Source organism: Anopheles coustani, chromosome 3 (assembly GCF_943734705.1).
Source record: "Anopheles coustani chromosome 3, idAnoCousDA_361_x.2, whole genome shotgun sequence".
Taxonomy (NCBI): Eukaryota; Metazoa; Arthropoda; class Insecta; order Diptera; family Culicidae; genus Anopheles; species Anopheles coustani.
Genome location: NC_071288.1, coordinates 7,280,936 through 7,407,814, shown reverse-complemented (window position 1 = coordinate 7,407,814; position 126,879 = coordinate 7,280,936). Strand labels below are relative to the sequence as shown.

At 46.2% G+C, this 126,879-nt stretch overlaps 19 protein-coding genes across 21 annotated transcripts; 10 read left to right on the top strand and 9 right to left on the bottom strand.

The window, feature by feature from the left end:
- Positions 1-8,537: 8,537 nt before the first annotated feature.
- LOC131260508 (uncharacterized) lies at positions 8,538-54,645 on the top strand. Its single transcript, XM_058262250.1, has 6 exons — positions 8,538-8,691; positions 15,005-15,219; positions 15,293-15,840; positions 15,919-16,051; positions 20,921-21,059; positions 54,581-54,645. The coding sequence occupies exons 1-6, from the start codon at positions 8,634-8,636 to the stop codon at positions 54,643-54,645; spliced, it is 1,158 nt and encodes a 385-aa protein (XP_058118233.1). The 5' UTR covers positions 8,538-8,633.
- Positions 54,646-54,921: 276 nt separating this feature from the next.
- On the top strand, positions 54,922-59,232 carry LOC131260507 (nose resistant to fluoxetine protein 6-like). The gene is made up of 5 exons (XM_058262249.1): positions 54,922-55,171; positions 56,955-58,143; positions 58,226-58,351; positions 58,411-58,759; positions 58,849-59,232. Exons 1-5 carry the CDS (start codon positions 54,922-54,924, stop codon positions 59,038-59,040), a joined length of 2,106 nt encoding a protein of 701 aa, XP_058118232.1. The 3' UTR covers positions 59,041-59,232.
- A 244-nt stretch (positions 59,233-59,476) lies between these two features.
- On the top strand, positions 59,477-60,796 carry LOC131271359 (putative GPI-anchor transamidase). Its single transcript, XM_058272762.1, has 4 exons — positions 59,477-59,581; positions 59,644-60,363; positions 60,429-60,598; positions 60,678-60,796. Exons 1-4 carry the CDS (start codon positions 59,516-59,518, stop codon positions 60,757-60,759), a joined length of 1,038 nt encoding a protein of 345 aa, XP_058128745.1. The 5' UTR covers positions 59,477-59,515; the 3' UTR covers positions 60,760-60,796.
- LOC131271358 (ataxin-10) lies at positions 60,528-62,529 on the bottom strand. Its single transcript, XM_058272761.1, has 4 exons — positions 62,290-62,529; positions 61,387-62,222; positions 61,049-61,315; positions 60,528-60,974 (listed from the first exon to the last, which is right to left on the bottom strand). Exons 1-4 carry the CDS (start codon positions 62,364-62,366, stop codon positions 60,799-60,801), a joined length of 1,356 nt encoding a protein of 451 aa, XP_058128744.1. The 5' UTR covers positions 62,367-62,529; the 3' UTR covers positions 60,528-60,798.
- An 840-nt stretch (positions 62,530-63,369) lies between these two features.
- On the top strand, positions 63,370-64,662 carry LOC131260502 (uncharacterized). Its single transcript, XM_058262244.1, has 2 exons — positions 63,370-63,661; positions 63,743-64,662. The coding sequence occupies exons 1-2, from the start codon at positions 63,370-63,372 to the stop codon at positions 64,660-64,662; spliced, it is 1,212 nt and encodes a 403-aa protein (XP_058118227.1).
- Positions 64,663-68,078: 3,416 nt separating this feature from the next.
- Positions 68,079-71,144, top strand: LOC131261129 (calcineurin subunit B type 2). Its single transcript, XM_058263049.1, has 5 exons — positions 68,079-68,139; positions 68,212-68,351; positions 68,747-68,786; positions 69,896-70,194; positions 70,501-71,144. The coding sequence occupies exons 2-5, from the start codon at positions 68,349-68,351 to the stop codon at positions 70,669-70,671; spliced, it is 513 nt and encodes a 170-aa protein (XP_058119032.1). The 5' UTR covers positions 68,079-68,139; positions 68,212-68,348; the 3' UTR covers positions 70,672-71,144.
- Positions 71,145-72,840: 1,696 nt separating this feature from the next.
- On the bottom strand, positions 72,841-75,299 carry LOC131261128 (uncharacterized). Its single transcript, XM_058263048.1, has 3 exons — positions 75,027-75,299; positions 74,178-74,723; positions 72,841-74,098 (listed from the first exon to the last, which is right to left on the bottom strand). The coding sequence occupies exons 1-3, from the start codon at positions 75,055-75,057 to the stop codon at positions 73,560-73,562; spliced, it is 1,116 nt and encodes a 371-aa protein (XP_058119031.1). The 5' UTR covers positions 75,058-75,299; the 3' UTR covers positions 72,841-73,559.
- Positions 75,300-75,648: 349 nt separating this feature from the next.
- LOC131272208 (signal peptidase complex subunit 1) lies at positions 75,649-76,204 on the top strand. The gene is made up of 3 exons (XM_058273868.1): positions 75,649-75,744; positions 75,805-75,951; positions 76,015-76,204. Exons 1-3 carry the CDS (start codon positions 75,721-75,723, stop codon positions 76,135-76,137), a joined length of 294 nt encoding a protein of 97 aa, XP_058129851.1. The 5' UTR covers positions 75,649-75,720; the 3' UTR covers positions 76,138-76,204.
- Positions 76,145-77,312, bottom strand: LOC131272207 (tRNA-uridine aminocarboxypropyltransferase 1). Its single transcript, XM_058273867.1, has one exon. The coding sequence runs from the start codon at positions 77,225-77,227 to the stop codon at positions 76,238-76,240; it is 990 nt and encodes a 329-aa protein (XP_058129850.1). The 5' UTR covers positions 77,228-77,312; the 3' UTR covers positions 76,145-76,237.
- Positions 77,313-78,110: 798 nt separating this feature from the next.
- On the top strand, positions 78,111-83,499 carry LOC131259305 (F-box/LRR-repeat protein 7). 2 transcript variants are annotated; one of them, XM_058260762.1, is made up of 4 exons: positions 78,111-78,212; positions 81,746-82,070; positions 82,135-83,125; positions 83,204-83,499. In XM_058260762.1, the coding sequence occupies exons 1-4, from the start codon at positions 78,111-78,113 to the stop codon at positions 83,337-83,339; spliced, it is 1,554 nt and encodes a 517-aa protein (XP_058116745.1). In that variant the 3' UTR covers positions 83,340-83,499. The 2 variants fall into 2 exon arrangements, with proteins under 2 accessions (XP_058116745.1, XP_058116746.1); XM_058260763.1 differs by lacking the exon at positions 78,111-78,212 and adding an exon at positions 81,530-81,622.
- On the bottom strand, positions 83,454-84,724 carry LOC131259307 (prenylated Rab acceptor protein 1). Its single transcript, XM_058260765.1, has 3 exons — positions 84,467-84,724; positions 84,181-84,390; positions 83,454-84,110 (listed from the first exon to the last, which is right to left on the bottom strand). The coding sequence occupies exons 1-3, from the start codon at positions 84,550-84,552 to the stop codon at positions 83,819-83,821; spliced, it is 588 nt and encodes a 195-aa protein (XP_058116748.1). The 5' UTR covers positions 84,553-84,724; the 3' UTR covers positions 83,454-83,818.
- Positions 84,725-85,908: 1,184 nt separating this feature from the next.
- On the top strand, positions 85,909-96,037 carry LOC131259304 (uncharacterized). Its single transcript, XM_058260761.1, has 4 exons — positions 85,909-86,153; positions 88,889-89,983; positions 90,064-90,299; positions 93,745-96,037. Exons 1-4 carry the CDS (start codon positions 85,909-85,911, stop codon positions 94,269-94,271), a joined length of 2,103 nt encoding a protein of 700 aa, XP_058116744.1. The 3' UTR covers positions 94,272-96,037.
- LOC131259306 (serine/threonine-protein kinase Doa-like) lies at positions 86,016-88,861 on the top strand. Its single transcript, XM_058260764.1, has 2 exons — positions 86,016-86,153; positions 86,998-88,861. The coding sequence occupies exon 2, from the start codon at positions 87,022-87,024 to the stop codon at positions 88,513-88,515; it is 1,494 nt and encodes a 497-aa protein (XP_058116747.1). The 5' UTR covers positions 86,016-86,153; positions 86,998-87,021; the 3' UTR covers positions 88,516-88,861.
- Positions 96,038-96,373: 336 nt separating the features above from the next.
- On the bottom strand, positions 96,374-97,507 carry LOC131271497 (hatching enzyme 1.2). Its single transcript, XM_058272943.1, has 2 exons — positions 96,734-97,507; positions 96,374-96,658 (listed from the first exon to the last, which is right to left on the bottom strand). The coding sequence occupies exons 1-2, from the start codon at positions 97,377-97,379 to the stop codon at positions 96,387-96,389; spliced, it is 918 nt and encodes a 305-aa protein (XP_058128926.1). The 5' UTR covers positions 97,380-97,507; the 3' UTR covers positions 96,374-96,386.
- Positions 97,508-98,198: 691 nt separating this feature from the next.
- On the bottom strand, positions 98,199-99,981 carry LOC131271494 (golgin subfamily A member 6-like protein 4). Its single transcript, XM_058272941.1, has 4 exons — positions 99,635-99,981; positions 99,406-99,575; positions 98,638-99,332; positions 98,199-98,559 (listed from the first exon to the last, which is right to left on the bottom strand). The coding sequence occupies exons 1-4, from the start codon at positions 99,931-99,933 to the stop codon at positions 98,479-98,481; spliced, it is 1,245 nt and encodes a 414-aa protein (XP_058128924.1). The 5' UTR covers positions 99,934-99,981; the 3' UTR covers positions 98,199-98,478.
- A 333-nt stretch (positions 99,982-100,314) lies between these two features.
- LOC131271495 (uncharacterized) lies at positions 100,315-101,735 on the bottom strand. The gene is made up of 4 exons (XM_058272942.1): positions 101,671-101,735; positions 101,408-101,577; positions 100,625-101,337; positions 100,315-100,534 (listed from the first exon to the last, which is right to left on the bottom strand). Exons 1-4 carry the CDS (start codon positions 101,730-101,732, stop codon positions 100,448-100,450), a joined length of 1,032 nt encoding a protein of 343 aa, XP_058128925.1. The 5' UTR covers positions 101,733-101,735; the 3' UTR covers positions 100,315-100,447.
- Positions 101,736-102,204: 469 nt separating this feature from the next.
- LOC131259284 (chromosome partition protein Smc-like) lies at positions 102,205-103,031 on the top strand. The gene is made up of 2 exons (XM_058260737.1): positions 102,205-102,317; positions 102,386-103,031. The coding sequence occupies exons 1-2, from the start codon at positions 102,304-102,306 to the stop codon at positions 103,029-103,031; spliced, it is 660 nt and encodes a 219-aa protein (XP_058116720.1). The 5' UTR covers positions 102,205-102,303.
- Positions 103,032-103,111: 80 nt separating this feature from the next.
- Positions 103,112-105,144, bottom strand: LOC131259394 (uncharacterized). The gene is made up of 3 exons (XM_058260874.1): positions 105,084-105,144; positions 104,289-104,395; positions 103,112-104,218 (listed from the first exon to the last, which is right to left on the bottom strand). Exons 1-3 carry the CDS (start codon positions 105,142-105,144, stop codon positions 103,112-103,114), a joined length of 1,275 nt encoding a protein of 424 aa, XP_058116857.1.
- A 5,869-nt stretch (positions 105,145-111,013) lies between these two features.
- On the bottom strand, positions 111,014-117,469 carry LOC131261141 (protein TRC8 homolog). 2 transcript variants are annotated; one of them, XM_058263070.1, is made up of 8 exons: positions 117,079-117,469; positions 115,210-115,486; positions 114,453-115,142; positions 114,175-114,316; positions 113,899-114,073; positions 113,145-113,341; positions 112,906-113,076; positions 111,014-112,793 (listed from the first exon to the last, which is right to left on the bottom strand). In XM_058263070.1, the coding sequence occupies exons 1-8, from the start codon at positions 117,341-117,343 to the stop codon at positions 112,257-112,259; spliced, it is 2,454 nt and encodes an 817-aa protein (XP_058119053.1). In that variant the 5' UTR covers positions 117,344-117,469; the 3' UTR covers positions 111,014-112,256. The 2 variants fall into 2 exon arrangements, with proteins under 2 accessions (XP_058119053.1, XP_058119054.1); XM_058263071.1 differs by having other exon boundaries at positions 113,145-113,326.
- Positions 117,470-126,879: the final 9,410 nt, after the last annotated feature.

Sequence of the window (126,879 nt, the reverse complement as noted above, 5' to 3'; positions counted from 1 at the left end):
CCGAGCCCCAAATGTGGCCAAAACAGATATGCTCACCCCTTGGGTGATTGATTTCGTACACACAGTTACACGCAACGGTGGTGGTGACAACGGCTAATCGGGCGACCCGACTCCCGGCATCATCTCTTCATCATCATGTGGCCAGTTGTTTAACGCGAAATTGGCATTAAGATCGGCTCGGCGCGCTGCAACCACCTCGCACCAATTACCGCACTTGACAAGGGCACACCGCAGATGCCGCCGTGTCGCATACCAATCTCTACATTCATTCATTCGACACTGCACGAGGGAACGAGGGGCGAGACGACGGGCGTGCGGTCACAACGCGGTGTTTCATTTGGGGCACAACAAATAAAATGGCAATTTCAATTACTACTCGATCGGCAACCACTCTCTGTGTTCGGCGAGTACATAAGGAACCAAAAGGAAGCCGTATTTACAAAGGCACGAACACAAAAAACCTCACTAACAATCTCGGCATAGAACCGTTAGGCAACCGTATTCGTAGAACATTAGCATGCGACGGTGAAGAATTAACAATTTAAATATTGTTTTAGGCAATTTCACGCTGAATTTGCTTGTCGCGGGCACACTTTAGCAACTAGCAGTACAAAACACACGTTACTATTGCTCGTTCCTTGGCAATCACTCGCAGCACTAACCTAATGAAATTATCATAAAATTTTCACTAGACGCACAGGTATCACCCCTTGCCCTTTTGGGAGTTAATTACAGCTGTTGCAAATCTGCGTGCTCTACGCCCCACCCGAACCACCAATGCTGAAGCAGGGTCGTCCGTAACACAACATACGGAATCTGTCGACAACCGGCTCAGTCGACGTACAAAACAACACTGCTTGCCGGACGAGAGACGGAATTGCCTGTCATTCGGAGGAGGAGGAGTGAAGGAGAGAATGCATCATCTGTGCGAGTGAGAGAGAACACGGTAGAGAATTCGCCCTTTAGGGGCGAAATCGAGATAGTTCGCCAGCGGCGAGTTGAGGCGAAAATCATACACTTTTTGAATGCAAGTCCGTTGTGTTGCATGCAATCAGTTGTTTTGCAAACTGCAAGCAAACGTTGCGATTCGAACGAAAATTGTTTTCGAACTTCAGTAAAGAAAAGCAGTTCAGTGTTTTCAACATGAGCTTTTTATGATTCAAATTTATACATTACATCGACTGACAAGTTTTAAAAAACAAGGATGCTGGAATAGAGAAAGTTTATCTAAATTGAGCCCTGGTCGATTTCTTATCCCCTTTTCAGGCCAAATTGCTGGAACAATGGAAACATTGCTTCTACGAACTACAAAGTTATTTTAATGCTTACAATTTATGTTAAATTAATCTTGCTTCATATTTTCATGATCAAGAAATGTAGAAAAGCAAGATGCAACAAATACAGAAATGAACCAGAGTGTCGCTGGCTGACACTTCGGGAGAAACGTTCCGGTCGCCGTTCGGAAGTCAAGTTCAAGCCGGCGCATGCGAACCTTGCCGCATTGCCTAATTCCGGCCGATGCACGGTACAGCGCTTCCAAACAGCATCAGTTGACTCCAGAGACTCGACCGATGCGGTCGACTTCCGGGTGCGTACGCCCATCCGACCAACGACGTTCCGACGAAGTCGTGTTTTGTCTCCGCTTTCGCCTGCTGACGGCACAGGTGCGCGCTTACATCTCCGAGAGTGCATGACAATCAGAGGACTCGTTCGGCGGATTGACGGATTATCCGGGAGGAGAAATGTGAGTGCATGTGGGTGGCTGTGTGTGTGTGTGGGTGTGTGATCGTACGTGTGGCCGTGAGGAGCAAGCCTAATGCACACGATGCACAAACGACCTGGTAGTGCCAAGTTTCATTTAGCCGATTGCTGGTGATGACTACCGAAGATAGATGGGCGAAGAAGGATATCCAGTGCCGGTGGCTCATACTTTCGTGCAGAGTGGGTGATTCGTTTTATTTTTTTATGTTGCGAACAACGTGTTGTTTGGGGCTAGAGAGGGTTGGGGGAGCCATTCGGTTAGCAACACGGTCGCAAACCCTACGACAAGTTTGAAGCGGCGAGCGGCAGAGAGATTGGCGCCGGGTGATTAGTGTGTATGGAAATTTTATCTTGTACGTGTGTTGCGTTTTTGCGTCCGCTTGTTGATTATGGATCTGGGAACGTCACCGGTGCGACTGATTCCATGAATAAATATTAGAGATGTATCGCTTTATCGGCCCCAGGCAGCGCTCGTTCGCTTGTCAAACATTTTTGCAAGAATTTTAATCTGTGCTAGTGTAATTAATGAATACATTTAATAGCTCCGCACGACACCAAGGATCGTTACTAAAGTGCGTAAAGGATAGTGTTTGGAAAATCATGTAATTTAATTTATTCCTACCATGCCCCGTAACGGCAGTGTGTTTCGTAATATTTTATGCAAACCCAGTTCAACGTCTTTACACAGTTTGTGGCAAACTCCACAGTGAACCTTAAAGTAAGCGTTTCCTTTGACGTAGACCGGTGTGTATTTGTGCCTTTTTGCCGTAATGAAGTGAAGAAACCGAAGGTCGAAATATTTTCCCCCAGCATTTTCCGGCACGGAGCAATGTTCCGCCCGCACATTCTTGGGTCGAATTCCATAGCAAAAGATTCAGGTTTTACCGAACATTATTTGTATGTTTCTTTAACGTTATTTTTCTCCTGCACGACTGACATAACAACATTTTACACTGTTTTTCTTCTTTCTCAGCAACAGATCGCTTCCCTGCAGCGCGGAGGTGGATCAAATGAACCAGCCGGTTCTGGAAATTATCATTGTCTATAACTTTCCCGTCGCCTAACACGTGCCGGATGTTTTGGGCGCTTAGGTTTTTCCTAGCATCCGTAGAATGTGGGGGACCTTTCGCGTATCAACCCGAGGCATACTTCGACGGTTCATTTCACAAATTTGTAGAAATACCGTTCAACATGCCTAAGTTGTCCATTGTCTCCGAAGTCTAAATGGTCTAATTGGTGAGCGAGTGAAGTCATCGTGAAAGCAAGGGATGCGTTGCTTCCCAATATAAAATGTTCAACAATAATACGTTACCAACACTTGATGAGAGAACACCGCAATTGACCGATGGCAAGTAAACGAAAGCGTTGGCAAGGAGCCCTTCAAGTGCGAAAGGGGAGTGTTGGTGATGGAGCAAAAACAAGAAATTTCTCACGAAATCCTACCTAAAACAGTCATCCATCTTCCATTTTGCTGCCTCACAGAGCGCTCGCAAAGATTTATTCAAATGGAAACCAATCATCATCAACGGTCGGTTTTACGACGCACAATATTGCGATGCCCAACGGCCCATTTCGGCCACCCGCGCACCCTCCCCTCGGGCACCGCGCAACTCCTGGCGGGGAGCAAGGGTGGTAGTGCGAATGTTTCACGCCAGGCTGAACATTCCAAATCCGATGGTTGATGCGGGGCGGAGCATCGAAGGCATGGGCCGAAGGCTTGAAGCCAACCACAAGTCCATTGCAGACTTTCTTCGTGTCTTGCGCTCGGTTCCGTGTAGGGCGCCTTGGAATTCCAGCCCTGATGGTGGAGACGCCTGGTGGTTGGAAGGCGCGGCACGCTAAGCACAAGGAATTTGTTCTTCTTTCCTTCCTCTTTGTCTCGGCCCCGCTTCAACACGGCATCAAGCAACCTCCATCAATCCATCTCGTAAACAACGAGCACTGGCAGCGTTGATAATGATTCATCCACCGAAACAGGGCAGGATTTATAATTCCAACATAACCAGATTTCGGGGCTGATTGGCTTGCCGTAAAACGGGGGGGGGGGGGGGGGGGATTCTCGTTTCGTTTCGTTTTGCCACTCGCAGGTTTTCCACCGGTATTTTCGCCGCATCGTGGTGCGAGTTTTAAAACCAATTCGCATCAAACTGCAATCCGAGCGGGGTTGGAATCGAAATAAAACCAAAGAAACGCCGCCCAATCAATATCGGGTAGGCGTTTTCGGACGTGATCGAGCACGTGTTCCTTCCCGGACGCGGTGCAACCCGGGGAGAAATACACAAAAAATGAAAAAAAAAGCAGCTGGTAACGTGAAGCGATAATCGGTGCGGAATCGAACTAATCTAATCCCGGGTTTAGGGTGCGGTCTACAGGTGAACACGGTCGAGTGGTTATTGTCCAGCCCCGAAACCAAACACCTGAGCACATCAATTTCCTCCACCCTCCAAGAGATGCCCCCCACACGCGGCCCAAACCCTTTGGAGGTGCGGTGCCGTGCAGTTTATGGAGCTGACCCACATCCGGCGGTCGGGCGGCGGTAATCGTGGCCGTCCCAAGACTTTTGCAACGATGGCAGGACCTCAAACTGTGGTCGGCAAACAAAAAAATACGGGACCTTTCTCCTGGGATGGCCTGCGTGTGTGTGTGTGTGAGTACCCTTTTTATTGCTGACACAGAAAGTCGGATCGATTTATCGATTACACATAGTCATAAAACCGACGACCACTAGCTAAACTAAAACAACACAACCCAACCGAAGAAAAACAAAAAAGCGAGGGAGAGAGAGAAAAGAAAACTTCCTCCCTCGGGGGCAAGAAACAAACGGCTGGCCAGCGTCACCGGGGCCCGAAAAATCCAAAGCGCAGGCCATAAAACACCCATGATCCTCGCCAGACTATCATTCCCTCGTTTCCCACCCCTTGGTCCAGTGCTTCAGTTTCTGGCACAAAACCCATTTGGCCGCCCTTGGGTTTGGTAAAAGTTAAGGTGAACCAGCCGTAACCGCACGTGTGCTAAATCGTCCGATGATTTCAGTTTTACGGTCGCCTGTTCCCTGCGACTCCCCCCCCCCCCTCCCCACCCTTCCTTCGAGCCTGTAGGAGAAACCCGGAACAGCGGAGGAAAGCCATTTGACCGGGGCGCACAGGTCAGCTACGTGTGGGGCATACGGCAGCGTGGCACATATTTGTCAAATCAACCGAAAGACGTCCATCTTACGTCTGATAGGTGGGGGTGAGGTGGGGACTGGAGCAACAAAACGATACGCTATCGACGCTGTCCATCACCTGTCCAGGGAGAGCGATACACTTCAAACGGTCTGGGCGATGGGAAAGCGGTGGGCTCAGGTAAAGGGAGGACAGGAAGTGGCTAAGCCGGTGCCCTTTTGCACCGGATGCACGATCGGGCCGGATCCGGATTGTGTGCAAAACTAATTCAATAACCGTCAAGCGAGTGCATTTGATGGATGATTGGGTTCGGGATTGGCGTGAGGTTACGGACATGTTACGGTCTGTCATAAATTAGACGAATGGGCGCAATTGGAAAATCATGTTCTTGTAGCCACCCACACCCACCACCACCTGCCGCTACTCCACCAGGGGGACCACTCGTGGGCTCCAAGAAGCAGGACTCTTGGCATTTCTATTTCTGCAACAATAAAAGATACGGATGGTTTTTTGCGGTGCTCCTTTTTCCTGTTTTCCCAGACGGAGGATGGTGGTTTGATGGCAACGATGCTGACCTTCAGCACCGAAGCAGCCGGTTTGTGGCTGGCAGCTTTACAAGATACCGAAATTTCCCCGCTCGGCCCTGACCCGTCTCCCTCTTGGCCGTGCGCTATTTGTTGTTTGTAAACATTCTTCCATTTTAATGGCCTTTCTTTGGGAAAGAGTGTTGAGGGGGAAGGGGGGAAAGGGGGCTGTGGGTCAACATGGCGATATCCCTCCCTATTCTCTACGACGCTCCGGCTATCTACGATGAGTTGTTTATTTCACTCTGGAGAAATTGTGCTCTAAAGTGTTTTGGGTTGCATCAGGTTCAGGTTGTTCTATTCCAAGGGCAATTTCTTCCACCGTTCACAACCGATCCCGTCCCGCTATCTTTCGTCGGTTAAGCGCGTTAGCGAGTAATGAACGAGAATGAGGCGGGCGGTTTATTTTGGCCTTTTTTGCACTTCCATTTTCACCAACCTTACCCCAGTGTGTCTCCGGTTCACTTTTCCTTCTCCCGTCCGGGGTAGATAATTTTTTCGCTCACTCCTGATCCTGGCCGTTCCCTGAGGCTCCTCGGATGTCGGTTGTCCGCTCCGTGCCGTACCAATTATTCGACGTCCATTAGCGCGAATCAAACGACCCCGGGAGCCCCGATTAAGACGTCAAAGAGCATTAGTCATGAGTGTCCACCCCGGCTCTCCGATTCGCCCGCTCATGCGGGAACACATTTACGTGCACTTTTCAGCCATCCGGAGCGCGTCCCAAACCCCTCCTCCCTTTTCATGTCCCTTGGGGGGATCGTGAGTTCATCAGTTAACCTGTTTAAACAAGCGTATAAACTGCTGAAATTGTTAAATTAGCCCTAATGGAAAGCTTCGCCGGGCGGGATGGCCTAATTGGATCTCGTTCTCCCGTCGCCCGGGCTGCTATCGCCGATCTTGAGGTTGCGCCGTTGCGAGAAGGAAATGGCGACGAGAAGAGTCGCAAAGCCAGAGCGCGCCATTCTGGGAATAATTGTTGACGCTGGGCCTGGCCGCCGGTCCTCCCGGGCCGGGCGAGAGGAGCGAGGATAATTCTCCGTGCGAGTGAGAGGCCTCATGTGTAGGTTTTCTTTTTCGCTTTAGACAGAAAATCTCCATCAATTATTTGTCTACGTCAGTCTACCGGCACACACAACCTCCGAAAGTTAAGGATATGATTTATTCGCAAGCGCACAAGCGTTCACTGCAAAATTATCGTGAAACCTCGTTCCGGAGGTCCATTCAATTTCTTTCGGCTGAATATTAGAACGAAATAAAAAAACCGGTTCACACACAACGGGCGCACACAACGACGTGTTCCGTCGTTTGATGCGCGCCATATTTAATTAATCAAATTTTTGCAACCCCACACCTTCGGCCACATTCGCCACGCAACCCCCGGTCCGGTCGGCCATTGTGCAACCAATTTTGCCGTCATCAAAGCGAACTAGCTCTGGTCGGGACGGGGGCCTAAATTGATGGGCACGGGCAAAAAATGACCCTGCCCTGACACACAGCCCAATTAAGAAGAAATTAATCAGCTCGAGTTTAGCTCTTATTTTATTTCACCGCTTTTTTCCCCATCGCTTCCCCCCCCCCCCCCCCACCACACTCGATGCCACTTTCGCCCCATTCATGCTGGGAAGCATAACCCGCTGGCCGTAGTCACGAATGACATTGACCCGTCGGCAGTAGTAGTGGCAGTGACTTGCTTATAATGTCTGAAATGTGAGCCCCCGTCATCGGTACAAAAGGGATTATTTGTGTGTGTGTGTGTGTGCCGGTCGGAAAAATAAATCACCTGGTGGCAAATGGTTATGTTCCCATCGGCGTTCGGTGGAAGCACTGCTTTTTTTTTGGTGGAGCTCGTCGTGGAGATCGAAGAAGCAACCAGTCCCATCCCACAGAATGGTTAAACAACATCACGGCAGCATCCCCAGCGACTCGGATACTAAATGGAATCTAATAATTCTTCTTCTGCACGAAGACCCGCCGTCGTTGCCTTTGACACTTTTTTGATGTTTTGGAACAGAAATGAAACATTTTGTGTGTGTGTGTGTTTGTGTTAGGGAGGAACTTAATTGTGATTTTGTGTGTTTTTTGTTTTTCTCGGTTCCTTCGGTTATCTCAGTCAAACTCCACTCAACTGTTTGCATTTAAATGGAGCCATTTAGTCAGAAGGTACGCTCTTGTCTTAACCGAGAGATATCGTTGTGTTTTTCATGCCGCAATCTTCCAGCAGATAGCATAGACGCTCTGATCTGATCGTCCTAGCGGGCGATCCAAGTTGGCGTTCATTTGATCAACTTTTCCATTTCCCGCAATCGCAGCTATAATCGAAAGGTAAAAAAAGGGACAGAACAAATTACACCGTGTGGACGTGGAGAAAAACACCGCTATTTTCCGGAAGCAGTGCAGTGGTAAATGATTTGCCAGCCACACATCCGTCGGCCAGCGGTCCAGGAAAGGTTCGCAGCTGCCCGTGTGTGGCTTGCTTTTTGCTGGTAGCCATCCTCCCCCCTGGATGCAGATGGAGAGTTTCAGCCGCTTCTAGTGCTTTTCGTTCGGAGGAGGAAATAAAACGAGCAAGTGAACGAAAGTGTTTCGTGCCGAGCACAAAACCGAACGAGTTGCTGCTGGTGTAACTGATAGCGAAAAGCGAAAAGATTTCACCCGTTTTCCGGTCTCTGTGTGCGTGTGTGTGTGTGTGTGTCGGAGTGAAAAATTGTTCCGTGGTGACCTTGCGGTTCGTGGGCCAAAACTGAGGCACACCGGTAAAGTAATAGCGTTCAGCAGTTGGAAAAAGGCTTAACCAAAGCGTTCCCGTGTGAGTGGCGGTGGGGGAAAACTATTTCCGAACCGTTCGTGCAATTAGTGAACTCACGTGGAATCGAGCTAACGGGAAAGTGCCGACGTTTTCGCTTGCCCTCGTCTCCGTGTCTGTGTGCTGTAAATGAGCAACAATTGTGAACGGCCCCGTCGCTCGTGACCTACCCGGCGACCCCGATGAGGGAAATCCTACCCCCCGAGGGGCGATGAACATAGGGCGGCACGGATGGAAATCGACGATCGGCACTAGCCGGCGCCGGAAAAGCGTTTGAGCGTTTTGCGATCGCCGCGGCCGAAGGCGGAAGCAGTGAAAATGTTCTCCACCCGAGCGAAGGTCGTCCTCTACCTCTTGCAGCTGCTCGCATTGAAAGGTAAGGGGGTAACTGGGGAGTTGGGAAATGAGTACCGAAGGCCCTTCCATTTTCCCTGCTGGGAGTTGTGGTTCCCGCCCACCCGTGCGGGCAAAAAGGAAGTGAGTGGAACATTGTTTCCGGGACCGAGACCGAAAGCCAAGGATCAAAGCATCGGGTGGGTTCGGTGGAGCATATTGAGTTTGAGTTTTCTGGTTAATTGAAAAGCTGAACAGAAATGTGTTAGACCGGGAGGGGTTGGGTCGACGGACGGATGGTGCGGGGGGGGGGGGGGGGGGGGGGGGGAAGCCTTTTGCGGATGTTTTATTTGGAACCGGCACTCGGCGCACTCGGCTTAAAGCACGTGTCCGATCGTAATCGGTACGGTCGGTCGAACTTTGAAATAGTTGAAATTTAGATTTAATCTGATAACGACCGGCGTGCGATTCCGCTCATTTCCGGTCGTACGCAAAACGTCAACCAGCGTTTCGGGAAATGTCGCACAAACAATTGAACTTCCGAGCCGGGCGCTGTCGCGTCTAATGGCGTCGACGCTCATAAATGATACACGGAACGTTGCGGGTTCTCTTTCCTCCCGAACTTTGCACTAACGCTGGCCATATTGGACACAAATAAGCTTAGGGCTTAGAGCGTTAGCCAGGGGTTGACCATCCCGAACAAATACGTTCCCGTGTTCCCGCTAATCCCGTCTAGTGGCCGAGCGATTGGAAATGCATTCCATGATTGGAAGCTGGATTTTCAGTCATCCCACGCCCTCGGGACGAAAAAGCGTCCACTCGGAACGTGCTGACGATCGGGGTTTTTCCCATTTGTGCGGACCGTGCATCGATGAATAATTGAGCCTCGAGTGGAGTGTTTAACAATTTTCCCTGGTGGCCCGAATGGTAGGGCTATGTTTCAGCGATCCGATTTCGATTAAATTGTCGCGGAGGCAAAAAACAGAAGCGAAATGGAATTTTAGCAACCGAATGGTCAGGCCATTGAAAATGGACTCGTGAAATGCAAATCTGTAACTGAAGATACATAGTTTATAATGGATGGGTTTCCTTTTTTTTTCCTGCCGACTACCAGTAGCTTTTGAGATTCATCACGAAATTGGCCGTGATAATCTTATCCGGACGAGGTACGACGCAGGAAAAAAGGATGGAGAACCAGAATCCACTTGCAGCTATCATGACGGCCATCTTTTTTTTTGCCCCGGCTTGACGCGCTCTTCTCCGAATTGCATCTCCCGGGACATGTCATCCAGCGGTATACATTCCATCCTTCGCCACACTTTCTAAAAACTCCTCGATGCATGAAACATGAGGCTGCAGAGAATCATGAATTCTGTGCACTCATGTGCCACGTTCAATCCCATTGCCCCCACACCCGCTCTGGACCGGTGCCCAGATCCCCCTCGTTTCCCTGGCAAAGGGTTTGAGGGGACCGTTCAAAGTTAGACACCATCACCACCGAAGCAAACGATAGTCACACCCCCAGAAAAGGGACGAAAAAATCAATTATTCACACGTTCTTCAACGTATCTCCTTTCCATTCTCCACCCTCCATTAACCCCATGCGACATGCCAGGGGGAGGGCACAATTCCTTGCTCAAGGGTTGGCGTCCCTTCTCTTTTTTTTTGTCCTCAAATCTCTCCTCCGTCAGTTCCTGCACTTGAGCCAGCTCGAGGGCACTTTAGCGTTGCAGGCACGTTTGCATGGTTCTCCAATTTGCAGCCAGTTGTTTCGGTAAAAACCTATTAGTGAGCGAATGCGGAAGGGTTTTTCCTGTGTGCTATGTAGGAAAAATGTGGGGTTTGTGTGCGAGCGTGTGTGTGTTGGTGTGTTCTGGCAAGAGGTACCCAACCGCCGTTGCCTAGTTCTCCATGGGAACACGACATTCCCATCCGGACTTGAGTGTACCTCGTCCCGAACAAGGCATCGCATTTCGGAGCAAATTGCAATCTCCAAGCTTTTATCGCTAGTTAATTTTGGGTGATAATTTGTTTGGAAGACCCCCCTGGGGATCAGTCCGGCAGGTTCTATTTCTAAACCCGAACCCAATGATCGACGTATGGAAGCTTGGGACATTCTTGTAACTCGTGCTCCACTTCGTGGCAGTATTTGCATGTGCATGCATGGACATAAATCTTACACAAGCTCTTCCTCTGCCCAAAATATCCAGCCACTCTGAACCGGTCCTACGGGTTCCGGGCACCCTTCGCAAAAGCCCAACCCAACCCGCTGCAACTCCCGGGTATCGCTTTAATGCTCGTATTTTATTGCCCGGCACAAGCAAGCATCTGCTCCACCAGTATCAGCATCGGTAACTGATTTAAACTGGAACCGATCTTCGTACGGAGACGTGGGCACGTGTCGAACCAAGACCGAAGGATGCGCACCTGTTACCCGAACTTCCTGGACTGCATCCCAACGGTACGGATTTATCCGCTGCCTTTCGTTTCGTTCACCAGTTTCCGTTAGATCATTATCGGACGGCACAAAACGGTGTCCGAAGAAGACGCGGGGTTCCTCGAGGAGCAAGCAACACGCTCGGCCAAGTAACTCACAGTGGAAGAAGGCGTGCCGTTGCACTTGGTCCTGACCGAAGCTTTGGTGCAGCAGTGAGCATTTCCAATCAGCTCCATCCGTCCGTCCGTCCGTTCGCAAGGACTTGTTTACTCCAAGCGCACCACCGAAGCGTACGAGCGAGGGTTGTAAACATGCTACGAAATGTACGGTGTAGTCGTCCGGGCAGATTATGGTCAGTACGGTGCACACTTGCACATGACTGGCACGCCACATACCCGGGGTGTGTGTTTGCTTGTTGCGAGCTTATTTCTTCGGCCAGCAACTCAAGGCAGGGCGCTCCTATTCTTTGATAAGATGTTGCCCGAACCATCTCAGCAACGATGCAGGTTTTGCAATCTAAGGATGTTTGCTAATTCCCAGTAAATTTATGTATCTCCGAACAAAACGAAAGGTCTTCGAGGATGGTGGGACGGTTGATAAACGTAGACCATCTTATCGTAGCTTCCATCTGTAGTCCTTTCCCAGTTCGGACAGTTTGCTAGCAAATGTAATTTATACCTTCAGCCATCCAGATGACAACACACTTTGTGTTCCGATTCGGAATGCTGTCGGCTTTTGGGGGGCGTTTTATATTTTTCTCCTTTTATTTCCTCCCATTTCACAACGATTTGTCGGCGTATGATAAATTGCGTACATGAGAAGAACCATTTTCTTCCTCTGTTAACTTCACGAATCCCAGCAGTGATGGTATCCATTTCATTAGCTATCGCTTCGAGATGGCTTGGGGGGTTCTGGGCGGGGGAAAAGGCCAGCGGCGACCGGAACATATTGTAATAACACACCCAAAATAACATGCTGCTCCCGCTCATTTATCATCCCGGGCATGCGATCGAGTTTCCTTGCGCTATATTGTTGGGAACCCGCTTCCGTTTACTCAGGTATAAGCACAACAAGCAGTCGGAGCGCAAACAGCGAGCAATTAGCGGGCCTTGTTTGATGAAACTTTTCCCATCTCCACCCTCCTCCCTCCCACCGTCTCGTCGTTATCCGTGCGCGTGCGAAAATGCTGTCATCGGCGGACAGCATTATTTTGCCACCGATCCTTCTTTCAAGCGGCGTGAATGATTTTCGCTAAGCCCGGTTTGTTAAATATGCACGTCGTGAAAAATACTCACCCCGAAGCTTAAGGCCTCATGGAGGTCGGAACGCTGGGAGGGATTTGCAGTGGAGGTACTTCAACGGACCGGTGATGTGTGTGCCGAAACTGAGCCGTACGTGGGTTGACAGTTTGCGGTTCACCCGAAAAGCGCTCGGATGGGATTGGAAGATTGGATGAGAGATGCCGGGTGAGTTGCCGAAAATCCCGTGCGGTTGGCAATGAATATATCCATTCGGTGGGTAATTCAAGGTAACTGGCTGGCTTATGTATATTTTTGTAAAACAAGATCGGTGCCTTTTGTCGGACTGTGCCGTGCAGCATTGGGAAATCATTATCGTAAACTTCTACTGCTGTCGGCTGCCCTCCCCGCCGCCATAACGGTGGAGATCTTCGCAAATTGCTAATGGAATCTACCCTCGCGCAGGATATGGAGCTACGGCACCGACACCACGTACGGCGTTCGGTGGAGGAAAAACCCCACCGACCTGCGGAACGCCATCATTACAGGACTTTCCCTGGGTACGGGCACACGGGGTGGGCTTGGAAATGTGATGTGCTTGGCGAAAATACCGTACCGTGTGCGAGTCGACATCATTAAAGACCCATTACCTGCGGCATTTTTCCCTTTTTGATGTTGTCGTATGTGATTTTGGCTTTGCATGAAAAGAAAGATCGTTAGACGGTGCCCGTCGGTGCGATAGTATCCCGCACCTTATCCTCCCCCTCCCCCCCTCTTCCCCACCTTCCTGTGAGTAAAAAGGGAAAAATTCACGCAGACCAAGTTAGCCCCGACAGATAATTTGACAAGGGAACGCCCGGAAGGATCCAAGTTCCGGTTAACTTCGCAAAAGAAAGGTCGGCGATAAGAAGTGTACGCCACGGGAACAATGGAGCGCAGTCCAATTTCAGCGAGAGAGAGGGGGGGAAAGGAGTAGGACCCACCGTGCAGTAGGGGGTGCGGGGGTGTTTAAAAGTTTTTCAGCAAACAGCCCCCTTTCAAAGTCATTTGCTTTCGCTTCGGCGCTTTGATAGCGTCGGGGAAAATTAGGCCCACGCAAGGGCTGGCTGGTTGGCTGGGTTTGTTTCTGGGCCTGGGTAAAAAGGGACGAGAACAAACAGGCAACCCCGTACGATCCCGATCCCACCCCCCAGACATCCGGAAGCTTTGCCGCACCATATTCACTCACCTCGTTTTTATTTCGCTTTTAATGAAATTATCCGTTCCATGTGACAGGGGCCTGGTCTCCGCCTGGTCGGGCGAGCGGGAAAGGGCGAGGATTTTTGGTGGGAAAGAAGTGAAAAACATGATCAATAACACTTCCCTCTGCATGGGGCCGCCTTCCACTGCCCGCCGGTGTCAACGAGCGAACGGGAGCGACAAAATATGGTTATATTTATTTTACGATTATTGCCTCAATCCGGATGCTTTCCTCGGTTGTGTCGCTTCTCATTTTGACACGATTTTTGGCATGCCGAGTCGGCACAAAAAAAAATCAACGGAGCAAATTTATGTCTCGGTGGGGGAGGAGGGAAGGATACTTCTCGGCGTTACCGGAAGGGAAATCGGGTTTCGTTGCAACGTGGATGAATATGCAGCAGTCGGCGGGCTGGTTTCGTCGGGCCCGGTCGGTTTATTGGCATAATTTATTTATTTTTACTTTCCCCCCCTATCCCAAGCGCCACGACAAGAGGCACTCACTTGCCTTTTGCTCTCGAGCTTCACCCAGCCGCACGCCCACACGCACATTAAAACGTCGAGCTTGAGAGCAAAAATGGGAATTTAAATTGAAATGTATCCATGCGTGAACAAATATGCAAACACGAGTTAAATGAGCAGCAAAGCAAACATCCAAACAAAGGAAAGCCCCCCCCAACCGACTCCTTGCTGCCAGGCACAATAGGCGAGGAGTGTCTTAAATACGGCGAATCAGACTGCTGGTGTGTGGAGGATGTGTATCCTCGGCGGAGTTTCCCTCGCCATCGGGGGGAAGAAAAGGAAACAACGCTGCGGAGGGAGGCACGGGAAACGTGCGAATGCCACAAAAGGGCCGGCGACACTCACAAACATAAACACGAACGCTCCGGCCTCCGTGATGGGGCCGGATCGAAATGGAACAACTTGGTTATTTCATTATTGAATAAGCGCCCGTGCCAGTGTGAAAGTGTTGGTGCTGGACCATCCCGGGTGGATTAGATTATTCCAAATGATTGCCGAGAGTTAAGAAATTTGTCTGCGTTTCGTGTAGCGAGCCTCATCTCGAGGGGGGGCCCTCGGGGTTGGGTAGGAAATTGGCGGCCAAGAATCTCTTCTCACCCGGGGCTTTGAAGGCTTTGCGCCTTCTCCTCCTGCTCGCCCGGACCCGACAACGAGGCGAGGTCGCATGTATTATTCCGCATCTCTGCCACCGGTGGGCACGATTGTTTATGTTAATCAAATAAGGTCCACTCCTAAGCCGGACGCCTTAGTTTTAGCCCCTAATCGGGATTTGCTCACTCACTCAGACGTTAATCGAGGCCCCTCGTGGCTGGACCCTTTTTCGCAAGGCAATTTCTTCTCGGGGAAACTTTTACCCAACACTCGCATGCTTTCTTCTAAGAGTGGCCTTTCTCGTTTCTCTTCTTTTTCTTCCGGGCCAACAGTGTCCTACAGTGTCCTGGGACTGGAGAGCGTGCACGTGAAGGTACCGATTGCGGTCCTGGTCGGCTCGAGCGTTACGCTCATCTGCGAGTGCGACCTGCCGGACGAGGATCTCTACTCGGTCAAGTGGTACAAGGGCAAGCACGAGTTCTTCCGCTACACCTCCAAGGAGATTCCTTCGATCAAGATCTTCCCGAAGGCGGGCATCAACGTGGGCGTAAGTAAACTAGAATATCACAAACATGGCGAGAATGATGTGTTCGAGCAACTTCGTTTCTTTCTTATCACAGGTGAACCTCTCAAATGCCAGCCACCTGGTGCTGGCCGGTGTCGAGCCGCAGAGTACCGGCAAGTATAGCTGCGAGGTCACCGAAGCGGCTCCATCATTCCACACAAAGATTGCGACACGCACAATGAACGTCGTCGATCCGCCGGCGACCGATCCGAAGATCGTCGACATGAAACCGTACTACGGCGCGGACGAGTTCCTGGAGGTGACGTGCACGATCGCTCCGTCGCTGCCGGCGGCCAAACTCGAGTGGCTCATCAACGACCAGCCGCTTCCCCAGCCGCTCGCCGTCCCTTCCCGGCTGGAGTTCCAAACACTTCCAGCCTCCATCGACGGGGCGTCGGGCAGGGGTAAACCTAGCAGTAAGAAAACACAATTAGATAAGTCTTCCCAGCACCAGGAGCAACAACAGCGGCCACCGGGGGAACAGTCGGCGGAGCCCGTCTCGTCCGAACCGAGTACGAATCGGTCGGATGAGCTTATGACCTTCAGCCAGAGTACTAGCAGCAGCAGTAGTAGTAGTAGTAGTAGCGTCGGTAGCTCCACCCGGTCCGGTTCGAACATCGCCACCGTTCCGCACCGACTGGCGGCAACCGGCAACATCACCACCATCACCACCACCACCAGCAGGCCCACGGGCAGCACATCCGGACCGGGAAGTGAGCACCGGAAGCCCGGCGGCAACAATCGGTACGAGGCATCCGTGTCCCGCCTGAAGCTGTTGCTCGAGCACAGCCACTTTCCCAACGGGAAGCTGAAGGTAAGTCGACCAATTTGCTCTCTTCAGGTTCTTTCAGTTAGTTTCTTTCGCAACATGTAGGTGTAATTGTTGTTTGCTTCTCCGTCAGATGTAAATAATTCAATATTTGTTGCTTGTACAAATACAACTCTTTTCTGCTAAATGGAAACATACACTAGTCGATTCCAAACAGGCTCCGTTGTTCATGTGGCAAAGCCATGACCCTCTTGGTATATTTCATCATTAAATATAACTCTTTCAATACATTCAACCTTTAATTTAAACCCTGAGTGAAAATTAAAAGTAGAATATAAAATCCATCCCGTGCCCGATTTTAATAATAAACACAACCAGACAAGGCCAATCGTGATCGATTTTTATTACTGAAATCGATGCCCGCTTTTCCTAGGAAAACTCCGGCTGTTTATCACCGAGCCCAACGGGGATGGATGCCTGTGGTAGTAAGGTGGCGCTTCAGGACAGTGTGCAACTGAAAATTGGGCAATTTGCTTGTAAATAACTGGCCCGGTCGAGGACCAATTCATCAATACGGCTACAGCCACGCTGGATAATGTCGAGCCTCAGTCCAGCGTCCGGTTTTGGGGGCGGTGTGAGGGAAATATGATAATGATTCGCATATTTCCCTCAATCGGGCAATGGGATCGGTCGGGGAAGCGATCCTCCGTTACCGAAATTTGAAAGCTTCACAACTACCAGCCAGAATCCGGTGCGCCATCCATGTGGGGAGGGAGGGGCTGGTTGGGATTGTTATTTATCTTCCCTCACTAATTGGATGCTTCCCATTCACTAATTGGATATTTTTCATCGGAAGTAAACATTCAAAAGCTCCGCCATGGGTGCTTGCTTTTCGGTGCTTTGATTAAAGGGAATTAATTATTTGCCAAACACCGGAAGTTGCCCGCCCGCTCGCCGCGCGACGGACCTACAGCTCACCCGGTCGGGTGCGTGCGCGTTATTCGTTTTGCTGTAGGCTTACCATGCCCCCCTTCCCCAACCCCCAGGGGAGGCTAGTTCTGGGGGTTCGCTTTATGGACAGGACTTGGTTTGGTTGAGTGAATTACAGCTGATTGATGGCTAGTTGTATGAAATAATTGAATTAATGTGCCGCATGTCTTACCTCGGTTAGCTCATTTTCCTCCGCCGGACGGGAGTTTGGAGAGAGTGCTTAGCTTCTGTGGGTGATGTGCCTCGTGGCTAGATCAAGGGGATGGCCTAGAGTAACTTAACCTAACTGTTGATTTCCCTGCAACGGTTCGCTTCGGTTCGTTTCGGCGGCGTAACTTTGGCGTGAAGGGAAATTATCATGTAGCGCACGTCCGTGATTTCGCATTGCCATTCCGAAAATGACACTGCTTCCGCCTTTCCCCCACCCCTCTCCACGGCACATTGGGCCACACTTCCGGGCGGCACCAGGCGTGCAGAACGTCCCAAGGAAGTGTGTTTTCTTGACTGTGCTTCCTGGAAATGGGAGGCAAAAAAAACACGTGGGTTTAAAATAAATTAAATCGCTAGAACACCGCTCCACCGTTCGGCGGAGGTGCGGAAAATTTCGCCCAACAATAAGCATTACCTCATCCGGAGGGTGGCGGGGCAGCATCCACTGGGACGCATGAATGATTTATGAGCCCGACCGGAGCTTCCGGGCCAAACCCGGAGAAAACAGTAAGCGAACAAAGTTGAACTCGCGCGCGCCCGAACCTGTTGTACTGTTTGCGTAGCATTTCGTATTTTCTTTCACTTTTCCGAAATGGGGCCGACGCCAGGGAGCACGGAGCGGGGCGGGGGCGCCCGAAAGGACCCGAACTTCGCCAGGTGGCCCGGGCGAGAAATGAGTTATCGGAAATGTATTTGAAATTTGGAAAATCATCCACCAAAATGCGTTCGGGCTCTCTGCTGCCGGTTTTCTTGTTTTTTTCCTTGTCGCTGCAAAGCCGTTCCATTTTTCTCAAGTTTTCCCCATTTGGACTTCGGGGCCGCGGTACGGTAGAAGGATCACGAATGGAGGTGAGCGCGCTAGTATGGGGCACGATATGAAATACTACGGAATAAAAGTTGTTTATTGCTTTGCCTGCTAAAAGGACCAACAAAAAAAAACGCAAGGTAGTGACTAGAGGTGGTGAAGCTAGGAGGGGGTCTGCGGTGAAAATAAAAGTTCAATGAGTTTTGTTCGCTGCGGGGAGCTGTTTCCAATCGCGTTTCGCTGTAGCGAGTGTGGCGAGGCCTAGGAAAATTGAGCAGAGCAAAAAGGAAATGAAAAAAAAACAACAACAAACAAAATCGGTTGAAAAACTGGGGACTCAAGTTCCGGTGATTTATGGCCAGATGTAGGTTTTTCACATTGCGAGGGAAATCATATCATTTGCAAAAATTGGAAAAACTCTGAAAAAATAGAACGGCACGGACTGTTTTGAACCGAGACGAACAAGTTTTGAAACAACAACCTCATTCGGATTCACAGTTTTGCTAACAAGTTCGTCCATTACCAGACCTAGTGTGCGCTGAGAGACGTATGGCTTCGCGTGTGTACACACGGGTGCTACCCACATCCAGCCTGTAGCTAAAAATTGGGATGCACTGTTGGTAACATATTCGCGAATCGATTCGTCATCATACGCCATCTGAATTTATCAACACGATTATTAAACGTTCTAAGGCAAAGAATGAACTGCATTGTGGATGAAACACGGAAAAGCTTTTTGGTACTTACTAGTCCCTAAGTAGTTAAACGATCTAAAACGGTAAAAAGCCTTAAATTTTCCCTCCTTCTTTTTAGTCTACCTTATCGACTGAACGGCACTGTTCAATCAGTTAATATTACAAGTGAATAAATAGTCAAATAATCTAAAACGTATTGAAAAGTGCAGACAAAACAAATAGAAAGTTGAAATCGCATACATTTATTAAGCAATTATTACAATAATTGCGTAATTCCCGCTTTTTGACTACTGGATTTCAGAAACGAAAAAAGAAAAAATGAATTCTTTTATGTTTTTTGAGTCTATCATGCCATCAATCAATTTTATGTTCACCTTCTTATTCTCAATTCGCATATTGGATGTAGGTGATACAATAGAACGGGGTTTTTACCGAGCTAAAATCTTTTTGCCAAAAATGTAGATACATGGAATTAACATTCTCAGCCACTTTCCACAACTGGGCCTTTGAACCTAAAATAGCCTGAAGTAATGAATTTGAAATAGATGTTCAGATTTTACTAGACAACACTCGTGCTCCGAGGTAAAATTGTATTCTTTGGGCACTTGCCGTTGTTGATGGCACACGGACTGTAGAAGCTGGAGCACGTACCACTTTCCACATTCAGTGAAGTCACGTTGCCTGAACTATTGTATTGTATGCTTTTTAACATTCTTTATGAAGATTTACACTTTGTATCATATTACTGTAAAATTGAAATATAGTTATTAATACGCTAGTTCTAGCTCAGTTCAGGGGAGTACTAGCCTGTTATTTTCTGTCCAATAGAAGATATCTTCGGTAATGGCAAATGTTCGAGTGTTAGTAAGGTTGCTGACGATCGTGCGATTTTTTTTTGGTTTGGCTATCGATACTCTCTTTCTTGAATATTTCTTCATCGATATAGCAGAGTTCTCCAGTAGCAAAATAAGCCTTCATATCGCTGATCTTTATGATATCCGCTTTGTGATCGGTTTCAGAATTATCTTCGGTGTTCTTCTTTGCCTCATGTTCGCATGATTTTAGACAATAAATTGGCATGCTTTACCAGTTTAGAATTCTCTGGTCTCTGGTCAACCTTCTCAATCGTTGGTAGCAATAAAATCAGACTGGGAAACCGGTTACAGAATTTAGAGAAATATTTAGGCGTGAACATTTGAATACTTGGTTGTTTGTGCGGTTTTGGCTCAGCTAGCGAACCGTCTAGAAGGGAGTTATGTTGAGATCGATGGCCTGCTTCGCATTCCTGCTGCCCATAAAGTGATGTGAAAAATAAAACGGAAACCGAACCAAGCCGGCCACGCCAATGGGCCAAAAAAGATTGACAACAGCAAGCGAAGTTTTTGGGAATAATGCCGTCCGAATGCTACGAACGTTTCGTTTTTCGTAACGCACCGATATGGTTCTGTGCAAAAAATTTGTCATCGGCTTCGCTGAAGTGCAACCGGGCCTCAGCCGATGCGTTGATTTCACTGTACCGATGGTTCACAGAACGCGCTCGAAACATTCGGAACGACGATGACGATGCACCAAAAAATGGCTGTCAATTGAAGCAACGATGACAAGCACGCGAATCGAAAGTATGCGAATGGCAGCCTGGGCCCGGCAGGTTTCATAATTTTCCGTAGCTTCGTTGCCCCGTTTTTACTTCCGTTCCTTTTCCACCATTTTTTTTTTCCTGAAAGGTTGTGGTCGGTTCGAGGGAAATACGGTGCGGACGCCACCATTCACGACGTCAGTTACCGCTAGTGACGTTGGCGTGCAATCATGGCCGTTCTTAAGTAGGACGGAGCACGGGGGAAAAAAACGAACCCCTGATTTCAATTTTAGGATAAAACTGTTTACCAAACTGTCTCTCACTGTCACCGCGTTTTAGCAAAAGTAACAACCATTAGGACCTCCGTTCGAGCGCAGTTCTCGAGTGAGTGACAGTTTTGCGTTAACTTTGACTCACGGTTCACCTCAGGTGCGCGAAAAAGATCCGCTTTTGCAGTTCATCGTTCAGTTTTCAACGTGCAGTGGCCATTTTTATTCCCCCGATCTGAATGTTGAAGTAGTTCTGCAGCCTGAACAAGAATGTTCCTCCCCAACAATTGTACAAATGAACATTGTTTTAACTCTCGGCGTTTGTTTTATCAACTTTCATTTCATGGCCACATTCCGTTCGCAATGCAGGTGGAATGCATCGCGCATATCTTCGACCTGTACAGCCGGTCGGTGGTGGCATTCGCGGACGAAAACTACCCCCAGGTGCGGGTGCTCTCGAACAGCGACAATGGCGTACACTTTTCCTTCATGAGCGACAAAGACGATGGTGAGTAAATGATGTTCCGCACTGCATAAACCCGTACCTAGTGGAAGCTCATGGGATTCAAATGTTGCTCGAAAAGTTACATTATCCATGTTTCATGTTTTTAACATTTTGTTTAAAAATTTAAAGTAATCCGAAACGATAGATTCCTGCCTCAAGTAATAAATGGAAGAAGTAAATTCCTCGATCAGACGTTACCGATCCTAGATTAATTTTGTCCATAATATTAGCTACAGGAACGATGTTCTTTACAATTTTAATCCATTTACTTTCGTTTCTGCTTTTCTTCCCCCAGCGCCATCCTCGGCATCCGGTCGCCTTGCCCCAACGACCCGAGCAGATTTCCTTGGCAAGACGTCTTATTTCATTAGCCTAATTGGGACGTGGCTGTCGAGGTTGTTCCACAGTTGGTCCACGCCCAACAGTTTAGCACTGATAGCGGATACCGGGCAACCGGGCCACAAACTTCCCGAGCCTTCGCACGGCAGCGATCGTGACCCCGACACCGCGTTTGGTTGCATCCTTCTAGACACCTTCCTGACAGGACTCGGCTGCTTCGCCACACACTGGATCGCGCGCACGCTGGCGGGCGGATCGTAAGGGGGCCGGCGTGCCGGAAACGCTACACAAATGCCAAACGCTGCTGGTAATGGGCACGGGTCACGAGTTCCGTCTGTGCTTGACTTTTTCTATGAAAAAGAGGTCCAGCGCTGAAAAGTCGCCGCAGGTGGCCGGACCCGTCGGAATGTCCGCAAGCGAGCCAGAAGCAGGCTCTGATGACTACCCCACCCGCGTGACGGCTCCATGACAGACAAGTGGACAGATGAGTGAGACATATTAAAGGCAATCAGAGTCAAAAGGTAAACCGGAGAAGCTGTGGTGTGCGAAGAATGAGCTTTAATTAAAAGAAAAAGCTTCCAACCCTATCGTTTGTTACCTCAACGTTATCAATACTCTCTGTTAAGGTGTAGGATGAATTCGTTATTTGAGCCAATCCGTTATGTTATGTTTTGAAGAGTGAATGCTCCACCCAACCACCAAGCCGGATAAAATGATAAACATGTGGTAAACGGAAATTATTCAAAACATCACGAGTACAATATTTTGTAAGATGCTTCAAATTTGCCAAGTACAGAGGATGGAACACTGGGCGTATAGACTTTCACCTCTCTAAACTTAACGGTTGGTTGTAAAGCGGACGCGAGAAGAACGTGGTCGAATGTGAACGGGAAGTGTTTGTAAAGTATTACGCTAGAATTTAACCTAGGTCAATGGAGTACAAGTGACGGTGGATCCGTGTCAGCAAACGTGTAAAAGTGTGCTAACGCGACAGTTTTAAGTTTAAATCATATAAGAAGATGAATAAGGTAAAATATAAGAAACATAACGTGAAAATACATAAAACAGAAAGAAAAGAACACAGACAAAAAATGCGTTCCCGAGGGACAAAGTCAGACAAAGTGGGAGTGAGAAAGTGTAAAACATTCCAATAGATCTACCTATACACGTGTAAATTCGTATGGTAAAGGACACATACATACACCCACACACACACCCAAAAGATACCTGCGATCTTACACGAAGCGAACAACGACAAATAAAAGACATGAACCAACAACCAAGAATGACATTGGATATTTTTATAAGAATTGAATATTTTTGAAAGAACTAAAAGCGTGGTAAAAGTATACTGTTCAGGGTTTCGTTAACAAAACAACATATGAAACGAAAGAACGAGAGTTAAAAAAAACATCTTCTACGTACATCTCTGGTCCGTCCTATGGCTGGGACGTCGTAGCCAGCGTAGAATGTAACATACACCAGAAACCAATCCGAGTGGTCTTTAGTGGCTAATCTTCGCCGGCCGGTTGGAATACGTTCCCTTTTTCAACACCACAGCGTGGGACATTCGCTTTCGGGAGCATTTGAGAAAGTCGTACGCTTCGCAAAAAGCCAGCAAACCATACATACGTTACTAGAAAAGAACAAAACGCTGGCGCAGAAAAAAGGAACAACGGAAACGATTCCGATGACAGCAAATGGACATCCGGCAATATCGAAATCAATGAAATTCCTACCCATTCTCCGGAACCGTGACACCGGAATCCCACCGATTTCTGCCCGGGCGTACCGTTGTATGTGTCATCCCGGTGCCGGTGCCAGTCATCACCGTCGCTGTCGTAAGGATTGAGTGTGTTCTTGGCCCTTTGGGGGAGGCGAGCAACTCCTTGCGCTTCGATTGCGTTCCATGCGTCGATTGCTGCCGAGACAAACGTGGGCGATATCGTGTGTGTATGTGTCGCTATCGTCCATAGCCGGAGGCATTTCGGGGGAAAACCGAATGAAATCATCCATCCCGTATCGAGAGGGAAGAAGTTAAACAAGAAATAAATTTCACGGAGCAGCAACCATACGAGAGGGGGTTTGCTTCGCAATGCTCTCCAAATAGTAGATACATAGGCATCGATTTGGCGCAAAATTTATGTGGCCTCTAGGCGCTGTTTCTTTTCCCTCTTTTTATGGTGGTTACTTTTGGCAGCGAGATTGGTTTCGCTGGAAGGGGTTGATGTACATTTTTTTTCTCTGGCTTTTCCTTTCTTCCCTCGCATTTTTGTGATCGTAAAGTTGTTTTTTCTTCTCTACTCCGATTTGTGGTTCGCGGGTTGGAAGCCGCCAAAATCCGACCGGCTTATCCGATAAGTCCTTTGTCTTCACATTTGCTGGGATCAAAGTAGACAGACTGTCAAAGGGGTTTTTTTTTATTCGACACGTCGCTTATCGTCGCGTTATTTTGCTACGTCAAACATGACGTGCATGAACGCCTTCCGGTGTTTGTTTACTCTTGTTCAGTTTTTAATTAACGTTTTTTTGTCGTTCTAATTGTGTCCCATCGGAAATTTATTCTATTAGCGAATGCAAATGTGTCCGCGTGCAATCGCTTGACGCACTTGTCCGTGTGATGTATGCGATTGGTTATTTAAAAAAAACATGCTGCAAAAAGTAGTAAAATAGACAAACACGGTTGCACAATGGCGAACACAAGTAATCGGTTTTTGTCGCCACGGAAAGGAGTGGTTCCATTAAAAGCTCCATTTCGTTAATGCGTCCTCCAACGGTTGATCCGAGTGGCATAAGCTCTGCTGTAACACGTAAAGGACTTCCCGGCCCGGCGAGCCCCTGCCGTGCCCCAGCACGACCAACGCGCCTCGGGGATCATGTTTAATTCAGCTCATTGTTTCCCTCCGTTACTGTCTTTTAAACTGTCCTCCGCTGTCGGCGTCCTGATGTGGACGTGTGAAAACATTTCAACCAATCGTGTCGCCCAGCGGGGTCGCCTGTCCGCCAAAAACTCGGACCGGGACACTCACCATGACTTTTAACTTTCGTGGAAAGTCTTTCCCTCGGTCGGCACCCCTCCCCTTTCCATCGCATCCGGCGAAAAAGTATCATCCAACTCCGGGACGGCAACTTTCTAAATCAAATTTACGGGTGACACTTTCTGAAAGAAACCCAACGCCTCTTGCCCGGGTTCTTGGTTTCCGTCGTGCCGAGCCCCGATGATGACCCTCGTCGAGTTGGATGTATGTGTGTGTGTGTGTGTGGTTGTGGCATTTCGGCAGCTCAAACCGGTGGCCGATTTTGCCGACTTTCCCCGGGCTGCTGAACACTCATCCGGGACAATGTTCGGCGAACTGGCGAGCTAGAAAGGATGGAATAGTAAGTAGTTCGGAAGTTCGGAATGTATGCAAAGCTCAGTCGGGTGTAACGGGTGCGGGTGGTCCGGCCTCCCCTCCCATCGGTCCCTTCCGCCGTCGCCCGATCGTTGTGCCCGAGCGAGAGATAAATTTCCAATTCAGAGCAGGTTGATACTAATCCTCACAATTGGTTTCCATTCGAAACGCTCCCGCTTCCACGACGACGACGGCCTGTGACTCAGGGGTTAGCTTTCTGTCTTTTTTTCTTTCCTGCCGATCGTTCTTAGGGGGTTTTCCTGGGCGTTCGCAAGATGCCACCGTGGAAGGTGCTCCCGGGGCGGGACCAACCACGCACCGAAATTCCAATATCGCCGCTCGCATTGAAAGACAAAAAGAAAGTCACCTCACTCCCGGTGTCGGTTTTCGGCCGACGCTGGGATTGATCGAGGTTCTCGGAAAAGCCTAGTGAAGCGTGTGGTATGCCTCCGCCGGCGGGCTCCGGTTTCGGGCGTAAGCTGATGAACGACTTGCCGATGACCCCACTCGAGTATCCGGTCGGGTCCTTTTTTCCCCCGATTCAAACCTTCTTCCGCCGTCTTCGCGCGCCCAAGGGTTGCCAGCTGAACCTGTTGGTCGGGCGAACATATTGAGCGTGCGAAGGCAACTTACCGCCGGGGGGTTTCCTTTTGCTTTTCGGCTCGCTTGGTGGCGACTGGTTGCCAGCGATAAGGGGCCGAACCACGCCCGTGAGTAGTTCATTTCCGTGCGCGTGTAATCAAACGCCGTCCCTTCGCCGACGGGCGGGGGACATTATTCAAACGCTGCTCGAGGGTCGTGTACCCATAAGCCAGCATCGTCGCAGCGCCTCGTGGTGAGTGGAAGAATGCACTCGAAGGAGCCGCTGGGTTGCAACTGCAACATGTACACACGTACGACGACGACGACGACGACGAGGACGACGACAAGGACGATGATGATGACGATGTTTTCAGCACTATCGGCATGCCAGGCTTGCGGTCGAGGCGCATCTGGAGCTGCTCATCGGTCTGACATAAACACCTTGTGCTCGTGATTAATTGTGGTCTAGTCGGTCACACACACACACACTTCGAGCGTACGTTGTGCTGCGTACTTCCTGCCTTCAGCTGCTGGCTCTGACACTGTGGCTTCGCATTTTCATCACCTTCCAGCTCGCTTCCCAACCCATCCCGGGGGAGGTCGTTTGTTGCAGTATCTGCAAAAACAAAAAATAGATTTACTTTTATGCTGAAGCTCATTTGTGCTGTAGGAAGCCTGAGCGGGTGCCGGGGTGTAAAAACCTACAGGAGGAAAAACCCGTACACTCCCTCTCGCTCAACAGTTTTCCAATCAACCCCATCGCAGGGACCGAGAGAAAAGAGACTTCCGGAGGGGGAAGGGGCCCAAAGGTAGGTGAGGAAACCATTTACCAGTAAATGGTCTTTCTTTGGAGGGGTTTCTGCCTCCCCCACCCCGGGAAGCCCCCCTGCACTCGACGACTGCGAGCTCAGTTGCGGAGCCAAACGAACGACAACGGCCAAACAGACGTGAAAAAAACCCCAGCTGGCCTAGCTTTTCCTAGGCTTCATTCGGCAGCTCGCTCCCAAAAAAGCCATGGCATGCTACTCCCATTAGGAGTAGATTGCAAAAATCGATCCTGCGGGTGCCTGCCAGCCTCGACGAACAACTCGTCGTCCAGGATTGATAGCCTTTTTTTGCGCCACACAAAAGACACACCGCACCGCTCGCTCGGAACGAGGAGGAGGATGGAGGATGTATCGAAGGATGGTCCATTTCCGGCGCGCGCGCGCGCCCCCGCCAAACTTCGCCCCCCTCCCTTGCGCTCACAAATGATCCAAAATTGTGCGTATTATCGTGCTCGATTAGTGTGCTTCTCGGCAGCAAACCCTGCTGCGGGAAGCCCATTATCAAGCGGTTACATCACCGACCGCTCTAGCTTTTCGGGTGAAAGGCGAAGCCAAGATTAATTCGCTCATGGTGCAGGATGTGTTTTGTGTCGGCCGCGGCTGGGGCGGCGGTGGCGCCCGAAAGGGGGACTCTTTGTCTTTTCTACCAAGTTGCCTCGTCGGGGTTGGGCCGCGTGGGTTCTTTCACACTCAATTCCTCCACTTCCGACGCGTGTGGGGCGGGGAAGGGGGAAAGTCCCGGGAAATCCCGATCCCATCTTCTGGAGCCCTGGATTAGTCTGATTGGAAATTAATCAGAACGTACTGGACCATTAATTCTGGCGCCCCTCGAGCCGGCTTGTTAGCGTTGCCCTCGGCCATCCATCATTGGCGTGCGCTACCTGCGAAACGCCCTTCCCCACAAATGGAAAGTAATGTTCATTTATTAAGTAAGTTCTGCTTTATTGGCCCCCCTCCCCGTTGGCGCGTATTTTGTATTTCGCCATCTTGCTTCCTGTTTCACCTCGCACACTTTCTCCTATTTTCCAAACTGAAAGGTGAAGTTCATCACCGACACCCCACCGTTTCCGTTTTCGGAAGGTCTGGTGCGTCTTTGGCAGTTTTCCGCTCGGTTGCAAACACTGCTCTTGGCACTCGAAGTCGTCGTCATCGCCGTTAGGGGCACCTACAAACCCTTGCTGGCCCATAAATCCTAATGCTTAGGTGAGCAGTAATTTAATTTGGCTCGTTTTTTATTTCATCAACCACCGCGTGCTTTCCTCTCCGTTTTTCCTGTGCGGTGTATGTGTGTGTGTGAGCGAATGGAATAGGTACCTGGCCACATCGATGACATGGAAACATCCCCCCCAGGTATCCTTCCGTTGGTTGCGGTGCGGACAGCAGCAATTCCTCTGCGGTGCGTCACGAGACAAAGGTTCCCCATCAACGGACATCGGATGAACTGGTTAATTTCCACAACACTTTTTGCTCACAGTAATCGTTGCGTTTCGTTTCTTTGCTCCCTTTTTTTTTTTGTTATTTAATTTAACTCCGTCCTGCAAGCCCTTTTCGGGCAGGCTCAAGTGCCTAATATTAATTTAATGCTGCGCTGCGTTACGCTTCGCTTGGGTTTAATTCCGGAGAGGGCTACTCCATTTTCGACACCCACCCGGCATGTTGTTGATGGATGGGCTCGTGAGCATTTCGGAACCCGGGCGCCGTTTTTCTTTACCCTCCTGGTCAACGCTTCCAGAAGTCCATCCCATTTTACTCTGCAAACATGGGTTTCTTTGTTCCACGGGATTATCTCCACTTGGTTTAGAGTTGTGCTGCAGCAGCAGGAAAAAGCAAAACGACAAACGACAATGGGGAAAAAGTTTACGGTGCCCCGATAAAGTGAAACGTATGAAGCACACACTAATAAACAATTATTATCCAACACTTTACTGCCCCGCAGAGCCGCCATCTTGCTTGCGCCAGCGTTGCTTAAACTAAAGGACGTTACGGTAAGTGATTTCGTCTCCGGACCGACATCGGTCGACTGTTTTCTTTTTAGCTTTCTTTCCGGAACTTTTCCGATCGTTAAGCCGTTAAGGGACACAAAGGCCGGATTCAGTGTGTTTCTGTTCGTTTCGTCCGTACCAAACAAACACATAAGAAGCACAAATGGGGGAAAAAAAAAACACCCCAGCTTACCCTTGGTGCAAACATCCTCCGTCTCATCAGCCAGTGTGTGTGTGTGTGCGTTGGTGCAAATTTTCCGGACCATTCAATCGTATCTATCGTAAGAAAATAGAAGTCGCTTGGAACCAGTGGAACGGGAACGGGAAAAGAGAGTGTAAATCTTCGGAAAAAACGGTTTGGAAACATGGGTTTTAATCGCATTTGATCCCGTGTTACTAGCCCGTCCTCGTACCGAGGCGAAACGGCTGATGCAGTGTTTGTCGTAGCGAAGACATCCAAACTATGGACACCTTGGGCGCAAGAAGCAACAGCTCGTCGGGCGGCGCCTGCTGAGGCGTGCTAAAATATGTGTGCGATGGAAAACTATCCTACAAAACGTACCGTGGACGAGAAAGCTAGAGGGGAGGAAGAGAGGGACGTCATCGCACGCGGGGACATTATTTTCCGTCCGTAAGCAAGCAAAACACACGACATACGGCTCCAAGAAAACGCCCTCGGGCCACGGACGTCGGTGGGAAAATGATTCACCAGGTAAAAGTGGAACGAAAGCTCGCATATGGGAAAAAGTTTTCCTCCACCCAATCTTCCCGGTGAGCGGCTTGCGAAGAGGGGGAGGAGGATGTTTTTCCATTTTCCCATTCTAAAAGCAGCCTTTCCTCCTGTTCTCTACCTCCCTTTCCTCCTCCTCCGCCATTTGCTTATAGTCACAATTGTAAAAACAACACGCGGCAGGACGCGGCAAACTTCGTTAAGATTGGATAAAGAAGTGTTTTTGTGGCTCATTCCGAAAGTGGAGTCTTGGGAGTTGAACTTTAACTTCGCACTCCGCCCCCCCTTCCCCTCTCTCCATGGCCCCGTCGGCTCACCGTGTGCTGTCGCCGGTGGGGAAATAAAAATGTAATTCCCCGTAAAACTTTTCCCTCTGCAGGGAACCATCGCGCCATCGCGAGAGTACATTCCGTTTATCTGTAACATTATGGTAACGGGTTTTTCTTTATTTTTTTTTGTTTTATTCTAACGCGTGCCCGCGTCGAACAACTTTCGGGAAGTTATTTAGTCAGTGTACTTTAGTTGTTTTTTTTTTACATACGGCTTTTTTGGAGTTTTGCAGAAGAGTGCCAAAAGTACAGTTTATTAATAGCAGCTTGGGACAGTGGAATGACTGAACAAGGGATTTCACTTCCCGGCGCATTCGTTTTTCCGCCAGTGACTACGCTAAGAGTTATTGAGATGAGCTCTGCAACGAGCTTGCGGAATTATAATAACTATAATTGCGAGCTTAATATGAGAATATGTTTATTTATCGCAAGAGTGCAGTAGCTCGTAAAGGAACGTGGCGAACCATATTTATCCAGCCCGGCGATGGTTTGCGCTAAAGCATATCTGTTTCCTGGGAATTACTCATATCAAACGTGTCTTCTTTCTACAATCCTCATCAGGACCCAAGCAAGCTTTTCTTCACACATACCAGAGTTTCCCCAGGCCGGTTCATTCAAAGGGCGACCAGTTGCATCGCCGTTTCAGTTTGCCATCAAGATTATTATTTGCCTAGCACATAATAACCTCCAAGAGTGCAAACGGTGCCATGCCGTCCGTATCAATTCCACCGAGTGCCGGCCCCCATCTCGGTCGACGAAGCAACACCGTCGGGGTGTTTCAACCGGGAACGGTGCTTTAACCGGCGCGAGGAAAATCGTTTTATGTTTATGGCATCCCTAAACCCGTGCTGCTGCAGAGTTAAATCTGGCCAGCGGTTTCAGGGACCGTTCTGTGGTGTTGCATTTTATTCCGAGACATTAAACTCCGCAGCAGCAAAGTTATTTGATTTGGGCGATAGGGTTTGCGAGCGAGAAAGCCGCAGTCGGGGAATTATTTGAAAACAAGCTCACTAGAGATTGCTTGCAAGGGAAAAGTATGTTCAACTGTTAATCAATCGAATCGCAAGCTTCCCGTTCCGGCTTCCTTCCGAAGGGTTCCCCAAGGCGGGGAAAAGCAAAAAGGGAGAAAAGTATAAGTGTACACTGTCACAAGTTATCGAAGTTTTTCCTGCCCACTTTAGCCGGCGCATTCGGTTCGAGAAAAGGGACGGCCCTCCCCCCGGAAGGGCTTGGGAAAGTTTTTCGAATTATCGGCAATTATCACTCAATTTGTGCTCGGTGTGCCGAAATTATGAAAACCCCAAAAAGTCTTTCGAAAATCCTCGCTCTTCTTTGGGGAGCGGTGTCGGCTGACCGAAGAGTGAAGGCGTGACTGAATGTTAGCGTTCCTAATTAAAAACTTTCCACTGCTGCCACCTACTTTAGGGACTCCTGCTGGCCGAGCGAGCGCGTTCGGGCTGTTCATTGTGTGCCGGTTGGAAATGGAGCCGTAATTGGGGTCTCTCAGTGGAGCAACTGGAGACTTCTTCTCCCGTTGGGGGACCGGCAGGGGAACGTTCATACGGAAAAGCTTTGTACGGAAAAGCCAGCACAGGGACCTGACGAAGCACTTTACCCATCGCTGCAAATGACTCGAGATTATCTGCCACTGTTTTGCGGTGGAATTGTTCTGCATGGCCGAGATAAAGTTTCCCCGTCGGCGGAAGTGATGCGATACATAATGATTCCTTGGAGAAACTTTCTTGCTAACGATTGGAATCTCGGTGCCGGAAGAAACAATCGATTTTCCCCATTATGAATGTTATGTTCCGCAGATATGTTAAACAATTGAATAGTTAGTATTTAGCTGATTAACACCTCCACCTCTTCGGCACTTTCAAGTTTCATTGAAATTATTTTGTGGTGGAAATGCCTTCGACTGTTTCGTGGAGTTAATCTTCGGCGAGGCACTTGGATAAGCGGATCACCAAACGAAAGATATTATCTTCATCCGCGCTTTTCTTCCAATCCAATCCATCTTCCCCTGTTGGGAGGGGCTAAGATTTGTTGAGGCCCAGGCCGAGATTTGTACCGGATTATGTTCACATCGAAATAGGAGCTCTCGGCTGCAAACTGGTTCTGAACATGGATGGATTGATTCAACGTTAAACCGTCTCCTCATCTTCGGGATCGTCAACTGGTTTTCCTGGTGAAAAGGATTCGAAAATTGCTACGTTGAATTATAAATCAAAGTATTACCTTACAAATGGTTAGACAAATCGACAGATAAAAATCAAGAGGCACGCCTATGAAAAGCGAACGAGCAGTGGTGCGCATTGGGGGAGGGAAATCTGAAGGCCTGAGGCCTCGTTGGGGCGCACAGGTTCCGGGAGAAGAAATAATCGAATTTCGGGAACACTCGGGGCGTCCACTTCAAGTGAATCATTCAATTTCCCGCCGGCCCTAGAGCGAAGAATGGGGTTTTAAGAAGTGCCAGTGGGAGACTACGTTCATTGATTTTCGCTCGCCGCACCGGGAAAACAAACCCCCGGGGGCCGGGAATCGGTGGGACAACTTTTCCGTCCCAACAGACAGGGTTGCTTGTTTTCACACACACCTAAAGAACGATCAAGCCATGGAAAACATGGAGAACCAAGCGCGAATGAGCCACTAGAGTCATCCTTCCTTCCCGGAAGCAAGTTTTCCCGCGCTCTACCCCCCTCAAAACCCACCCACACTTCAAAGTATCGGTTTCCCGCGGCGCCGGCCTACAAAGTGGTGCTGAGGCAGGGCGAAAACTTTCGCATTATCCAAAACCGGGGGCGAAGGGGAGTGGGGGGGGGGGGGAGGGCGAGGGTGTTTTATTTTGCCTTACTTTTCACTTTTTCTCCACGCAGCTGATCCAAACCATCAACAGGCGGAAGCTGCAACACTTTTCTTCATCAAAGTTTTTTTTGGGACGGAGGATGGGTTTGCCGAAAAGGGCAGGGGAAATGGATCGAAACGCGCGAGATAAGCAGGGAGGCTCTAAAGTTTCGCCCAGAAAAGGAAAATGGTAAGCGCACCCGCATTGTGGCGCCCATACATCCTCGTTTGTCTCTCGCTGCCTTTAAGACAATGCTTACACGGATTTGCAGGCGCAGGATGTAGAAGACGCGCACACAAACAAACGCAAGAAAGAACAGAAAAGAGCAAACCGAGGTGGAAAATCTGTTCCATGCAATCGCTTTCCCACGTTGCTTGTCACTCCTTTCTGCGCCCCATTTCCACCCAGTTAGGACGTTCGATGGAACGGCTCAAAGAAAGCCTTTTTCCGTCTTATGCCAATTGTGTGTGTGTGTGTGTGTGTGTGTGTGTGTGTTTTGTGTGTGTGAGTGTGGGTGTGTCTGTTTTTCCACATTCGCCCGGCATGCTCGATTCCAACGCCAACAACCGCTAAGCTCGATGAGGCCCGGCCGGAAAAACTAGCATATTTACTCTCTTCACGTGCCTACAATCACTTGTTGTTTCCGAAAAATCAAGAAATATAGCGCCCTCTGCCCTTGCCACCTGGCGGTCCCTAGCCCTCCCCATCCCCCACACTGAACTTGTTCACCTTGTTGGTTTGATTTTCTTCTTCTCCTCGCTTCCGTGGGAAAGCGGCGTTTTGTTTTGTGCCCCGTCACTAAGGCAAAGATTTGGCCGCGCACTGTGAGTGTTATGGTACACGTTTTTCCACGCTCCGTCATCACCCCACTCATTCGAGAGTGTGTTTCGGGAGGGGCTTTGGAGAGACGGAAAAGAAAAGCACCTTTATGCGCCCGTTCGGGTGGCTCGCATGTCCCCGCATCTGTATGCAGCCCACCCCTTTTGCACGGAAGCGGATCGGGAAGTGTGTTTTCATTTCTTCTGCATTAGCGAGCATATCTTTTTCTTCTAGCGAACTCGGGAGCCCTTGTTTTTCCTCGTTAGATTTTCTCCTACTCCTTTCGCAACTGCTTCATTTTTTTGCTTGCATGTTCTGTATGTAGGATCGATTGTTTTGATTTGTTTGAAATGTTACCGAACTGAAGCGCAAACAACTCGTCCCGGAGCTCGCACGCGTGTGTGTGTTTTTATCTCTTTATCCGTTCTTGCATCCTCTTTCAAATCCCTCGCCATGAATCGATAGTCTTCTCGTTCGAACCGGTTTTTGTCGTTCGAGCCGCACATTAAACTAGTGCTGTTTCAAAATGCTCCAAACGGGGGTATAAAAGCAACTTCTAAATTTATTCCGCAGAACGGCATGTTAACGACACGCGGCTGCGGAAAGAAAACTATCGTTGTAGGGTGTAGAATGACATGCCCAGCCGCGCCAAGTGCAGTTCGCGGGCCACACTCGAAGGGGGGGGGGGGAGCGAAGAGGGATCATGCATAATGGAGGCATGCCCGTGACTGTGACGCTCGTAAATTATGCTAATTCCCATCGGATCGCGAGCCCGCCGCTCTGGCCAAAAGTGACGTGCCCGTGTCACGTCGCGCCACGAAGCCGTTTGCTGCAGTCGTCGCGATAGGAAAATCGCGGTCCCATCAAATAAAGAGATAAGCTCGTTGTGTAAATGTAAACACATAATCATAAAGCCCCCCTAATGTGCCATCGTACGCCGGGCGTGGTTGGGGTTTTTTTGTTGTTTCCGAAGCCCTCCCGAACTTTTCGGTAGCATGCATAAAATCTTTCGCCCAAGATACATCGCGCAACGCGCAACGAGATGACGGGAGTTGTCAAGAAGAACCGCCGAGAACTGCAGCCCCGGCCGGATTGAGGTTTTCCCGCTGGCTCTCGCAGCAGTCGTGCGCGGGACTCGGGAAGTGAACCTGTCAAAACCATCAATGTTGAATGTTTAATTTACATTTCACCCAACGTCCCGTCGGGTGGGCAGCAACGAGGGGGTCAGGCAGTCGCAACCATTTCCCGTAGATGACGCAGATGATTTGCGAGCGAGCCATCGTCGCTCACCGCCGGCTCTTGTGGGGTTGTTTTCCCAAACACTCGACGACGCCTCGCCCGCGGTAGGCACTTTGGCGCGAGGGCGGTAAAATTTCCACTTCAAGCTGCGGTTTCCACCCGGGCCCCGTTTCCCCGTGGCACAAAGTGGAACGGGCGAGCGAGATGGTACCGGCACCGGGCCAAGCAGACACCAATTCCCACCGAAGCACGTTCCTGCGGAATACCGAAGGCAATAATTTGCCCATCTTTTGCCGCTCGCCGCGTGTCAAACATGCGCCATTTCAAGGGACGGGTCAAGATGGTTTGCCCATTTGAAGGTCTCGTTGGACTGGGTTGGGTCGGTGTTTCCTTTATTTCTCTTCTCCACCTCCACTCCCGACGACCCCCGGAGCATCGGTACACTTTCACTATCCATAAAACGCCCGACGCGTCGCTCGTAAAACTGCGACCCCATCCGGTTTTGCTTCGGATGGAGTGTTTGCGCACGGGGCAAGAAAAGAAAGATGCATTCTTTACCCGGACCATGATTTGTATGCCGGAATGGTAAATTTGGTCGCATATTGTAACCTCGATTGCGAGCGAATTACACTCGGTACGCTTCGCTTCCACCGGGCCACATATTGTCGATGACGATAAACCTATTACTTTTGGTGACGTCTGGTTTGCGCTCGTTTGCGGAATTTGCGTGCGTAACGCTTCATTGCGCTAACCAAAATAGCTTCAATGTTGGGTCAAATTTAACTTTCCGAGAAAATTTCAAACGAAACTAAATCGAAGCAAGAGTTACGAGAAAATTTTGGACCGAAAAAAGGGAGCCCATAGGCAAAAGCTTCAGCTCGACGGGTGCTTCTGTTTCATAATTAAATACATCTTCATCTTTGAGCCGCTGTCGGACGGCAATGGAAAGTGGTCTTTACACACTCCATAAATTCCATTACGAAAGACAATAAGACACCGAAAACCCCGGTCCGTGGCTCGCGGTTGGAACTGTTTTTCCAACCCGCACCCGACCCGACGCCGACGCAATGTTTGTGCAATGGCTTTTCGTGGAAAGTGGCTCGATCTTTTCGGGTCCTTCCGAAATCAACCGTCACAGTTCAGGTGTTTTGACTAGACCCCAGACCTCGCCGGCCGCCAGCTTTGCCCTTCCTTTGACCTCCGCGGGCAGTTTTCCGTCTTTCTGTGCGTTTGCTCTTATTTCGCTTAACAAATGGACGGTGAAAAGTGTAATCAAATTATTCCGACCTTCCAATGGGGCACCGTTTGTCAATGGCAAGCTTGTTGATGCGTTTGTCCTTTTTCGGTTTCAATTACCTTTGGCGCATCCGATGATGTACGGTGTAATCTTCGAGCTGCCCATTATCCTTCTGGCTCATTATTGTGCGCCAGCATAGACAATGGATAAGCTTACGCCGAGGCGTTGAAATATGCTCCCTTTATGCCCACATCGTCCCACCGCCCGGAAGGGCATGCTTCACCAAACGCTCGGTAAAAAGGAAAATGTCGCTGCCGTGTCGTGAAAATCCGTTCCATTGAAATGTAGTCCGAACCAGTTTCTGCGATCCTTTCGCAAGCCCCGGATTTTGCGTTCACCATTTTCTTCGGCGATGCACGGCCCCGGCAGCTTCCCACGGTTCCGCACCTCCCCCCCGGGTGGCCGCGGGGCTTCTGGTCATAATCATCTTCACAAACAATTCCCATTAAAACTCCTCGCGGAATAATCGACCCCGCAACGGGCGGGCTCGGTCCGCCCTGAACTAGTTACGGGCGGGTGAGAGAACGGGTGCCCGCCCGCGGGTGGGGGAAAAACCATGATCATTATCACCAGCTAACGTACCGCCATCTTGGCGGGTGGTTTTGCCCGTTTTCCTTTGCCCAGCGCGCGCGAGGAAAACACCGGCGGGCGTGTTCATTATGGTTTTGCGCTCGTTTATTCGGGCATCAGGCGAGTTTTCCCGATTTGAGGCGTTTTTATTAATACACTTCCACCGCGGCGCCCGGTGCGAGCAAACACACGCGGCGACGGGGCGCTTTTCCAGCTGAGCACTAGCAGGCGGGAGAAACCAGTGTTCTTTGAATAATTTATAATTACCCTCTCGAACAAAGCACCAAAAGAAAAACCTAACAACCACCGGTACATGCGGTTCGGGCGCGCGTCATTTCGTACCGCGATGCTATTGTGCGGAAAATTCAAACACCAGCACGTCGCCACAAGGCGCTGCGATTTTCCATCAGTTTTCACCGTCGGGTGAAAGTGCGAACGGAGGAGGGAGTTTATTTGGGGCGTTTGGAGCCATCCTCAACAAGTCGTTGAATCAGCAAGAACGGGCGAATGGTGCTGATTTCGACGACGTATTAATTGGAACTGGAAAGGATCAGTAAGGGACGGAGTGAAAGCGCGACCGAGAAATGTGTGTGTGTATGTGTGGCTTGATGGAGATTGGAAGTAGACGAGTTGATCAAACAAAAACAACCAAAAAGGCATCCGTGCATAAACGGAAACAAAACCAACTGGAAAAAAAAGGTAAAGAAAAACGATAGCAACTCACCCAATGAATGTTCCGGCTTGATTAGACTCCTGGGAAATATCCTAGTCGATCAAGCTCGGGGAAAAACGTTCACAAGCGCGAATGCACCAAGCAATCGGTTCGTAATGGGGAATGAGGTGGTGGTGGACTGAAGGCGGGCGAAAAGCGCAACCACACTCCCGAAGGGTCTTTTGATTTTAAAAACTTTCTTTCCCAACCCAAACACACACACACACACACACACATACACATTGAGCTGAGGCCCTTAACCGACGCCACTCGATGGAGTTCATGTTGCTTTCGGTTCGGGTTCGGAAACTCATCAGTGGAAAAGTTCGACCCGCGGTGCATCTGGGTTGCATCCACCGTTTTGCAGTTCACAAATTTCTTCCACCTCCTTTCTCCTCCTCCTCCTCCTCCTCCCCCGTGGCCGAACTTCCTCTGTTCATCGTCAATTTTGTTGCACCATCGATGCAGGAAAAGCGCCCGACTCCCGATGAACCCACGATCGATCAATCTTTCCGACAGCTATTTGACGGCTGATATTCGACAAACCCGATCCGTTTACCACCAAGGAACTCGACGGGTGTATTCGGGTGTGTGTGTGTGTATGTGTGTGGATGAGTTGAAAGCACAAAATGGGTTAAACTTAATACTTATATTCAAGGAAGGGGCAAGGAAAAGCAAAAAAAGAAAATACTTCGCGAAAGGATTTGCGGTAAGCAAAGGGTGAACGAGTTTTCCGGGATAATATTGTAGCCAGCAACGGTACGGTGGAAATTCTTTCCCCATTTGATTTTTTTTCCGTTTTTTTTTTGGTTTTATCTGCACCGGATAGAACAAGTTGTGCGGTGATGGAGCCAATTCAAACGCCGCCAGACATAAACCCCGTCCGGAATGTTGTCCGGGGTTGTCCCGTCCTGTTGCTCGGCCGACCGAAGGCCGTAATCCCCAAATCCAACGGAATGCGGAGGCAAGGAACGTACACAAATGAAACATAGTGCTCTCAGTACGGAGGACATAATTTGAATGCTATATGAAGGCGCCCGGAAGTACGTTAGAAAAAGGACAAATATTGCTCTTTTAAAAACGTACCGGCAGTCGGTTCTTCTACTTTCTTCTTAGCTCTGAACGAAAGCACAGGGCTCTTGAGATCACAAACACTCAGTGGAAGAAAGGAGGACAAGAGAGAAGTAGAGAGAGAAAGATGCTGATGAGTGTTGATTGTGTTTTGTCCGGATTGTTGTTTGTTCCGAGCGGTGTCTTACGGAATGTCCTTTTTTTGTTTGCCTCTGCCGTTTCGTTTCTTCAAATCTCAACTGCGGGAAGGCACTGGTTCAGCCGGTCGGATTCAGCCGGAAAACTCCGACTTTGGAGGGCATGGAAAGCGTTTCAAATTTAATGAAATATCACGACCTTCGCAAACCGTCCGTCGCCCACCGTGCCGCTGCTCCCACCATCCGTGAGAAGTCGTACGCCACGGGGAAACCGCACACGGACCTTCGTGGAAAGTGTTGCGCAAAGTTGGGGACCGGAAAATTGTCCACCAGTCCCCGACACCCGGGAAACTCGCCGGGTTGGTTTCGTGCGAAGTTGAAGTGCCGAGTAGTGGGTAAACGGAAAAGAAACGGGGAGGAAACTGAATGAAAAAAAGGGAAACTACTCAAAACCTGGCCGAAAACTGTCACACGGTAACGCGGGATGGTATTGAAACGTGTAGTCCCGCTTTCTCCCCTTCCTTCCCCAACACATACACACACACACACACACGGACACATAAAGTGTTGTGACACAAACCGTAAAAGCGGTCGGCGGTAAAACTAACCGAGCGGGACAGCACAAGTACAAGAAAAGTATCTAGTGCACACCGTTTTCACACGACTCGAGTTGCCGGAAGCAGCTCTGCGCCCTCGAGGGCATCCAGACAGGCGGGCAGAGTGGCCGGCGGAGTCGGTGGAGATGCGGGGAGACTGGCTCACTTTCGGAAGCTGCCGCTTTTGCCCCGCTCCGCGCCGTACGGAATGCCGACCGAGGATGTTGCTGCAGTTTTCGTCAACGCCGAAAAACTTCGTCCGCAGCGAAACGTCAACGTACACGACGGCGTTTTTGCTTTTGCGATGATGTCAGGCTTCAAACTCTTCTGGGAGCCGTTTCCGTCAAACCGCCGTCCCAGCCGACCCCGGCCGTGACTTGTGCGACTCTGTCGTTTAAGTTCCTAGCGAACGTTTCGCTTCCACCACCAAGAACGGATGTTTAAACTTGCGTGAATTAGAAAAACAAAATGCCCCCAAAAGCGATGGTTGTGGAGCCCGGTTTTGAAGATAACGCCCGAACTGAAAGATAGGAGCGAAAGCGTTAGTCAAAAATGGCTCACACTTAAACACTCCACCGGTCGACGATGGGCGATAACGATTACGGCTGAAGGGCTTTTCATCTTTTTCAGCTCATCCAACGCGTAATCCGGCGACACGCGTGGAGGCTTTATGGTGCAATGGGGGGAGAATGGCCAGCTTTTAAAGTGTGCTTTACATCATCATCACTTCCTGGGATGTGTATTCGGACATCACACGAAACGCCTGGCCTGCTGGAATACCAGGAATGATGAAAAGAGCCACACGCTTTGAAACCACTTACCCAAAAGCTGCTGCCTGGCCTATGGTGATCCTGTTTTTAATGATTTTTTGTGATTTTGTTTACCGACAGCGTTTCGTGTGATGTGGAAGCGAAACACGAATGGAAAAAACAGGCTCTTCCGGTCTCTTCGCGTCAGATTTTTTTTTATATTTTGTTCAGACCTTAAGGCTTTTATGCGCACCGAGTTTGAGCCTGCATTCAACGAGCTGGTTGTATTGTTTCTCGTCCCTTTGTGTCCGAGTGGAAACTGTATATATTTTCACCCGTGTATTTTTATACTGTTTCAAATTCGGTTCCACTCGCCTGGATCTAATTCGGCGCCCGGCCGGATGCGACGGATGGAACAAAACCCCCCCGGGGAAACAGGAAGCAACGGGGTGGTAGGTCCAGTACGGAGGTACCTTTGCCAACACATTGTGACGTCCAGCGCCGAAAAAACCCCCCGCACAACGCAATTGAATTGTATCGCTTCAATTTATTTTCCCGATAGCGAATGCAGGGGGGGGGGGGGCATGGCTCGGTGAGGCATCAATAAACTGCGGCCAATCCGCTCGGGTGCCAAATATTGACAAAGCAAACTATGCCACCGGCACACCGTGTTGTTCCAATTCCAATATCGGATCGAACTCGAAGGGCTCACGCTCCTTGCTTTCACGTTCCATTTTCCCATTTTCCCATCACCACCGAAAAGGGCCGTGATTCGTTCGTCCACCCTGTAATCCCTACCCTTGGCGCGCTGGCGGCCTCAAGCCGGGCGGAGTGTGGCTGGCAAAAATACTGGCCGCAAACGAGCGCAGCTGGTTTCCGGGTACGGATTTTCCCATTTTCCCCTGTGCCGGCGGCCTATCGGGGGGCTCACTTGTTGCAAAAAGGTCGACGACAATATGTTCCCTCCGAGGGAAAGAAAACATACATAAATACAAACAAACACACACACACACACACACGCGCACAACTACACTCAACCGCACATAAGGGCAGAAATCCGGCCAATAATCTTTACCACGCTGCTTCTGGTGCGACTTTCTCAACCTACACAACTAAACAGTGGCAAGTCCGAGCCACCGTGGATCCATTCGGATTACACTTCATTTCGCCTTAATTTCCCGGAATGCCCGGAATAATGAGCTGGCATATTGAAAAAGCACCAATCAATACCTCATCACTGACGCCCTGAGGCAGCGATCCGGACGAAAGCGTCACCGACGGAAAGCACTTGGCACGCCGGCGAACAGCTTCAGCACGTAAGTATATACAATTTATATTATTTCATTCTCGGCCTCAGTGAATCGTATTATGCTTAGCCTGCCTCCATCCCACGATCCACTCGACGGTTTTAAGCCGCTAGCGAAGCCTTCGGCACGTTGAAATTAATTATCCTCAACTTTATCAATTATCCAGCTTTTCGGTGGAGCCTTCGGTTCGAGCTGTTCGGACCTCGCCTGTACGGAGCACCAGACTAGATCTTGTGTTGTTCTTCGTTCGTTCGTTTATTTTGTTTTCCAAACGATGCTCATGCTATTTATTATTCTCTCTCTCCCTTTCTCTCTCGGTTTCGCACTTAGAATATCCGGTTGGAAGTTCTACTTCTTGCACAGGCTGCATTTACACTCCGAGCAACCGACTGTGCTTAACGTATCGATTGTTCTTGTTCATATTTTATTTGCATCCCTTGTATGCACCACCCCCACGATCGCTTCCCCCCCATTTGCAACGCTTTATTATTCGTCCTCATCTGCCATTGCTATCTGAACAGATATTTCTAGCTTCGTTCCACCGAGGTTCACTTTCCGTACGGTCTTCCCGCTTCCCCCTTTTAGCTCCCCCCTGCGGGTCGCTCGGTGAGGTTATGTTTAGCACCAACCGTCAACAGCCACGATTCGCTAGAATTGCAAAAAGCTCGCCAGAATCGTGTAGCAATAACACCAGCCACCAGGCGCCTCCATCGTGGCCGGCGTCGGTTTTCCACTGCCTCATGTACCTCATCAACTCGCGGGCACAACGATTTCCCAAGCCACCACCACCCGCAGGCCACCGCGACGACGACTGTCACTTGGTTCACAATCTTTCGCACATTTATCACTCAAACTTGTCATATCACGCAGCGCACGATCGGAACGTATTGTCATCAGGAGTACCCGCTTTGCGTTTGTGTGTGTACACTCTCCGTATTGGACGCACGGTGCATTGTGAGGATTGGGGGAGGTGGAGGGGGCAGGATTTCTGATTGCCGTTTTCGTCGTTGTTTTTGTGCTTCCCAAGCAGTTGGTGCGCGACAACTAAATCACACACTCTCTAGCGAAATTGTAGAACCGGAGCAAAAAGATCCAATCCGAGTGGGGGGGGTGGGGACAAAACATACACATCCTTCACTGCGTGGAACGTGACGCGAAAAGTGACTGCACTGAGACGAGCGTCAGTACGTGCGAGGTACTACTTGCGCTTTGGCATCCTTGGCGAGCGACCGTAAAAGTAACGTTCGTCTAGTTTTATGTTTATACTCCATCGTCCAGCTCGGCTGCGAGGGGATCTGGGTAGTGATTTTTGCCCTTTCCGAACGCACCCTTGTCGAACTGAAGCGCCGCCGATAAGAAGGGAAGGTGTACGACTACGGAGCGATAATGAACGGTGGCAGTTTAGAGTTGACGAGCTGAGTCGAACTGCATTTCACAACTGGTTCTAACTTTTAGCGCTTCGAGCGAGTTTTTCCTTCCAAATTGAACTCCTATTTCTCACGTTCGGTCGTTATATTTGTTTCATTCTCGTTCGTTCACCGAGTTATTTATGATTTAATTTAGTTTATTTATTTATTTATGCATTACGATGGAAGACAAGTGACGGTACATTTTTATGGGAATGTCGTTGGAGGTAAATGATGGTTTTATATGTTTTCCACCATATTTCTTTTTTTTTTCGTTCTTTAATTTCAACCTATCAAGTAAGCTTCCCCACGTTTGCCCCCTTGACTCCTCGGTGCCAATTCTCTTGCGGTATGTCCTGACGCTCGTATGCGTGTGTGTGTGTGTGTGTCTACAAGATCGGTGAAAAAGTGGCACAATTTATATTTCCTTTAAATTTAATTTCGCCATAAATTTCCACACCACCACCGTTTGCTTCGGCAGCGAAAGCGAAGGAACGCTACCCGGGGATCGCGCCCGGGTCTTATTTGTCTATCCTTCGTCCATGGGCGCACACCTTCACGGGTCGCCAGCCAGCAGCAAAGGCAAATGTCGGTGACATTTTAAAACCCCTACCAGGCGGCGAGCTCCCGTCCACGCGTATCGATTCCCTGCTGCGGAAAAGGATGAGGAAAAATCAAAAATCATTTACCATGTAAGCCACCGGCAGGGCGGCACATGGTATTACAGAAAAGGAAATGCATTAAAGCGAAACCCAGCAGCACCCGATCGGTCCGGTTCCTCTAGCCGCCACCCCGCCCGTTTCATCCTGTTGTCATGAATGATTGAGTAAGGAAACGAAGGCACCGGAAGCCGAGACAGCGGGAGGCTAATGGAAGAAACTGCCATAAATTACTTTAACATACTTTTCCACCTTTCTTGCCATTTCGCCTGCTCATTGATTCCTTTTGCCTCCATACGTCGTTCGTCGCCACACGTTTCCCCTTACGAGGTGGCTTACGAGGATCGAGGTCGAGACGGCGTCGTGCGTTGGGCGACTTCGTTTCTTTCGTTTCCTGCGTGGCGCATACTAATGCTGCACTGGCCAGCGATGCGAGACCGGCACGGTGGGAGAGGGCGGTGTGGGCGCCTACATGATTAAATGAAAAAGTGTATTGTGAAAACTTTCGAGCAACTTTTCCCGGAACGACGATGGAACGACGGAACGGCGGAGGCGTTGGCGTAACGCGTTGGGAAAGCCAAATAAATGCGCCATTTTTGGGCAATGTGTTAAAAGATGTGCGAACCAGGGAGGGTGTATCTCTGTGCACGCGTGTGTGTGTGTGTGGGTGTGGGTGTGACAAGGAATGTCCTCCGATGCCCGGAGCCACCCGCCAAGGTGTAGCAAGCGTAAGTATGCTGTGCCCGAGGGCAGGACACCCAAAACGGGGAGTTAATTTATGTAAGCCACGAGGCTGTGACTGGCGGTCACCATAATTCACTCTGTCGGCAGGCAAAGAAAACCGTCGAGAAAATGCATCATCAAACTGTTGCTGGCGAGCATTTCCAGCCAGCCAGCCAGCCAAATGGATCGGCAACGACCCAACGACAGACAGCATCCGGTCGCCGCTAATCCGGATTAGAACGAGGACGTGGGAAACGCGCAGGGCATCGCACCCACGGTTAGGAGTCATTTTGGAAGACATTGTTCCTTCTTTTTTTTGGCAACCCCTCACCACCCCTGGACTGGTCGTCCTTTGAAGCTCCCCGCTTCCGGAATCTGAGTAATGGCCTTGCGACGATTATCGCCACTGAGTGTGAATTACGGTTCTCGCCGATTGGCTTGTACAATTACCATCATTCGCGAGATGAAGGAGATTGTGTGGGGCGAAAACCAAAAAGAAAAAAAAAGAAGGCCATGAGAAGGGAAAACCGAGAAAAACGATGGGCCCGCGCTAATCCTTGAACCCCAGGATCGTGGCATGCTTTCGGTTGAGGGTAAAACATCAAAATAAAAAAAAAACAAACGAAAAATGGAAAACATCGTGAAATGGAAACTAAAGCAAAACATCCTACAACCAACGATCGCTTCAAAGTTCGCGCAATCAAGGAAGTTGGAGTAAATAAGCGTAACGAGAAGTAAATGTGGGAAAATGAAGGCTCTGGGGTGGCCGGGTAGCGGGGGTAGGGAGTGACGGGGACTGGGCCTGCTTGGGTTTGATGTTGATGAGGGTAAAAACAGTGGGTTCGAAAGTCGAATGTCGGACACGACGACCGGCACGGAGCGTCGAAGAGGCCGGCGAGCATTGAATTAAATTGCCGATAAAAGCAAACAAACACTTCTCCCGGGGAAACACGCGATCGGAGGGGGGGCATACCGGAGCCTGGAGCGCGATCAACGGAAGCATGAAATGGGCGCCGTGCGAGGTCGGTCGAAGGGACGAAAATGGAGCGAAGAAAATTACTACCTTCGGCCCGGCCACCGGATGGTCGAAAAGGCACCGAACTTGAGTGGGATTTGAAACAGCGAAGGCCAGCATCAAGTTCCCCAGCGCGCTGGTGCCGTTTTCCCGACGGGGCGAACGTCGGCCGCTGGTTATCGGAGGGCAGGGCAGGTCGTACGTTTTATCTTGCAAGTGAGCGAAAGTTTGGCACAAGACGAAAGTACAACGAACGGTGCGCTTTTGCGAGCAAAAGTAGCTTGGCGTCGAATGGCGTGATCGAATTTCTGCACCTAACGATCCTGCGACTTTTCAGCCGGTAATTCTATCCTAATGGGCTTGTGTTTTTTCTCTTCCTTCGACGGCATGCTTAGCGCACCGTTTCGGTAATAACTCAACGAGATGCTTGTTTCATCCGGATTGAGTCGAACGATGTACGTTGTTATGTAACTGTCAAAGTATCACAAGTTCAAACATAATAAGTGTAACGATGTTAAAAGGTTGGGCAGTGAGACCTTAATGGCATTAGGATCTTTTTATCCTTCAAAAATATTAGTGACAATATCAGTTTTCAGCACCTTTTGCTCTCTGCTTGGGTGCATCATTACTTGTTTTTGGTCATTTACTAAAAAACAACTTGCTGTGAGTCTTATCTCAAAACCTATCTTTCAAGATAGTAAATGGTTGATAGTAAATGGAAAACAACATCATGCACATGCAATCAGTTTTTATTCATTCAAACATTAGAAACATAGTGGGTCTGTAGTAATTCAAAATCAATACATTTGAATCGTGTTTAAAATTGTGTTTTTCTTTCATCTTCTAAACATGTGTTTATTAATTTAATTTAAACAGTTTGATTATCAGATACAGGCATCGGCATGAATAATTCTAGTTGTACTAATTGATGTATTGCAGAGGCTCAATTGATATTTTATAACTGCAGTAGTTGTCGGGTTAACATAAATACACAGTGCGTAATGAATAGATGAGCTGATTGTTCGGATCAAAACTAAAAGAAATATCAATTAACCTTGGGAGTTTGCTAGCGAAACGACTAGACACCGAAAGTTAATGAATAATTAAAACATCACACAGCTAGACAGCAATGCTATCGATTAAATAGATTAGAGCTTGACAATGTGGAAATGTAACAATACGGCCGAAAGTCCCGTTGGCAGCACGCCTTGTCCAAAATAAACCTCATTTGCCGCCCGTGGAAATAGAGGAAATAAAAATCTAATTGGTTTCACAAATTGCATAAACACCGTGGCGTACGAATGCGCCTGCAAAAGCTCAAAAGCACACATAAGCACACCACATCCTAACACACACACACATACACTTGAGGAAAAAAAAGTAATTGAAACCGGCTGTAGTTCCTCTTTTCGATCGTCGATTTGTCAGAGTGGTTCCTGGTTGTCCCGCACCCTTCCAGCCTCCGGTAAACCCAGTTGTTTACCCAATATAATCCCAACGGGCTCTCGGGCCACGTACGTCGATTGGTTTGACGATGGCGACCCGGGAAGCTGGCATACAAACACATACCCCCACACATACGCGATATGCCGTTCTCGGGGGCTTCATTTAACGCCCCGGGGCTGCACGGTGGCAGTGTATCACTCAATTCGGTCGCTACTGTGTCCTATCGATTGGGACTGCCGGTCGCAGTCACCCTGCCAGCGTAGGCCAGCGCCGGGAGTCGTGGCGCTTGTGCAGTCGTATCGCCTGTTTGCAGACATTCGTTTCGTTTACAAACCCTCCTCGAAAAGGTGTTTTGTGGCCGCACCGCGGCGCATCCTCAACTCCCAGGCCAGCCCGGATGCGGTCAGAAAGGCTGCTCGAGCCCCAAACGAGTCGGATGATGATGACGACGACGACGACGACGACGACGTGGACGAGAACGACGACAACGACGATATCCTGTTTAGTGATCCACTTGTTCGGTGACCACAAGTCTTCTACCTCCCGACCCCCCCACGAACCGGATCCCCAACGGTTTGCCACTGAAGTGAAACTAAAAGATACCCAATTTAAATTCAAGTCTCATAGGGCTAGAGCTTTTAAAATAGGGCAACACGCGCGGACCATGCGAAGGGGAAGGCGTTCTCGTATGAAATATGGCAGCAGGAGCCGCAACGCAGTGGGACAACAAAGTATCTGCGGCCGGCCACAAAACCCTCCCCCCGCTGCTTACCCTCCCATGCTCTGATCATCCCTTTTTCCTGCTTTATGGAATGGCTTTCCCCATGTTACGATCCACTATCGGCTTAGCATATTTTCACAATTTACCCTCTCGGTTCCTGTTGCTTTCTGCTGCCGTTGGGCAATTGAATTGTTTTGCACGCGTGTGGTTGGGGGGTGGGGGCCCGGGGTAACGGACCCATTTGGGGATGGGATGGCGTATGAATGTGGATAAAAATTGAAAAGAAAGCCAAACCTCTCCGGGACGCAAATCGAAACGAAGCCATACGGACATCGGTCGGATTGGATCCGTTTGGGCAAACGCGGGGGGGTTTTGTGTCCAAAATCATCAGCCGCCCGAAACGGGCGAAGTACTACTTTTGAGTAGTTGACAATCCTCACACCAGACGCCGACGACAGTTGAATGAAATCCTTTGTTCAAAACGAAAGTTTCTGGAACTGGAAAGTTTTGTGAAGGACAAGATTTGAATGACTTTAAATCAGTGAGGCAAGAGGGAGGCAAGCTGCCTTGGTGGAGAAAAATGCAATGGCATACTTTTAGCACAGTATTGTATTTATAAAACATATGACGTTAAGGATTATGTGAGTTGATGTGTTGCATGGTTCTTATGTGAATTGTACAATACTACAACACAATTTAACAAAGAGAATTAAATGAAACAAATGCTGTTACTATATGCAAGTAGGTTGAAGTCGGAGCCGTTGATGTTTCATTTAGTATTGGATACACATTTTGTTAAAAAAATTCTCAACTCTATTTAGGATTCATAAATCCCATAAGTTATCAAATCTCGAGCACTCCACTATAGGGATAATGATTAATGGTTTGTTGAAAATTAAAAAAAAAATGGCGTTATGCTATAAAATGCTGTACCATTTCTTGACTGTGCTGCCAAAAAATATGAAAATTAAATAAACTTTCAGAGTTGCATATTATTCCTTCCTTTCCCTACTAATTTTCCCCCTCTCGGGAATAGCATCTAATTGACGACATTGTACGAAACTAGACAAATTCGGGATGTCGATCGATGTTATCAAACTGCAGTAAACAGATTATCCTCACCATCCGCGGTTTGTTACGGACGTGACGAGTCTATTTAAAATCATAGTCTAAAAACGGTCTCTCCCCGCATCGCACCCAGCTGTCCCCCCTCCCAGGCAGACGCAGCAACACTCACGCAGCTAATGGGATCCGTAAAGTAAGTAATAAAAAGTAAGCTCCGCAAAGGCCGGGGAGGGTGATACCGGGTGGTGAGATAAGCGAAAATCAACGAGCCAGATAAGCACGGGAAAAGCCAGCGGGCGAGCGGTGGGCTGACGGTGCACTAAAATGTGTTTCCCACTGGCCTACGCTGGCCTTCGAGGGGCAGCAGAAATCGGGGGGCGAAAAATCGTAGCTCGAAGCATAAAGCTGGCATGGGATCGATGATGCAAACAACTTTGAAGCCAGTGTAAAAGTACACCGGATGGGTCACACACACACACACTCACATATTTCTTTGCGGCTGGAAAAGATATTATTGTAAGGTGTGCGCCGCAGACCATTGTCGGCGGTGCCGTTTATCGCCCATTTTACGATGTGCTGAAGGTTATTGGAGGCCTACCTCGTTGGTGCTTAAAACGAAATAAAAATATACCGAAAAAAAAAACACCACCAAGGGAACGGGAAGAGGATCAGCTCAACCGGCGACAGCGCGTCTCATCCGTCGTATGCGACTCGTTACGGCGCATCAAGGATGTGCCCGAATCACCGTCCCAAACTTCTCCATTCCGGTGTTAATGCTTTTCTCTTTAACAAATTCGCACGAAGTTGAAAACAAGAAAGAAAAAAGTCACGAGATTCACGAGAACCCGCCTTGTTTTTCAGAGCGTATTTTCCTCCCGGCTGACATTTGGCCTCGAAACCATCAACATGTTTCTAAAGTTATCCAATAGAAGCGCAAAGGAATGTGTCCTTAATGTAGCGAGCGGAGAAAATACCCTCCGTCCCGTCTTCCGGGCTCGAAACCGGAAGGACATGCGGAAGAAAAACATTAAACAGAATGTGTGAGAGTTTCGCTTCCTTGTTTTTGCTTTCCGGGACGGTTATTTACGTTTTGTTTTTTGTTCTTTCCGGAACTGTTTGTATTAAAATTTTTGCGAGCGTACGGAGCAGCTTGAATAAATTTTCCCATAACGTAATTTGCAGCGGGACAACCGGGACGAGAAAAACATCCCGAAACATTTAAAAAACGCTGTTGTTCCGTTGCGGACCCTGGAAAGGTAACGCTGGAAGAATATAAATAGCTTAAATGATTCCACAGAAATTGCGGCTTGATTGACTGTTGATTGATTGATTGGTTGGATTTGAGCAGGAGTTTTGTGAGTTTTAAAAGGTGGAAAGGGAGGCAATATTAAAAGAAAGTTTGACGTGCGCTGGCAGTTTGTTTGATTTATGTACACATCAAACGTTTGCAGGTGATAACGAAGCGGCAAAGTGGACAGTTGCACCGTTTTTTTCTCTCTCCTCCTTATCGGACAGCATGAAAAACAAGCACTTTGTGACGATTTTCCGCCCAAAAGGAGACAGCATCGAACGCCATTAGGTGGTCAGAAAATGGTCCGGGCAAAGCGAGCAAAAAAGCCACCCAAAACCAGGACCGCTACTACAAACGGAGATGATGAAGATGACTGTTCTTATTTCGTTTCCGTTTTTTTTCTCTCCCGACCGAGCACGGGACGCTCGGAACAGACAGCTATTGACACTTGTCTCAACCACGGCAGGGGGCGGTGGGAGTGGGCAAAATACACCATTATCATTGACCATCCGAACGATTTTCAGCACCATTGGGCATCCTCCCGGTTCAACGTGCGAAGGAAGTCAGTCCATGATTTCCGGCAGATGTTCCGGTCAGCTTCTCGCGAGGTGTCGCAGTGAACACGGCTCGCTAGGCGAATCCGCACTGGATGGAATGTGTTAAATAATAAAAAAGCTTTTTCCTAGCGCCATCGCTTTCTCGGGCTGTTATTGCTCAGCAATTTTTTCCCCTCCGGCGCGCGCTTCATTTCCTAGGCTTGACGATGCCTTTTCCGCACGCTTCTGTCCAAACAACAATCCACATATGGCACGTGATCGTTCCGAAACGGCCGATCCAACCCTGTGTGCCGGTTCAATGCACTGCTCGAAATGCCAACAGCATGCCGCCACAACCCTCCGGATCGGCCACGGTCAGCACATTTCGGCAGCGGGACACGTTTAAGCTTCGATTACACAATCTGCTCCTTGGGCGCCCTACGCGAGACCGTCACCTTCGGAGAAAATGGTATGGCACGAAGCTTATCCACGGAGCGTTGGAAGCCAAACTTAAACACAAATTTAATTAAGATAAACAAGAACCAAACATTGAGACATGTGTGAGTGTGTGTGTGTGTGGGGTAGGCAGGGGGGTTTGTCTTATGGAAGCTTTTGCCGAATGCTTATGAACTCTGGCGTTTCTCCATCGCCCTAGCGGATGTGTGTTGCAGGCGGGAGGAACTCCCATCCGGACATGGGCGTTGTAAATCGCGAAGTTAAACTCAGCCACCCCATGCCGTCCCTTCCGTGGGGTAACATATTTCCGCCCTATGTGTCACCTATGAGGGCGAAGGTGAGAGAGAAAGAGAGAGGTTAAAAGGAAGGTGAGGTTCCGAAGCGAACGTTATACACTCCTTAAGTAGTTAACCTGGTGGTGGAGCTACCCCTTGAGCTCTAGTGAAAATGACTTTCTTTGTATGGCTTTCCGGTGTGTCCCGGACGTCGCTCGCTAAACTTTCACCCCCCTCGTCCTGCGGCTCTTTGCCCCTGTTTCATCCATCTCCCAACGACTCCCAAACCCCCCCGGGTCGGTCTCGAGAGGTTGAGAAAACCAGCCAACCAGCAGAACCGCACGCCGTCGCTGCGTCTGGCTGCTGGAAGCCTAATTGCTTTCCTTTTCCGAGGACGGATACTGCTGCTACTACCCACCTTCGGGGCAGGTTTACATAAAGGGCACACAACCGAGCGCCGCTGGAAGGGCGAACGATAATGCGCTGGCCAGGAAAAGCGGGCGGGAAATTGAAAAAAAAGGAAGCGACGGTCCTCGGCAGGATGCAATTCGGAAAACTGCAGACACAATTTATGCGTTACCGCCCACAGTGTTCCGTGGGCGCCGACACGCAGGGGGCGGTGTGTATGTGTGTGTAGCAGTTGGAGTTAAAAAAACCACATTATCTCAAACTGATTCCGAAGCACGGCAATCCGTTATCCAGCGTCCCATCATGGGAGCGGATTTTGATAATCAACTTCCCATCAGGGGAGGGTTCTCCTTCTTAACGGCACACTCGCGCGAGCGTATCCGAGACTTCGCAGCTACATACTTTCGAGCAACAGAGCCACACAAGGATTGACCGTAAATCGTGGAAGGCAAAAAGGAGGGACCAATGGCAGTAGGAAATTCCTTTGATAGACGACGACGACAACGGCGAAAAACTCCTTCCCGTACCGGCTGTCATTTGCAAACAAAAGATTACGTGGAAAATTTGTGCAAACGGCAATCTGGTTGTTTTTTTTTTTCTCTGAAGGGTACTTCTCATAAAAAGAATGTAGATGAAACTCTGATTTTAAAGCGAAAGCTTTACAAAGAGATTAATTCTCGAATGTCCAATCAAGTGTATTTGCACAAACAAGGTTTTCTAAGAAATTATTCGATTGGAAATTGGTCCTTACTCTCCCGAAAAATCTCGTTGATTTCTTGTAGAATTGTTTGTTCCACTAAGCTAATGGTATGATCTTTAAACTGCAATTGAACCTTGAATGAGGCAGTGACGTTGACTTTTGACATACTTCTGATGATGTTTGTTTGACATACTTCACAGGATGTTTGTTAAATAAGCCTTGATTGAACGAAAACTCCCACAAAACGCATGATGATTATATCATATATTCCCCTTTTTATTTCCCACTGGGTTTCAGGGAGCACCTAGCAATTGAAGGCAATTGAACATTGACGCATTTGCAGGATAATGGTAATTACGATTCATTCTGGATGGTTGCACTCCGCTGCATGGTTGAATGAGGTCAAATGTTTGAAGCGTTTGTCTAGATACTTGTTGTGCGAAAGTAATCTTCGAGAGGAAATAAATGAAGGAAAATCGTGCTATATTTTTCCACACATTCTCAGGAAAAACATCTTATCCTAGTAATAGCATAGCACTTACTTGCAGACTCAACGAAAGTCTTTCAACTTTCTTGAGAAAGGCCCTCGTGCACGCGCTGAGCTTTCTGTGAAAGCTTTCTAAAGCTCTCCTCGTAGAACTTGGAGAAGCTTTTAAACGTCGTTCGTGGTTGCCCGCGAAAATGAAACATAAAATGCGGTTATTTTCAGCCGCTGCCTTCTAATCAGGTTGTGCATCTCAAGGTCGAAGCCGAGCGGTACCTTCATGAGCATAAGATGGAGCATAACAGTCCCGTTACGGTGCAGTGTACGTTATGGTGACAAAACTAACACGCACAAAGCATGGGTACCACATATCCATAAACCACAATCGAAGGGTCATCGGCAGTTCCGTCGCGTGCCACAATACGTCGTGCATTGTGCCTTGACTCCGTGGGTGGGAGTTGTACGACGGTAGGGGGTGTTTATTTTTTCCTAACGATCACGCCTCGCTCACAACCCTCGAGCGTCCGCAGACGTTGTTTGTTTTGATTTCGTTTTCTTCACGGAGCACGGGAACAGCGTGTGAATGATGCCGGTTGCGTGCAATGAAAAAAAAAACAGCCACGGCACTTCGCACGTCATCGTCATCCGTTTGCGAAAAACGTCCTATCATCGCCAGGCACTTCACTTCCTACTTCCCGTGCCAACACTTTGGTGTTGACTTTGGGCCGCATGGGGCAGTGGATGCCTTAGCCAGCGTGGCGTGAAAAACCGTCAATCAAAGCTTTCCGTAAGGTACCAGCGGCGTCTAATGAAACGCTGTGGCTCATTTAGCACATTAATTATCCATTTAGCATATCGAAACCTTTCCCTCCTTGCCATCCGTTTCTTCCCGTGGGAGATAAAGTGCATCACATTCGAAGTCACTAAGTGCACCGGAAGATGCATTCGGTCTGTTTGAAGAGACGCTGTTTTTCTTTGCCATGGATAAACTTGTCCTCCATCCAGTTGTTGCTGTTGTCAACTGGATACCTTTTTCCCAAAGCTGTATCGCTAACGAGGCTTGATCATCGACGATTAATATTGCTTCCTGGCATGAATAATAACTATTCCGCACCGAGAACGACTGTGGTGACAGAACACATTCCCGAATAAATTACAGATGAAGAAAAAATGCCAAAACAAAACATAAACCGTATAAAGTAAAACCTGTGGGTGGCAATATCATTCGGTTTCCCCGCAACGTTTCTTCCTCTAGCGTCGTAGGCTTTGGTTTGACATATGTTTCCGTGAGCGAAGCTCGCTAATTCGGTATTCCGTATTCACAGCACTCTACGAGTGTCATCACGATGCGGAAAGAGATAAACTGCACGACGTGTAGAATACACGGTTTTTCGCCACAAACCTACCGACACTAACTGCTCTCAACCGCGGCTGACTGTTTGCACAAAGCATGACGTAGTAAGAGGTTTGAAGAACCTGGTAACGAATAAACCACGTGTAAATCTCTTGAAGCAAGGTGTGATATGTAGGATTTCACTTCTAACAACGATTCGGTGCAAATGTAGAATATTTTTCCCTGAGAAGTGCAATGAACGGCACGTTTGGGAGATGCTAATAACTGCTAATTCCTGGTGGTTCGTCTACTCAGGTGTGCAATCTTACCTTAATGTAACACAAATAGCCGAAATCGGGACAATTATGAGTTACACATTATGTTTGATAAGAATCAGAAAAATGGAATAAATGCCTTCGACAATCGAACCTCATAACACCCATTCACGATTCTACAATGGGTGCGTCCGTCTTGTTCAAGCGCTATCCAGTAGACGCGTTCGATTGCTTTCGCTTTTCCCATCGCTCTCCCTAACCTGTTGATGCTTTAATCTTTCTCTGTGCCATCGACAAACGGAAAGAAGACCACACAGTTTCGTAACCGGCGAACCTGAACTCACCGTTTGATAAAGGATGCAAAATAGTCTTGCATGTCTGTCGCCCCCCAAAATGGCAAACCGCCTTCATCGTCAGCGACTTGCTTTGTCACTTATGCAACACGTTAATCTTTCTTTCCATTCATAATTCTGCATAAAAATTTTGAAATTTTGATAGTTGATTATGCTTTGGAACTGTGATTTAAGGAAATGAAGAGGTTGTTTGGGACAAAACACAAATTCGCCAAGTGGCATCTCGATATCGGCCATAGTGAGCATTATTATGTTCATTCCTTTTTTTGTTAACTTCTCTCGATTCCTCTGATTAACGAACCCGAAGATTTGAGGTTTTCAAGGCCAAACAGGCAGAACCGGACTAGACCACCACTATTTATTGCTGGATTGGTTAAACTAAACCTATAAGTTTGGTATCGAGTTTTTGATATGTTTAAACATTTCCTCAAAAAAATATTTAAACTATATATTTTTAATTTAAACTATATTTTACTTAAATATTATTTAAAAGCAAAGGATATCTCCAATCATAACGTAGTACCCAAATCGCAGGATCAATTTAAACCATCACAACTAGTTGCGTAGGAAATTAACCTCGCTTTAGCAAATGCAGTGTAGTGATTTAAAACCTCATCCTCAGCTTCCTTGTTTTTTTTTTTCTATTTCCCTCTCAGATAGTTTCCTAGATGCACATTGTCCCACCATGAAGGTTGGACATCTTGTCCAGACAGGTCTAGAAACGATGCAACGAGTGGAGAATACTAATTTCGATGCGGAATAATAAACACAAACATCATCATTCGCAAGCCAAACCGCGTCTGTTAGCTTTTCCAAAGTTCTATGAACATTGGACGTTTTTTGTGATGCTTATAGGCACGAACAAACGGCTGATCAAACACTACTACCACCAGCATTGGCGAAGGCAACAGCAGCAGTAACAGTGACAAGCCCACCTCGAGGATCCCTCGATCGAGCACTCGCCCAGCCATACGACCTACCGTTGCGCGCCAGTTCAGTTCAATTCGAGCCGCCGAACGTGTCGGATATCTCCGCGAGTCTCTAACATACCCGTGTGTACCAACCAGTGGCTAAGGTTTGGCCAACAAGTGATCGTGACGAATGTCGACTCGTATCGTCGATACTGCTAACTTTATTTCCAAGAAAACACGGAAAAGTATCAGATTCTACTCAAAGGAATCAAACCATCGGTCGGCATGTTTGATACTTTTGATTTAGTAATTCCGCGGAGAAAGTGTCGTCCAGTTGGTGGGTTCGTCTGGTTGATCGTACTGCTGCAACTGTTCGGCTATCCCGATGGTAGTTGGGGACAATTGGCCACAGCAGAACATGCGATCCTCGAACGGATAGACGCGTCATTGAACGTGCTACAAGATGGAAGCTGCCGGCAGGATATGAACCGCACCATCCAAGCGGTGTACAATCGCGACACGTGGGCGATGGCAAGTGAGTAACCTCCGTGATCTCTCGAAAATGTCATGCGTGATTAGAAATCGTTCACTTCAGAGCCACTCGAAACTCGTACACCCCAGTGCCGCACTGTCAACAGGAGATTCTTTCGATGGATTCACTCATCATGAAGAATAAATGTGACATCACGCCATCCGAAACCCTTTTCACTCTGTTTGACGCACTCGAGCGCATTACTGCCCACCGCCAGACCGTATTGTTTGATGTTCGTAGCGCATAATTTGTTTTCAAAACATTCGGGCTCAATTTGTGTGATCAAGCGGTCAGCCTCGCCCGGGGTGCGCCGGTGAAGAAGCGAAACGAATAATGCAACCAAGCAGCAAGCCACGTAACGTGCGGGGAAGAGAAACCGGTGCGGGGGTCGTACGCACTGATAGGTCCCACGGTGGCCCGGTACTCTCCTAGGCTGGCGGCAGAAACGGGTGATTAATAGTTGAAGGATCAACAAACAGAAAAACAAATCTCCACTAATAACCGACCGGAAAACGGAGTTCGCCGCGCGATCATCGCCGGTTCGCCCGGATTCCAAAGCTCGGATCGTCACCATACGGTTGGTAATCGGCGCTCGAATGGTTGGCCTTCACGCGCTAGGCCCGATAACCCAAGCGACGCATATGCGCGTTGACCGTCGTTTTCGTCGTCAGTGCGGAAAATGTATCTTGCTCAAATGCCGATCGAATGCACATAAGTGCACGAGGAATGAATGGCATGGGCCAATTTTCAATCATCGCCATGGTCAAGAGCGAAAGTGCACCCGACCGACGGCGGGGGGCTTAGGCCCAAGCGACGAACCTGTTCTAAACTCGTACTCCCACCTGTTCGGAGTCCTCCCGCGGGCTGCCCGTTGGCGCTTTACGTAATTACCGAGGTGCAATTCAATCGTACAGTATCACATATTGCGGCCCAGGCCTGACTCGCACCGCGAGAATTAATAAGGCTCATAAGCCATACGGATTAGCTATCTTCATGATTTATAATTAGTCATGATTATCGCTTCACGAGCTCAACTTCTTTCTTTTCTTTTCTCGAAGTTGAAAACCACAGGAAACAAATAAGCAAGGTCTCGTCCGGACCGCAATGACGTCAGGCGATGGGTTTATATTTATAATTCGAAGGGTTTCTTAACAGCTTGTAATAAAAATAGACACTTCCTTGTGAAGTGTGTCTCCCCATTTCCACGAAATTCGTTCATCGATGATCGAGATTCAGTTCAGAAATGCAAATCTCTTTATTTTGGGTTCCGTTTTTGTGCGCAGCAGCGCACACATCCTTGAGACATTCAACATCGATCAAACCGAAGCCAGATAGACACTTAAAGCTTCTCAAAGCAAAGTCATTATGCTGAGTGGCTGCTATAATTGGGAGGTTCCATTCCGATTAAACACTTATGACCGATAGGGCTTCATAAAAAAGAGTATCATGCCGAGGTTTAGTGATATCAGTCTCGGTGACCTACACCCCAGCCTAGTACGCCAAGCATAACCAACAATCTCCACCGCTTGGCCACACGTGTATATATTATTTTTGCGTAACGAATATGCGACAGAGAGCGGGTGGCACTGAAGTGATCGTATCGTGACCGGTTGCTCTTGACCGAACGCCCAGAACTAGGGGGGCGGTTAGCCTAATCCAGATCTTGTAATTGTTAGTTGTCGATGGTCGGTTGTAATCAGTTCATGAAACAAAAATGCTGAGAAAACAACTTGAAGAGAATGAGAACATCTCAATGGTATTTATCATATTTTTTTCTTCTTTCAAGTGTTCGATGCCTCGGTCAAGTTCCCGGACGCGGTTGAGCACGGCTCGATGTACCATTTCGGGAGTTACGATGAGTGTTTGGCCCGAATGTCGGGCGCATCTCTCCGTACACAGTTTTGTCTTGTGCGTGTGGCGCTTCCTGGATTTCGCGTGCGTGAACTTGCCACCCGTGACCGCTCCACGACAAACCACAGTGCGGTTCAGGTGCGATGGGGTCTGTGTTTACCTGCCACCTGCCCGGCGGATGACGTCGGTAGGCTGCTGAAGGAGACCACTGGGTACAGCGAGTTAGTCATTCCATCAGGTGCTTGCCAGCAGCAGGAGGTTTCGAGCCATAGACAACCCTACGATGCCGCTCAAATCGTGACCGCATGTGTGTTGCTACTGTTTGTGCTGATGGTGGTCTTCAGTACATTCTACAATTTCGGGTGCTCGGCCCACGAAACCCGAGAGATGGAGAAGGAGTCGACGGGAGCAAGCGTGCGACGGGCTTTTTCCGTGCTCGAGAACCTCCGCAAACTGGCCCAAGACTCAAAGGATGAACACGGACTCGGTTGCATCAATGGCATCAAAGCTATCGCCATGATATTTATCCTCGGAGGACACGCGTTGGTCTTTATGGCAGGTGGGGCGTTACTTAACCCGAGTTTCTTCCGCGAGCAGAACCAAATGCTCCAGAACGCGTTCCTGCTCAACTCACCGCTGCTCGTGGACACGTTCCTCTTGCTGAGCGGGTTCCTGTTCGCCCGGTTACTGCTGCTCGAGTTGGACAAGCGTAAGGGACGCATCAACGTCCTGCTGCTGTATGTGTTCCGTTACATTCGACTTACCCCCGCGTACCTGGCCATTATCGCTCTCTATGCCACCTGGCTTCCCCGGTTAGGCGATGGACCGCTCTGGAACGAGCGAATGCAGCTCGAGCAGCACCGTTGCCAGGTCAGCTGGTGGCGCAATCTGCTCTACATCAACAACTACGTCGGCACGGAGGAGGTGTGCATGTTCCAGTCGTGGTATCTGGCAACCGATACCCAACTCTTTGTCCTTGCCCCACTCATCCTGTACCCGATGTGGCGCTACGGACATCGTGTGGCTCTATTGCTGCTCGGTAGCCTGACCGGTGTATCCATCCTTGTGCCATTCTTCGTCACGTACTACCGGCAACTCGATCCGACGCTCATGATCTTTACCGAGTATGTTTGCTTGAGAACCCAATTTCTTGATCAGATCTGATGTTATCACAAATGTGCCTCTTGTCCTCTTTTTGAATTTTAGTGAAATTAGTGACCTTCAATCGAACGACTATTTTGTCAACGTGTACGGGAAAACTCACCTCCGAGCAACCGCTTACCTGTTTGGCCTCCTGGCCGGATATCTCGTTCACTGGATGCAGATGGAAAGGTAATTTCAGAGAAAACGCCCAATGGCCGTTAATTAACTTTGCACTCTTCACGACACAGCATTCGCATAGGAAGAAAAATGCTGGGCATCTGCTGGACCATCTCTACCGTCTGTGGCTGTTTAGCGATGTTTTCTCTGACCGCCTTCTACAACGGGCTCGGTACCGAGAACTATCTCTACAATGCAGTGTACGCCGCACTGCACCGCTTTGGCTGGAGCTTGTCGAACGGATGGCTTATCCTGGCCTGTGTAACCGGACATGGTGATATCCTGAAGCGCTTCCTATCCTGGCGTGCATTTGTGCCCCTCAGCCGGCTCACCTATTGTGCCTATCTGATGAACGGGCTCGTCGAGCTGTACCTGTCTGCCACGCGCCGAACGCCACTGTATGCCAGTGTGTCATCTCTGGTAAGTGTTCTTAGCCCTAAAAAATTAAACGAAAGTGTGTCGTTTTCTAATACGTTTTGTCTTATGCGGTTGCCTTCTTTCTCCTCCAGACCGCCGAATCCATCTCGCACATGACATTAACTTTCCTGCTGGCGCTCGTGCTTTGTCTTCTGTTCGAATCACCGATCCATGGTCTCGAGAAGATAGCTTTGAAGCGATTCCGGCCAATTCAGTCTCCCGACGGACCCGAAACTAGTAGTTTAAGCACAACCAACACTCAAAGTACGTCAGAAGAAGCGTGACGATTTTTGGTTTACGCTTCCTGCTTCCATAAGGAAGAGTGGTATTGGGGTTAGTTAATAAGGGTTAAGTTTAAGTGTTAGGTCGGATTTATTAATTCCACAAATTGTAAATAATCGTCATAAGATTCTAATTTCCGAATAACAACTTAAATGGCACGTGTATAACAATAAGATACAATCGGAAAAAATATTTATAGCAGCTATTTGCACAAACATGATAAATATATTTATGATAAGGTTGTATGCTGCTATTCGTATTATTTTATTGTGCCTAAGTCGATATATTTTAAAAAGCTTCTCTCAGAGCTTGCTATAAAATACCGGTTTTTAGTTGTTATAGGAATTTAAAAATGACACTACAGGGTGTGAATAACGAACTTGAATCACCCTGTAGTGTTATGATATGGAAGATAATGTCAAAAAGGTAAACATTGAAATTGGAATTGCAAAACCGGGTTCCACGGACAGCAACAAAATGTGGTTTTCTCGTGTATTTTCTTTGTTTTGTTGGATACTTTTCGTTACGGCCAACGAGATTGAGGTACAGTAAAGCCAACGAAAAGGTTTAGTGAAAAAAGTAACGTGCATAATGTACTTTTTCAGCTTCCAGCAAAGTTCGTCACGAGCAGTTCGCACACAAACAATTGGGCCGTGCTGGTGGATACCTCTCGATTCTGGTTCAACTATCGCCATATAGCTAACGTTTTATCAGTCTACCGCTCTGTGAAGCGACTGGGCATACCGGACAGCCAGATACTGCTGATGGTGGCCGATGATATGGCATGTAATGCCAGAAATCCTCGTCCCGCTACAGTTTTCAACAATGCCAAACAACACATCAATGTGTACGGATCGGACGTAGAAGTCGATTACCGAGGCTACGAAGTGACTGTAGAGAATTTTGTGCGGTTACTAACGGGAAGAAATGAGAATGGCACTGCCCGATCGAAGCGACTTTTATCGGATTCGGGCAGCAACGTACTGATCTACCTGACCGGACACGGTGGTGATGGTTTTCTCAAGTTCCAGGATTCGGAAGAAATCACCAACCAAGAGCTTGCGGATGCTATTGAACAGATGTGGCAAAAGCAGCGGTACAATGAACTGTTTTTCATGATTGACACGTGCCAAGCGGCGTCGATGTACGAGAAGTTTTATTCACCCAACATACTCGCTGTTGCCAGTAGTTTAGTCGGCGAGGATTCACTTTCGCATCATATTGATCCGGCCATCGGGGTCTATATTATCGATCGCTATACGTACAATGCACTGGAGTTTCTAGAGCGAGTGGAATGGAACAGTAAGAAAACAATGGGAGACTTTGTAAGTTAAACGTGACCATCCTGGCCTCCTTCCATAATAATCTATGTCAACCATGTTTTTTTCAGCTTTCCGTTTGCCCAAAGCGAGCATGCATTTCCACAGTTGGAGTGAGGAAAGACTTATACCCCAAGGATCCGTATAAGGTTCCAATCACAGACTTCTTCGGTTCTATTCGACCAACAGAAATATCCACAGATGTAGTTAATGTTACGCTTTCAACCATTCCAGAAGTATTGTAAGTATCTGACAACCTCGTCATTGATTACGTTTATTTGATTGACTCATGTTTGCATAAATATTTTTCTGTTCCTCAGGAACAAACCAAAGCCTATCAGCAAACCAAATGCGCAACTATTTCTCGACCAGTTCCCTACAAAGCTGTTCCAAGGATCCTAGTCATGTACGCGCAGATAAAAATAAAAATAAATTAAACAATTAATTTGGTCCTCTGCTTGACTTTCCATCGCTGATTCGAATGGTTCCGGCTTTGTACTCCGTAATCAAGGAATTTTCCGCGTCCCCCTGTTTCTTCAGGCCCGCGATAAACTGCTGGTTCTCCAAATTATCGTCGCAAAGGTTGTGTATGGCGAGTATACTCCATTCTTTGATAACTGTTGGAAAAAATCGCGTAAAAATTTGAATGAGCCAATGAATTTAATGATTCAAAGCAATGTTGCTGCATTACGTGGATTCCGGGCGTCCAAATTGGTGCATTCGAGAATGGCGGCAATGATATCCATTTCGCGGGCCATCTTCTGATTCTTTTTCGATTTGTACGCCAGATTTGCCAGCGCTTTCACTACAGCCGATCGCAAGGAATAGGAAATCTGTCCCTCGATGTCCAGATCGCTATCACCTTTCTTAATTCGCAAAATCTCTTCAATCTTCTGCACCGGGGTGAACATGTTTTTGGTTTCAGCTTTCCCCAGCATTTGCATCTGTCGCAGAAGGCCTGAAATGGAAAGAATGGAAAATGAGCCATCTTCCAACAGGGCCACCCTAACACGATCGTTTTCTTCTTACATCCAAGATTCAAAAACAGCCCTCCATCATGACGCAGGAATGATGCGTACGGTTCGACGCATGTCGTGTCGGAGATAAAAATCAGCAATGTGAACACCTCTTCCGTGTCTTGAGCATTAAGTTGGACATTTTCTGTCTTTAGTACCATGTCAGATTTCTTCTTGAACTCCGCAAGCAGATGCTTGAAAACGTCCGGATGAAGTGGATGAATTCGTCGGTCCTCTTGGCGAACGTACTCGATAAGGTAGCGGTACAACAGCAGCTTCTTGTTAAACTCTAGCTTTTCCATTACCTCCACAACCTCGTTACTCTCGCTGATCAGATACTCCAAGAATATGCAAACGAATTCGGGAAGCTCCTTCTGCGCCGCATGGTTCACCTCAACGTTGTCTAGGATTGTCTCAAAAATCCCTTCCAAACTTAGTGTCGTTGATTTGTAGATGAACGCGTTGTACAAAATCATGGCCGAAGCGTTGGTGTACTCTCCATTCGATGCAATGTTTTCCAGCAGAAAAGATTTGAGATGATTGATGATTCGTTCCTGATTGGGCTTATTCTGTACACTAAGATTCGCGAGCAGCTGAAGGCAATTTGTGCGAATGTTGTCGAGTAGTGGCCCCTCCTCGTTCACCAAAATATCCCGCACACGATCCAACAGGCCCTCCTTGGCAATGATAATGTTCTGAAAAGATTCTCCCCGGGCGCAGGACCGTTTCAGAATGTTCAAACATTTGATGGCAACCCGATTGGCGGATTCATCGGAGGAATTATAGCAGGCGTAAAATATTTCGAACAGATGGGATGCTTCTTGGCGAAAATCTTCGTCAGTCGCAGTGCTAGAAATGGAATCCGGAAAGTAGTTACACATTCATTGAACATACAACGAACTGCTCCATTAGTTACCTTATGTTCAATGCATTCAAAGCGTCCAAAACCTGGTCGTATTTTTTGTCGGAAACATCTTTTTTCAGGTCAATCATTTTTGTAACACTTCTCTGATCAACTTTTCCACAAAACGTATTGACTAGCAGCGGGTTGGCGAGAAACTGGGCGATCTGTCAGACTGCTCGTTTTAATATCATAAAATGTAGACCTTCATATAACCTTTCCTTTTCGTGGTGCTATGCGTAGTTATTTTTTCAATTTTTCAGTGCATAGGACTAACAAAGAAGAAAGGAAGGGGGCAATGCCGGTTTGTTTACAAATATCACAGAGCTCACAATCAGCGATTGACGTTGCTGAATGTGCTGAATGAATGCATTGCTGCATGGGTTTTGCGGACCAATTTGAAAAAGCAGTTATTGGTAAGGATATTCAAAAAATATGTTGTTATTTCCTCCGAGCCGCAGTTTCATGTTGATATTGTTTTGGAAAAATATATTATTAACTATCAATCTAAATGATTCATCTTCCAACAATGAAACAGAGCAGAAACCGAATTAAAGTTACACAATGATTTAAATTCGTTGATACAAGAATCGCTTCCTATGCTCAACCTGGTAGTTAATTAGTCATGCTTTAATATTTACGAAACTTTCCCCTTGATTTTAGTCGATTGATTTCTGCAAAATGATAAGTGGGTATAGAAAAAAAAAATACACCTAAACACTCTAACATAGTTTTTCATTATATTATAATGGTCATGTGGCATTTATTAACTCACAAACGTTTTTACTGATTTGCGTATAATTTTGTATGTTTGTTAAGTTCTCTTTTTTGTTATTTAAGACAAGTGTTAATTAATAATAATTTCATCCCTAAAAAATGGGAGGAGCAAAAAGGATCTTTGCACATGCGCCTTAAACACCTCTAATCCAGGCCAAAGTCCCGATGCCGAAAAGTGGTTCATTACTTTTCCGACCACAGCGGGAAGCGGATCGTGAAAACATTTTTCCAAAGTTATCATAATTGAAAAGTGAACATAGTTTAAAAATTGATTCAGCGTATGCAGTCCCGCATCAGTGAGAGAAATTTTGTGCAACAATGGATAACAATATAAGCAGCCATATCGATATGTCGAAGCTGACCGAATCGACGAAAGGACTTTTGACCACGTTTGAAAACGCTAATGCTAGCGTTATGGCTACGGCACTATATTCTGGAAAATTTAAAAAACTAAATGAACCTGTTCGACTCGTTGAATGTGAAACGCAAGCAAGTGCAGAATCCGCCTCCATCAGTCCCAACGGAATGCACGATTTGTCCGAGGAGGACATGTCCGAATTTTCCTCGAACGAAAGCGATGGATTTGATGAGCTGGATCTCAGGAATCCCGGTTAGAGTTTGATCATTAAAATCATTAATGTTAGTGCATGCGGATGTAGTAAGTGTTGTTCACGTTGTTTTTCTCTGCCAGGACACACGAACAAGAACGAGGAAGATTCTTCGGATCCAAATCAAAGCAGTTCAAGCTGTGGCACTCTGCTCCCAGTGATGCCGGTGCTTAATCTCTCCGGCACAAAGCTGGGTATAGGAGGATCCGGTGTAAATGGTACTGGTGCGGTGGTGCGTAAAATGTTTACGAACACCAGGGAACGTTGGCGACAGCAAAACGTGTCCGGTGCATTTGCAGAGCTGCGAAAACTTGTCCCAACTCATCCACCGGACAAGAAGTTGTCGAAAAATGAAATTCTTCGCATGGCGATCCGGTACATACGACTTCTTTCGAACGTACTCGAATGGCAGAAAAAACAGGAATCTTCCGATCGAGCACCGTTTAAGCAGCATCATCAAATTTCTCTCCAAACGCAGCAACACCAAAGCTCCAACAACGAGAATCATTTCTCTGGAAACTACAGAGAAAATGGAACCAACCTCTTGATGATTGTAGGTCCGAAACATTTTTCCAAAACTTCGAGCGCACGTGCTATTAAAATGGAATCAAAAGTGGTTGAGTGTGGAGAAGGTGAGAAAACAAACACCGGAACCAAACCATCCCCGTCGGGGAGAGTAGTAAAATCTAGTACGTTCGGTGGAACAAAACACCGTCGCAAAACTACAAACAATACATCCCAATATGCAGGTGCATCTTCGAATGGGTCCAACAGTATCGTCGGCAACGTACGGCCCGGTTTGCATGTTAAGTCCAATCTTATGCTTATGTCCCAGCCATATGAAATTATGCCGGCAATGATTGAGAGTGAAATAAAACGGGAATTAAACCTCCACGGCCAATGTTACCGTCCGGACGGAGGGCAAGAATGTGCGAGAGGTGAAACCAGTGTGTTGAATAGGTCGAACGAAAAAGGATGCGACAAACGTGAAAGGTCAGCCTAATATTGTAACTAGCCTTTTGTGAACTCTAAATAACTCCTTCTAAAGGGAGCAACAATTATTCAATAAAGATCATAAATGTTATTAACGAGTCGAAATTAAAACTCTAACTAGTGTGTATCGATCAAAAACTATTTTTTTTAAATCATCGAGCTATTCAACAGTGCTGTTCAAATTTAGAATTAGTTTTGAAACAGTTTAATAGAATATGAAATTCATTTCGATATAGCTGCCAAAAAACCGTTACTACTCTTAATTCATTTTCCCATTGTTATCGCACGTACAATTTCGTAAGATTGATCTTTATTTGTCAAAAAATCATTTAAATTCATTACATTTCATCACTGCACGTGCCATTTTGCGACAAAGTGACAAATAAGCTGTAGTGAGAACACACTCGATGGTGGGATTTTCTCCACCCACAACGCTGTGGCACGCGTCTGGCATGAAAAGATAACAGTTTCCGTTTCCCCTGCTTGACTTTATGCTTCGGCAGTAAAGTCTCGCGCCCAGCAAACCGGCCCCTGCCCAACGCGTCTAAGCGGTCCAATTACTTTCAAATGATGCCTTCACCACATGCCAATCCTGGACACGTGTCGTCACCTTACGCATGGCCACCGACACCAGAAGAAGCTAATAGGATAAAGATTAGTGTGTGTTTATTTCATTTTTATTGATTGAGGTTTAAATCTCGATTTAATGCCGGTTAAAGAGACACTGATGTAACGAGGGAAATGTTCAGTGTACTGAAATATATGCATATCCTTGGGACGCCATCGCCCTTGTGATGGTGTTGCAAGCCACGCCCACTAAACTTTCGCTTCGTATTCGAAAGGATAATGTGGCGAAGGCCTTTCCATAAAGGATGATTTTTTTAATAAAAAAAAGGTTAATTACAAAAAGGGACTGGAAAAATTGTTACGCGATAAGCACTGTGACTGGATTGCAGGCATAAAATAATTTAATCCTTAAACTTTTAAGGATTCTTTTTTCGAAATCTCGTTTGCTTTGTTATGGATGTTGGCAATCTTTAGTGACGAAAGGTTGTCTCTTTCTATTAACAGCTCATCGAAACCGATTATGCCATACTAACTGTAACGATAAGGTTGTTGAATCATTTTCCAAATGAAAATCTTCATACATTTCTCAGATTCAACTGCAGTTATCTTCTTTTAACTTTTGTACATTATTTAGAATCTGCATTCACTGTGTATGCACATATGGAGCATTCTGCATGCTGGTTCCAATGCACCATAGACCAAATGATCTACGAAAACTATCCTTTGATGCCGAATCCACCAGCACCCCTATCAGCTGTAAAGGTACAGGAGTGCTTAAGAAATCGTTGGATGCCAACGATCACAACAAATTACTTACCTTTGTACACTGCGGCACAGTTGGCGATGGCCAGGATGGCGGCCAGCACGACTACAAACAACATAGTTTTCATCTTGAGTTTGAAATGGTTGACTCGTATCACACGACAAAAATGGAAAGAAACGCAGGGATGTTAACTGGCGAGATGAAACAGACTTTTTGATATCGTCGGCAGAGACTAGACCTTACTTTATATATTGGATCCAGACTGTACTAATATTTAACTTGCACCCTCGAGGTTGTCTTCGTCGTACCCCGGAGGTTCTTACTCCGCTTCCACCACCATAAGAAGCATCACAACCAGAGAAAGAGCAAATCACCAACTGCAAGGCCATGCTATGTTTAACTGAAGAACAAAAAAATACTCTCAGACAAAACTCACTTATCGTCCTTTCCACGTAATTGGTGCTTAGTTTGTAATCATAATCTGTTGGCGTAGGTGTTGAGGATTTTGTTTTGCTTTTAAATTTTGAAGATTTTGATCTTATTTGTCATTCGTCTGATCCTGGAGGAAATTGGGTTGAAAAAGTGATAGAACACCCATCGTTAAGGGGGAATCGTAGTTCAGGCTATTTCCTGTTCCATTTGCTAAATTTTAAATAAACAATAAGCTTTTGTTAAAACAAACAGAAAACACCAAAACCTGAAAGCCGATTAATATTTATTAATGGGGAAATTGTATTGTACGCCAAAAACAGGAAAAGGGCTTTATTTCACCCAACGAAAAGTTGAAGGAAGGTTTGCTTTGAGGCAATATCATACTCGTTATTACAATACAATAGAAATTGCCATTTTCTTATTTTGTACTATTGATGGGGCTAAGTTGCTCAAAATTTAAACACATTTTTATTCAACGATCTATTCTTCAATCTTCCTTATCCTTGCCAAAGTATAATCCTTATTACTATGCCAATTGTAGGAATTTTATTCGTACGGCAACCGTTCACTGCAGTGTGGACACGTGGTACCAACTGACCATTCGAACAGGAAACATCAATTTGAACTTTTTCAGAAGTGGCGAAACTAGTGGTGGGAAAACAAATCCTTGCAAGGATTCAAATCTTTCGTTTCAAATCCATTTTGAGGATCTCCGAATCCGAATCCCATTCTGTGATGCGCGGAACATGCACATCCAACTTGCCGATTTTTCATATCACTTTTTCACAGTAACAGGTAATGAACCCATGAATACTTTGCGTCAATTGTTAAGGCTATTACAATATAACTAACGTCTCAAATACTTTAAATTTATGAAAGTCGCTGAGCTATGAGAGCTGATTTATTGACAAGTTCAAGTTTGAACTACCCACCACTAGCTCTACATTTTCGCCGCTCGTTTTTGAAGCGAAAAGAATTCTCTCCCAAAATTCAGGCGAAATACGGTCAAAAAAGAGCGGTAAAAAAGACCCGAAAAAGAAGCGCTTGTACGATTTCGATTTTTTTCTCAAAAACAAGAAAAGACGGACAGATCTTTTGAAACACAAAGCAGCGCATCGTGAAAAGACTTTTCATTTGAGGGGTCACATGAACTATTCGGTTTAGCGAGTACAAAGTTATTAACAAATTTGTTATATCAGCTGAAAATACCAACCAAGGTTTCTGTACCTACCAAAATCAGTAAAAAGAGAGGTTTACAAACATACTTGCAGTATGTGGGAGATTTTCACTAAAATCTCTTAAACGAAATACGTAAATGGAAATTTTGGATCAGAGTAAGATTTTCTTCTGTGTGAAATCACGAGATATGGATCCTGTTGGTCGCCATGATTGGTGAAATTAAGTGTGGTGGTCTTCCTCACGACAGGCCGCGCCAGAACATATTCCGAACGCCTCAATTGCCCATCTGTTAATGAAACATACCAAATTTGCAGTGGTGCCCTGGCTGCTCGTTAAAGGTAAACAAAATTTCAACCAACCGTCAGAAATTTTCCCACGGTTTTTGGCTCGTTACATGGTATGCTTCGACCTCTTTTCCATTGATCTTGGTACTAACGTTCAAAAGTGTCGGAAAGTGACAGCTGTAGCTATAGAAAAAGTCGTCTCGAAGAAGAAAAGTGCGGATTTGCAATCCATCTTTGCGTCGTTCTCGTAGCGTTTGTCATCGTATAGAAGACATAGTAGAAGAATCTTCACCACAGTGCAAGCGTAGGAAGTGCGATTGAATTGTTATTGCAGATTTGTGTCCTCAACCGCGTAATTCGTCGAGCCGAACGGTGTTAAACCCTGCCAAACTACACTCGGAGCGGTGACCCATTAAGTGGCTGCCAATTTTCCTAAAGTTTACTCTAAGTGCACTAGCAAGAAATCTTAAAATGGTAAGTACTTTCCTTTTACTGGCGGTGCGTTAACTCGGGGTCGAGATAAGGTGTTCGCAATTAAATTCGCCCCCAATACAGAGCAGTGAAATAAAAAAAAAAAATGGCGTGTAATCCGTAGCGAAAGTATTGACAGGGGTGTGCATTAGACAATGGTAATCTTCAGTACAGCATTGGTGAAAATTATATTTGCCATTTGTCCAGGCCCCGGGCGCGCCAATCTTGCAAGAAGCTCCATGTTTGCAATTCTGCGCTAGCCACGGGTTGATATACACGCCCTTAAACACATGCTAAGGCAAACCATTTCGTGCGAGCTTTGCATGTAAAACGAAAGAGAAAACTTATCTTTTTACAACAATCATGCTAATGCAAATACTTGCTATTCATATTTGCAGGGAAATGAAACATCGCTGCCGATGGAGCTCTGCTCGAACTGTAAGTATCTGCATACGGATTTCCCTTGCGAGTACACGATTCGCGAAACCAGTTTTTTTTTCGTATGATAGTAAGCCATGAATCTCTGTACATCAAATGCAGCTATACGTTTGTGTACATGATTCTCTATATTTATTCGAATTTCTTCTGTGCATGTGTCGAGAAGGACGAATATTTCGTATTCCGAAACGAAATACGCAACTGCAAGAGAGCCATGCGAGAGATGAAGAGAGCGGCAACATAGTATTTTTTCTTTGAGACCACGAGTATTTTCTTTTTAGCTTTATCGATTTTCCGACGTGTTCTATGAATGAAGCGTCGGAATTGTACCACGTTAACAGATTCATGCTCTCTATCGTATCTGAACTGTTTTGAGCCCTCTTGGAGCTAGTTGAAGGTACAATGATGTGTTCCAGCTTGTATCCATTTTTCCAACTGGTTCTTTGTCACACATCTGGACATGTTGGGCCATGTTGTTTTGTTAGAATTGATTTAACATCATTGATGTTTTTACATTCGTCTAAGATGCGCTCGACATGCTGCAAGTGGTGGGACTGTTTAAAAAGATTATATGCATCACAACACCCGGGCGGGAAGAGCATGTCATGCGTTGCCAATTCGTACAACCGGCAACCAATGCGCCAGCGTTTCCCGATCGCATGCTTGGATGCTCTACATACACACAGCTCGCATCTGCGTTATGTTTTTGTTTCTTTTCTTCTCGGTTATTTACATCTGTCTGATATTTGTCACTCTTCAAAATACGTGTGGGCAATCCGCTGCCGGGCGGCATGTGACCGTCAATAATAAAGTCGCGCTGCCATGGGAACGGATGGGGGCCGACCCAGCTTAGCTAGCTCTGCTAAGTTGCTCATCCGCTCAGCTGGATCTGCGAACGCAGTTGTCTTTTATCCAGCGACCGGAAAGCATCGGCGTTAGTGGCTGCGTTTTTGAACAACACTTCTACCACCACCTCCAGGGAAAGAGACAAAAAAAACTTACGGTGATGGGTCAGGTTACCTCTCGGACGTGTACGCGATCGGAGCAGCCGGGCGTGAAGACGGAGCCGCAAGGTGCAGGTTTCTAACGGATCCTTTCGTTTCTTCCAGTTGATGCGGACGAGATCCGCCGGTTGGGCAAACGTTTCAAGAAGCTCGATCTCGACAATTCCGGTGCGCTGAGCATCGACGAGTTCATGTCCCTGCCGGAGCTGCAGCAGAATCCGTTGGTGCAGCGCGTGATCGACATCTTCGATGCGGATGGCAACGGGGAGGTCGATTTCAAGGAGTTTATCCAGGGTGTGTCGCAGTTCAGCGTGAAGGGCGACAAACTGTCGAAGCTCAAGTTTGCCTTCCGAATATACGACATGGACAATGATGGATACATCTCGAACGGGGAGCTGTTTCAGGTGAGTGGTGTGAAAAGTTAGATAGCCGTGACGAAGATCATCCGATACGTGGCGGCGGTGCGAAGTAGTAGCTCATACGACAAGCTTGGCGCGGATAGGATTCGAATCTGGTGCTAAAAATAATCATTTTTCGTTCTGGTCCACCTTGAATATTCGTGCATGTCTTTTGTGACCGCGGGAGAATTGGCGAGATTGGGGGAATTCATGTGATGTTGTGTGCTTGTGTGTGGGATTTTTTTTTTCCTCTAGCAAGATTATTTTCCACCGCATTAAACCGCATTTTCCACCCCCGTTTGATGCTTCTAGGTGCTGAAAATGATGGTCGGAAACAACCTTAAGGACACCCAGCTACAGCAGATCGTGGACAAGACGATCGTGTTCGCCGACAAGGATGAGGATGGCAAGATTTCATTCGACGAGTTCTGCTCGGTCGTGGGTAACACCGATATTCACAAAAAGATGGTCGTAGACGTTTAAACGGGAGTGTCCCGTTGAAGCTGCCATCTACACCAGCGACCCCCGGGCAGATTTAACTTGGTCGCCGTTGATCCCCAACCGGATCAGGACGACAAACTACTCTAACGCCTCTCGAAACTTTCCTGCTGGAAAGTTTTGCGTCCTCTTCACGTGAGAAAGCTGTCGTGTTTTTACTGTTGCTAATGCCTAATGCATCCCACCACCCCCAACCCTCTAGTCGATCGTCGTCGTCTCGCGAAACGGACGACCGAAGTTGTGCGCGGGCGGGTTTTGCTAAAGGGTATTTTCTACACCTCTTACCACCTTTCCATCCACAAACACACATCTCAACTATACCCATAGCGCGGAAGCCGTGATTAAGCCGAGACCCGATAAGGTGTTCCCATGCGCTGCCGGGTGCACCAAGTGCAGTGAATTTCTGAGTGTGTGTGTTTTTTTTAACTTGTGTCCTTTTCCTACGATTATGTGTTGTTTTGTTCGTACGTAAATGTTTAAGAAAAGAAGCGAACGCTTTACCCTATTTACATATTGTTGATGTCTCTGCGTTGTTCTGTGACACACTCCGTTAGCAAGGATTTTATGAAGCAGAATAAGAGACGATGGAGTCTAGGCATACTCCATTACGTTATATCATTTTGTTTTTCGTTTAAATCATTACACTTACGTATAGCAAAATGTAGTTAAGTAATAACAAAAATGAATGGTGTGGTGTACCATGAATGATTACGATTAATTCCGTGGGATGAAATCAAACCGTAGAAGATCTTCAAGCTAGCCTTCAACCAACCCTATCAGGAGAGCATCTCCGGCCGCATTGAAGCGAATCAAATGCGTTGCTTTTAATGTCCGTTTTTTCGAAATTATTACTTTCAATGTCTCCAGTCCAATCTAGAAATCCATAAGAGAAAGGTATGTTGAAATCTAGAACCTGAACGGAACGCGACACACATCTAACTTTAAAGGCTGGTCGGCTTAAATCATTTTACCATCCACATCATCCAGGGTCAGGGTGAGAATGAAAAGCGTGCAATCTTACAAATAAACATAATGCGAAAAAATACACTATTCATACATACAACAAAAAACCGGATGTTGATCGACCATTCTTTTGAAAAATTATGAAACTTATACGGCACCAAGGACATCACTCCATGAATTTATCAGCTAGTAATATGAGTGATTCTACTTCTAATTACCTCATGGAACTGGGGCATACAAAACGTAACTGAATGCACACACAGAGATTTCGATTGCAGTCATCCGTCGACCCAACTTACTAAAGAATCGTTTATGACATTGAACATTGCAAGAAAAATATCTTATATAGCAGGAAACCAAAACTTTATACACCAGCAACATCCAGTTCAGCATTGCGTATCTGAAGACCAGTACTTACAATTAATGAAGCAACCAGTTAATCAGAAATGATTTATATTTCAACCAACAAAATCTTGTACATGTTCGCCCATCCGATCACAAGCGAAACCCCCTAAAAAAACTATACAAACTCTCGACGTTTGGCATAACGAAACCATAGTTTGTTCCTTCCCCTTGCACTGTTTCTTAGGTTAGGCATAAATATACTTAAAATGATGAAAGGGATAAAAAACAAAATAAAGAACGAATTAAAACACGGATCAACCACAATTCTGAGACCTGTTGCCGAAAGAACAGCGAGCAAACAGTATGAAAACAAAAAAGGGATTTACCACTTGCTGAATATGATCGCAATGGAGCGGAAAAGTTGTTCGGATTTTACAAAACTAACCAATTTCGAAGCTAAAATCTAAACTGCGAACAAGCTACACGGTAGTAAAGGAAGGCCTGACCCCAGTGAAGTTGATCTGAATCTCGCGCACAGTGCAAAATTTGTGTTAAACAATTAACTTACTCGCGTTACTTTTTCGGTCGAGGTGTGTCAAGAATTTGGAACTATTTGCGTCGTTGCTATTTTTGAAGATTAACACACTCTAATATTAATATTTCGAAACAACAACGCTTGAAAAGTGGAGCGAATGGAAACACATAACCTACTATTCAGCATGAATAAAGATAAATTCTATCTATGAAACTCACTGAATATTCGCGTGTATCGGAAAGGTAAGAGTTAACAGGGGGTAACATGTTTTCCGAAAGTTTATTTTAGTCAAACCCAATCACACAGTTGGGTTCTTGTTTCAGCAAAACATTATTTTATTACATCCTTGGGAGGGAAAATACTAGAATCTTTGTTTCCGCTTTTTGGAGGCACATGATTTTTTAAACAATCTCCAGTACAATTGACTTTAGAATACGATTTCTTTAATTATCTAATTTTTTTTTTGTCCGCAGCTTCTTGCTTGCCGGTAATAATCACCCAAATTGGAATGGCGTTCCGAAATGTATTCACGCTCTTCAAGATTGAAATACATATACAAAACGGGAAGAAGTGACGTTCTGTGTTCGTGTTTTAAGACTAAAAATACTAGTCTCTCCGGTTCCCACTTTCGTCTCGGCATAGTTTGTATACATTCACTATCTTATCTATAGTGCTAGAATATCATCACTCTTACTCTCCTTATCGGAGCATTTGCAACGCTATGCGTTAAGTTATAGGTTTCGTGCCGCACCATTCGTTATAAAGTCTAAAGTGTTTTGTTTGCCGTTTTTCACATTAATGCTCCCAATATCCTGCATCTTAAGAAATGTAACATTAAATGAACTTGTCTTATGATTCGTCTAATATACTCTCAACATACTGCTGCACTGCTTAAGGCGAGAAAGTTTGTTCCGAGATCGTGCTCATAGTCGTAATTTAGTAAGATCGGCGATAAGTCAATATCAGTTTCTTTTAAACGTACGTCAACCATTCTGTTCGAATGGCGTGTCTTTTTTACGAATTAAAATGTTCAGTCTAGCAACGTTCTCGGGAAGTGGTTCATCGCAATGAAATCTCGAACTATTTCTTCTAACGACTCTCGAGTAAGGTGAGGGCGCCGCAATTGGTATCCGTAGGATTTAAGTTTTTCGTTGCTCAAATGCAGATGCTTGTGGAGCAGCAGCTCCTGGTCCATGTACGGCGTCAGCGGCGTATTGAGCACGCCGTCCCGCTGGCACAGTTCGGCCCACGGGCCAAGGTGCCGATCGTTGATCTCTTCAATTGCACCGGCCATATCGAGCTTCGTCATGTTGGACATCGTCACGCCCCAGTAGTCAATCTTAATTCCGAACATGTCGACCAGCAGTTCGCTGATTAAGGCCTGCGTAGCGTCACTATCATCGCAAACATTGATCGTCTCGTGAATGGTTCGATCGGTTTGCAGAAGCTCCCAAATGCTGCCACACACATCGTCCACATGTACCAGGCTCATCTTCATCGATCCGGTCCAGAGCAGTTTCATCGTTTCTCCGAGGTGCTTGTAGATGCCCGCAATAATTATGCGTGGTGCTAAAACAAAAAACAGAATTGTGCATTTCTTGCAAACGGACTTCTCTTATCAGTGCGACTACGGATTATTCCGACATACTCAGTCCTTTCCTATCTCCAACGCCGTAGCAAATCGGAATCCTTAAGATTGTGTACGGCAATTCGTTCATGCCGGCAAGCTCCTGTTCCACTTTCGCCTTATACTTTCCCACCATCGTCCACGGTTCCACCGGGCAGTCTTCTTTTTGTGGAATCTTTTCGTCGGAGCACATGCTACCGGTGCTCAGCTCGACGTACCGCTTGGCCCTATGCTTCACAGCCTCCGTTGCACAGTTGATGCTCAGCTTTAGAATCCCCTCCTGATACACGGGATCTGTCTGTCCGGGCTTCGTCTCCGCCGCGCAGTTGATCACATAATCCCAACCGCCGCACTCGCCATTATCGTCCGTACGAAAGGCATTTTGACATGACGCCGAATTGATTAAATTTGCACTGGCAAACTCCACACGGGTGTCCGCGAATGCAGCCGAGTGCTTGGGATTGAGCCATGCCATGAGCGGTGGAGTTTTGTCCACCACCTTAATGCGCCGGGCCAGATCATTCGTGACCAGATAGTCCACCAGATGCCGGCCAATGAAACCACAACCTAGCAAAAGAAAAGAGGGAATCAGATCTTCTTCGTCCATCGCGAACAAAATAACATCAAAGACAAAGCATTAATCTTCGTTTACGGCGGTAGCATTGAACCGCAATAATCGCTGTCCTTCTTCAGAACCGGCTTCAGTACAATAAAACGTATCTCCGGAAGGGAACATTCCTGCGAATGCGATATGCAGGATATTGATCTCGATGGCAATTATGTGACATTAACTTAATTATGGGCCAGCTTGTGGAATGGTTGCGCAATGCGATTTTCTCCACAAGACCACGTTCCGTTACATGCAATTACCTCCAAGGACTAGAACGTTCGGTTTTGACATGGTTTTTTTTTACTCCCACCGACTGCGATTTATATCTTCACGAGGATGATACTCCAAACAAAACAGAAATCTTTCACGGCACCAAATATTGCATGCAAAAACACACGTGAAATGGCACAGAAAGAATGCGGTTACAAAACGTAAAACAATCAAATTAGGCAGGAAAAGTGCAACAAAAAATGGTAACACACAAGCAGCGATATTTCGCACCGATGCAACCGTTCCGGCAGATTTCCTCGACTGATCAGATTGCGAATTTGTCGGTGGTAAAAAAACATGTTTTGCATTGACTGAATGACATTTATGAATCACCACAATGTCCTTGTTGCGGCCGTCAAATGCGTTTACAGAGTTCTGGTGGGTCGAGTTTTTGGTACGTGAAAAGTGTATTAAATTTGCTGCCAACTTTGGTTTGCCATGTTTTCCCATTGAACGAATTTATGCGTAATAATCCGTCAATAGATTTAAAATTCCAATTTTTGCGAATTTCCAACTTATTTTTGATTTCCACGAATCGAAACCAGCGATTGTCAAGTTGCTCATCGCCGAGTGACAGGCGATGTAAAGACACCACCTTGTTAAACATCAGCTCTTCTGACGTGTTTGTTGTGTACACTTGGCACATCAGTATCCCGGCTCCGAGCATATTTGTAATCTCCCGAAATGTTCAATATTGCAACCCACATGGTAAATAAAGAAGAGCTCATCAGTTTTTCAGCTTCCAGTGCAACGGTTTTGTTTTTTCAGGACTTTGAAGGCCAAGGACGGGCCGAAAAGCTGTCCCGTATCATCATCACACTGTTTGGAGGGGTCGGTCTCGTGTGGGGCTACATCATCCAGCAGTTTTCGCAAACCGTTTACATTCTTATCGCTGGCGTCCTACTAGCATCTATTGTATGTTTTTCCTATTTTGTGGTGTTTGGAAGATGTTCTAACTATATCGTTTCGTTTGTCTAGCTAACCATTCCACCGTGGCCCATCTATCGCAAGAAACCTCTGAACTGGCAAAAGCCACGTCCTGAATCACAACCCGCACAAGCTTCTTCTTCAGATGACACGAAAAAGAAAAAGAAGAATTAGTGTTTCGGATACGGTATTTGTTTAAATGGTAAATAAAACCATCAAGGATTTGATTTGTGAACAACAACCAACAACCGTGTGTATCTGATGTTACGCACTGTTAGTAAAGTGGTCGTTTGTACGCCTTTAATGTCTCATGGTCATAATGTTTGTGAATCAGGTTGTACATATGACGGAAAAAGAACAGTATGTTATCGTACTGGCCATTGTATGGCCTCACCCCATTTCCACATTTCTCATCCGGTAGAAAGATACGACTCTTCTGAATTTGATCCATGTTGAGGTGAATGTGATCCAATCCTCGATAACGACTATCGAGACCCCACGCGGCAATATGAACTTCCATAAGGAATTGATGAATTGCTTCTACTGTGGCCAAAAACCATCTCGGACTATTGCGTTGATGCCGCCAGAATTGGGATATTCGATTCTGAATAACCACCGTTCTTAAGCTATGAAGCCGTTCATCTTTGTAGATTCCTCTGCATTGACTCCACGTACTGTCGATGAAAATGGCTTTCTTTATAGGGAAACTATCGTCCCTAGGTGGTAAAAACTCCGGGATATCTTCTTGCTCCTGCTGTTGCTGAGGTTGGTGCTCTTGTTGAACGTGTGCGTCGACGATATCGTTCAATCGAAACCGCAGTAGCGTGCCCATATGGTATCCTTTGGGAAGGCCATAGTTTTCCTTCATCTGATATGTTTCTCCACTAAACAAGCTTGCGACCGTCAATGCCGACGGTGTGGGGAAAATCAAAACTACACCTTCCTCTTCACGGTAGTCCGGTATCTCGGGGTAGGTGTAGATCTTGACATCATCCGGTGCTAATATAGCCGCATGGACAGCCGTGCTTTTTCCATCGATTTCATTTTTATGCTTTATAACGTCTACTTTAACTGGTAATTGAATACGCGGTACGCTAGACTGAATTTCTGCAACTGGAACATAGCAGGTGTAGCAGAAAAACTTTCGAGACTTCCCACAAACCGGACATGCACTGCGGCCTTCGACGTCCATTAAAAAGTTGGTTGGTGCTATGCTCATACCTTCGAAAGGATCCGGCCGTACAGTTGGATCGTTAATTGCCATCGAAAATATTCTCTTTTCTAAAAGATGAGTAAATTAAGACTTTCGGAATCAAACTTATAGTAAATCCGACAAACCGATCACTGGTTTGTTTATTTCTGAACAATTTGTTTACTCTTCTGACATTTACCATCGGTGAAGACGTAACGCCTCTGTAACCGTTTCACGTAACGATCTACGCATGAAAGTCTCCACATGTTCAATTCAAATATGGTAAGTTGGATTGCATTTTCAAATAAATAAGAAACCACTACACTTTTTTGTATCAGGTATCAATCTTGCATTGTTTTAATTAATGAAACATTTGAAAGTCAATCTTCAATCATAGAATCGATAGTTAAATAAATTGCATCTCATATTCGCGTTTTTTAAAATAACCGCTCTACGTGCACGTTGTGTGGATCGTTAACAATGATTTTTATATATTCAAATGTCCTCGAGTATAGTATTACTCATTGGTTCAATACTGCAGTTGGCAAGTGTCATGTCATAAGGGAAAACAAGACACCTTGGCAATGAAAAGCCATGCCAAAACCACAGAGCTCTGGCCACCGCACTGTCGAATGAAAATGGAGATGCATTTGATAATTATAAATATAATTTGCTTATAAAACTGTAGTCTGCAATGCATACCACAGTCAGGATCGATTCTGCTTGTGTTAGATATTTGTCATCGTTTTTTTTCATGCCGATGATGAACAAAAAGTACCCCGACATTTGGTAAAGCGTAGACCGTCGATCGGTTTCAGGCATTACCAACCGTGCATGATTTGGTTCAGGTAGTTCTCTGCGGAATTCTGGTCCGGGCAGACCGCGTGACCGTGCAGTGAGATCTTTGTGAACTCAGGTCAATTGGATCGATTGTTACGAAACAGAATTGCTCAAAATGAGTACTTTCAAACAACGACAAAGTATTGCCAATTTGTTGCTGGGAACAAATATGGATGTTGACGAAGATACTCATCGAGTGATTTTCGTTTCCAACTGTGTAAGTACAGCTCCCAACAGGTTACCTTCAGATTCTTTCGCACAGTTTGTTCAGTTTCTTTTGAGCAGTGAGAATATTTACTTATGGCTAACAGACAACCTGCACCAGTCGAAAGGGCTGTTTCAATCACCAGTTTTCAAGTTAGTCACAGTGGTACTGTTTTACACTTCAAGTACTTTTAAAAATGTGTTTGCAAATGAAATATACGCGCTGTTTGTAAGTTTAATATGATTTCATGAGTTTTTCAAATAGTCCTTCTGAGATGCTTGTTAAGCCGTGCTGTGTATAAATATTTTATAAAACTCACGTCTAATGTATTCAATATATTAGAATATTTTATGGCAGCTAGCTTTGTTTTAATTTTGTGTGAATAATAATCGCGTTTGTTCTGAAAATGAAATTAGCACTACTGTGAATAGAAGTATTCGGTACCACCGATCATCGACAAGAAGCACCAGGCGCCTCCATGCATACGCACCATCAATGCACATGTCATGAAATAAAAAATCCAACATTGCACGAGCTCCGAGATCGTTGATCGTATTTTGATTACGCTATTGTCACCGATCACTGTGAATGCGTCCTCAGTTACCGATCAAGAGAGACTTTTTACCGAAGCCTAAATTAAATCTCCGTTGTATTGGCTTCTCGCTCCATTTGAGTGGCAGTCAATTTAGTCTTTGACTAAGAGGCAGAGTGGTGACACAATACCTATTCGCACGTAGACAGCAGCACTATGGATTTGCTTTTTCCGGTTACGTTTAGGAAACGACCATCCCAGGTACGCTCGAGTCTCGTATGAAAGGTCACAATTCATTGCCAAAAGAAAAACTATCCGATCGCGGAAAGCATATCCTATTTTTAGTGTAATTTGAGTTAAGTATACCAGAAGTGATTGACGTTCTTTGACAGTGCAGTGTGGCTATAAAGAAAAAAATATTCAAAAAATTGCAACGCCCATCGGGGATTCCCGAGTGAAACTGAACACGACCCATTAAAAATGTTGACGAAAAACCAACGTGCTAAGTCCTTCATCATCGATACTGCGACTGTTGGCACCAGTAACTGTCGTGAACCCCCATGTAGAACGATATTTGATCATCGTAAAGAGAAATGATTTTAATGACACATCATTTTTTCCTTCCGTTTGCTCACTTGTCTACGACAGCGAGAAGCACCGACCGTAGAGCGTACAGATTCACTAGACGGAAGAAGAAAATGTGTCAGATAAATAAACATGGGTCGGGAAAATCGTGCTGTGTTTTTCGTGCGTTTCAAGATATGCGATCACATCGCAAACGATCGATTTGCACACTGTACAATTATTGTTACTGGTGAAGCTAGGATAATTTAATTTTAAAATCGTGTTATTCTCATTTTTATGCATGTGAGTTTTTCAAAAGAATTTACGATCACCGGCTTGTGAAACTGCGTAGAAATATGGGTCGAAAATTACTCAAGAATAATTTTTATACAGTAAAAATATAATGAATAGGAGAACATTTTTAGACCAGTCATATATTGGTACCTTTTGCTGTATTCACCGATTGCTCTTTTAAGGAAAAAATAACAAGTAAAACAATATTTTTCGTTGATACAGTTTACCAAATGGTGGTAAGAAAGGTATTCAACGATCGCGTGAACAAACAAACGATTTTTTCACTTTCATTTCACGAAAAGCCACATTTCGCACACAGTGAAATTTGTTTTCTGTGCCGGTCGTACATCGAAGCGTGGATTCACTTTTAATTATAATTTTTAACCGAGAACACTCCGCATCCCGATTGGCACGGTTCGGTTGGCGAAGGGTCATGCAATCAAATCGCTTAGTACGATAGCATTATAGCTCGTAGTAACGTGCCGAGAGTGTGCGGCATGCCAGATCGGATATTTCTCACCGTTAATTTCTGATCGTCGATATATACGGCGTGCCGGTTGCAGTGTCACGGTCCTTTACGGTGGATCGTAAATCATTTCGTCATTATTACTCATCGTGCACGCCGGTAAACAAACCAGTGGAAAGCATTTCTGCCTCAAAAAGTACGTTTCAATGACGAGTGTACATTAAATATAGTGAAGAGTAGAAATTCCTGTGAATCACGAGCTGAACACGTTTTATGTGGTGATATCCAAAAAGAACAACGGAAGGAATGTGAACAATTCACGCGAATGTGAAGGAAAGCAATTGTAAAGTACGAATGTGTAAGGAAGAACATGATAGTAGTGCAATTGGTCCAATTTTCTTCACATCAAATCATGCACGATCAATCGGATTTTAGATTTCTATTCAGACATTAATAATATTTTTTAATACACCTACATTAGAGTCGTTTAAAAATGTTAACAACTGGAGAGAATCTGAAGAATGTGCTGTCCTGTTTAAACTACATTCTGATCGTATGAAATGTTAAACAAACATCAATTTAAATTTTTACTTTAGACGGTTCGGAATTCGACTCTCTAAATTTGGCTAACACTTCATTGTGCGAGCAATGGATGCATGGAATGCGATCGATTTTTCTTCGTCGCTAGTTCATAGTGACAGTTTTTCGAGCGGTAGTTTCCGCAGGAGCCGCATGGTAAGTTACAGGTTGCACACAACTTCCTTGTCCATCAGTCAAATTTCCTTACGAGCAACATGAACTGATTTCAATGCTTAACTTTAATGCTTGTATCCTTTCTCTGCAGCTTTTTTTCGGTTCATCTTCCGGCACGGTTAGTATCAGTCTCGTGGACCAGACGTGATTAACCGAGTCCGTAGATGCCGCGGATAACGTTTCGTATAACCTTCTCTAACATTCGGTAAATGTAACATAACATACAGATGTCTGCTGCCGAAACTCTCGTGATACTGATCCTCAATCCAGAGCTGAACTGTCTCAATCATCCCGACATAAGGCGCATGAGCAAGTCTCTCTGCCTATCGCTGGGGTTAAACTGCTAGCTGCGCGTGGTTTAAATTTAGCATCCTCTACGCATACACGTGCACGAAGGTTTGACAAACTTTCAGTACATTTATGAAAACACATCTTTGGCCCCAAAGAATGCTTCACAAACCATATATCTGTGCGTCTCTCTTTCTTTGCATCGTGAAACATACATTAAAAACGAGACAGGATAATTATTCCACTCACCCAGGATGCTGATCGTACGCACACGAATGAACAAAAGATCGTATAGTAGTTACGGATGTCAAAATTTTCACCACCTTTCGGAAAACTCAGACGGGCATCTTGCTGCATTTCATCGTTTGGAAGCATATTTTTCCGTGATTTTCGTTCTCCCACCCGGTGAGCCAGTAACGAGCGTGCAGGATAATGGATCTATCGAGCGATGTCTGGAACCAAGTGGCCCTGGAAGCTTCACAACTCTACTTCACCGAGGATGGCAAAAGCCCGTTTGCTAATACGGTGTGGCTGGCATAATTATTTTCATGCATCTCGTACTGCTTTCTTTTGTTCCGTGCTTTACCGTTATTTGAACGAGAATTTGTTTTCTGTGTTTCTTAAACCGTTCTCTGTGTCATCCCGCAGTCCATCGAGAAACTTCCGGATAAGGTGATCCTGCACATCTTTTCCTACCTAAGCCACTTGGAGATATGTCGTATGGCGATGGTATGCCGCCGTTGGCGCACGATCGCCTACAACACGCAGCTGTGGAAGAACGTTTCGCTGCGACCGGAAGTGTCAGGGCTGCACGTTGGCTCGCTGGAGTCGCTGCTGTCGCTGATTTCTGTCCGCTTTGGTCCATCATTGCGTTACATTGAACTGCCCATCGAACTGATCACCCACACCGTGCTGCACGAACTGTCGTCCAAGTGTCCGAACCTTACCCACATGCTGCTGGACTTTTCGACTGGTGAGACCAACTGTCGGCTAAGGAAGTATAAAACACCATAACAAATCTATTGTCTATCTTCTAGCCATGCAGTTGCATGATTTTAGCGAAATGCAAGCCTTCCCGGCCAAGCTTCGGTACATGTGCATCTGTCTGTCGGAAGTTATCTTCATGGAAGGTTTTATGCGTAAAATCTACAACTTTATCAACGGGCTCGAGGTGCTGCATTTGATCGGCACGTATGAAAAGTGTGAAGAGGAAGAGGAGGAAATCTACGAGGTCATCAACGTGCATAAGCTGAAGTCCGCCACACCGAACCTGCGCGTTATCAACCTGTACGGAATCAACTTTATCGACGACTCTCACATCGATGCGTTCAGCTCCAACTGTATCCAGCTCGAGTGTCTGGCCGTCAACTACTGCAACAAGGTCACCGGTTCCACGCTGAAGGCGCTGCTGGCCAGATCGAAGCAGTTGAAGTGTCTGCTGATGAACGGTACGAGCCTGAAGTCGGAGTATGTAATGCAGGCGGAATGGGACAAGTGTTCCGTGCAAGAGTTAGATATCTCGGGCACCGATCTTTCCTCCGAGTGCCTGATCGATGTGCTGACGAGAATTCCAACGCTCCGTTTCCTGAGCGCTGGCCAGATCAATGGGTTCAACGATTCTGTCCTTAAGGCATGGATGGAGGGCGGTAACCCGAAAACTTTGATCGCACTCGATCTCGACTCATCCGATAACATCTCTGACGAGGCGTTGGCTCGCTTCATCACGCGCTACGGAGCGCAGCTGCAAGCGTGCGTCTTGTCTGGGATGACTCACATTACCGATCAGCTGTGGATGACGATCCTACCGATCCTGACAAACATTCGCATCATTGTGATGGGTACCACGGAACGTCTGAGCGGTAACATCCACGTTGATCAGCTAATGGATACGATTGGATCGCACTGTACGAAGCTGGAGCGACTGGAACTACGCTGGGATCCGGAAAATCTGCGGTTCTCGGACAAGAGCCAGAAAGCGATCGATCTTTTGCGTGTCAAATGTCTAAAGCTACGCTGCCTCGTTCTCAAGTAAGTAGTCGTGAAGTATCTTTTTTCGACCTGTTATGAACCAGAACTAATCACATTCGTTTTCAACACTCCTTGCAGCGACGGTCGTTACTATGAGACGGTGAAGGCCAATTTCGAACGTGCCGATCGTACGACTGTCGTACGCACTACGACGAGCTGCCGCGTGTCAGCCTACCACGTGCTCAGCAATTACAACGATTTGATTTTTAATTGAAGGAAATACTGAAACTTGCCCCATGTTTCGAGCAAGCGTTCAGATAAGCTAACAAAAGTGTGTTTTTCGTGATTGTTGTTATTTGATTTTTTATGTTGTTAGAGGAACCTCGCTTCAGTGGGTAAATATTTCAAATATATTATTCAAATAAATGCTGTTATTTAACTAATACAACACCCGCTTAGTTAATTTGCGAATAAGTATTGAAGATAGTTAAATCTACAAAGATGTATCGAGGTTCGATTCTTTATTAGCGTTAAAAAATTCATATTAAATTTTGAAACGTATTTCATTCGTCAGTAAAAATTGCTTATTGGCCCATTGCTTTCATATTGACGGGCTCTTTGATTTCGTTTGCGTACATCTTGTTAGTGTAATGTGATTTTTCAAATCGAGAAAAAATAAATATAAAGGCTGATAGATAGTCAACAATTGGCTTTAGAGCAGATTCTTTTCGTTCGATACACCAGCTCGCAGTTTCATACTGTTTCGGAAAGGAAGGATTCCATATCTTCGGTAACGATAGCGTCAATATTGTAGAAGGCCGCGTGTAGTGATATCACAAAAAATGAGGCACCCAGCACCCAGAACATTACTGCTCCTGCTCCTGCCAGGTACAGCAGTGGAACCGATGCAACACCCACTGCAACGCACTGTTGACTTGTGTTCAGTTGTTTGCTGAAAAAAGCCACGGGAGTGCTGTTCTGCTTGATTTTATAGCAAGCGTAGAACGCCGCGCCAAGCACGATCAATATTAGTGGCGAGGTTAACCTGTAAATGAGGGTTTCAATTAAATAATAAATCGAATTGTCCTTTTTTCCTCCGAGCAAACAGTACTCACAAACAGTAGACAATCAATCCGAGAAAAACAAACAGATAATTGCTTTGGAAATAGGCCAGATTCCGGATGATGCGATTCGTAAGCCGAGAAACATTAGCAACCGTCTTGAAGTTGGAAGTCTGTAGGAATTCCGACCATGGCCGTATGTTTTGCCGGCTTAAGCGAAGCAGCTCCCACAGGCTTGGAATACGTGTGGAAAAATTGGAAAACCTAGAAAAAAAGAAAATGATGAGGTGATGTTAGAAGTGAGTCATGACTATTGTTAGCAGCCTTAGGCAGTACTTACGATGCCAAATTGAATCCGGATTTTGTATCCTGCGGAGGTGTTTCCATGTTCCCACTAACATCAATATGCACTTCTGGAGTTTCCATGGTTCAATAAATGTATGGAAAACAGTAAACCGCCTGGTGGTGCGCTTCAATTCTTCTGTTTTAGTCACCAAAATATGAAACTGGCTAAATTTTTCACTAAACACTTGACGTTTGAATAAATGATCACTTTGTTTACATTTCCTGTTGACGTCGCTTTTGACTACGTGGGTCTTTTTAGTTATTTCTTTGTTTTTGAAAACTTTTCATTCGAAATGTGTAGTTTTAATTTTAAAAATATTCTTCAAATTTTAAAAAAATTGTCGATCCTCCTCAACCTGATAATTAAAGTAAAGGGTAATTAAAATAAATCTGAACAAATATTCTTAAGGTACCGCTGCACTAATCGATTGATCGTGCTGATGTTATAGGTTTCAATAAACGAATGAAAATATAAAAAATGTGCCAACCAATGTGCCAGTGTAATATAGCAGATTCATTTGTATTCCCCCTCAGTGGCCAAAGCTTTGTTGTGAATTGGTATATGTTATTTATGAATCATGTAAAAAGTTTGAGCTTGGAAATTTATGGCCTTATCACACTGGTCACCAATGGTGGCTTTGCAAAGCCACCGAACTGTCAAAATTTGGTTTTGGCATCCAGTTTGACATACTGGTGCGTCTTGGTAGTGTGATAAGGCAGGCCACCTGGGAGTGGGAGTTTATATAATTCACTTTCGGTTCATGCGGTTTTCGGCAGTTTAAGATTAAAATACCGAAATTTTATAATCTTATTATGCTTATAATTGATTATTAATAAAATTAAAAAACATGAATCACTTTCAAATCAAGCTTAACATGCCAGATACACCAAACTCCACACAATGACAGCTCGGTGATACGGGCAAGCTCATTCACCAACGGACCCCCAGCCACTCCAATGTCATTCGTTTTCGATGGTCGTTTGACAATCCAGTGCTTTTTCCATGCCACCATTGGTGACCAGTGTGATAAGGCCATTAGTTCGCATCTGGCGGCAGCTTCAGCAACATTCGTTGACGTTGCTGAACTGACAGTCATTTTCCGTTTTGCTTGAAACTAGATTGAAAGAAAGAGGTTTCAAACCACCATTAAACCTGGATTACCTGTACATTTAGACGTACAACCCAGCAATAGTGTGGTAGTATAAACGGATGCGACTGCACAGTATAAACGGGTTGTAGAGGTGGGAAAAGGTCTTCAATCGTCGAATCGGAAGGTTTCTTGCGACGTTGTTTCTGCCTGCCAGTCTTTTCAGAATTGACCGTGATTAGGTAAGCACCTCTGTCGATTTGCTACTGCTAAACGAGGAGCACCCCAGAGTGCTTACAGTATAAGCAGAGCAGTGCCTAGTAGAACCGAGAAAAAAAACCCTTCAGCCATGTTGGGTGTAGTGAATCGCCGGTCACTAACGGCAGTTGTTCGTTCTCTTTGTTACAGTACATCATCGTCGGCCAATTTCGGTAGTCGCTTGCGAATCCCGGAAGTCAACGCAGTAGCTACAGCACGACCCCAGCTCGACTGCGATCGTTCACGGATTTTGCTTCCTACGGCCATATCGCCAAGTTTCAGTCGATTTTATTCGACTCCCTTCAATAAGGAAAGCATTGTGGACGAATTTGACATGTAAGTAAAGTGCAGAAACCTTTTACATAGCTTGCAAATGATAGAAAAGTATTGAAAAGAGGAGGCCAGGTGTGGCGTGGTCTGCACGTGGTATTGGCGTGGTTGAGGTTAACTTTGCAAACTGTAGTCGTGGGATTGCTTTTCTCGCTCGATTTGTACAAAAATATCGTGTGCAGTAGTTTTCTTAGAACAGGGGTCATGCGAAAAGATCGAAAACAGCGTTTGGAAAAGTTTTAATTGGCCTTGGTTTTCCAATATGTGGAAACAAGATGGCGGCCGTTAGTCACACACATCTTTGAGCTTCCATCATGAGGCGTCATTAGCTGCTCCGCCGGCAGTGTTGCCTGCTGGTATTTTTCGAGCGAGTGAGAGGGCACACGTTATTGAGGTGGTGTTAGTGTGCGTGCGGGTCACTTCAGGTATGTGTGTGTGTGTGTGAGAGGAAACTGCCGCAACAGCAATATGGGCTGGTGAAATCTTTGTACGATCTGGACATTTTTGATTTCGTTTCTCAAGAAATTTACCGGAAAGCTAAATTCTAGCTTCTTCGAACAGCTATGTTCTTGCCAAGGACTCCAAGGTGTTTTGAAATCCCATGCGTATCGACAAATTCAAGCACCCACGTCGTGCTGTATCGTACGTTGCGTGCGTTTGGTCGCTAATGGCGTCGTGTTGGTTTCGAACAAGGAGGTTGAAAAGTGGAAGTAACTAATAAAAAAAAGTAAAAAGTAACGTAAAAAAGTAAAAACCGTCGATAATTTTGCCATTTCCTTGAATCAACCGTCCAGAGTCGGTTATGATACGTTTTTTGGTGCTTGTTTTCGTAAATTTGTCCACATATCAGCATCAACCACCAACACAGACAGCGATGCCACGCTCAAAACGAAGGCTTCATTCGAGGTCCGGGTCCAGGTCGTCTGTCGGCGGCGGCGGCGGCGGCGTTGGACGATACGAGGAGAAACGTTTGAAGCATCATACAGAGTCCGGCGACGGCTATAAGAGTGCGAGGAAATCAAACACAAGCTCGTCCCGTAGAAAACGGAAGCGTTCAGAAGAGTCTCATCACCAGCGCAGCCTCGGTTCCACCAGTGGCGGCCACAGGAAGAACAGATATCGGGAAGAGAAGCAGCCGAGGCGTCGCGAGGATTCACGGACGTCACGCAAAGACAGAGAGCGGGAGCGAGAGCAGCACCGGCCGGAAGATCCCAAAAAGCACACCAGCAGCGCCGTGAGGAACGACTCGGACGGACACTTGATATACCAATCCGGTGATGTACTGCATAATAGATACAAACTGTTATCTACCCTAGGTGAAGGTACTTTTGGGCGAGTGGTCAAAGTGAAGGACACGGCCAAGGAACAAACGATTGCCCTGAAGATCATACGGAACGTGGAGAAGTATCGCAAGGCGGCCAAGCTGGAGATCAATGTGCTGGAGGAGATCATTGCCAAAGATCCGTTCGGACGGTACCTGTGTATCCAGATGCTGGACTGGTTCGACTTCCATGGGCACATTTGTATAGCGTTCGAAATGCTCGGACTGAGCGTGTATGACTTCCTGAAGGATAACAAATACGAACCCTTCCCGATGGAGCACGTAAGACACATGGCCTATCAGTTGTGTTTTGCAGTTAATTTTCTGCACAGTATAAAGCTCACGCACACAGACCTAAAGCCAGAAAATATTTTGTTCGTCAACTCCGAGTTCACGACGGTGCCCAGCAATAGTACGAGGAAAAGTCGAGAAGTCCGCCACGTCAATTGTAGCGATATACGGTTGATCGATTTCGGCAACGCCATCTTCGACCATGAGTATCACAGCACGATCGTGTCGACGAGGCACTACCGGGCGCCGGAGGTGATACTGGAGCTGGGATGGGCACAACCGTGCGATGTCTGGTCGATCGGGTGCATTATGTACGAGCTTTACCTGGGTATCACGCTGTTCCAGACGCACGACAACCGAGAACATCTCGCGATGATGGAACGTATCCTCGGTCCCATTCCGTATCGCATGGCGAAGAAAACGCGCACTCGATACTTTCACCATGGCAAGCTCGACTGGGACGAGAAGACGTCGAACGCGCGGTACGTGCGCGAAAACTGCAAACCGCTCGCCCGCAGTGCCATTTGCGATGCTCCTGAACACGCGCAGTTGTTCAACCTCATCGGCCGGATGCTCGAGTACGATCCGAACGATCGGATCACGCTTGCCGAGGCGCTCGATCATCCCTTCTTCGCGAAACTACCCGCACACCAGAAGCTGCATCTACAGCATCGATACGGCAGTAATGATAAAAGTACGTCCTCTTCCGTACCGGCGGGTAGTTCACGGGACTTCTCGCATAGCCTTTCGAGATGAAAAACAAAAGAGCATGCGCTGCTGTTATTACCGTTATTGGACGATCTTGTCGCTGCTGCTGGTGGAAGAAGCTATGTGACGATGATAATATTAGAGATACACTGATTCGCACACGCGCATGCACACAGACCTGAACCCATAATTACTTTAGCCTGTTGTAAACCGACTCTCCTAGCTTGCAACCCCCGACCATAAAAAAGCATACTCATTAAAACGATCTTTACGGAAAGGAAAAAATAGAGAATCCCAAGAATCATCTGAGATAGAAAGTAACTGTTCAGAAAAAAAACCGAGCGAAAAGAAAAAACCACGAGTGTGAAAATGTTCGAGGAAATATCACATGATTTGTATTTTTTATCGTTTCATCTTCAAGGGCTCCGAGATTCGAGCGAGAAGACTACAAGAAGGAACCGTACCACGGTGTGAAGCGCACCGGCACGGAATTCAAACGAGGTTCCGGCTCGCGCAGTGGTGGAAGTGGTGGTTACGGTGGTAGTAGCGGTGCCAACGGCTCCGGTGGTGGGTACGGTGGAGGAGGTAGCCGTTTTGGCGGCGGAGGTGGCGGCAATGGAGGGCGTCGTGACAAGTGGTCCGACGCCGGCGTCACGATGCAGAAGATCGACTGGAGCAAACTAACGTTGGCACCGTTCAAGAAGGACTTCTACCGCGAACACTCGGTCGTGCGTAATCGCTCGCAGAAAGACGTCGATCGGTTCCTAGCGAAGCACGACATTACGCTCGTTGGCGACTGCCCGAAGCCTATCACCGAGTTCGATGAGGCCGACATTCCCGACTACGTGATGCGCGAGATCGAGAAGCAGGGCTACAAGAGTCCGACACCGATCCAGGCCCAGGGCTGGCCGATTGCGCTAAGCGGTCTGAACATGGTCGGCGTGGCGAAGACCGGTTCCGGCAAAACGCTCGGCTACATGCTACCGGCCATCGTGCACATCAACCATCAGAAGCCGGACCCGTCCGTCCGTGGGCCGCTTGTGCTTGTGCTGGCGCCGACCCGTGAACTCGCTCAGCAGATCCAGCAGGTGGCGACGGATTTTGGCTCCTCGTCGTACATTCGCAACACGTGCCTGTTCGGTGGCTCCAGCAAGGGACCGCAGGCTTCGGACTTGCGCCGTGGCGTAGAGATCGTCATTGCCACGCCAGGCCGTTTGATCGATTTCCTCGAATCCGGTACCACGACGCTCCAGCGCGTTACGTACCTGGTGCTGGACGAAGCTGATCGCATGTTGGACATGGGCTTCGAACCGCAGATCCGCAAGATCCTCGAGCAAGTTCGACCGGATCGACAGATTCTCATGTGGTCCGCCACTTGGCCAAAGGAGGTCCAACGATTGGCCCGCGATTTCCTCGGCGATTACGTCCAGATCAACGTTGGTTCATTGGAGCTGTCGGCCAATCACAACATTACCCAACACGTGCGTGTCATTGAGGAGACAGAGAAGAATCAAGAGTAAGTAATCAAAGTGTGTGGCGTGTGTTTAAATTATATTTCATTAGTTAATTCTCTACTAAATTTGCTTTCTCCTCCAGACTCGGAAAGCTGCTGGAGGAACTATACCGTGCCGGAAATCCGGGCAAAATTCTGATCTTCACCACCACCAAGCGCCGGTGTGATCAGATAAGTATGCAAATCCGCCGCTATGGCTACGATGCGGTTGGAATGCACGGTGACAAATCACAGCAGGAGCGTGAACGTGCTCTGAATCGCTTCCGCAACGCCCGCTCCTGCATACTGGTGGCAACGGATGTGGCCGCTCGTGGTCTCGGTAAGTCATCAAAATTTGATTCTTTTTATGCATCCTTCAAAACATGTGAAACTCAATTTCATCATACAAGAACGGCACATCCAGAAAAGAAACGAACGCACGTACAACTTTCTCTCTGCTGTGGGTTGAATGACTGATCTTTGGAGTATAAAACTCCCTTGACTGTACGTTTGTTGTGGATGGATGTGATGGATGAAAGGGATTGGGTGAATTGGGTTGCAGAGAAAGTACCACACAGTGCTTTAAAAGGTGAGCCTTTCCTTCTCAGCGTTGTGCAAAGCACGCCTTCGACAGATGAGGGCGTGTTAGCGAACACGGCAGATGTTTTGTTGTTCCATTCCCCTTAAAGAGTTGTCCATGAATGAAAATTGTGGTAGAGAAAAAGTACGTCTTCTAGGAATCCAGAATTTGACAAAATGATCATTTGGCGTGAAAAGTGTTAGTTGATAGCTAATTTTCGAGTGTGTGTAAAGTTTCGCATCTTCCTTCCTCCGTGTCGTGTGTTGCGGTTGATTCCGTTGATGATCGCGCTTCCAATTGTTGGCTGTAGGAGCAGAACTCGAGCAACAAAGTTAAATTCAGTTTGCAGACCAGTAACAATCAAAAGTATACTCTTCTAGGCACGCGCGCATTTTCGTCTCGCAATTTTTTTACACTCAATTCGACTAGTTTTTACTCAACTGTTCTGCTTTTTCTTTTCCCTCCGATCTCGTGTCGTTCTTTCTCTTCCAGAGGCCGGACCAACCTGCTGCTGTGGTGGGGATAGTGAGCAAAAGTACATCTCTGCCCGCTGTTTTACATATGTTTCGCCCGTACAATGAAAGCAATATAGCAATCGAGCACCCACAAATCATCCTTCCGCTGAAAACACACGCGCGTCGACCTCGCCTGTTCCAAGAAAACCCGTTGGTATAGGTGTGGCGTACGCGCAGTATACGGCGGTGGCTGTGTGTGAATGGTGCGCGTTCATGAATCCAAAAGAGCATGACATTGTAATGGACGGGAAAAGTGTATGTTACACGGTGCGAGCCCTTACACATGGCCCTTATGAACAGGGAGAGTGAGAGATGCATACGCAAAGTCACAAAACAATATCCTCGCCAAGGGGCATAGGTTACCGATCAAACGGCCTCTACTAACGACGCATATATGCGACCGATGCTGCTCTAGGGCGGAGTGCTCTCTCGTTGTGTGCGCGTGCAAATGTCGCATCCAATAGCGGGCGAATCCGTTCGGGCAATCGGGCGTCGTCTAGAGAACTACTACTGCTACTACTACTACTATTGCTACTAGAACTACCACTACCTACTACTACCTCTTCTTTCGTACGCCGCACGCGCAAAACATGTGGTACGAAGGAGAAATGTGCGATCGAACAAACAAATGATGATCACCTCGCGCGCTTGGATCAAAAGGCGCGCGCGATCACTTGCAGATCACCTTTATACTGAGGTACTGTCGTTATGGGAAACGAAGTGGTGGATCGTTTCTCCTTTTTCTGCATTGGATAGATGGCACACGATGTATGGACATGGGCATTTTCTCATCACACTCTTTCACATATGTTGAGATGTGAGGTGCCACGTTTGTTCGCCCTTTTCTACATTATTTATTTTGCCGAACGTCATTTTGTATGCGCACATTATCTCCAGGATACCGCGTGCTCGAGCACGTGAGGAGTATTCACGACAAGAAAGAGATCTTACAATCCCAACATCCACTCGATCATCCTGTGCGGCAAGCGAGATTGCGACTGATGGCAGCTGAAAAACCACCACTCAGGAGCGATTCTGGATGCTGATCAAACGCCATCTCCTCCGCAATCATTGCCGTTTCTGACTACATCGTACGCAACCCGTTTCGCGAAGAGAAAAGATGGTCGGTGGAGAGCTATGGCTAACCAGTAGAACTTCGGCATTGTCGTAATCTGGAGAATCTGGGATCCTCTTTATTTGTGTGCCTCCGGAGTGCGTACGACGAAAACACAGCGGTCATAAAACCTGCGTCCTGCATTCATATAAAGTTGGAGACGCGATCGACTTACCACATACTTTACACCGTACGCGATATGCATCGTCGGCTATAGCATATTATTGGTGTGTAGCGTATCGCGACGTCTTCAAGCCAATCCCAACGGAATTGCCGTCTTCGTCGTCCACATCACTGCAATAGTCTTCAAATGGCGTGGGAGGAAACGAACACGCCAGATTTCGACGACAACGATGATGATGGTGATGATGAGGCGGACATAGGCGGTTGGCGGCAGGCCAGATTTGAACGCAGTAGTACATCGCAGCTGTATGTAGTGTAGTAGTAGTACTCACAAGAGAGAAGACACACGAAAATCCATCCTTCAATATTCACACACCACGGATACGCGCGGCTTTAGTCGCGAGCATATTGCTGCTCGTAATTGTCTCGTAAAGATAGTGTCGTACCTTTCTGCACCTCCTCCACGGCGCGCCACCGTCGGAGGTGTGCATAGGAGCAAGATCAAAGGGGAATTAGTGGAAGGAGCACAAAACGTGTGCCCGAGAAAATGGAGTAACTCGAGTTACTCGCATGGAAAGGCTCTGATGAAATATGAAAATGACGGTTTGTATTTTGTGCTGTTCATAATAATTTTAAGCGTTCTTTTTTACTATTTACTACTAGAAGTACTAATGCGGTCAATAGTGCTCAACGGCTGGTTTTGTGTTGTTGTGCCCTTTTGGCCGTCTCTCCTAACTCAGTTTGTTTTAATGAACCTCTCTCTAGCAATTCGTGTACGAGACATTCCCATATTCTGCTCAATGGCATATGGTTTTCATTACATTCTAGAGTCGTATTGGGAAATTGGTCTAGTGCAAAACAACAAACCGTTGACATTCTCGCTTCCGCCTCATTTTTTTCATGCTCATCTTCATCACGCTTTGTTTTTTTTTCCTATTACCTAATTTAAAAACGGTTCAGATATAATATACGATGGACATTTGCGAGCATAGAGTCGCTGGTACGAATGTCATAGCTTCTACGAAAGTTTTCCGTGTTCTGCCAGTGCTATTATAAACGCTCGTAGATAAATGCATCCCGCTCTTAGGCCCAAACAAAACTCAACGGATACTTTATTCCGTTGCAGCGTGTATTTTTTTCGCCGAAGAGACATTAACATTTAGTAACGTTTGAATAGAAGAGAATATAATTTTCAAAATTTTGATTTTCATTGGAAGCTCCCAATTCATGTTGTTTTCAACATTTAGCATTCATCGTTCATGAGTTCATTTCATCATCAGCATTGCATAAAACCATCATCACTTACGGATAGAACATAAACCCTTACGAATTAGTACTTTTGCTTGCGATATTTAATTCGTTTTTTGAAAGGCACTCGAAAAACCTCTTCGTCGTTTACTAATTTTTCGTTATTGTTCGTTTTTGTGTGCTGCGTGCGGTTCTTCATTTGCAGATGTCGACGGAATCAAGGTGGTGATCAACTACGATTACCCGCAGCAGACGGAGGACTACGTCCATCGTATCGGCCGCACGGGGCGCTCCAATGCCACCGGCGAAGCGTACACCTTCTTCACCTACAACGAGCGCAAGATGGCGAAGGAGTTGGTCAGTATCCTCGAAGAGGCACACCAGGTGGTTCCACCGGAGCTTGCCAAGTGGCGTCACATGGGCGGCGGCGGTAACAATCGCTTCAGTCGCTTCGGCACATTCCGGGGTGGACGTGACTTTGGCTCTGGCGGACGCGGCGGTAGCCGCTTTGGTGGAGGCGGCGGTGGAGATTACCGTAATGGAGGTGGATCGTCGTCGTCGTCGTTCGGTCTGAAGCGACAGTACGATGGGGCCAGCAGTAGCCGGGGCGGATACGGTGGTGGTGCTGGCAGCAGCAATGGTTATTCCAACAGCTACGGTGCAGCGGCGGCAAGTAGTAGTTCGAATGGCTACGATTCGCGGGGTACCAAACATACCAGATTCGATGAATAAGGAGGGTTCAACCGTTCAAAATATGAGGCAGTAGTAGACAAAAAATCGACGTACGTACATAATATACGTCGTACTTGCGAAGATGGGGATTTTTTTTTGACAGCTAACCACCGTAGCAGATTTATGCGGCCGGAAGGTTCGCAGAGAATGCATTCACACTTGCAACTGAAAGTGTTCTATTATCCCCGGGTGCGAGGTATATAGCCCATTAAGATAACTTTATCCCTTTATCCGATTGTAACATCTATTTATCCATTTTGTCCCCTTTTAATCTGAATTATATCTCTCACTAAAACACCCACACACTTTATCATTATACTCCCACCAACCAGTGGTTTCTTGCTAGTTCGTTTTAAGTAATTTTTTTTAAACCTGAGTACCGAGTCGGACTGTAGTAAGAATTTGTTAGTATGATTATAATTGTAACAGAAGGTAAAATATCAATAGCTAGATAGGACTACTGTGAGAAGAATCCTCCTAGCCTCAGTGCGTAATGTAACGGTTGACCGCATCGGTAATGGTATGTGAAGATCAAGGGGGAAAGGTATTGCGAACGGAACCATCATCTCATGCTTGTATGACAGACGGCATGTGTCTCACCGAAATTTTCAATCACTCCACAAGTGGTGTCGTAGTATATGTTGGTGGAAAAGAAAAACAGGAAAACATCCCACTATGCTGAGAAAAGTAGTAGAGTAACTCGGAAAAAGGAGCAAAACGATCATCCGCTCCTTCCAGCCCTAGTAGTATTCCGTGGCGCTATTTTTGTCCTATCTCGTCCTATTTGTTGTGTTAGCGTGCGATCTATGTAGGTCGCTTAGGATTTAGTTAGTATGGCACAACACTACCTATTCTCTCTCAGGCAAGAAAAGTAGACCATCATGAAAAAAAAGTCGTGTGTGCGCGCGCCCCTCGGCGGCAGCAGCAGCAGCAGCAAGCAAGTGCGACGGCGGCTCAGTGCAGGAATCATTATACCTTTAAATATTATTCAAGCAACTTCTACCGGAGGAAATGAGAAAGGAGAACGAGTAGAGCGGAAGAAGTAGTAGATGGAAGTAGCTCTAGGCCAACATGAAGCTGCAGCATGTTTACTCTTTTAATTTTTCTTATTTTCTTATATTACTCTGTGATAAATGACACAAGTGTACGAGCACCACCCACTCACACACACTACGCGTACAATGCCACAGCTTATAAAATTAAAATATTACACACCACCCCCATCCCCTGGGGCAATGGAGAATATGGCGAGACGATGATTACATGTGTCCGGCCCCACGGTTTATGAATAGGAAATGAAATATATTTTGTTTCTTTACCATCTGTAATAAACCTGTTACTTCTCCCCCGACTCCGGATGATGAAGATATAATACAAAAACAATCAACATCCCACGCTTATTTATCGTACACGGAATCTGTTTTTTCACCAGAATGTGGTGTAGTATTCCCCTCCCCATTTCCTGAAAGATAGATGTGACCTTTTACAAACTTACCTAGGGAAAATTCATGTAGGCAATAATAGCTACGCGAAAATCGGAGGGGCTTGTTCCACGTGTTAGCTACAACACGGGATCAGGCTAACGAATAGCCACCACCCATCACCTCCTGGTATTCCGATAACAAATGCACATGTGCAAGAACTTGACTTGAATAAGTTTTTATTTATGTCACAACCGGAGCTCTTCCACCATCTGGGGGGAGAAGTGGTTCGAAAATGTAAAAGAAAATGATGAAAAAATAAATATTTTTAATTTTAACACCTTATCACTTCTCTGCGTCTTTCCGTTGATTCCAATGTCATCGTTGCAAAACTAATTGTACTTTCGAGAAAGATTGAACGGCTACCGACACGTGTGTTATCCGTCGAATCGAAAATTTTATCCCTCTATGTTGTTTGAACGTATTTTCACGTATAAAAAAGTTTGTTTTTAGTTACACTAAACTGGTTATATTTGACTCACTTCACTTATCGCATAAGTGTTATTTTAAGGGGTTTGCGAATTGAGAGATTGCAGTCATACACCACTGCTGGTGTAGCTGGTAAATGATTCGAGATTGAATGATATAAATAGCCGTAAAATACATTCCTATCGGCGGCAGCCAGAGGCGGTCCTCAAATGCCAAGAGTTTTGCAAAGGTTGTAGTACTTTTTGCTTATCTTAGGATTGTCTAGACACTTGTACAAATCGTTGATTTTCAGGCAGTCGGTCGTGCTAAGCGCCTGGCGCTGGCCGAGCTTGATCCCCGGCATCTTGGTCTCAATCGTCGGCTTACCCTTACCGATGCTGAAGTAGTTTTTCCCGTAGTGCATGATGCTATTGTAGTCGTACTCGAAGCTGTACGTGGTGTTTTTCAACGATTGCTTTTCGAAGTTGGATTTGAAAGCTGCAAAGAGGACGAATAAAGAAGTACCGACGTTTCAATCGTTCGTTTCATGTTTCATAGGGCTCCCTCGCCTACCTGGAATGATGTTGTCCCATATAATTTTCACAAAGCGATCCCGGTCGGCACGGGACTGCTCGTGGAAGATGCCTAGCGCGTGCATTAACTCGTGAATCGCGCGACCCTCGTTGCCGAGACAGTTCGGGCTACGCTCGTCCGGTGGCTGCAAGGACACGATCTGCGTGCCGCCAATCTTACCAACGTAGCTCCAGCAACCTTTCGGATACTTAATCGGCCAGATTAGCAGAAAGTCCTTGTCCTTGCCGTTCCATGGTACGAAGTTGACGCACGTCATGAAGTTGAGCGTGCGGATGGCCTGCAGTATTGTCACCTGATCGTCCACCTCGTACAATGGACTGATCGCGTACGGTACGGTACCGTTCGGCCAGATGCGCTCCGGAAACACATCCCAGTTCAGGCCGACGCGCCAGTACCGGTACATCCGGTTGTCCATGGCCATGTCGCCCTGGAATAGGCCGGGGGTCACTTCCGGGTCCTGGTCGGTGCTCTCGAGAAAGGCGGACTGCTGTACTAGGTCGACACCGTCCGGAACAGGTGGATTTAGAACGTCAGGTATTTTCGGTAGTATGACGGCCGAATCGACACCGGAGAGGTAGCTTGCCAACAAGCAAACTATGCTGAGGTGCAAAATAGTGCCAGCCATCGTCGCTGGTACGTGCGTATTTTTGTGGTTCAGATTTTATCCCGCGATAACTACAATCCGAAAGTAAAACGAGCCCCACGCGTGTGACTGAAGCAAAAGAATCACGTTCAATTCAAGAGAGTAACTTTTAACCACGCGACTTCTGTTTCCGTAAGTCTGAACAGAACTGGTGTCATTCACCGACTGGCCCCGAAAGCTCATTCGCACGCGGATCGTCGGGAGAAGAAATTTCTCCAGCGCATTGACATTCCGCCAAGCACACTCGGCATTATCGCCTCGGACAGGTCGAGGTGCGCATGTGGAGCAGTGAAAGTGAAACTTGTTTCGCTCGCTCGGCCCCCAGAGGGGACGGGCAAAACCGCTGGCAAAATGCCGAACATCTACGCGAACGCCAGAACGAGAGCATCTGTGGCGCGGGTCGCGATGATCGAGGCGTGCGCCTTTTGCGGGATAGTTGAGCGGGTGTTGGAAGAATACTGTAGCCACCGCCAGATCCATCCATTCCCGCTGGAGGCAACAGCGCGGGAGCCGTCATAGCGCAGTGTTTTGCATGGTTTGAGCAGGGAACTGGTCGGACGAGCACGAACTCCAACGGCCATTTGGCTGTGCTGGTGATGCTTCTCCTTTTTTGATCAAATATGAAGAGTTCAGTGTGACGAAGCCTGCAAAGTCCACATCAAATGTACTTTCTAAGCAAATAGATGTCAGCTAGCGCCTGGTGGTGTACCACATGATTATGGACCACCAAGATACAAGTTAGAGGGAAGTTAAATATTTTATTAAAAAATGATTTATAACACATGGATAGAAACACGTTACCCACATACATGTAATTAGCCACTTCCACTTTAGTACTTAACCAAAGATGCACAGAACCTTCAAAAATAGGAAAAAGGTAAGGAAGGCTAGTAGAATAACCGGTAGAATAGTTTATAGAAATTTAGTTCATGTTTATTGAAAATCTAAATCCATGTTCAGTGTGCGTGTATGGAAACATAAGCAAATAGGTGTAGGAATGACAAAGATATGTTTTCTAGCGAAAACAGATATCTTTTTTAGTTGAAGAGAAATGAAAAGGGGAAGAAAAAAACAGGATATATTAATCCATTTCGGTTGTGGTGTCGAATCTGGAGTTGGAACTCTCAATGTATCTAACTCGGTTGTCATGATGAAATGATACCTAAAAAATAAATAAAATATGGCATACAACATTAGTTGAAAAATGCTTAACAGAGAAATTAACACTTATAAAACTTACAATGCTCATTGAATCGCTTTCCTGGCTTATTCTTGTTGCATTCTTGTTTGTACTTAATGATGTAGGTTTAGGTACAGGTATTTTCGTTTGTGCTCCTGGCTTCATTATGTTGGGAAACTTTGACTTTGACTTTATTTGCTCTTTGAGGTTTTCCTCCATTGCAAGTAGTTTTTTCAATTCCTCTCCCTTGTGCGAGTTCAATTCTTCAGTTTTGTTCAGATTCTCTAGTGCGGCATGCTTCCTATTTTTCAATTCTGTTAAATTTTCACGAAGTTGACGAATTTCATCGCATGCTTGTGCTTTCTCATCAAGCAGTTTCTTTTTTTCCGCCTGCTTGGCTTGCAACTCTTCCCGGAAATTATTGAGAAGTTGTTCACCACTCAGCTTGGTTTGCTTAAATTCTTCGGTTGCCTGATCTTGCGCTTGTTCCAGCTTTGTGATTGTCTCGTTAATTTCGGAAATCTCATGCTTACCGCGCTCATTTTTCTGCTGTTTTATTTTTAGCTCCTCAGATAGTGTCATAGTAGACATTTCCTGCTCCTTTATCAATGTTTCAATTTTTGTCGCCAATTCAATTTGACTGGCATATAGTACGCTCTTTTCTTCCGTCAAATGCTTGATTCTTTTTTCGAGCTCCATCTTACATGCATTCCAGCGTTCCGCAAGTGTCTGGAATTCATTCGCCTGCTTGGATGCTTTAAAAAAAGAACAGAAGATCTAAAATAAGTACATGCTATAGGTACTTAAACAAGAGAAATAAATGGTTACCATTCTCTCCCATCACCGAAACGCCTTTGCTCAAATCTTCTATTTTCTGTCGATTAGTTCGGACCTCATTTTTAAATTGTGCGCGGACCGTTTCTACCTGTTTCACAAGTCTATCAATTATCTCCTGTTTGGCGTTTAAATTACGTGACAGTTCTTGGCGTTCTTTTGTTCTACAACGATGAAAAAAATGATAATACGAAAACATGAAAAGAACAATTGGATTACATACAAAGCCTGCACGTCCGCTCGGCATCGTTGTTCGTTTTGCAGATGTTGTTTAACCATCTCCAATTCAATCATTGCTTTTTTCAACGATTTTTCTAAGCCGAAAATATTGTTCTGCTGCCGGTAGCTTTTAATAGTTTGCCGTACATATTCGGTAAGCAAAGCCTTTTTATCCTCAAACATTAGATGGTGTAAGTCTTGCGCAACTTCTTGGGACATGGTGTTGCCTGCAAAATCCTCAACACTACTAGGACTTGATTGGTTGTCACTGAATTCGCCTTTTTGCGGTTGATTATCCGACATTCTCACGTTTTAAATGTTTAACTAGCAGAAAGTAATGAACAACGCTTCGTTGACACCTTTTCGTCTCGACGACTTGAACCCAACTAAGCAGATGTCATCTACTCCACAATGCAATAGACCCGCAAAAAAGAAAGATGGCTGTACTGTTGCTAGGCAACGATTGAAGCCGTTTCAATATAGGCCAGCCTATTACACAATTTTTAAACAGTTTTCTACATAGACGAAAGTACTCAACTATTCTTCGTGGGTATTTTTAAATCATGCTCGTTGATTAAAATAGATCATTTTTCTTAAATCCAAAATTGGCAATAAAAGATACAACACACAATGTTTATATTAGAAAATTCAAGAAAAAGTAAAGAAAAAGATACAAAATATTTTGCATGAAAGTTTATAAAGGTTTTTGTTTATCATACTCCAGTTGTACATAGTGATATGCAATTAATATGTGGTTTTGAGTGTTTTGAATAATAAGGAAACAATTGTTTAACGTGTCGTAACTCGATGACGACAGCTAGTTATCATCCATGACTTCTCCGGTATCAAATCCAGAATTGGAACTCTCTGTATATGTATCGCGATTGTTGTGGTGAAATGATACCTAAAAAGCCAATAAGAATATGGTATACAAGTAATAAGATATTATTTGAAAAAATATGAAACAGGAGGGGTTTACCCACACAAAACTTACTATGCTGATAGAATCGCCCTCCCGGTCTGGTGTCGGAATGGCACTGTATTTTTTTTTCTTTTGAAGTGGTCGAACCGTAGCAAACTGCAGTCTTTTTGGAGCTGGTGTTATCGTGATACCGGTAGTTGTAGGTTCTTTTTTCTGCTGTTGGAGTTGTTCCTCCAAGCCATTGATTCTATATTCGGCTGTCTTTAGGTCCTCATCCAACTTAGCTGCATGCTTTTCTACACTGCTCGTTTTTTCTTGCAGAGCACGAATTTCATTTTCTTCGCTTCGGATACTTTCTTTAAGTTTGCTAATTGCATCACAAGCATGTTGTTTTTCGTCAACCAATTTCTTTGTTTCTTGCTCTACATCGACCAGCTCTTTCCTCAAATTATTCATATTTTGTTCGTTTTTCAAATTCATTTGTTTTAAATCTTCTGCAGCTTTCTCTTGGAGGAATTTTAATTTTGAGATGGTCTCATGCTTTTCGGAAATAATAGGCTTCATTTGCTCATGTTCGTACTGCATTTGTGCCACGTCGTCAGACAGTTTTATGTTTTTCAATGCATATTCCTTTTTCAACATTTCATACTTAGATGTCGACTCATTTAGGGCAGCAGAAAGGCCTTCGATTTCCTTTTCCAGTTCTTCGATATTTCCTGTAAGTTCTGATTTACATGAACTACAGCATTGTAGTAGTGCACTGTATTCATTTGCCTGCTTGGATGCTGAAAGATAAAAGTACGGAAAAAGTACATTCCAAAGTCACGTGAACGTCAAAAAATTACACATCATTACCTTTCCCTCCCATCGCAGCAATGTGTTTGTTTAATTTTTCCATTGTCACTCGATTGATTCTAACCTCATTTTTTTCCTGCAATTGAGCCTGTTCAATCTGTTTTACAAACGAGTCGATTTTCTGATGTTCGGCTTCGAATTTGTGTGCAAGCTTCTGCCTTTGATGTTTTCTGTAGAGGATAAAAACAAAGAGATTGCGTTTAACTATTCAGCTGTGTATGAGTAACTTACAAAAAAAAAAACAGAAACATTGGACAACATACAAAGTTTCCACAGCAGATTGGTATTCTTCGTCGCTTAGAAGAAGTTGTTTTATAGCCACCATTTCATCGATTGATTTTTCGAGCGCCTTTTCCAGGGATTCGATATACTTGTGCTGCTGTATATTTTTAGACGCAACACGTACAAGTTCGACAAACACAGTTGATTTTTCTAGTGATATCAGATGCCTTATCTGTTTTACAGATTCGTGCTCCAAGATGCAGTTTCTCACAGGCACGGCACTAGGTTGGCTTCCATTGCATTCGTCACTATACATTGGTTTATCCGACATTTTGATGAGCTAATGGTTTTTAGTTGCTGTAAAATCAAACGAATACTTATGAATCTGTAACAACGCCACCTTTCCGCCTCGATAAATTGAATTCAAATGAGCAGATCTCATTCAATTCAATGACATACGTCACACAAAGCAGAACGATGCCGGCTTGCCGCACCGTTGCTAAGGTAACGCCACGAAATATTTGACAGATCGTTGGAGTCTCGCGGTCAGAAGGTTCTGGTCGAATCTGAGCAATTATTTTTAGTGGCACAAAAATGTTGTAACTTATTCGTCCCATATGTTTTAAACCAAGGAAATTTCATATTAGCCAGAAGAACGTCATACAAAGGAAAAGATGGAATCGAGCACGTAAGTGGTCTAACTCTTCAAGTAGGGAAGTGTAATGAAATGAGTTCTTTTTCTTAATTTGTTTTAAGCGCAACCCAGTTGGCTCGCGAAGGAATCCAACTTGCCCAAACAATCGGTACTACTGTAGAAAATCTCGAAGCTACAAAGGCTGAGTTGGAACAGAAAAACAACAAGCTGGTAGAGGAAAATAGGGTGCTATATTTGGATCGTAATGCATCGATTGCAAAATACGAAAAATGCATCGAAAAAAGAATGTCCGAACTAACGATAACTATAGAGCAACTGCAGCAAATGACCACGGAAGATAATCAAGTTCTGGAAGCAAATGTGCATCAGAAAAAGATCTACAGTGAAATGCGATCGGAAATCCATAATTTAGATGAAATGGCTAAAGAATTCTCTGAAGGTTACCAGAATATGATAGTTGGCTTAAAAAATGAATTACATAAAAATGAAACATTTTTAACACAGCGCTATGAAGCAAAGATTAAAGATAGTGAAAATAGAATCAGCAAATTGAAAGCAACTGTAACACAATTAAATCATGAGAAAGAGTCTCTGGAAATACAGAAAGCGGAATTAGTGGATACGAACTCTGAACTGAAAACTCGTATAACTGACTTGGAGAAACTTTTGAACGAGGTATTGATGAAAAGATCCCTCACCGACCGACCGGAGACCGAAATAGCATATGTAAAACCGAATGTAAAATAAAAAAAGCTGTTTCTAGTTTTTTGTACAATTTAAAAATAATTTATTACAAACATAATCATTTGATTTAGCCTAACATTCCCTCAGCCATACGATAGCGTGTAGCCCATACTCTCCATTAGTGTTTCTTTGATTGCCGGTTGTAGGGCCTTCTGCATGTAGGTCGTCAGTAGACCCCGGACGCCTTTCGAGAATAGATTGTCGATTTCATTAGAATACGCATCGTCCAGCGCCTCGTTCGTTTCGACATTCTGCCAGCCTTTATCCGTGTTGGGTTGTGCAGGGCCGTACCCGTACGTGCTCGGGGATCCGTAGGCTGAGTAGGAGAACGGATTCCGATCGGCAAAGAATGTCCGGCTGTTAGGATCGAGTTCTGGATTTGACTGCGGGCGTTCAAATTCGCCTCCCCAGTGCTCGTTGTCCACATTTACCAGAGTCGACGGTGAAAGGAAAAGGCTATCACCATCATTGAGCTTCAGAATGTCACTCTTTCCATCGTCATCGTTGCCCATCAGATCGTCATCGAGGTAATCTAGCGACCTGCGACGATCACGCCCGTAGTATGAGGAAGATGATGCTGTCGCCGGCGAAGATGGTTGCCGATTCAGGAAGTGGCGCCGTTTGGAGTTGATGCGATACTTGATACCGGTTGGGCCCTCGCAGCTATGGGCAAAGACTGAAATAAAGCCTGGCTCGGAGAAGTGCGAGTCGGTGCGTACGTTGGCCTGCCGGCTGCGTTCGCCAACTCCTGCCGGGATTAGTGGAATGGTCCGGAACTCGATGCCTGCTCGGCGTAGCCGCAGAATCATGTCACAGCGACCACCGGACGGATGCATAATTACGCGTCCGCTGATCTGCAGGTCGGGAAACTCGAGCTTGGTGTCCAGTGTGCGATTGTGTTCGATGAACTGGCACCTGTCGACCACGACCCACTGGTGGTTTTGAGGAATGCGTACGCGCAGATTGGCCACCTCGACCTGTGCCGCTCCCAGCAGGCTCGTGGGGCTCGATGGTGGAAAGTACGAGGGCTTACCAGCCCCTAGCGAGGGATCACTAAATTTTTGCTTATAGTTGGACACTATTTGCTGGATTTCTTCGTTATAATTAGTGCCACTGAATGGTGACTTTTGTCCGCTTGCGCCAAACAGCGATTGTCGTTGGGGCCCATTGTCAGAGAAATCGATGATGGACTTGGGATGTACAAAAATTATTAAAATTTGTTTGCTAACAATGTTCCAAGGATACCTAGGCAACACTTACACTGGAGCCAGAACGTTGTTGGCTGCGCCGGAGTGTTGTGTCCAGGGCCGATTCCAACCTGTTGGCGCACCGTTGACCGTAGATGTTTCGAATCGTGCGTGTGCGACCTACAGAAAGCAACCAGAAACATATGATAAGCTAGACGCAATTTGTACATTCTGATCGCAAATCGTTTCCCACTAGAATTATCCTCTGGGAACCCTGACCTTAGTTTTGGAACAAACCGCAAGAGACTGTTCCCGTGCGCACATTTTCAACTTCTAAGTTTGCATGCGGAACGCATTCTATGTTTGTGATAAGAAATCATTGGCGCTAGGATCATTGGTGAAACATTATTCGAACCGTATAAATGTGATGGAATTAAGTGATTCCCTGAAAATCAAGCCCACAAACACTCCGTCATTTAAAGTTGGAGAATGTCTACGCCTAGTACATTGCACCTTGGTTGCCCTTTACAAAATAGCCTGTTTTATGGCCACAAGTCACATGTTTCACAAACTACGGATCCTATTGTTAGTTTTCACTCTTTTTCCTTTCTTTCTTTTTCTCACTGGGCACGATTTGATGAACGAAACAATGGGAAATAGAAGCACTGGGGGTGTTTAATTTCAACAATTACATCACACTGTTCCCAGTCCATGGTTTTGGGGCACTGAACGCTTGCGTGTCCATGTTTTTAAAAAACTTTCTTAAGGCTACGCCTAAAGACGCGACTCTGCTTTCACTCACTGGGTTGTAAAATCACAAACCTATGTATTTTTCGAATTATCAAACCGTTTCCGCCTACTGTCTCACCTAAAATCAGCTCGGGTGCCGTAAAACAGAGCAGAAGAAATATCCAAAAATGGCGCCACATTTTAAATCCAATCGTGCTCTTTTTGCTGATCGTTGGTAATGACCGTTAAAACTTCCTTCAGATGTAACTTGGGTGATCCGGCACGAAGGCGATTTACTTCTCGAATATACTTCTTCCACGGAACGACGTATTTTCACCGACCGTAGATCACGGACACCAGTGAGAGGAGAGCCCGGTCGCAAAACTAATGGACGAGATCAGTCGCCGCACCGTCGTCGAAAGTCATCTGCAGACTGAACCATCCCGAACCAAATGGTGGAAAACTACCAGCTTCGGCCGAATTCAGCCGTTCCGAACTGGGGAGGGAAACTGTACCGACGAGCGTGTATATCCAATGATGGGACCACCTTTTCCTAGCCCTTCTCCTCCCCTAGTCATCCTTTATGAGGGGCGGCCGGTAGGAGTTGTTTGATAGTTTTTCTACATTCATTTCAAGTTCCATTTTGTGGCCCATCTTCCGCACCCCACGCCGAACGGGAGGCAGGCACTGGAAGGTTGGGGATTTGGTTGGTTTGGCAGTCATCACGGACCGCCGAACGGGTTGCATGTCGGTGCAACAGTTTATTCCGAGCCACGAGACCAAGACGCGACCGCCTTGCCGTATCTTTGCGCGAGAGCAAGACGGTAAACGGTCGGTCGGAAGGTTGCAGATAAAGCAACTGGATAAAGAAGAAAAAACAACATACACACACACACAAATCACATTGCGTGAAAAGCGTCTTCCTCCCGCACACGGTCACACGGACGGGGAACCGCACTGCAAGGGCCGGTTCCAGGTGTTCCGGACCAGTAAACGTCGAGCGTCGTTGTTCTGTGGCCCTTCACACCGTGGCGTCCCCTGGCTGGCACAGATCCCTCCAAGCCAACCTTCCCATGCCCGTCTGTGCACCGAGCCCTTCGCCGAGGCCTGAAACTCGTTAGACGGTTTGGCATGTGCCGGAGTTTTACTGATTGTTTTGCACTTTCTTTCACTTTGTGCTTTGGTGCAATGGAAGGGTCGGCGGTGACGAAAGATCGTATCTCGTAGGGCGCAGGTGAAACGCAATGATCGATCAAGATGATTGTTTCATTACAAATGTTGCATTTTTTCTAAAAAAACAACAATTGACATATTTTAATTTTCTACATTTTCAAAATTTAATGAAGAGGTTACGCACAATCCAAGACCAATGACCTTATTACCTAAGAAAAATGTTAACCATTTATCCACCACGTATTCTTTACCTTTAGAAGCATATTGGTTCAACAAATACTTCCCAAATGATGACGATAATGATGATGATGATGGTACTCCGGGTTACTAAACTTCCGTGGTGTATCACCTCTTTCACGTAAGATTTTTGCCCTTCTTCACAAGGCGCACAAGAAGGCTTTCTGCTGCGAACGGAAACGTAAGATAGAAAGTAAAGATTTATTCATTTGCCATTGGCCTTGCGGTGAAGTGCAGCAATGTCGCTCGGTCGACTGGAACCAGGGTTGGTGCAAAGACCCGGGAAACATACCACCCAACGGGGGTGTTTTTTTTTGTTTTTTAAGAACACATCTAGAGTTATGTAGCAGTTTAAAGGGGATATCTGGTTAACTCTCATAAAATAGTGGGCGAAAATACCTCTTCTGTAATTTAAGGGTGTTTAGTATTACTTGGCCACTTGCTCTAATTAACCTTCAAGGGACATTTGATTGATCAACGTCGAATTTCTGCTGTACCTTTCTCCAACCGATCAATGCAACTACCAATATACACAGTTTTTCTCCACCAGCTTGGCAAGCCATGAAAAAAAAACAAACGGGCAGGTTCAACACCGGCACCGATACACCGAAACAATAAAATTAATTCACTTTTGCTGCAGAGCAAATTCCTACCGTTTGGGGAGGGGGTAGTTTTCCTTTGGGATTGCTTATTCCTCCCCTGGGCTGATTGCTTCGCTGGATGGAGTATCCGGTGTGGGAGGCATGTGTCGTCTGTCAGTTGCCTTGTGGAAACGGCACGATCGAGCGAGAGCATGCTAAGGAGAAAGGGATCGCAGGGTGCCAAGATCAAGTTGTTGAGATCATGCAAGCTTCAAGGGATGGCAAAACGAACATCTCCCAGCGCTGGCTGGTGCCAGAGAAAAGACACTGTTGAAAGCCGTTGATAAGAAGATGGACATGTCGAAAAAAAAAAACACCCATTGACCCATGTGCGCCATCCGCGACGGAAGCGGGGAAATAACACCCGAAACAAATTGCCACTAATTTGAAAAACAATGGGCATTCATTTCCCGGACGAAAATCGACAAGAAAGTGAATCCGATTGTGCTGGCGTCTAACAAATCTGTCTTGTTCGAAGGCGTTTTTCCTTCATCGCTTTTACCTTCAAGGGCGCGTATAGTGTCACACGGTAGTAGTGCCGTCAACGATGTGCATGAGCGGCAGGAAAATTGTCAAGTTTTTCACTTTCAAGCCATCCGACATGGAGGATTATCGTCTAATTTTGGCGTGTCACAAGCCACGACAAGTATGCCTATTTTCACCGTTATGGTGTGGAGGTGGTGAAAAAAAACAACTTAGGGTTTTCCTACAAATCCCCCTTTACCCCCATTATGCCCACTTTCCCCTAAATTGCACCGGGTTGACAATGTCCCACGAGTTTGTGCGAAAAGTACAGGACGTTATTATCGGGGAAAATTGCTTCGATGTTGCAGCATTTTGTTATGTTTGTGCAAACCCATCCACAACCGATCCGCATGCATGTTAAGCAATAGTATTGCATATGGGCCTGGTAAGACAATAGTACAATTACGGTCGAGTAGTGTCATCGACTGAAGCCATCACTGCTGTCGGGTTTGTGTATCTCTATATTACGAGGGTTGCCTTTTAAGTTTCGGGATTTGGAAAAACTGGTGATGCAATCTGTTTATTAACAATTTTATCGTAAAGTTTGACTTTTTTGAGGTTATTCGTTCTCAGAACGTTTTGACATAGGAGAGCTATTTGTGTTGTTAAAAAAATGTTTAAAGTTGCAATCGACACTAGTCTTTTTTGAGAGATTGACCAATTGCGTGGGATCCAACGCGGACAAATTTTTTTGACAGTTAAATGTCCATGCAATATTAAGTATATGCTGGTCCCAGTAATACCTAAGGTTGTCTCTATCTCCGATAAGTGACATGACGATCTTGCAATATCCGTTCAAGCACAGCATCAATGTTTTTCAGAACAACAACTGATTTTGGACGACCTTCACGAAATTCATCTTGGAGTGAACTCCGACCACGATTTAATTCTCCAAACCATCGATAAATACTGATCATTGATGGAGCTTCATCGCCAAAAGATGAATTAAGTTCATTCATACACTACTGCTGTGACAATTCACGTCGAAAGTAGCAAAAAATAATCGCACGAAAATGTCCACGACCAAATTCTACAATTTGGCGGACATTGACACTTTTAACATTTTTTTAACAACACAAATGGCTCTCCTATGTCAAAACGTTCTGAGTACGTATAACCTCAAAAACGTCAAACTTTACGATAAAATTGTTAGTTGGTAGATTGCATCACCAGTTTTTTCAAATCTCGAAACTTAAAAGGCATCCTACGTATCATCGTGTCCACGGAAATGGGCAAACACTTCAGGGTACTTGTCCGAATAGCATCGGTTATGGTGTGCTGAGGGAGAAAAAAGTTGAAAAAATGTCGATAAAATACACATTTATCAAATTAGCGTAAGCAGGGGGGAAATGAATAGTTGAATCAAAAATAATGGGAGATAATAGAAGTAGAATTTATTTTGGTTGGAAATACTTGTCTTGGATTTAAACCGCTTTTAATCCTTGCAAGCTAAAATTAATTAGTAATTTGTTTCAGCCGGTTTTTGTTCTCATTTTCACAGCAGATTTGCGATCATACCGGCAACATGAGCCTTACCTTCCGGGAGCGGGGACCTAAATGCCCGAAGTGGAGCAAACAGATGCACAGATGGCCCCTCGCGAATAAAAAGACAGAAAAAGCCGAGGGAAGTGTAAAGTGAGGCCGCCTCCAAGGCAGATGCTTCGCGTACAACACTCGGCGTGCAGAGGTAGAATAAAATACAATAAAAATACAATAATAAACACCACGATCCCCCGAACACGATTGTAATTTAATTATGATTCATGACAGCGCGAAAACGCCTTCTACGGCGAACTGCACCCCTTTAAGGTACGCGGAGGGTTCGTATGCAAACACTAACCGAGATCGGTCATTTAACGGTATTCCATCCCGGCGGTTCCGATTTACGTTTTACCTTCCGCCTTGCCGTTGAGGTGTGGAAACTCGATCTAAATCTGCATGATCGCGGTTGGCCTAGTGTCGGATGGTCCAGCTGTTGGGGGCTACCGAATGCAAACCGAGGAAGAAACGGGTCCTGGGTGTTTAAGTGTTACGTGTGTACTTGTAATCCGTCGGCAGCGGGAACGATATGGCCACCATCACAGGGTAACAAAAGATCGCGATGGCGCAAGCAAGGAAGAGATTTGAGCATTGAAAAATAACCCGACCTGTAAGTGGGACAGCTCCGGTACCGGAAATTAGGTCGCCAGCTGTTGGCGGCAAGGGTTACACATTTTTTCCGTTGCTTCCCCAGCCTAAAATTTACTCCAGAAACGAAAATTTTTAACGACAAAAGTCTCGTATGAATACAATTTTCCTTTGCCGCGAGGGGCGCAAGTTCTGTTTTTGTGAAGTGTTTCGTTCCTCGCGATCACATCCCCACCACGATCTTGCAGCCTCGTTTAACGGCATGAATAAGAAAAGCGCCAGCGATCACGATCTACAATGGAAACTTTAACACTTGGACGACGAAGGGTGAGCATTGCTGTCGCTCTTTGGAGACCCAAACTCAAAGGGGTTGGTTTTTATGTTTTGTTTTTCCAGAACTGGCCAAAGCACCGCCAGGGAGACATTAGGAATGCAATATTTCGCCTATCGTTGATCGCACCATTCTTTGGAAGTAATTTTCACTTCACGTGCCGGAAAGTGTGTCTAAGCTTTGTGTCCAGGCTCCAAAACTGGGTCACATTTTGTTTTGCGGTGTGAATGGATTTGGCGCACGGTGTTACAAAATCATTTATCTTCGTGGTGCAGTGCATTTGACCCCGGGGAAGGGGCGAAGGTGGTGATTAAATTATAAAGAAGCACCTCCGAAAATTCATAACCAAGTGCGAAAAAGAACCCAAGACCAACACGAGCGGGAAAATGGTTAACGAACCCCCCTCATTCTCCTCCCAGCGGCAATAAATGCAGCGACCGCGAACGGGAAGATGTTTGTATGCGAATTTTACGTTATTTTTAGCCCTCCTTCGAGTGAGAAAGCGGGAGTGATAGCGCGCGCAGCACACAGTTGACACAGTGAAGCTCAAACTACTTACCACCGGTAGGTCCGTGGCCCCAAGCCCGAAGGGAACGATGCTAATATGCGTTACACTTACATAATTAATTGAGCGCAAAGAAACTGAACGTCAACAGTGCCTCATGGATCCGTAGCGTAAATTGTTCCTATGTAGGGAATATGGCGGAAAAATAGAGGATACAAAAATTACGAGATGAAAAATAAGAGCGTAAGTTTATAAATTGAATAAATTTTTTTAGAGTGTTTTGTCGTTAGTTTTTGTGTTTGTCAAACAATTCCAAGCGCCATGGTTCTCTGTGTTCTTTTCGGATTTGAAACACCTTCTATGGTAGTTTTACGAACTTAGTTTTTTATTCTTCAGTTTACAGTTACTGTTCCACTGTCGCACAGCTGAGCTGTCCTTTGTCTTTGTGGGGGAACAAGTGGCGAGCACTGAGGAGTTATTATGCATCAATACAATTAATTAAAAATAAGAGTCAACAACAAGGAAGAACGTAAAAATCTAACACAGAGCATCCTTGATCACTTTCTTCTACCACAAAAAAAAGCTTCCTCTCTCTAATCTAAATGGTGTGTCTTTTTTGTTCCTAACGTTGTTCCGTTGTACAAAAAAACATATATCTTCTAACCATTCTCCATTAACGTCGGTTTCGAGGTGCCCGAATTTGGTTTCTACTCGGAAATGAGTTTGATTTGCTATTTCATGCGTTTGCTGATGAACAAATTCCTTCCCGGCGAAGGTTGCCTTACGGAGGAAAAGTCGTTCAAACATTGCACGTTGTTTTGGTTGAATTTATGTAATTTTGAGAAAAACAACAACAAGCGAGCGAAAAGGAAAACGTTGTAAGTCGGATTTAATTGCGCGGAAACCGCGCTCGTTTTAATCGATTGCAGTTAAGGTGAATGTCTTGATGTTTGTCACCCATTTACTTTACGGTGTCACTGTGTTTTGCGGGTTTGCAGGTTTGCATTCGATTTTAATTACATTCGCAAGTCAATTGTTTGTTTTTCCGTTGTTCGTCCTTTTGCCGCGCACAAGATTCGTTCAGTGGTTACGAAAGTCGAGCGGAAGAAAAGAGAGTATTGCACAATTGGTTTCGCTTGGCCGTGCGCTTCCCCGTTTTCGAGCGGATCAATTGGATGCGCGAATAAGTCAAGCTCACACGGTTACGCTTGTGCGTGTTTTTCTCTCAGAACATTTCCACATTTCCAACCAGTACCAGGTGCAGCAAGGGATGCTCAGTTGTGTGACGATCGCTTGCGGTAAACAGTTGCTTGCAGATCAAATTTTCCACCCTCACTGGAGGCCTGTAGTATGAAATAGTTTGGATGGAAAATTCTGTGCGCTACCCGCACTATCCACAAGTGGCAAGTCTAAGGGGGCGGTAAGAAGCTAGACGAATTGTCCGTACGCAATTCGTTCGGTGCGTTGCTCAGATAGCCTATTGATACAATTAATTTCTAACCCATCTCCCAAAAACCACACTTCTGCAGGTAGCGTTCGGAACAGCTTGTTAGTGTCCCAAACGATCTACAAACAGCATAGTGCTGTCGTTCCAATCGGTCCCGAGCCGCCTTCGTCAGTCATACATAAATTATACACTCTTGCATACTCTCTTTCACTCTCACATATACCAATCCATCACGTTCCCGAATGTACATTTGACGACATCTCTTTCGATCCCACGCCCAGTAAGCTCACGTCTTATGACCCGTTCATTCAGTCCATCATGCTCCATCACGGATGATCATCGTCTAGTAGGCTGGGAACCTGTTGACCGCAATCGCAATCCGTCGATGTGGATGATCGTCGCTGCTCAGATTCAGCCCGACCGGGCGAAGATCTCGCTGTGGGTTCGGAGCTTATTCTCGCCGACAGAAGTTCCCGCTGCATGCGCGACTGCTGCTCTCCGAACAATTGTTGTGCTTGTTGCGATTGCTGCTGTTGTTGCAACAGGGCATGATGTCGTCGAAGATTGAACGAGATGGCAGCCGCTGACACGAGGGAACTATTCGTCATGCCGGAAAGGGTACCACCGCTACTATTACTGCTACCGGTGCTTCCATTGGTTAAATTTCCTGTATCACCCGTACCTTCGCTTCCACTTTGACTGCTGCTTCCGCTGGTGGTATCGCCTCCAGTCGCTTCACTTTCAGCTTCCGTCAGTGACGAAAGTAATGTACCACTCGATTGTCCGGAGGTTTGCGGTTGCAAATTGACACCAGTTGTATTTTGTGACATATTTTGGAGTCCAATGGCATCGGAGCCTTGTGGCTAAAAAAATTAAAAAATTAACTTTCACGCTCTGTGTTGTCTTAACTAGGGATTGTTTCAGGAGATAGCCCTGGAAGATTTTGCTCCTATTACTGCAGTCATCCCGTCTTACCTGTCCATTATCGTGAACTCGTTCTTCAGTACCATCCTCACCCGGATTTACATCTTGGTTCATAATAATCTCGTGACACAACGGGCACCGATCCTGCACGTAAAGCCATTTACGCAAACAAACACCGTGGAAATAATGATTGCAGCGCGTGATCTTAGCGGACGTCATGTCCTGCGTGTAGGAAACAAAAGTGTTTAAATATTTGGTGAGCGTCAACAGCCGCCAAGGTGTTTACTTACCTGATAGCAAATGGCGCACACATCGTCGAACTGGCGCAGTTGGGCGATGGTTGCCTCCGGCAAGGACGAAATTTTGTGCACTGCCGTACGCCGCTTCATGAACACACCCCAGCCGGCACGCGCCTCGCACCAGATGTTGAAGTACGCATGGATGCCCATCATCAGTGCACGGATGGCGCCGCCTATGGGAATCGTTTCTAAATGTAAGCCGTGGCGCGTTCAACGAAATCAACATTCCGCGGATGGAGTGCCGGATGGGGGAGGAGGTTTGTGTGGGATGTTTTTTATTGGAAGGGTGCGATTAGATGAAGTAGCGCGAGTGGAGTGAAACATCCACCCAAAAGCAAGGAGCGGTTAGTTGGATGGTCAGTGTTGTTTGGTGTTCGGGAAGGACGGGTGGGAGATTTGTTCGGATTGAACAAACAAGAAATAAATTAAGAGAGAAAGAAAAATAAGGAATAAGGCTTTGTACAAAAGACAATAAAGAATCATAGACAAAAAAGTTGGAGCAATGGATGTTGATATATTCAATCAGGACAGACCATAAGAATAACCTTCAACCAGCGACCCAAACATCCAGATTTGTGGAGAGAAACATATTTACAATGGTTTTTGGGGAAGGAAGTATATTACCAAACAACAATATTGGATATGAGGTTTTGGACTGCGATTTGTGAAGGTAGAGCGGACGTTGATACTACGGGTGAAGGAATGAAAACAGAATCCAGTAGTATAGGCCCAAACGGATACTTACCGGACTCAAACGTCAATATCCAGGCACCATTAAAGAAGAGGAAAATTCCGAAGCAAAACTCGACCGAGTTGCCAAACGCCCGTATGTAGTAGACGTAATCATCCAGCTTCTCCCAGAACGTTTGCCGACGTGCGTCCAGCAGGAAGAGTGTGTAAGTTGCCAAGCTTACGAGCACCTGGGGAAGAAGCAAGAGCAGTTTTAAAGCAAATGGTGCCTGCAAAGAGCATCTGTAAGCGGTGATAGGGGGTGCCGTAGGTAAAACGGTTAGTAGCTTACCTTCACGATCACTTCCACCGAGAAAGCGGTCACGGCTAGCAGCCAGGTGGAGGGAGAGTGGCGTGACCAGAGCACAGTCAACAGTGATCCCGGCGCGATTAGAAGGAAAGCACACACCATTAACGCCCTTGCATGGCGTTTGCTGCAAAAAAGGAACGCACAACGCGTAACGTATGAAGGAACGCGCCGGGGAATGATGTTAGATGTGTGTCGTGTTGTAGGCGTACGGTTTGGAATTACGTTGGGTGTGGGTTAGGGACTGCCGTAACCGTACTTACCGTGAGGGATTTCGAGCAGCACTCAGTGACATTAGTATGGGTGCAACAATGTTGTGCAGAAAGTGCAACAAAGCCGTCACTAGCAGACACATATTGCGACACAACCGGACGATACGCTTGTCTGGCGTGAGTGATGTAAGGCCTGTCTGGAGGGCAAGAATGTAGAACAGTATCGCAGACACCGTACCGATCGACTTGTCCTCGTCATAGTCCTCGGAGAGCAGGAACAGCTGAAACATCTTACCGATGTAGTGGCAGATCAGCGAGATGATACTGGTCATACCGAGAACGGCCGTAAGCGTTTCGCATCCACTGACTAGCAAGCTTTGAACGGTAGCCGCAAACCGTAGTGGTGCTTCGGAGGACATGAGCAGACTGACGAGATGTTCGGTGAGCCGCAAGGTCCAGAAGACTCGCAGAACGCAGGGTACGTTCAATCGTTGCCACTCATTCTCGATCAACGTCGCAATGCCAAAGTTACCGGCAAAATTGCGAGCATGCTGATACCCGTTGAGGATCGTCTTGACCACGTCGAAAGACGAACTCCAGAGGGCAATCTTGGACAGCACTAGGGGCAGGATGGCAGCAAACGCGGGGGAATGTTTCAACACCACCGACGGAAGTGGTAGCATCGCGAGCAGCAACGGCATAAGAAAGCTAAACGGCAGAGCTTTCTGGGTGATTTTATACCTGAAAAACGAACCGATTAGTTATAACAGAAACGTTTGCTGCAGTGTGTTTCGTAGGTGGGCCTTACCTGGGTCCTAAATGAATATATGCGAATATGACACCCATTAGCCATTGGGCCAATAGGTGCGGTAGTATGGAGATTAGAACACCTCCCGGATCGAGCAACCGGTCCATATTGAGCGACAGTACATCCTCCAACAGGCTTGGGCTATCCGATATGACCGACAGTGCGGACACATTGCTCCAGTAGGAGAGAAATATCAAGCCCACGGAGAGAATGTACATGTACACGATGACTAAATGACGAGTCCAAAGCATAAACACACATGCCGCACTGATTGCACCTGAGAGAGGGAGATCAGAAGTGTAATGTAAATATTTTAAAATAATTGTTTGCATGTAAATTTCACAAGCGAGCATCAACAGGAGGTTGCCGAACCCAGCATTAGATTAACATCTCGAGGGCCGATTAATTTCACACCACATCACGGCACAAAATGTCCTTTTTTCTGTTTTACATCTAGTCGGCTAAAAACAGATTGACGTCATAATTCGATCGTGGCATACTAGGTGAAACTTTTTGCGCTTTGCTCGATTTGGAGAATCTATATTTATTGGCGTCGCAACATTTTGCCACATATTAGTTCAGCTGGGGGCTGTTCGTCTGGCACAATTTTATTCAACAGCCACAGCGCTAGTATGTTTGCATACGCGAATGTCCCGATGCATGTGTGCACCTGCATGTTTGTGCACGCCATTGGCGTCACTCGTTTTACAAATACGCTAAATCCAAATGTATTCCACTATCGTGCCCCGGTATCGTTCAAAAGAAAAGGCATGGTTTCTTCGTTATCAGGGAACCTGCTGAATCATTGAACAATGTCCGATCCACACGACGCGCCCCAATCAAATCATACCATGACGCTACACTTGTTACAAATGTCCACCACATTGGTTCATTTCCTAGAGTGGCCTTATGAAGTGAATTATAGTTATTTACCAAATAAACATCACAGATAGGAAAACGAACCAGATGTTTAGCGCCACTACATTAAACAATCGATGTATAACTTTTCCTATCCGCTGGTGGTCACGCGATGAACGAGACATTGGTATGCAGGAACTACATCAAAAATATACAATGAATCTTTAATATGTCGTTCCTTGACCAACTCCGAGTGGGACGTTTTCGAAGCGTTTCTGAAGACGCGGAACGAAGTCGGAGGAGTCGAAGGAAGTAATTTGTAAGTGTGTCGAATATTGTTCTTCCAACTAATCGCTTCATGGCTCATCGATGTCGACAAGTTTATGTGAACCGAGACAGACGGTGGAAATGAGTTATGTTTGAAAAAAATCCTAATCATCTGAAAAATAGAAGGTAACTTATTGGCTTGGTCGCAGTGATGCGACCAGTTGGATGGGAACTATTTAGAAAAGTTGAAGTAGATGATCTTCAGACGATGAACAACACATTCGGGGAGGTTCACTAACCCCAACCGGATATTGGAGGCTAACGAGGGTAGCGAGGGAGAATTTTGATACACCTGATGTTACGGAAGCACGAACCTTCAGTTCATACTATTCGAAAAGTTAGGTTCCAAGGACAATTATTTGCGATACAAAGCGTAAGAAAAATGGGCCTTCAATGATAAGTAAGTCATTTGATAAAAGTTGTTTCTTGTTCAGCTCTAGCGTGCTGCATTTGTTGCGGCCGCACTGTGCATGGACGAACGAAATTACCTTTGAATGAGATAGCCGTCCACAATAACCTACATCCGCGTCAAGGCTACAGCTGTCATGCGGTTTAATGCTTCGCGTATTCTTGGCAAACAGGTTGCTTGCACGGTGGCAAATTGGATGTACTGTTAGCATAAGACTTTTTTTTTTCTTATGAACCACCAAGCCCACGGGTTGGCAGCCGATCAGACACACTTACCGAACAGGCAGATGAGAAACTTGAGCACGGCCAACGAGATGACTTTGTACATTTCAATGTTATCCTGCATTCCTCGTTCGTCCTCCGGGAGCATTTTTTCCATCGGGAGCTCATAATTTGATTGGACGGTACTGTTGGTCGCCTGCAATGCCACTTGCATCGGCACGCCCATGCCCATTTTGAGTATTTCGTCTATGATAAACAGACTGGGCACACGCATTATCACGTCCACCAGTCCCAGGACTTTCGTTCGAACCACGGACATTTTGGGAACACTTGCACTGCACTTGCTGCAGCAGGACTCGCTAACACACACGCACAGCCGAAGGAAATTTTACGTAGCCCCGTTCGACACTTCCTTACGCATCCATTGCACTTGAAATTTGGTGATTTAATTCGTGTGTTTGCTTAAGAAAATAGAAGATATGGTTTGCATGCACGTCGCACTTTTTTGAAGATATTGTTTTGTCTTTCGATTGACTACTGACAGCAGTCGTGACAGCTGACACCGCTGACAGACACAGAGACCAGCGTTGTTTGTCAACAACATTCAGCAGACCTAAAACAGTCATAACTTCTATAACTTTTTAGTTTCTTAACCGATTTTAACAAATGAACCCTCAATTGATTGATATTATAAAGACACACAACTTTGTCCAACAAAAGATCAATCTGTCTTTTCTAGTTTTTGAGAAATTTAGTTGTGAGGAAAAGAGATGGAACTCTACCTTATAACAAGTAGATAAGCCTTGATTGTCAAATTAGACTAATATTGTCCAATTTGTAGATAACTCTTGCTTCTTCCAAGCGATTTTCACGGTTGACCCCTTAAATGAAAGGACTTTTTCAGACCAACAACTTTGCCCGAGTGAAGGTTTTTCCATCGTTTCTAGTTTTTGAGAAAATATTCACGCGATATGAATGTATTCACAATGGCGGCCGTGTGTCATTTGTGACATTCACACGTTAAATTACCGATTCCACGTTTCCCGTTTCGCCGGCTTTGCTATAATTATTCAAACTGTCAGTTAAATGAATTATCGTCTTGTGTGTATTTTGTTAATTTTAAACTCCAATCTAGACTGCCCAGTTAAAAATAAAAATAGATTGGAGCGCAATACGTGATCAGTGTCCTTTCTATTTGACTGAGAAAGGGCTCGATATCGATCGATCAAAAGTTCCGTTACCTGGTGCAGCACGGTGGCTGTGCTTTGCACAGTGATCTTGATAAATAGCAAGAGTTGTACAGTGTATCGATTATGCCACACTACCCAACGGAAGTTCGCTAGCAAGGCGTGGTGATGGTTTTATTGGACAACCATACCAAAGGCAACAACAGGGTCGGAAGGGTTCATATCGTAAACGCATTTGTGCGTTCATGAATATTCAATACCATCGCAGTTGAACATCGTTCAGAGAATCGACCAAACCATGGTCTGAAGAGGTTCAATCGAACGATCAAAATGGTATCCAGCATGCTTATGATGCGAAATTCTTCAACACCATCAGCCGACCTGATGGGGGATGTAGTGCGAAGTGCGGAAGGAGACAGGCACTACTACCAATTGTGACCAAGCGATGAAGTCCTCGTTTGCGACGATCAATGTGCCATCTGTAATCTTCCCGGTGTGGAAATTAGCATAAATATGGTTTTGTAGCAAGCAATGGCTACACATGCTTGCCAATAAACGTTTCCTTATCCACTGGACATCGCAAGTGTTTATTAGATGGCTATTTTATTGAGTACCGAATCGACCAATCCTAGGCCATCCATTTCTTTCTCGTGGTCGTCGAGTAATATATGCATAAATGGAGAAAAAATCCCCAAGATGCAGTACTTTTACGATGCACGATGCCGGTTGTGATTATTTATTCCTCCCGGTTTCGAAGTCCCCGAGCTGGTAGCATGTGCGCACGATCGTACCATCCTGCCTCTTGCCCAACGCAGGATCGTGCATGGAACGCGATGTCCTTTTTCGTCGATCGCTGATCGGTCGCTACGATTGTCCCTGTTCGTCGAACCCAGTCCAGGAAAGGGTACTGCTGGGCTCGCTTTATCTTAGCGCTCCTACCCAAGTGGCCAATCCTGCGATCGTAACGATCGTATCAACCGCACGCATGAACTGCCGAGGTGCCAAGCCGACCGAGGAAAATTATTAATTAACAGCTCATTGACATCGCCCGACTTGGTTAGGGCGGGGAAGTTGAGCTTCGAATCGAGTCACAACGAAACCTTCCTCCGGGGTTCCCCAACCCAAGACCTCTGTTGAATATAATTACCTCGCGAGTCCTTCTTTAGTCGCTGCTACGACGATAGGAGTTGATCAATCGGGTTTGAATGATCTTTTGATTTTCACTCAAGCCTGTTGCCACTTATTCCCGAGGTTGATTTTCCTTCTTTGTGTCCATAGATGGAAATGATGGTACATCAAGCACCTTTAGCGGGTGGTTGATTTTTCGCACATCCCGACCGGCTAATTCGAAACCAATTGATCCGCAAGGGAGCTGCTCCGAGGCTGCGACGAATGGAAAGTGTCACGATCGCCAGTGGCCCGTGCCCGTGAGTTGTCAATCTGCGCTTTAATTAGTCAACCCTTCGCTGCCCTTTTATCACCGGCACCGGAAGCAGGGGCAGTGTCCGAAAGGGTTGGTATACTGTCCTGTCCGTTACTTCCACGCCTCCATGTTGGTTGGTTGGTCAGCTGTTTGGGTAGCGTTGTCCTACGTTGAGTGACAGCTGCGCATTGGCAGGCCAGCTCACAGACCTGTACTCGATCGTGCCTGAAGACTGTCCAGTCCGGAGAACTTCAATAGGCCACCGTCGACTCCCTCGTTGACTCGTCGTTTCCGTTTATGGAAGCGCTGTCGCTCGATGGACGCTTTCACGAACACTTCCAACATCGGATTCTCTTCTTTCCCCTAAGGACACTCTGATTGCATCTCTGATTGGAGTCCCGGGGAAGATGGATCTTCTCTCACTTCATTCAACCCGGGACGATCGGTGCATTAGTGGGCGCATTAGGGACGCGATTTTGTAGTCGGTGCCCTTTTTCGGGACTCCAAAGTGAAATGCCGCCAATGGGCTGAGGGGGCGCAAATGTGGAACAACTACCGTGCGTCTATGTTTGGCACAAGTGAGATAGAAGAAGATCAAACAAACAACGAAAAAAAGCGAATAAAACATAGAGGATAACCAGTGCGCTCTTGTGCGTGGATAAAAATCGAATTAAAAAAAGGACACCTCCGTTTCGACACCACTTAGGCGGTACGTTACGATAATGTCCGAGAGTGTACGAATCGCCCTAAACCAACGGTCCACCTTAGCAGAGGCTGGTCAGCTGTTATGTTCAATTATTTGTTTACACCGATGGTCGAACGGGTTCACCGTTGTTCCCTTAACGAGCCCTGCCGCATTTTGTAGCAAGACGTTTAGTAGGAAGAATTCATCGAGCGCGAGACAGCGAGGAAGCTGGCAACAGATGAACCAAATCCGATCAGGCAAAGTGTTTTGCATCCACGGTGTTCAACCTTTCTTCTGCTTCTACATGGTGAAGCAAAGCGAGTGGGTAGAAAAACCAACCAGTTTGAGCTGTCTCTCTAGTGTATGTGCTTTATAAGTACAAATAGGAGCACGGGGTGAACAAAAACCTTTTGCAACTGCTAATGGCCAGTCGATAACTATTTTTATTAAAGACGGTAGTCTGCTGTTTTGTTTTTGCTCTAGGACCTGTGGAACACAATGTTTTGCCTCCCGTTTGATCGATGCGTATAGATGCAGCAAGTTAAAAGGGAATAAAAGCCCTATTAGCGAAATGCGTTGGATTCCGTTTAGTGATGGAGAAAGCGTTGCTTAAGAGGTGCTTGGACTTTTTCCAACACTAGATACAAACCTCTTGACGAGTTCAAATAAAACTAGAGCCCAGTGGAACTAAAAAAGATGATCTAATTAACATGATGTTTTGAACGATGATTGGAAAGAGTGGAGCATATAGACATTAATCCTTTTTGAGTTAGAACATCTGTATAAAAGATAGGCTATTTAGTCCAGGGGTCAGAACATGTTTTCTGAAAAGGACCAAATGAAAAAAGAGCCCGGAACCGTGGGCCAGGTATTTTCGAGGACGGTACATGGTGTTGAACACCATGTTCAACAGAATTGCGCTAGAATTTTGGCCCGCTGACTGGACTTTGCAGACGCCTGATTTAATCCATAGTAAAACCAAAAAAAATATTTGTTCTTTATTTCAATTCATTTCAGCAAACGCTCCAAAGCTTTTCCAAATTTTGAGATATTTTATAAGATAAGCTTATTATTTGTCTACATTACAATGTATTTAACACAGATTTTTATACTTCTTTTCATGTTTGTGATTGTGGGCCATGATGTCTATAGTAAGTAAAAATATATTCATTCAGGGATTGAATGTGAAATTAAAGTAAAAACTAGTTTGGGAAAATGATGAAATCTTTAGACCTAAATTTGGAACCATAAAAAACGAGTGCTTCTCTAATAAGGTCAGGCGATAGAAAGGCCATTTCTTTTTTTTTATTCACAATTCTTTCACCGTATCCGCCAGATAACCTAGTTGACCTTGGACCCTATCGGGAGATTTTCCCGGCGGGCAGAAAGGTACAGTTAGGAAAGCCGTCACAGTGTGCCGGTTAATCGAACTGCACACTCTCTCTCTATTGTTTCTCGATGCTAAGTGGCTCATATTTCTCTGCCGGGGGGCGAATAGCTCATCAAAAAAGGGTATCTCGGTTCAGCGGTGGACGATCGCCAGCATGCCCGAGGGGCGGAGGAGCGTTTTCCCAATGGGAAAAGCACCCTTACCTCTCGGCATGGGATCTACCGGAATGGGACCGGTAGTGGCCGTTTTGCCTATTAAAATTTTTCCACATTCCACATCCCTCGGCGGGTTCTTCCGCGACCACCACTTCCAATGTGCGAAAATGTGCAGGGAATACAAAAGATAAACGAAGACAAAACAGCATCAACAAAGGCAACAAAAAACGCATCAGGCGGTGCTCCACCTAATAAGCCATAAAATGAAAATCTTTAATTTTTAATGACTCCACATTGCTGACATTGCGGAGGGCACGTCGGTTTTGCAGAGAACTTTTTCCCGTTCGGCCCCATTCGGCCCTTCTTTGGCGTCCCCCTTGGCATACCCGTTTGGGGGACAGCCGGCATCCGCTTGTGTGGCGGGATTGTGTACAGCTAAGGTATTCTTCCTTTCGTTTGGAGACATTTTTAGTAGCTTCTGCCATTTCACCTCTCGTTCCACTCGTCAACGAGGAATCAAAATTGGACATTCGGTGGTATCCAAGAGCGGATCGGTTCCAACCTTCGGATCTTTAACGGGTAAGCTCTTCCGGTGCACAATTTGTAGCCCCTTGCCGCTTTTGATTCCCGTTTTGGCGATCGTTGATGTTTGCGTGGACATGACAAAGGAGTCGGTTTGGCTGAGCTCTAGGTTCTTCCGTTTTGATGCTTTCCTTCCACCAGGGAAAAGTATGTTTGAAGCCATCGCTCACCTGGGCGAAACAAAGCGTTTTCATTTTATGAAACGGGGCTTACGTCCGTATGAAACGGAAGCACGTGTACCGCGAGAATGCCGTTTTTGCTTCCGAATGCGTCGGAAAAACATCTACCGACTGTGTGCAGTAATTGATATAAATTAATTCCTTTTATAAACGCTTGGCTCGATAGGGAGAGAGAAAGAGAGGGCACATTGTCGCTTTCTTTGCCTTCATACAAGTGGTATGTTGTCCTGATGGCCATCCTTCCCTTGATGGGAAGCAATTATGATCCCACCGGATTGGAGTTTAAATAGAAAGAAAAATGCCTTCCAAGACTCACCCCAAGATGGTCGAGGAGCTTCTGTCTCCTGGGATCACGCCATGATGGACACTGGTAGGAAAGTGTACGAATGTGAAGTTCCGCTGTCTTTCACGCTGCCCCAGTTGACCCTTTGGCTGGGTGCACGACTTCCGGTTGCTTCCGCCGTTGTAGGTCAACGGACTGTCACCACTTCGGGATACACTTTAATGATTCTCATTAAACAGTTTTTAACAGTTGGAAGGCGCGAGTTTTGGAAGTCGAATAAAGCCCCCCGACTCGAGTGTCACTGTATTAAGTTCAACCCCCGCCCCCCGTCTGGCGCGGTCGATTATTTATTGTGCGGAAGGAATAGTGCCACCAGCCTGTTTCCAGTTGCGCGTATAAATATGAAAATTATACAATTGCTGAATTGTTGATTAGCGACGCGACTGCACAAACGACCGTCGACCCGATTGGGGTAGGGAAAAATATAAAGATCAAACCAGAAAGTGATTATGAATGCAAATCGGGGGTATGTCTTGGGTGTCGTTGGCCAGGTGGACCATCGAGTGTAGATATCGGTTTGCTTTCGATGCAAATGTCTTGCACACCGGGTGTGACTGTTTAAAAATGGCCTTCTTGATGCCTGATCCCGGTGTCAACGACTTCAAAGAGGCATCGGTGAAAATGTGTTAAAAATTGATAAAAATACAGTTAGTTCATTAGTTTAACCCATATAGTTTTAAACCAACTCATGCGTCAGTTGAGCCAACATGTCACATAAGGGCGGTTTCCATCCTGCGATCGACTCTCTCCGTCAATGAAGGTCAGAAAAGGTGCTGACAACCGTAAAAGTAGCTATATTTCATTACTTCAACACGGCTGGATGTAACGCATTGGCGCACCCCAATTCGATTGGCTCGCCTCGGCCGGGAAATTGCGCGGACAGCAAAGACGGAAGCGGTGAAACGTCGTTCCGCAAACGTCGGAAACTCGAAGCTCGTCGCTTATTGGCGCGATTACTGTGGCATTATGCTTCCTACCCCTGCAGGTCAGGTCCAGTTCGACGGAGCAGGGAGGGTAAAATAATAATATGACCGGGACGCAAAAATATGGCCCGACCCGGCCGTGCGTACGGGGGAAGCGGGCGGACGTAAATCCGCACTTAATGGCAGTTTAATTCAATTTCCAGCCAATTCCGGCCAATCGTTCGTATAGTCCTTCCGCGTCCTATCGCATCCTCGTTAAGAACGCTGATGCTGCAGTCGTATGTTTGAGCCGTTCTTTTTTCGTCTTCTTTTTCTCATGTCGAATCAGATCATTGGAGGAAAAATGGAAGCAGAAAATCACAAACGTTTCTTCCCTTTATCGGACCGAACGCGCGTTTGGGAAAGTGTTTGGAAACGCTGGTTGATTTATTGTCCCGTCTTTCGTGGTGCTGGTTGGACTGGTTCGTTCTCGGGTGGTGATAAAGATGTAAGCGGACGTTGGAAAATTTCACGGGATGTTCATGGGAGTGGCACTGCGATGGGAAAACTTCATCATTCGACGGAAAGGCAGTGCCTCTTCCTTTTTCGATCAAACCTATCAAAACGATTGGCAGGATCTTCGGGACATTAGTGGGATAATCAGCTACAAATTTATTTGCTCTCTCTACTTGCTTTATTATTATTTTTGTTGTCGTATAAAGAGTTTCACATGCGAAGATCATACAATTTCATCCAGCTGGGAGGTTTCTGGTGAATTGGATTGGCTAAATATGCTTTTATTAACGACATGCATTTGTTTTGAATAAAATTTGCAGCAAGCCTACAACCTCGTACAATTCATATTTCAAATTTAATAACGACTTTGTCACGTTTCATTTTGCTTAATGCTAATGAAGCAAAATATATCTTAATATATACCTGGTTTTTCAACCATCGGGAAAAAAGTCATCTTGAAGTCATTAAAGAAACTATGAGTGCCTCGTGAAGGGCCGTTACCAAAACACATTGACTTTGATTCAATATCTAAATGATGACTTGGAAACTTTCCTACTCGTCCTTCATAAGCAAAAAGAACAATTCATTCTTAAGCCCGAGCAGAACGACCGCATTGAAAGGACCTCTAATGGGATTATGAATATTTTCCAATCATCTACACACTGGTGCCGATCAGGGGGGACAACATTTTGTCACTCTTCTTCGGGGCGCAAGGAGCATGGTCACCTGGACGGTGACCGTGTAAAACGGCTGGTTTTCATCACGTTCGTTCCGGAGCAACTCCTTTGAAGTGTAGGTTTTTCTTTCTTTTTCCCTTTCATTTGCTGTTCTCTATTTCTTTTTCCCTGGTTGGACCCAAAAGTGAGGTGTGAAGACTCATCTCATCGTACTCAAATTGGTTGGGTAGAAGAAAACATTAATTCCAAACCCAAAGGTACCATACCTCAACCGTTGGCTTGTTGTGGCGAGTATGAATGAATTTTCACTTTGTGATGTTTATTTGTTAATGATTAGCCACTTCAGGATGGTGATGGCCACTCGTGCACAGGGAGAAAGCAAATGAGAGGCGTCGGCCGAAGGTAGGTAAAAACTCTCCCGTGGTCCTTCGGGCGGTCGTAAACCAATAAACCGAGTTGCCTTGATCCGTGCCGAACGGGGCCCGAAATCGTATCGTAATGTTCGATTGATGATGGCCCGGGCCTATCCGACATTGATGGGCAATCCGGGAGATTTATGACCGAGCATGACTTTGTCGAATAGGCCTCGGCGAGCGCGTACCTCCGAAAAGTGATGCCGCCAGGACTCGTCGTCATGAATGAACGTGGGGTTTTTCTTTCGGATAACGTTCTTATGATTTCGGTGTTTCACTCTGCGATCCTTAAGCTTTTCTCTGGTGGATAATTGTCCTCGAAGCATTCCAAGAGCGTATAGTTTTGAATGAAGTGTGAAGTTTGTGAATGAAGGTGCTTCCAAGTGGAATGTTAATCCTGAATGATAAATTAACGCGTGCATGGTGCAATTGCTTGTCGCTGGCTTTCAGCAACAATTGTTGGTAAGGCTTTACGGATAGAAAAATTTAATCGTCGTGAAAGGATTCAATGATACATTTGACTTCGAATGAAAATGGGTTTTTTTCGAGCAAAAGGTGTACTCAGGAACAAACAATTCGTAGTCTCCATCTTAAGCTGTTTGGGTTTTCGATTCGGTGTTTCGGTAGACGAATGAAATTGATTAAATAAAGTAAACTCATTCTCAATCGGTCTCGTGATCATCGGAGGCACCAAACAGACTTTCAATGAACGTTCTTGATTTGAGGAGATAAGTTACATTTATCATCATTAGGAATCATCTTATTTTATCATTTCATGTAATGGTTTTATTCGATTTAAAATATGAAACCTATTGGTAGTTGTATAAAATTATGCTTATATACTTTGACGAACCCAAAGCGCGAATAGCGATTCAACACATTCAAGAGGATGTCTAAGCAGTTGACCTAAGCAGTTGACCTTTCGTATTTGTACAGCGTTTGCAAGCTGCCAACGGTACTTGCAGACGGTACTTGAGGCCTCGTTGCGTGGAAATCGCACAATTAATTAAAGTGACTTATTTATGATAATGCAATAAACTTTCAATTGAGTGCAATTAGCCGAAGCGCGCAGAATGCGATCCTCGCTCCAAAGACCCGGTCACGGTGCACCGTTGCAAACCGTTTGCAACAACACGGTTAACAACCGAACGACAAGCGCCGGAGGCTACATCACCCTCGGCCCCGGCTGACAAGCTCCGGTCCGCAATTGAGTTGTAAATTTATGTGATTTAATTAAAACCGTTTGGCGAAACGATGTGACTTATCGTCGGGCTCTGCCCCCGCAGGCGCGAGCACCAGATGCGAACGAGGGTTCGGTGGAGGAACTGGCGATGAGCCGTTTCGCGTTCAGATTTCCGAGAAAACGATCATAATCCTGGTGGCATGCAAGTCATCATGAGCGG

Coding starts and splice junctions, on each gene's coding strand:
- LOC131260508 (XM_058262250.1), top strand. CDS start 8,634: ATGTTCTCCACCCGAGCGAAGGTCGTCCTCTACCTCTTGCAGCTGCTC. Junction 15,220..15,292: donor AGGCGGGCATCAACGTGGGC/GTAAGTAAACTA, acceptor TTCTTATCACAG/GTGAACCTCTCAAATGCCAG. Junction 15,841..15,918: donor AGCGTCGGTAGCTCCACCCG/GTCCGGTTCGAA, acceptor CACCACCACCAG/CAGGCCCACGGGCAGCACAT.
- LOC131260507 (XM_058262249.1), top strand. CDS start 54,922: ATGTTTGATACTTTTGATTTAGTAATTCCGCGGAGAAAGTGTCGTCCA. Junction 55,172..56,954: donor CGACACGTGGGCGATGGCAA/GTGAGTAACCTC, acceptor TCTTCTTTCAAG/TGTTCGATGCCTCGGTCAAG. Junction 58,760..58,848: donor ATGCCAGTGTGTCATCTCTG/GTAAGTGTTCTT, acceptor TTTCTCCTCCAG/ACCGCCGAATCCATCTCGCA.
- LOC131271359 (XM_058272762.1), top strand. CDS start 59,516: ATGTGGTTTTCTCGTGTATTTTCTTTGTTTTGTTGGATACTTTTCGTT. Junction 60,364..60,428: donor AGAAAACAATGGGAGACTTT/GTAAGTTAAACG, acceptor TGTTTTTTTCAG/CTTTCCGTTTGCCCAAAGCG. Junction 60,599..60,677: donor TCAACCATTCCAGAAGTATT/GTAAGTATCTGA, acceptor TCTGTTCCTCAG/GAACAAACCAAAGCCTATCA.
- LOC131271358 (XM_058272761.1), bottom strand. CDS start 62,366: ATGATTGACCTGAAAAAAGATGTTTCCGACAAAAAATACGACCAGGTT. Junction 62,223..62,289: donor TTGAATGCATTGAACATAAG/GTAACTAATGGA, acceptor TTCCATTTCTAG/CACTGCGACTGACGAAGATT. Junction 61,316..61,386: donor GCTGTTTTTGAATCTTGGAT/GTAAGAAGAAAA, acceptor TTTCCATTTCAG/GCCTTCTGCGACAGATGCAA.
- LOC131260502 (XM_058262244.1), top strand. CDS start 63,370: ATGGATAACAATATAAGCAGCCATATCGATATGTCGAAGCTGACCGAA. Junction 63,662..63,742: donor GCTGGATCTCAGGAATCCCG/GTTAGAGTTTGA, acceptor TTTCTCTGCCAG/GACACACGAACAAGAACGAG.
- LOC131261129 (XM_058263049.1), top strand. Junction 68,787..69,895: donor GATGGAGCTCTGCTCGAACT/GTAAGTATCTGC, acceptor CGTTTCTTCCAG/TTGATGCGGACGAGATCCGC. Junction 70,195..70,500: donor CGAACGGGGAGCTGTTTCAG/GTGAGTGGTGTG, acceptor TGATGCTTCTAG/GTGCTGAAAATGATGGTCGG.
- LOC131261128 (XM_058263048.1), bottom strand. CDS start 75,057: ATGTCAAAACCGAACGTTCTAGTCCTTGGAG. Junction 74,724..75,026: donor GAACGTTCTAGTCCTTGGAG/GTAATTGCATGT, acceptor TTCTTTTGCTAG/GTTGTGGTTTCATTGGCCGG. Junction 74,099..74,177: donor TGGAGATAGGAAAGGACTGA/GTATGTCGGAAT, acceptor TTTTTGTTTTAG/CACCACGCATAATTATTGCG.
- LOC131272208 (XM_058273868.1), top strand. CDS start 75,721: ATGTTCAATATTGCAACCCACATG. Junction 75,745..75,804: donor TCAATATTGCAACCCACATG/GTAAATAAAGAA, acceptor TTGTTTTTTCAG/GACTTTGAAGGCCAAGGACG. Junction 75,952..76,014: donor GCGTCCTACTAGCATCTATT/GTATGTTTTTCC, acceptor TCGTTTGTCTAG/CTAACCATTCCACCGTGGCC.
- LOC131272207 (XM_058273867.1), bottom strand. CDS start 77,227: ATGGCAATTAACGATCCAACTGTACGGCCGGATCCTTTCGAAGGTATG.
- LOC131259305 (XM_058260762.1), top strand. CDS start 78,111: ATGAGTACTTTCAAACAACGACAAAGTATTGCCAATTTGTTGCTGGGA. Junction 82,071..82,134: donor GCTGCTGGACTTTTCGACTG/GTGAGACCAACT, acceptor TCTATCTTCTAG/CCATGCAGTTGCATGATTTT. Junction 83,126..83,203: donor CTACGCTGCCTCGTTCTCAA/GTAAGTAGTCGT, acceptor CACTCCTTGCAG/CGACGGTCGTTACTATGAGA.
- LOC131259307 (XM_058260765.1), bottom strand. CDS start 84,552: ATGGAAACTCCAGAAGTGCATATTGATGTTAGTGGGAACATGGAAACA. Junction 84,391..84,466: donor TCCGGATTCAATTTGGCATC/GTAAGTACTGCC, acceptor CTTTTTTTCTAG/GTTTTCCAATTTTTCCACAC. Junction 84,111..84,180: donor GGATTGATTGTCTACTGTTT/GTGAGTACTGTT, acceptor CCTCATTTACAG/GTTAACCTCGCCACTAATAT.
- LOC131259304 (XM_058260761.1), top strand. CDS start 85,909: ATGTTGGGTGTAGTGAATCGCCGGTCACTAACGGCAGTTGTTCGTTCT. Junction 86,154..88,888: donor ATTGTGGACGAATTTGACAT/GTAAGTAAAGTG, acceptor TTCATCTTCAAG/GGCTCCGAGATTCGAGCGAG. Junction 89,984..90,063: donor GAGACAGAGAAGAATCAAGA/GTAAGTAATCAA, acceptor TTTCTCCTCCAG/ACTCGGAAAGCTGCTGGAGG.
- LOC131259306 (XM_058260764.1), top strand. CDS start 87,022: ATGCCACGCTCAAAACGAAGGCTTCATTCGAGGTCCGGGTCCAGGTCG.
- LOC131271497 (XM_058272943.1), bottom strand. CDS start 97,379: ATGGCTGGCACTATTTTGCACCTCAGCATAGTTTGCTTGTTGGCAAGC. Junction 96,659..96,733: donor ATGGGACAACATCATTCCAG/GTAGGCGAGGGA, acceptor TCCTCTTTGCAG/CTTTCAAATCCAACTTCGAA.
- LOC131271494 (XM_058272941.1), bottom strand. CDS start 99,933: ATGTCGGATAATCAACCGCAAAAAGGCGAATTCAGTGACAACCAATCA. Junction 99,576..99,634: donor CGAGCGGACGTGCAGGCTTT/GTATGTAATCCA, acceptor TCATCGTTGTAG/AACAAAAGAACGCCAAGAAC. Junction 99,333..99,405: donor TTCGGTGATGGGAGAGAATG/GTAACCATTTAT, acceptor CTTTTTTTAAAG/CATCCAAGCAGGCGAATGAA.
- LOC131271495 (XM_058272942.1), bottom strand. CDS start 101,732: ATGGTGGCTATAAAACAACTTCTTCTAAGCGACGAAGAATACCAATCT. Junction 101,578..101,670: donor CAATCTGCTGTGGAAACTTT/GTATGTTGTCCA, acceptor TATCCTCTACAG/AAAACATCAAAGGCAGAAGC. Junction 100,535..100,624: donor AGGGCGATTCTATCAGCATA/GTAAGTTTTGTG, acceptor TTGGCTTTTTAG/GTATCATTTCACCACAACAA.
- LOC131259394 (XM_058260874.1), bottom strand. CDS start 105,144: ATGTGGCGCCATTTTTGGATATTTCTTCTGCTCTGTTTTACGGCACCC. Junction 104,396..105,083: donor GGCACCCGAGCTGATTTTAG/GTGAGACAGTAG, acceptor TGCTTTCTGTAG/GTCGCACACGCACGATTCGA. Junction 104,219..104,288: donor AACAACGTTCTGGCTCCAGT/GTAAGTGTTGCC, acceptor GTACATCCCAAG/TCCATCATCGATTTCTCTGA.
- LOC131261141 (XM_058263070.1), bottom strand. CDS start 117,343: ATGTCCGTGGTTCGAACGAAAGTCCTGGGACTGGTGGACGTGATAATG. Junction 115,143..115,209: donor TATATTCATTTAGGACCCAG/GTAAGGCCCACC, acceptor TTCGTTTTTCAG/GTATAAAATCACCCAGAAAG. Junction 112,794..112,905: donor GAGTTCACGATAATGGACAG/GTAAGACGGGAT, acceptor TAATTTTTTTAG/CCACAAGGCTCCGATGCCAT.